The 144179-nt window shown below is 36.6% G+C and overlaps 3 protein-coding genes across 8 annotated transcripts; 1 reads left to right on the top strand and 2 right to left on the bottom strand.

The window, feature by feature from the left end:
- Positions 1 to 895: 895 nt before the first annotated feature.
- On the top strand, positions 896 to 6480 carry LOC102238301 (leucine-rich repeat-containing protein 4-like). Its single transcript, XM_005802015.2, has 2 exons — positions 896 to 1632; positions 1774 to 6480. The coding sequence occupies exon 2, from the start codon at positions 1895 to 1897 to the stop codon at positions 3893 to 3895; it is 2001 nt and encodes a 666-aa protein (XP_005802072.1). The 5' UTR covers positions 896 to 1632; positions 1774 to 1894; the 3' UTR covers positions 3896 to 6480.
- Positions 6481 to 39530: 33050 nt separating this feature from the next.
- hgf (hepatocyte growth factor) lies at positions 39531 to 62617 on the bottom strand. The gene is made up of 18 exons (XM_014469871.2): positions 62469 to 62617; positions 61181 to 61340; positions 60818 to 60930; positions 60131 to 60245; positions 58003 to 58151; positions 55066 to 55186; positions 54187 to 54305; positions 50245 to 50410; positions 50011 to 50144; positions 47990 to 48083; positions 46412 to 46542; positions 45572 to 45601; positions 44989 to 45103; positions 44301 to 44375; positions 44055 to 44204; positions 43852 to 43958; positions 42892 to 43034; positions 39531 to 42397 (listed from the first exon to the last, which is right to left on the bottom strand). The coding sequence occupies exons 1-18, from the start codon at positions 62524 to 62526 to the stop codon at positions 42218 to 42220; spliced, it is 2160 nt and encodes a 719-aa protein (XP_014325357.1). The 5' UTR covers positions 62527 to 62617; the 3' UTR covers positions 39531 to 42217.
- Positions 62618 to 72443: 9826 nt separating this feature from the next.
- On the bottom strand, positions 72444 to 142470 carry LOC102238041 (voltage-dependent calcium channel subunit alpha-2/delta-1). Of its 6 annotated transcripts, none has more exons than XM_023324636.1 (40): positions 141937 to 142267; positions 132328 to 132409; positions 132076 to 132192; positions 120044 to 120103; positions 118975 to 119010; positions 118027 to 118156; positions 110249 to 110380; positions 108957 to 109026; positions 108081 to 108131; positions 107762 to 107861; positions 102714 to 102872; positions 102066 to 102170; positions 99534 to 99612; positions 99170 to 99219; positions 98980 to 99069; positions 98813 to 98887; positions 98641 to 98721; positions 97199 to 97273; positions 93317 to 93388; positions 93084 to 93155; positions 91539 to 91600; positions 91298 to 91374; positions 90519 to 90530; positions 88781 to 88789; positions 87045 to 87105; positions 86859 to 86950; positions 85648 to 85729; positions 85028 to 85090; positions 83438 to 83541; positions 82870 to 82959; positions 82705 to 82772; positions 82560 to 82598; positions 82382 to 82453; positions 81249 to 81401; positions 81105 to 81157; positions 80679 to 80734; positions 78651 to 78780; positions 77592 to 77704; positions 76995 to 77077; positions 72444 to 74461 (listed from the first exon to the last, which is right to left on the bottom strand). In XM_023324636.1, exons 1-40 carry the CDS (start codon positions 142023 to 142025, stop codon positions 74354 to 74356), a joined length of 3252 nt encoding a protein of 1083 aa, XP_023180404.1. In that variant the 5' UTR covers positions 142026 to 142267; the 3' UTR covers positions 72444 to 74353. The 6 variants fall into 6 exon arrangements, 5 of the variants coding, with proteins under 5 accessions (XP_023180404.1, XP_023180401.1, XP_023180415.1 ...); XM_023324633.1 differs by lacking the exon at positions 72444 to 74461 and adding an exon at positions 76314 to 76753; XR_002751836.1 differs by lacking the exons at positions 72444 to 74461; positions 76995 to 77077; positions 77592 to 77704; ... (11 more) ...; positions 86859 to 86950; positions 87045 to 87105 and adding an exon at positions 142453 to 142470 and having other exon boundaries at positions 88782 to 90530; positions 93077 to 93155.
- Between the last annotated feature and the right edge of the window lie 1709 nt (positions 142471 to 144179).

Raw genomic sequence — 144179 nt, 5'->3', positions numbered from 1 at the left:
GAAGAGTTTGAGTGACGAAAGAAGGCAAGGGGATAGAACATGTGAGAAATTGAAGAGTGGAAGGGGGGGTTGAGAAAGAGAGGTGAAGATACCTACAGTGAAGGGAGGGAGAAGGAGAGATGGGGAAGTTGAATGTGTTAATACACAGGAACACTGCATCAAACCAATGCACTGCTCTTAGGCTGGCTGAGCAGCTGAGAGGAGTGCGTCAGCAGTACATTCACGTTCCCACTGAAGGACAAAGGGAGGGGGCAGAGCGAGCATCTTAGCTGCCTGCAACACCGACACACATTGGAGGGGGGGCAGAGAAAAGAGAGAGATTGGAGAATAAACAAGAAAAAGAGATGAGGATAAGAATGCTGCTCCTGCTGTTTCTGTGACGGTGGGCTGGCTATGAGTGCTCGCGTGGCTTTCCATCTCTCCCTCGCAAACTCTGCTTTGTACCTCTATCTTTCTTTTGCTCTTAATCTATCAGGGATTCTTTCTCTCCTTTTCTTTTAAGCTCCACATGCACTCTCTCTCTCTGTGCTACTCCCGACTACTGCAGCAGTCCACCAGCCAGCGTCAAGTCTGACAGCCACACACATGGCTAACAGCCACAACTTACTACCTCAGCCCCGGAGAAAGAAATAACAAAAACGCCAGGAGAAGGACACTGCAGAAGACAGCCCATGGGACAAAACAAAAAGCGAAGAAGAGAATTCCCAACATTTTTCCTTGTTTATGGATACAGACACGGAACCCACTTCCACTGTTGTCCTCCCAGCGTCATCTTTTCGCTTCTCTCTTGTTGCAGGAGAGGACAAGAGTACTCTCTCTCTTTTTCCCTCTCTCTTCCGTCAGCCTTTTGCAAAGCTCCGACAGTGCAGCGTATCCCTCCCCCCCGCCCCCCCAACCCTCCACACACCGCCACCATCTCTCCCACCACCCTCTACCCCCTTCCCCCCAGGAGGAATAGACGGATTACTGCTAACTGTGCACTCGGCAGCATGCAGCTGCTCTGACCGGGGCCAGCCCAATGTTGGGAGGAAGCAAGAGGAAAGCAGAGGATGAGCGAAAAGGGTGATGACTGTGCCGGGAGTTCTTTAGTCTTTTTTTGTCTCCCACTCTCTGTCACAACAGGGCTAATCAGCGACCGACAAGCCCTTGGCAAAGTCACAGTAAGGGAGGTCTCTCACCCAAACAGGCAACCAACCAACGAGCCAACACATGTACCAGGAGATGACAGAGAGGGGGATTTTTTTCTTTAATTTCAGTTAGTCCCATCTTTTCTGCTCCTCTGTGGCAATCAGCTACGTAATGGATCATTGTGATTTATCCATGGTGGAGCAGCATTTTGGAATCTGCAGCCTGGCAGGAGGGGACTCAGTGGAGGAAAAAAGGATCTAAGCACCTGCTAAGATTTCATGGCCTTACCTTTTGCTCTCAGTGTTTTCTTAGCTGGTTTTTGTTTTTAAATTTAAGAAGACATTTTATATCCTTGGCTAAAAAATAGAGTTGCATGACTTTTTCAAAAGACGGGGACATGAGAATTTATCTTATGTCATTTGATGGAAAGGATTTCTCAGTTAATATGACTCATGGCTGTTGCTTTTAACTTTTGGGAAAATGGAGCACCTTTAAACTAATGAGGTAAGTTAGTAATGTTGTTGCTCAGCCTTTTTGTTTCATTCCTGATCTGCTTTTCCTCAGCTGCTTTTCTTACAATAACCTTTCTCATTCTTTCTCTGCCTGTTTCCCCCTTCATTCCTTCACACAAAAATGTTGATGCAGCATCTTCCTGCACTGTCGATGGGACTTGGGAGCCTTGAGCTGCTCCAGCCAGGCTAGGGTGGTCTGTCCTTCGGTGTGTCCCGTCTCCCCCCACCATGCAGAATAATGAGCCCTCCACACCATGAGTCCGTTGGCCCAGGTTAATGTGCAGTCTACCTGGAACACAGCCCTGCTAGCCGTGGTTTCCCTCATGGTGCCTGCTCTTAGTATGTGCCAGTCCACAGGGCCGGAGTTGGGCTCAACAATTCCACAGAACTGTCCAGGTGTTTGTTCCTGCACTAACCAGCTCAGCAAGGTGGTGTGCACCCGCAGAGGCCTGATCAGGGTTCCTCCGAACATCCCAGCCAACACCAGGTACCTGAACCTGATGGAGAACAGCATAGAGACCATACAAGCAGATACCTTCAGACATTTGCATCATCTGGAGGTGTTGCAATTGGGCAGAAATGCAATCAGGCAGATTGAAGTTGGGGCTTTTAATGGTTTGACTAGCCTCAATACCCTGGAGTTGTTTGACAACAGACTAACAGTCATACCAAGTGGAGCTTTTGAGTATCTTTCAAAATTGAGAGAGCTGTGGCTCAGAAATAATCCAATTGAGAGCATTCCCTCTTATGCCTTTAACCGAGTTCCCTCACTCATGAGACTAGACCTGGGAGAGTTGAGGAAGTTGGAGTACATCTCTGAAGGGGCTTTTGAGGGCCTTCATAACCTCAAGTACCTGAATTTAGGGATGTGCAGTTTAAGGGAGTTTCCAAATTTGTCACCTCTCTTGGGACTGGAGGAGTTGGAGATTTCTGAAAACGTTTTCCCAGAGCTAAAGCCCGGGGCCTTCCGTGGGCTGAAGAATTTGCGTAAACTTTGGATTATGAACTCTGCCATTACCATCATTGAGAGGAATGCATTTGATGACATCACTGCTTTGGTGGAGTTGAATCTAGCCCATAATAATTTATCATCCCTTCCCCATAACCTGTTCACCCCTCTACAGTACCTGGTGGAGCTACATCTACACCATAACCCTTGGCGCTGTGATTGTGATGTAGTTTGGCTTTCCTGGTGGCTCAGAGAAAATATTCCCACAAATTCGACCTGTTGTGGACGCTGCCACACTCCAGTCCAGATGAGAGGAAGATACTTAGTGGAAGTTGATCAAACAACGTTTCAGTGTTCAGCACCAGTCATACTCGATGCTCCAAGAGATCTGAACATTTCTGCTGCAAGAGTGGCGGAAATGAAGTGTCGTACAGCAGCAATGAGCTCGGTCCGATGGCTTCTCCCCAATGGGACTGTGTTAACCCATAGCTCAGCTCATCCAAGGATATCTGTTCTCAATGATGGGACACTCAACTTTTCCAATGTTCTCCCTTCAGACACAGGAGTCTACACTTGCATGGTGAGCAACATGGCAGGCAATTCCAATGCTTCTGCCTATCTCAATGTCAGCAATGCTGAACTTAACACTTCTAACCTATCCTACTTTACAACTGTCACAGTGGAAGTGTTAGAGCCCACAGTGGAGGAGACCCCTAAGCCCAAGCCCACTTTACCTGCTTCACCCTCTGTTTTTCAACCTGTGTTCATCTCCACACCAACTGTGCTGTTCCAAAATACTCAAACTCCAAGGCAGGTATCAATTCCTACAGCCAGAGTACCTAGTGGGCCACCTGCCAGTCTGGATGAGATGATGAAAACCACAAAAATCATCATTGGCTGCTTTGTAGCTGTTACATTGCTGGCAGCCGCCATGTTGATAGCATTCTATAAACTGCGAAAGAGGCATCAGCAGAGAAGTACTGTGGCTGCAGCCAGGACAATAGAAATCATACAAATGGAGGAAGAGGTTCCACCTGTTCCACCACCTACATCCGGATCCAGCGGCTCTGACGAAACAGGTTTGGTACTGCCAACATTAGTGGAACACAACAGCAACACATTTAAACCTGGATATGTGTCATCTTCCTCTTCATCCCGTCAAGGGAGCTATGGGGCTCACTGGACCCAGAACAACTCTCTCCATCGCTCAGTCAGACAGCACCACAGCCACATCAGTATCATTGCTGATCCCTATGTCATAATGACCTCTCACGGCAAAGAGAAAGTTCAAGAGACCCAAATCTGAATTACACTCTCTGTGGATCTATTTATGACTCGGTCCAAACCTCTGTGGTCAAATCTGCTCACCAGTCCAGGCAATATAATGCACAAAGAGCAAAATGTTAACTTTCTTTTGTACAGAAGTGCAAAACAGACTTTTTTTTCTTGTATATGCCTATACATAAATATATAAATATGAAAAATATATATGACTGAAACTCCAGCCAGACATTGGTTAAAAAAGCAGAATATATCGAGAAAGAAAGTAATTTGAAACTATTTTCTAATATCTGATGACTTCTATTTAAAAAAAACATAAAATAATTTGCTTTTCTGACTGAAAGTAGAGAGTGGTACTGTCTAATGTAAGCAAAGAGGCATTTAGTTTTTTCACCCCATTTAGGGAAAAGTAAAACTCTTCATAAAGGCACCAGTTTGTAATTGCAATTCAACATGCAAACTCCTGTTTTTACTGTGCCAAATATAATATGCAATAAAACGGAATTCCCTAACTAAGGAACAAAAAAAACATTAGTAAAGTAATGATAGACATAAACATTTGTCCTATAGCAGCAAAATAGCCAGGATAAATTGTGCTGTTTGGTAGCTATCAGCCAAATGCTTTTGGACTGCAGTGAATTTCTGCAGCTAAGAATTAACTCTGTGTTTGCTGGCGCAATGTTGTATTTCTTTAGAGAGTGCCAGTGCTTTTTTTGTAGCGCATCTGAACATGTTTATTTAATGTGTACATGATTCTCCACTGGTTCAACTGGCAAAGGTGATATGCAGTCTAATAACAACTGTTGCTAAAATGTTATTTTCTGTCATTGGTTGCATTTTGAATTCTCCCGTTAGGTTTTTGACATGCTTCTTAATGGCTTGTGTAGTGTTTAGGGCTAATTTAGTAATGCATTACAGCAGTTGCCTGACTCGTCTTTGCAAGGGCTCATTCCAATGCTAATTTTTCAAAAGAAAAGACATGTGCATTAAAATGGGGCTTTGCTGATGATTCTACTTTTGGAATTACAAAACACAGAGTATTGAAGTCAAACAAATGAATGCCTGACACTGGAGCTTTCCCTTGGACTAAACTAATAAATTATTTTACTTTAGTTTTACCTTTTATTTTTAGCAACACTATTTTTATGGAGCAACAAAGGAGGCAATGGAGGTACTAAAAAACATCATTTGGTTTGTATTTCTCCAATCTGAAAGACTTTCATCTGATGTTTTTTTTTTCCTTCTGTCAGTATCTTTATATTTGTGTAGGTTGTTTAGTCTTAAAGGCTGAAGGCAGTAATGTAAATGGTAACTTACCCCACACCCTTATCGTATGGTCCTATGCATTTACTTCGTGTCTGCATGAATGGGTCTTTAAGTAATTGGTGTACAATGCTGCATTATACCCCACAGTGGGGCTCTATGCAGGTCAGATAAGCTGTTGGTCTTTGATGCCTCAGCTTAGTTCTTAACATTGATTTCTCAGTGACTGTGAAGGGGAAAAATACATGTCTGACACAGTCATACACAGATTGTGCATTCCTTTTCTTACATTCTCATACTCAGACCTAATTATGTTCTGAATCTGATGTTAATTGAGAAAAGAAAAAAAAATTATGTTGTGCTGTTAACATGAAAAAAATGGAAATAATATAAATTGCAGTGCAAGGCAACTTAAGCAATTTGCAGTGACACCTAATAAGAAAGCAATTTGTTTTAAATTCTAGCTTTTTTTTTTCATCAGATGCTGTTTGTGTCAGTGAAATTCTGAGCAATGATCTTGATGTCATGCAGCTACAAAGCCAGCTACCATAACTGTGGCTTCTTTCTGTGATCACTTAAATGCCTCTTTTATGATGTTAAATCGTTGCCATTTCTACAGTCACTCAGCAGTTTTCCATATATTGTAATGATTTGACACATGCTGTTCAAAAGTGTAGGTTAATGGTCATTTCAGTGCAATTTTTCTAATGCTGCAGAAACTTGATATAAAGAGGAAATTAAAATATGACATGTGAAAATAATAAAGCATTGTGAATCGAAAGCACCACCAATATTTCACTTAAATTCTCAGCACTGCACATGACTATTATCGTACATCATGCAGAATTGTTGTCACCCCTAACAAATATTTGGGAAAAGCATTTTTAAAACGTCTTTTTTTCTGTAATGATCTGAAATTTAATTTAAACAAAAGTAACATTTAATTTGAATACACTCATGTAGTGACAAAAACATCTTAAAAAATAATTGTTTTAGACAAACTCACTCATTGCGCCATCATTTGTACCCCTAATGTTCATGGAAGAAAGATGATTTGTGTCTGAAGTATTTCTGGCTTGATTTGACCAAATGTTATAGATATGGATTTTTCCTGCCAAAAGATCATATTGTAGCCAATTTTCAGTTTTCTGGTAGAATCTGCTTCATTTATATTTAACATTTAAATCTGAAAATTGTTTTAAAGAGAAACGAGTCCACAGGATCACAGATCATCTGCTTAACCCTGGTCATAATGTGCTTTTTTTACACATTCGTATTTTGTTTCATATTTGGAGTGTACCAAGATACCACAACAGGAGATCTTGTGAAATAAAAAAAACCATAATATTTTTCCTGAAAGTGAAGTCGTTCTTGTGAAGCGCTGCCCGGGTATGTGATGTCAGACTGGAGTGTTAGCTCTGAATATGAAGGTTGGTGTCTCTCGCCTGACCACTTGTTACAGCTAAGTTTGAGATTTTTATTTTGAAATAATAAAATAGCGTTGACAGAGTCTGCTCATAAACTGCCAATCACGCTTGGAGTGTTGGTGAATTCCTAAATGTAATTAAATTATTTTTCCAGAAGCATTTTGGGTAACCAGAGAATAAAAAATTAGACTAACAGGCAAGATGTGTATGATTTGTATGTACCACAGGGACACTGCAACTGCTTTACTATTATCCCAGTAACAATGCACATATCTTTGTGGGTCAGCTTACACTTACTTTTTAGACGTGTCAAATAAAGATGCAAATACAAACTAGCAAACTTGTTTAGGTTTAGTTAATGGCATCACGGATGCTAAGTCATTACATTTGCATATCTTCTTTCCAGAATGCAAAACATACATTGCGCTTTCTGGTAATCAGAAAGCGCAATGCATGCTTTGCATATTCATGAAGGTGGACACACTAGATTAATTGTACCTGAGATTCTCCTCATTTTGCAATTCTGTTTGTATGTTGTTTGTAGATCAGGTTTGGACATAATACCAAGTTTGTACGTTTTTTTTTTTTTACACCCACAAACCATTTAAATAATCAGACTCCTAGACTAATCAAATGTGAACTTGACAATTCTATTTATAACTGACTCCTTCAAACAAATTGGTAATTAGAAAACCCTCATTTTATTTGTGAGAACACCAAAAGGAAAAGAAATTGTAAAGACTTTTGCTATTAGACTCACTTTAAAATGATACAGGCATAAAAACTGACAAATGCATTTGCCAAATCTTGACTTGTGGACAAATCTGGACAATCTGTGATTTGATTTGTGGGCCTTTTCTATCTTCATGAATATAAAAAGAGGATTCTTAGGTCTTCCCCAAAATATTGTTAAAATTGAGTCAATTCCTTTTTTGTCATTGTACACTATACAACAAAATTACATTTTTATGGTGGAGCGTTTAAAAAAATGATATGAAAAAATCTCTGGAAAAATGTGTTGGCATGCAAATTCAATCTGATGGTTGCGATACAGATTTAGTTACCTCAAGATGTCACTCTGTTCCACAGTTCTCTCAAAAAGTGATTTTATTTTCACAGTTTTGGGTGGCAAGAGAAAATTGACCTTTGTGTCATGTTGTATTTATACCCCATGGAAACAGAAGTGTAAGCTGCTACTTAAGAGTTCCTATCTCATTAACTTAAAAAAACCTGAAGCATAAAGTAAGAAAGATGTTAACATTTCATCTATTTCCAAGGCATTGCTACAGGTAACAATACCTACTGAAATTATAAATGACACTCAATTTTGGGTTTTTATTATCTTTAAGTTATATTCATTAAAGTTACAAGAAATAAAGTTGTGAAATATTCCACTATCCGTGATGAATCTATATAACAAAAAAAATTCACTTCTGACTAAAATATAAAATTTTAATATTATTACATGTTTTAGCTAGACAGATATAGGTGAGGCATCTAACCCCACAATGCCAATGCCACCAGTTCATGAATGTACTTAAGTTAAAGATTGAAATGTTATAAATTTTCCTGTGTTATTACTACTACGATAACATACAATTTTTTAAGACTTTTTATTTAGTTACATGGACTGGCAACAAATGTAAATGTGCCCCTCTGTATACAACTTGTGTTTTGATTTTAAAAAATATTTTATACTGCTGGTACAGCAGAACAACCAAAAGGAGATGTGTTTTGCACATATGTTCAAAACAAATAAACTATTGGCAAGCGATTTTCAAGCTTTGCTTTGGTCTAAATAGAAGGAAAAAATGAGCTCGTGTTTTCATCTGGAGCAGGTAAACCACTATAAGCAGTCAAGACTCAAGTGTTTCCTCATTTTCATTAACATCTCTTTGTACTCAGTCACTAGCCATGCAGCTCTTTGCTTTGGCCAGATTGAATGTTCTTGGATGTCTCAATGTGTGTGGGTTGACAAAAACAGCAGACTAATTTTTTTTTTCCAGCACAACGTGGTTCTGGCTCTGTTAGGAATCCCACAAGAGGCTTCTAGCTGTTTGTGAGGCCTTGTATGTGTTTTATTATCAGATACATGAAAACATTGATAACTATTTCTTTTCTTCAAATATTTTTTTTCTCCTCTTCTTCTGTGTAACAGCTAAAAGAGAGTAAAGTCTGGAATTACCATAACACTGTCCATTGGTTGATCTGACTGTGCTCCACCACTGTCAGGCATAATATGCTGAAAAGACTTACTATTGTAAGTCTACTAAATGTTTACTATTAAAAACAAGTACCTAGAAAGCCCTCCCTTGACAACAGTAGGGTTAATATGTTTTTTTTTTATCTCGAGTGGCTGCTGACTGAAGTCCAACAGCTGAGTTTGAATTTTACTGGATCTTGGATTGTTACAAAGGAACTATCCATACTGCCATTTTCTGTTTCCCCTTCCTCCCTCCTTCACTCCCTTATATTAATATTATTACCTCGACACCTCAAAGAAATAACACCCAGTTTGTTATCTGCTCTGCAAAAAGATTTGTATTAAGTTTTGCAGTATGCACACAAATTCCCACTAATTTGTTTTCATGGTTTACTCCTCCTTTCTTTTGATACTCAGCTAGTGGGGGCTACTGATAAGACTTGAGCAACTTGTCCTGAAAGATGTATCTTCCAAGAACCAATAGTGCATGCTATTTCTATAAAAAAAAAAAAAGAATTACTTTGTGAGTGGCAGTCGGAGAAACAAAAACAAAAAAGTGTTGAGATAAATTTCTATTGCTGGCTTACTATGAGATAGAGCTATGCCCAGAGCATGTGGATCTGTATCTGCTAAGGAAGTTTCTGTAGGAAGAGGTACATTTCTATGCCTACAGGGTTACTGAAAGAAATGACCCATGGTGTTCTTTATAGTGAACAGTGGCCAAGACTGCATTCTCATTACCCCAATAAAGCTTGATTGATCATCTTACACTGGGCATCACTGTGCTGCAACTATTCCGAGTCTGAGATCTCTGCATAGTTTAATATCTTAAATGGCAGTTTGTATTTTTTTAAATGGAGGTTCAGTAAAAAAAAAAATTGCCTGCTGGAAAAATGATGTCAAACTGAAATTTACAGGAAAGTGAAGAAACTCTAAAAATGGTGCAAAGCCACCAGGTAGTCATATGGGTTCATTCAGAATAATTTATGGTGTGAATGTTTCCTTCAGACACAATACTGGGTTAGTTGATATTAAACACCTCCACAATAAAGTGTAGTTGTTTCCCATTGTTATCAACACTTTCAGTCAGAGTTGTTTAAAACTCAGTTCACTTTAAAATCAACTAAGACAGGAGTCAAGTCTGATTACCTAACGCTAATAAAACAATCACAAAGCTTCACTTTGAAAAGAACAAATTATCCCTTTAATGCAGGCTGCAACAACAGAACAAGTAACAGAAAGTAAAGCAGTTTTAGCATAAAAAATGATTTGTATGTACCACAGGGACACTGCAACCGCTTTACTATTATAAAAAATATAGCATAAAAAATAAATGTGAGTCACAACTTTATAACGATATGTTTGTGTTTTGATTTTGTTAAATTATTTTTCTCATTCCGGTTAAATACAACAGAAAACATTAAAAAACAATTAGTCTGTCTTGAACGGACATTGATATATACTTTTTATAGAGTAAAATATCTAGATTTATGTGTGTTGTTTTCTATGCAAATCTACAATATTTGCGTCAATAATGACGCAAATCGTTGTCCACTCTACTTTACTGATAATATAAAACATGCCACTCATCTATCTTGCAGAGCATAGATACCACTATGTTGTACTGTACTATATATGTCAGTGTCATTGTAATTTAGGCCACACTGCTTGCTTTCAAACACTGCAGCTCTAAGAGCAGACAGCCACCATAGGATGTTCCTGCAGGTTTACTTCTATGTCAGTCTGTGCCTGTCTTTTCTGGAGCTTGTCTGTGTATGTATTTGCTCTCCAGCACTGTACCTACTGCTTTTATTGTTTTCACCTCATCAACTCAGGACTATAGAAGCAAATGGAAATCACATTTATGAAAAAAAATGTGATTTTCTCCATCACATTTTATATCATAATTGATACAGCGAGAAACACTAAAGCAGACGAAAAGTTAAAATTGTTCACTTTAAACTCCAGTCACGGAAAACATAGAATTACTTAAATGTAGTTTTAGTTAAATTTTTATTGATTTAAAAAAAATTTAGATTAATGTCTGTAATAGTTATCCTTCTAATTTTAAGGCAAAATGTATGCAGTGTTGTGAATAAATATTTGCACTATAGACATGTTTTTTTATGTTTCTGATTTTAAGACCAGACAAAGATACCATGAGTTTTCCAAGGATAAATTTATAAATCAGAGGAAAAAAACTCCATCAATTGATCTGATTCAATGAAACAAAGCAGTTTCCCCCTACACTTATACACAGTTTTTTCCCTAATTAGCATCAATGACTGCAGCTGAGATTTTGCAATAACTAGTGATGAGTTGTTTTTATCGCTACAATTGTGGGCCACTCTTCTTTGCAGAATTATTTTAATTTTGCAAATCTGGATGGCATTTTGAGAATGAGCAGCCAGTTTCAGGACATATAATAGCATCTCAAGTCCTGACTTTAAGCACGGCACTTCAAACCAAGAATTTGTAATTTAGCAAGCCCTTATGCCGGACATGATGGTGTGCTTTGAAACATTGTAACAGTGTTTTGATTTTTTGATGCTGTGATAGTTTTCCACTAGCTGTAATACATTGCATGCCTTCCAAAATATTTAATTGGTCTCTCTAAATTGCCCTCCTGAGTATGAGTATGTGTGTGTGGTTGCTTGTCCTAAATGTTCAGTGTTGCCCTGTGATGGACTGGTGACCTGTCCAGGGTGTGCCCTGCCTGTCGCCCGATGACTGCTGGAGATAGGCACCATCCTGCTAGATAAGTGGTTATGGATGGATGGATGGACAGATGGATGGATGGATGGATGGAAGGACAGATAGATGGATGGATGGATGGATAAGGCATGTCTCTTGTCCTTTTTTGGTAAGCAATGGTTTAACCCTTGAACTCTGTCTAACTATTTAAAACAGCGAAGTGTGACAAAAAAGTAAAAATTTAAACAATCTGCACAGTTTAATTTTTCACATCACTGTTCTTCCTTCACAAGTCTTTTGTTCTGTAAAGTTCAAAGATACTATTATCAAATATAAAATGTATTATTTTTAATTAATAATTTGAACCAATATGCTTACAACCTGCATTTACAGCATTTACTTACATCATTTAATCTTTTTATTTATTTATGTTTGATTGAAGTGAGTTTGTACTTCTGTCTATGCTATGCATAATATTCTGTTGGATTATATAGTTTAAATGTATTCACATTGATATTGCAATGACACTGACATCTTCATTTCAACAAAATCTCAAATTCACACAAAAAGCTATCGGCTAAGAATGAGTAAAATAAATAATCCCATTGTTCAGCTGTTGCATCTTGAGGAAGTACATGTAATAATGTCCATTTGTATGAACAAAAGAGATATAAAAATTTAACATCACTGTGTAAATTGTGTTAAGAAAAAAGCCACTTAAACACATCTATTTTAGCTTATTAGTTTATCAACTGACTCATTCCTCAGCTATGCAACAGTTATGGCAATGGTGTGGATTTTTTTTCTTCCTAATTCACTTCCGTCTCCTTTCTCTTTTATTCCATTGGTTTTGCCAATTACATTCAAGGCCTCAAAGTTGCTATGGTTTCCCTGAATTCCAGTACGATGGTGATTGGCTGTTATTATGGTTGCCATGAAGAGTGAATAGAAAGCTTACTGTGACCCTGACAGAATGCACTGTATTCATATTTACTTTGAGGACCTCTAAGTAAGCCTCAGTGGTACTATTTACTGACTGGTATGTGCTTGAATCCATTATGCGGTAGCGAGAAGATGGTAATTGGAAAATGGAAAAAGTACAAAGTTTATCTTGTTTATAAGTAACATAAAAGTGATTTCTTTCAATAATTTGTTGCAATAGGAAACAAAATGATTATTAAGACCATAAATTTAGGTAAAAACTTATACACGTACATAATAAATTCACTGTCACTGTACTTTGGTGCCTTATTGTGCAACAAAAGTAATAATAATAATGCATAGCTGGTGTTTATTTTCTTCAATATCTATAAACAAATCACAAGTCACTAAATCAGTATAATGTATGTACCTGAATGTTTTTGTCACCTCTGCATCAATTTGGTATCATATCCACCTATTTTACCTTTCCTAACAAATGTTTCCGGTACCTTGCTGAATCTGTGCCACAAAGCACTGAGACAGTTCTGAGGCTAAAGGTTATCTAGCATGGCAAATTGTACCTCATAATATATCATGTCTTCTAGGCTGAAGAAATGATTTCAAATTATCTAGTAGAGATAATAGAGAAAATATGACTCCATCCTAAACTGTGGAAACAGGGAGCTTAAAAGCAGATGCAAAATAATACAAACAAAAGAAAAAATACCTTTAGTAACATTAGGTGTTGGCAAACTAAATAGAATAAGCTATTGTTAGCTGGTGGTGTGCTAGTTGTTATTGATGCCTCACAGCAAGAAGATTCCCTGTTTGTATCTTGGCAAATGCCTTATGTTAGTGTAGTTTTTCTATTCTCCCTTAGCCTGCATTTTTTTCTTCAGGTCGTCCAGGTTTTTCCTACAGTTCAAAACATGATGTCTAAGGTTAACTGGTATTCTTAAAATAGGTGTGAGTGTACTTGGATTTTTTCCAGTGTGTGTATTTTAGTACCAAAAACCAATGGTATTTTCTTTTCCTCTCAGGCTGCAAATTTGTCTTTTAAATACAGAGAAAATGGCACATATCTGCAGCAACTTTAAATGTGCAGTTCCTGCTATTGTTGGCTGGAGATAAAGATTGTGTACCTACATAGGATGACTTGCCTATTTTTTCTACTCAGACTTGAAAGTCTTTCGCAATGTAATGTTTTTTTTTCTCAAAGTTATTAACTAATTCACATAAACAAACCAATCCTGTCTATATACAGTGGCAATTATCAGACAATGAAAACCCCAAATTGAGTGTCTCTGATAATTAGAATATTGAGAAATTGGTATGGGATATTTATAGAAAACTCAGTGGGGAAAAAACGTGTCTGGAAACTGATAGCAGAGATATCCACAGTCATCAGACAATTGTCAATTAAAATACATTCAAGAAATTGAGTCAATGCATCAAGAGTCACTATGCATGGATGAATCTGACATATTGACTTCAAATGTTTCGTACCTCGAGACATTACCTATAAATCATAATTCTCAACAGGGTTTGAAATACAGTACCTGGCCAAAAATAAGTCGACGGATGATTTGCCATAGCTGCGGCTGACAGAGATTAGGTCAGGACTTGTGAACAAAACAACCAGTTCCTCCAGAGAAGCAGCAGAGGAACTGGAACAGAAGAAATTGGAAGACAGCGGCAGGAGCAGGTAAGACAAAGATAGATAGAAATTATGTACAAAAAACCCTCAAAGACTCAGGTTGTTGAGAACATGTGAAAAAAGCTTATTAATGGTTGTAATAATTTAAATTTGGGTCAAACTTATAAAATAGAAGCATTTATCTCCATCCAAAGAGGATTCTTAATATCCAACTTGAAAATTTCAGCTATCAGTTTGGAAACAACCTGCTGATAAGCATTGACTGGGGAACAAATGTGTTTTTATTTCAGCTAATTCTGTTGTGTTTAAATTATGCAGGCCATTAGCAATGGCAAATCTTCTCTAGGCTAATGTTTACATGCATGTATTAGCTTAGAAATAGCCAAGTTGGAAACAGGAGTGTTTAATGATGTGTCAGTGGCATTAATAAGGATGAGAAGATGCAGCTGTTTCAACTTCTGCCTGTGCTGCACATTCTCCACCTTATCACTTCCAAACACTCTGGCTCGGCTCTGTCAACTCAAATGAGCTAATTTCTTTAGTCTTCCACTCTCACTTATTTTCATTTTGGCTCTCTCTGTCTGCTTCTTTCACTCGTCTACCCACACACAACGGCCACCAGCTCTCTCTGTTCATGTTGTCCCCTTCCTTTCCATTGCTCTTTTTCAAAATATTTCTCTATACTTTTAATTTTGTCTAAGAATTGCATGTACTCCAAACTGCATATGTGGACCCTAACTTATGTGACTTCTAGCCTATCTTCTATTTTGTTGGTTTGCTCTGTCGTTAGATAAATAAAGGACGTTTTGTATGACTTGGTTTAATCTCACTACTTCCTCTCTCGCTTTGAATATCTTCCCCTGCCTCTCTGGAAGTGAGGAAGGATTATTCTGTGACAAGACGACATGGTGCAGTAAAGGGGGATTTTGGGACACGGGGCTCTCTGTCATCTCAGGACTCACTCATGCCTCTGCTCTCCATTATTGTCCCACTGCCGCATCCATCCAACATGGAGCAGGGAAAGAAGGAGAATCATTGGGTGAAATGATGTATGACTGTATATGGGTATATGTGGGTGAGATTGGATGGGCATAAGCTTTAATTGACAGAACAGTCTTGCAGGTCTTGATTTTTTTATTTTTTTTTTGCTCACAGCAAACTTTGAAATATTTATTTTAGACATTTTCATAGCATAAATTTTGTCAGATTTAAATAGTCCTGGGTATAGCTGGTGCGGAGTGATCCAACTGCTGAAGGAGATAAAAAGTCTCTGAGTGGTATGTGCTGAGTAAATCAAATTAACTACACATATTACTACCGGCTTCATATATAACACACTTAGCTTTACTGATGGTATGGTGTGCACATTTATAGATCAGGCTGTCTGGTGCCAAGCCATCTCTCTGAAAACTGTGAGAAGCACACTGTAATAGAGTTGCTAAGCGCACTGAATGTAATTTGCAATTAAAATGAAGATGCAAGCAATCCATAATAGCAGTGTGTGTGATGTAGATCATAGAAGACTCACGTCAGCTTGAGGGGGTCTTCAGAGGTCTGCACAGTGTGGGCCACATGTGGCTCTAGTTCCTTCATAGTGGCTCTTAAGTTTGTTTTTGTATCAAATAGCCCCTAGTCATCACAGCCATCCAGTAGAATATTCTAGAGCTTATCATGATTTTTTTTCTCCTGACAAGCTTTCTGGAGGTGATTTCATTTTCAACAGGACCACTTTGCCAAAGATACCAAAAGTTTTTACAACTATCGTTTTGCTGTCCTTAATTGGCCAGCAAAGTTGACTGACCTGAACCCCATAAAGGAACTACAGGGGATTGCAAAAAAGTAGATGACATGGAAGCTGCTATCAAAGCAACCTGGGTTTCCATTACACCTCAGCAGTGCCACAGGCTGATCGCTTTCAATCTATGTCACATTAATTCAGTAATTCATGCAAAAGGAAGCCCAACCAGGCATAAAGTGTTTAGAAATTGGCATATCTTTAAGAAACCTGACATTCTTAATGTTTTATTTATTGAGTTATGTAACATTATAATTTTCTGAGACATTGAATTTTGGGTTTTTCTTACCTGAAAGCCATACGATCACATAAACAAATGCTTAAAATCTTTCCCACTATGAGTAATGAATTATGATACAAGTGCCCCATCTTCTGAAGTGTATTGCAAGAAATATTGTTTTCAGAATGTTCTAATTTTTTAGATGAACTTGTATAGTGCCTAGAAAGCTTTCTCGTTATGCCATGAGGTCTCCACCCCACTGCCATGTGCCTAGACAACCATCTAGAGGATAATTCCAGAAAGCAAATAACTTCATTCAATGCAGCTCTGAGCAGCAAAGTAGAGCAACAGTGACTCCAAAAAATATTTGACTAATAAAAAGGCCTTTTCCAGAGATGGAGAGAGCAGTCCACTGTTTCACTGTTAAACAACTTCTCACTTGGGGGCCTTTTCCACAAAAATCAGTTCCAGTGCTGAACTGGTGTTAGAGCTTCATAGGCACCAGTTCATTGTGTTTTCACTGCGTTTTTTCCAGCCTTAGAACCAAAACAACAACAAAAAAAACACTAGACATGACCATCCTCTTTGATATAATTGAGCCAACAAATACACTTATCAAGTATAAAAAATCATTTCGATTGAGCAATAAATATCCAGCATGTTCTGCTGAAAAGGGGGATGGAAGCTTTGATATAAAAATGTTGCAGTGGTGTAAACTGCAAGTTAACAGCATGTAGTCCGCAAAAAATCTTATGAAATCATGTTAATGAAAGCTAGATCTGTATCCTCAAACTAAAAATGGATACAGCTCACAGTAGGGACCTTGCAGCACCCAAACAATATTGCACTGTGAGTATCTGATGTGCACTAGATTATCAGTGTATTAAAATAAAACGTAAGAAAGTAAAATACTTCTATGTGGACAAATGAAGGAACAAGGAAAATCATTACAGCAGTATTGCATCCACAATTTTTAAACATGAGTACCAAAATACATAAAAGATCTGATGTTGGATTAACCAAGGTAGTCCCTGTTCTGATATCCAGAATCCAAGCTAATCATGAAGAAACAGCATTCAGTTTAATCTGGAATAAACTTCCAGAAAACTGCAAAAATGCTGAAACACAATGTTGTCATGTTGTGTTTGTTGGTGGACTCAAAATGCAGATAGGAGCTGGGAGCATGCATCATGCTAAATGTGTTTAATGACTAAACTGAAAACTTACAAAAATGACAAGAAAGGCAGGGAGCCAGAGCAGAATAAAAACATAAATCCAGGGAAATACCAGCAAGGAAACTCTAGGAGTGATGGAAGGAACCATCAAAGAGTGAATAAAAGAGGTGTGATTAAATACTGGTAGACTAAATATTGGAACAATAGACCTGGGCTGATTGGCTAACTGACTGCAGGTGTGATGGGAGAAAGTAGAAGGCAGCCTGAGGAGAGAGAGAGAGAGAAAAAAAGTGGCACAGGGGCTGAGGGAAAGTACAATGGGGACTAAGAAAAATAACTAAACAAAGAAGCATAAATAAACTCAAGCAACTAAGAAAGGATCAGACACAAGAAATAAACCAAACTAGAATCATTAGGAAAGAGCTGAAGTGAAAATAGAAAGGAAGCAGAATTAATAGAAATAAAAACTAATGAACACAACAAAACCCAAACAAACGCAAACAACCCAAAATCCTAACAAAGTTTTCTTTAAATCAAGGTCATAGTTCCTTTTTGTGGGTGTTCTAATTTTTCCTTACTTTCCTTTTCTATGCCACTGAAATATAATGTTTGTTAGATGAATGTTTTCATCACCAAAAACATTTTGAATTGTCCTGTTGCTGAAATCTGCTATGTAAATGAACTTGCCTTGCCATAAACTGCTTATTGTTTTGGGGGGGTTTTTCTAGAATTTTCTTTGTATGAGGGTTACTTTTTTTTGTAAATCATTTTTTTAAACTAAACTAAATGAAAACATAATCTTACAAATAAATTGTTGTGTAAATCATATGATAATAGTCAGAGAACAAACTCACAGCTAAAATGAAAACAGAAGTATTTCCTCCACAGTCGTAGTGAAGGTGGCACTGATTTTGTTAGAGAATAAACAAAATTACTAGCATTTATTAACTTGCCAAATTAGATACACCGGAACACTAAAAAATATTGTAGGAAGACAGAAGCCTACACAAAACCAAAGTGTGAGACATTATCTTACTTAATTTGTTTTCTCAGCTGTGATTATCAATCATTTTTATGATCAAGCCCTCATGTAGGCTGCAGTCACTCTTGTTAGTGTTTTGCTTAGCCATGAGTCTGTGTGTTTGTCAAAGTGAGTGTGTAATTCACTCACAGTGGCACAGGCCTCAGAAGGAGATTGAAGCAAACAATGCAGTGTGTGTTTTGTGTGTGTTTAGGGAGAAAGAGATAGAGTAGGTGTGTTGGGAAGCTTTGATATAAGCAGGTTAAAACTCCAAGTAGCATCAATCCTGCTAGAAACTGCTTTGATCAGTTTGTAGTCTCAGTACAATTTAGGAGCTTGCCCCAAAGCAAGAGTGTGTATGTGTGTAATTTTGTTAAAATACAGTGTAGCAGTGTTGTGACCAGTAGCAGGCATCTAGAAAGAGTCTACAGGCAAAAGCTAAGTAATATACATGGTGCCATACATGCACACATGCAAACACACACACGTATCTGTGTGTATATATATATATATATATATATATATATATATATATATATATATATATATATATATATATATATATATATATATATATATATATATGCGCACACAAAGTCACTCTCCTGGCACTTTTTGCTGTGGGGACTCAAGCATCATTGATATTCCAAGTTCATGCTTGCCACTTTCAGGAAATAAGGACCAGCCCATGAAACACAGCCAGCCCTTTGTACCCACTCTGTCTGTCGCTCTTAAACACACTAATCTATACAGCTAATACCCAATTCCCCCAAATATTCTAAATGGCATATTGTGTTCACCATTTATTGTTACACATTTGAAACCGAGCCAGTTTACACTGTATCCCTCAAAAAAGAAAGAAAGAAAGAATGAATAAATAAAAACACACCAAAAAACATTCTTGGAGTAAAATATTCAGTTTCTGAAAGTAGGGGCCATGGAAACTTTGAGACTGTTTATTCATGTGACGCCTTGGGAAGGCAAAAAGTGAGTGAGTTTGAAAAAACTCTTTACAGTGCACAGCAGAGCTCATCAGCTGAATATATTACCCAGCTCCTGAAGGCAACACCGCTCAATCTGGACTCCTACAGAGTGAACACTGCTGATCAGCGGGACACACACGCTCACGCACACACACAGATTTTCTTCAACGTCTTACCCACCCACGCCTTAGCCTCTCTTCTCTGGAGCTGCCCTTTCTCCCATCATGTTTCTCTGCCCATAATGTGAAGGAGGAGAGGATGTTAATAGGAAAGAAAAGGTCAAGGACAGTCACCAATGTCCTGTTCAGGCCACAAGACAGCTGCTAACAGGAGCAAGGTACCTGCAAGATTTTGTAAGACACTTTTACAAAGAAATTGTGGCAGATACATGAACAGCTAGTCACCTTGAATAAAACTGGAGCTTGTTTTTTAGCCAGCGTAAACAACGTTGCAATTTGGCTGTGCGCAGTTTTGCTCTAAAATGTGTCAGCATTTCCCAATCCATTAATCAAAGCACACACCTATGTTTTTAGAACCAGCTCAAAGTAGTTTTCACTCATCGTGTTCACAATTTTTTCTTCTTTAGTCTGATTTTGTTTTGGTTATTAGATTGTGGTAAGTGACAGGAAGGAAGAGAGAGAGAGGTGACGTGGTAAACAATACCAACAAGTCCCATGTATTTTAATAATCATGAACAATATTGCCTTCCAATAAAATATACAATTAGAATACTTCTCATGTTAACAGTGGGACCCCAGTGATTTTCATTTGCTGACAAATAGACCAAATTATGATGCAAAATGTTGTTTTTGTGATATCAATTTCCCCCAACCTTTCTATGCTTTCACACATGCACCAATGTTAGTTTCCACATGGTTACGCCACAAGCCTGTTTTTTGTAAATGACAAACGTTTGGGCATCCACTAACTGAACACATGGTTTCCAAACATTTTAATTCCAAATCACCCCTTTAGCCTTTTTGTTGTTCCCAATTTTTGGATCCAGCCTATGCCCTCATTTAGCTGAAGTATCTGATGCACAAACAACAAGAGACATGGACCATCAGGATGAGCTAAATTGGATGGAAAAAAGAAAAGAGCAAAGGAAAGAAGGTCTTTTGTCGTGCATAATGGATTCAAACTATTGTGACAATTTTTTTTGGATTTAGTGATCACTGACTGTGTGTACTTGGCTGATATGACTAGGCTATGATTCTTTGAATTAGAATATGTTCCCTATAATTATCTACCTAACGCTAACTTCTAAATGTTTGTAAACTTTTGAAAACTGATTTGCTTGTAAGTCACATTTAGAATAAATTATCTTGTATTATTATGAATTATGCTTGTGTAATGTGATTGAATTTTAAGCCTTTGTGCTCATCGCAGTTTGCAGGGAAATGTATCAACCTTTCAGACCTCTCAGGTCTTCTGGTTCTGGTTCTGGTCTGCTCTGTGTCCCCAGAACCAGAACCAAATGTGGAGAAACAGCATTTGGTTCTGGCACTTGACTAAATAATGTTATGTTTCATTTGTTGACTGTGTGTTCTATGACTATGTATTTTTGTGTTTTTATGATGTAAAGCACTTTGAAATGCCTTGTTGATGAAATGTGCTATACAAATAAACTTTATTGATTAGTATGTTATCATCTGTATCAATTTATTTCATTGACATGTTTTCCCTAGATGAAGGATGACAATTGATCTATTTTGTCTGCACTTTAGAACTATTTATAAGTGCTATCCATTGTGTAAATAATGACACTTTTAATGAAAAGTGCTGGGTCCATGTTCAAGGTCCATATTGAATGCAAGTTTTAATGCAACTTTCCTCAAAAGTGTAATTGTTTACTGAGTAATGCCAAGTTGACACTTAATGCAACTTTTAATGGAACTTTGCATTAAAAATTTCATTATTTACAGAATGACACTTCATGACAGCAGTCATGAATAGTCATGAAGACTCCTTCATGTTCATGACAGCTGTTATGTCATGTTTGTGTCAGTGCCATGTTAGTCTTATGCACAATACATTAAAGTGTTACCCTACTTTTTAACCAAAAAATAAATATGTAATATGAGTGTTTTTCGACTGTTGACTTACAAACTTTCTTCTTGAAAGACATCAGGTGAAGATAATTTGTGACAAACTGGTTCATGTACTGACAGAGTAATACTTGACATCAGGTGCAAGAAATCAGAGGGGAAGGCTCGTAGGTGTTCTAGATATTGAAAAATAGGTCAGGAGCAGCTGTTATCATTGCACCCTATTGCAAAGTGTGTGTGACTCAAGTATGCTCTTAGCTCGGCTCTTAGATCACTTCTCCTCAGTACTTTTCGGACAATATTTTTTTTATGCAATGTTCTGTATGTTTTCCAATTTTGTTCGGTTTACTCTTGTGTAACAGCACCATCTCTGTGCTACTGACTGTACACAGAGAATTATGTGTTTACTCCAGGACTTTATTTCCCCCCCCAATTTTGATATGACTTTACTTGTTGATGGCGGCAAAAAGCCATAGCAGCTATGAAACCCTCCCACATGAAAAGCAAAGCTGTCGAGTGTGTGCGTCATTTCTTCATGTGCAATTGTCAGAAAAGAAAAAAAAAAAAAAGCAAACTGAGGCAGTCTAGAACTGAGTGATTGTATCGTGATGACTGTTACGGTGTGCACCATCACTCTGAGTTCAGGCTTGTGCTGCTGTTTTTCTACTGCACTGCAGAGGCGTACGTTGCCTCTTGCTCACAACTTTAGACTGGTTTCCCCGGCAACCAGGGTGTCTGCACATGGAAAGCAACCATTTTTCCCAGATGAGCGCTTTTGTTAGTACAGTCACGATCACTAGGATAGAGAGAGAGAGAAAAAGAGGGAGAGAGGGATAGATAGTTGACTATAAGTTAACTCATACCAGTTTGTTACTGACAAATTGCCATTTCAGTCAACCTGATAAACATTCATCAGCCTCTAACTTTTTTTTTAATTGATACTGCATCTATACAGACTAGAGTCAAACCTAGGCTTCATGAAGATTTCACAATTGAATCCATTTCCAGTTTATTGCAAGCTATATTACCACACAATGTTCACACCAACAAACTGTTTTCTTGTTTTATAAATGAAAGACTATAATCACACACTTAATCACAGACTACAGCATTTTTCAGGCAAACTATAGCCAACTGAGCACATCAAACTCTTAGGGAACTCTTTGGCAAGTGGAGCAGAAAGAACAAATATACCTGCAAGTGGAAATATACAAATACATTCTCAGTTAGGTTTTCATCATAATTCTCCATAAATTGAAAAAAAGGATGATTAAAACATTTTAAACCTAAATGTTAGGTTTAAAATGTTTTAAACCTAACATTTTAGGTTTAAATTGTTAAACCTAACATTTTAAATGTTAGGTTTAACACATTGATGGTGTTGACCATATTATAGTTTTATGCTCCTTTAGAGAGTAGGGAACATTTAACTGAGGTTGTTTTGGGGTTTTGTAAGGATTGTCAGTGTTGCATGCAGTCTAAAAACAGACAATAATGTGATGTTTAGGAAGCATCAAATATTAAGAATTTATAATAAATTGGTTTATTTGATGCAGAAAATATCTAATTCATGCATGTAAATTCATTAAAATCCCATTATTTGTATGTGCAATATGTGGAATGTTAGATTTTTTTTTTATAATGTTTTTCTAGAAATGTCCTCCATTACTCATAGTTCCCTACCAGTTATTCACAGAGTGAATAGCTAAAATCTTCAAATACTTCAGACTTCTAAAAATTATTCGAACAATTTTAGCTTCACAGGATGCACTTAGACACTTAGGTGAAGATAAAGCTGTGAATACTGAACCAGCACAGGTGGAGGTCCACTGTATTGTATTTTAGTCTTAAAAATGTAATATCCCCTTTCATTTGTGTGTTTGTTTTATTTATCACAGGCTGATTGTCACCATGCTGTTCTGTGGTTCTGCTGATAAGGTTGTATAGTTACAAATAACATTTTTAAAAAGTCAGCTCAGAGCTGTTGCCATCTCTCAATCTCTATTTTTCATTTGATAAACAGGATGGACCAACCGGCTGCATCCAGATTTGCTTTAAAACATGTAAGCATGTTTACCTGACTGTCACTGAGTTCTGGTTGGTTTCCCTACTTCACTTGCAGACTGCAGTCTTCACCTGATCTCACACAAACAGACTATTTTGCCAAGTTGTGCTGCTGGCTGCAATAAAACATTCAGCAATTTGTTCTTGTTTATTTTCTTTGCTTTCTTTGGTTGTTTTTGCTCCTAGTCTCATATTGTGATGCAGTTCCTTTTTTGAAGCTTAAGAGAAAAAAAAAAAACATACATGATTCCTTGATGTAATAACTTTCAAATACGCTTTTAAAAGTATATATTTGTATTCATTTATTAACAGAAGTAATCCAGTTCTTACTTGGTCATCTATAAAACCCAATGTCCTTTTATTGTTTTGCAAAAAGGTTTCATGGTTTTCCAAAAGCTTTGTGTATCTCACCCATGACACTTCAAGCTCATGGGTCAGAAAGAAATATAAAGCAATGACAATTTTAATCAAGCTGTTTGTTTGATCCTTTTGTTTATGCCACAGCTGAGCGAGTGTATTAATGCAATCTGATACAAAAAATAATAAAAACATTCAATAGCAAATACGAAGCTGCCAACAATTATTTATGAAAGAGTAGAACAAGTCATTCCCAGTTTCCATGCTCATTCACTGCAGAGATCAAATAAATTATGTTCTGCTCTCTGAATAAGTGCAGATATGTGCAATAATACATGAAGTAATGTTTTACCATTTTTATTACATGCCATGCAAAATAGACTGTTTGGATGGAAGTCATTTAATGAAATTCTAATAGATTTTTACCCACAGAGCATAGTTATGTTTTACAATGCTAAAAGTCTGTCTATATTTCCAAACAGTGCACATATCACATTTTCCTTGCAGATTAATACCACACTGTCACTGATATCTTCTTGTTCTACATCCATAATAATTCTCTTCTGCTTGCATCTATCTGGTTTACAGGATTTATCAAAAAAGCTTCTGTACTTTTTGTCCACCACAGCTTTCATCATGACTATTTTCCTTCAATGTTTTATTTTCTCAGCTGCTCTCTTCATTTATCAATGATATTAATGTGTTTTTAACCTTTGTCGTTGGTTATATCAATAAAATACAATAGGGACAGGAGTCAGCCGTAATATTGATTAGGGCCTGATAGCTATTTGTGTTAATATAAAGCATTTTCGTTTAGTGGTCTAATAGCACATCAGCTTCTTTAGGTAAGACATTATTGTTATTCACACACTCATAACTCTTCATTACTGCTAATAAGGATTTGCGAACACAAGAGAGCTATATGCACCCAACAAAAGAGAGACGGGTTTTATTTTGTGTGTGTGCCAGTTGGGAAATGTTGAATTTGTCTGTAATGTTTTATTGTTGCAATGCATTGTCTAGGCGGGTAACTTTTTTTTTTCATGCTCCAGGCTATGGTTATTTGTTGCCTAACTTCACAAGGTTAAGTATTAGCTCATATACATTTCTAAATCTTGACAAATCTTGAGTGTCCTCTGCTCCTTGATCTATGAATGTGGTTTCAGTCTGCCCTTCTAGGATCTGACAGACACTATCTTCAATTGTGCAACTCAGATACAGAGACTACTGGACACCATCAGGCAGATGCACAAGTTGATAGGGATTACCTCTCCGGCATGACCTCTGTCAATGTCACAACATAAACACACATACTCACAAACACAAACACACTGACCCCGGACTGCAAACACAATGGGTGTTTGTGATTGTGGTCAATGTTTGCATTGTATGAGAATGACTCCTTCAGAAGACTTGGTAGATGGCAGGGAAGATTTATATGAACACAAATGCAGCTTCGTAGCATACCAACCTGTTTCTTTGTATGTCTGGATGAGAGCTAAGATTATGTTTCTTCTTGAAATTGTGTTTCCAAACATCACAAATGTAAAAAATAAAAATAAAAATCAATGAATCAGTTGAAAATCAGAAGGAAAATAGTTTATTTTTTTGGCCACATAATATCCTGTTGTGATTATCTTGGCAGTAGACTCAAATGCAGAATCCTGACTGTTTGTGTTCATTATTATAAGAATGTCTTTCATTGCTGTTGGAAGAATCTTAATTACTTCATTGTGTGCTTGGGAATCTCTGTGCTTATTCATTTTTTTGTGCATTGATAAAAGCTGGATAGCTCTTAAATTATCACCAAATGGGGCTATCTTTCTCTGTAAAATCATCATGGGATGCCTTAAGACCTAGACTATTAGAATCGTGGAGTGGAGTGCATCCTATTTCTCCATATTAGGATTATAGCTAATAATTGTTGCATTTAAACTGAGCATATCCTGCTGTTTTTCTGAAGATCCTGCAGCTGCTACTTCTTTCTCCAGACATGGTGTCTCCTCACCCTGAACCTCAGACTTAGTAAAACTGACTTTTTTGAGCTTTATATCGTGTTATTATGTTATTCTCTCATCAAAAACATATCTGGAGTGTTGCTTTTACTCTTTCATGCATGTTGGCAGAATCCTTGAATCTCTCTTGGCAGGCGTTCAGGGGTGTCTGCATCTTGGTTCTGGTTTATATCCATTCATCATCGTAAGAACATATTTTTTTTCTTTTTTTCACATTTAAATCAATAGGTAATAGGATATAAGATACAAAAAATGTGACGGTGTCTAGCCCCATTTTGAAATGTCTTCTCATTTCAAGAGTGCTAGCATCTAAATCCAGCTTAAAGAACTGAAATAACAAGAAAATTAAATAATGTACATAACTGAACAAGAAAACCAGTTGGAAGCTCTGAAATGACACTGCCACCAAGTTGAATTTTTCCTCTTTATTTTCAGTCGAGCAGCTTGAGTGACAGTGACCTTTAGGTTTATGAAGGTAATAAAATACAGCTACACACTGAGGGTAGTGCCTGTTTTATGACTTGTATAAAACAATTGAGAATTGTGGTTTTCAGTAAAAGCACCATTTAAATCAATTTGCTAATGCTGCTCATTACTGGAGTTATTTGACATTTCTTTTGCATTCCTGAACATTTTCTCGACAAAGAGAGAAGGGGCTGACATAGGAAATCTAAAAATAAAAAAAAATAGGTGCAGACTTTTTATCTGATGATCTTGAACAATTAAGAAACAACAATAAAATACATTTTACTTCCTCAAAACCTTTTTCAAATTTCAGTAACAGAGGTGGTACATCATTGTTTAGTATTACAAAAATTAGGCTTGTAAGACCTGAGTTATTACGCCTTGGGGTAAAGAATATTGCGCACAGTCGTCATTCTTTGACCATAACTGAGGTATCGTAGTCAAGACCACCTAACCCAAAACAGGAAACCAGCTCCCCACACTATCAGGCGACATTATCCTTCGGCCAGGTCTAAGTACAGACCCAGCCAGGTGTACAACACTACATAACCCCAGTTTGTCCCAGTCACAACCTAAAAAAAACCCACATGTACACAGATTGACACTGTTACCAGGCAACTGCTTAATTCAACTCTCTTTTCATCCCAGACATGCCATCAAAAGCTGACCTTTTTGTTTGTGTGTGTTTTTCCACACATAATTCCACTACAGGTATACTAAATTTATTACATAGTCTGAATGTTATTTGTTTGAAAAACTTATGAATAGCTGGAAAAGGGTAATGTATTATTTTTACAGCAGTTGGTGCAATGCCTTGCTGTTAGATATTGTTAGCTACCTGCCCCAGGGGTTCGTTCTAAACATAGTCCCTCTGTAAATCAAGGATCTGAGTTTTTTGGAGGGCATGTTGCCTCAGGTGACAGTCACTTGAGACCCAGAAAGTGCAGTTTTATATAGATTGCATATTGGGAAGAATTTTTATGTCATGGTCTACTGGATGGAAAGGGGTATGACTGAATAAGTTCAACTTCTTTTCAGACATAGTCACAAAACAAGTAATGAATTTGTGTGCAACTGTGTATGTGTGGTATGTGATAGGGTGTTGTATTTAGACTGAGGAATATGCATGTTTTTTTGTTTTGTTTAGTTTTTTTTTTGTCTCTTGGTGGAATGTCTGAAAACAAATTCATAAGTTCAAGAATTAAATTCAAGGCTCATCTTTTTTTTTACCTGGTATTCAAAAGAGCGTGAGTAATATATTGTTTTGTGTGTGTTGTTGTGTAATCTAATATTGTTTTATGCCTGTTTAATTTACGTACTTTATATTAAGTAAATGTTTTTTACTTAATATTTTAATGTACATCACTGAGATAAACCATTTGTCGTTTCCCAACGCGCTTTATAAATTGGTTTTAGAGTTCAGTTCTGTTTACTGAACTCCAAACAAATAGTTTGGAGTAATACTCCATTACATTGAGTATTCTAAATGTCTTCTTTCCCTTTCCCTAAGCTAGCAAGAATGAAAAAAAACACTAGATAGGTCCAGCAAAACAAAAGCCTTTCACAAACTGTGCATTGGAAGGTCTTTTATGTTTCAAGTATGTTTAAAAATTTACTGAGGAGCTGGATCCAATTTTTCACCTGGGTCTGAAACACTTCCAATATTCTTATACTCCCACACATAATGAGTGAGAGTAAAAATATGTGAGCAGAATTACTGACACCACAGAAGTGAGAGGAAAAAATAAAGCAGGTGTTTGATTTTTTTTGCCCTGATAAAGATGTAAAATGTTACAAACGTTACAGATGCAAGAGAAGAAAACAAGCTTTTCTATATGCCCCTTGAACGCTAATGTTTGCACATTGATTTCAGTTCTCAAGTAGTATCGATATGAATTCTTGTGATGCTTCAGGTAAAGAGATTGTATTACAATTATTTCACAAAGGATAAAAAAGGCAGACAGTTGCTTGTAAATCGCAATGAAACACAGATGAGATGTTAAGATAGGAGTGTAGAAAATGATGTAGAGTTAAGAAATCAAGCACTCAAGGGCCTCTAGCTTCCTGCGGCATGACATTTTTAAAGAGGCAGTGAACTTCATATGAACCAAGCTGTAATGGGCCAGCGAAGAAATGAAGGCAAACTCAGGCAGTTGGTGTATAGAAAAAAAAAATAAATCAAACCTGTTAACCTTCTAACGGCAATGTGCAGCCTAAACACTCACTGTCAAGACGTCTGCATTCACTTAACACAGGAAAGGGGGGGGGGGGAATAGTCTAAAGCATAAAATGTTTCAGTAAAATGTAGCAGCTCGTGTGTATCTTATTCATATGAAAACAAGAAATTTAGATAAAGCTGTAACAAGCAGATCTTGGGTTGAGTTTCACTTTGGTGAGTCATGTGGTTTTCCTTTCACCAAAGTGGCTAAATGTCGAATAAGGAAAAACATCACTAAAAATAGCAACAACTCCCAAACACAGAAGTTATTTAACTGAGGAAACATACTCCATGTTGAGTATCTTATGAGATTCCAACCAAAAATATGTGAAGGAACCTTTATTTACTATTTGCTTTGAGGTTATGCGATTGTCAGTCATTGTTAGTAATACTAAAATATTTCAGTAATACAATCTATTTCCATCATTTTTGTGGTGTTGGATGGAATTTTATTTAACTTTTTTCTAATTTCAGGACTTGAGTAATTATTTTGATCTTGTTTTCTTACAGAATACAGAATTCTTAAGCCTCAGTCAATTCATTCAGTCATATACCGCAGACAGAAATTGCCCACGCTTGCATACACAAAAGACAGATGGAAGGCCTATTTGTTTGCTGTATAAGTGCATTTAATGTATACCCAGAAGGATGTGACTATTGAAGAAACACTTAATAAATCATACAAGCACCAGCAGAGCATAGTGAAACAGCTTGATGTACTTTGCCATCAGAGTTACAATAAGTATCTTCTGTCACTGGATGTCTGCTGTTTACAGGACAAGATAATGAGCAGTAGTGGTGATCGACCTGGTTCTCCCCACGCTTTAAAGCACTTTAGCTTTAAAGGACATCCAGCCATGAGCACACATAAAACATTTTTTTTTTCTTTCACATTTAGAAAGAGCATGGTCAGTGAGAATAGAGAAAGATGGATTCTATGTGACATTAAAATGAAGTCTGAATGAGAGAAAGATTAATGCAGAGGACGCAAAAGAAGAGATGTCAGCTCACGTGAAGAGCGTGTGGGCTGACAGCTGTGGACTATAGTTTCAATTCAATGCAACTGTGGTACTTAATGGTACAGTTCATAAATAAAAAAATCTAAGCCATTTAGTTAACTTTTCTCAGTTTGGGCTGTGCATGTACCGTTAGGTCATGCCTTTGCCTCGTGACACACAAAGTCAGTGCATTGCTTCTGGGTCAGTCAGCAACTGTAGGCTGGAGAATTGAGATTTAAAAGATACAGAAGTAGCTGCATCGTTTCTATCTCACATGCAGGATCATTTTGTGTATTTTTTTTTCTCTGGCAACAACATTGTAGATTTGTTATATGTTTATTGTTGCATCTGAGCTAATATACATGTAAATGAAGGCACACTGTATGTATGAATTTGAATAGTTTCCTATTCCACAGTAAAATCCACAAATGTCCGATACATAAAATTGATTAACATAGACAGCATGTGTCCTATACAGTTTGTAAATTGATCAACACAGAAAACATGGGATATTGAGTGCCAGTACAAGGATAATTCATTGTAAAATAACATTAAATTTGATCATATATTACACGAGTCAAAGCACAATACTTCTTGGTGGAGTTTTAGAAACGTCAAATCTTTATCTAGAGATGCAACAAAGAATGGTCACAAAGCTGTCAGAGGTATTAAAATATTAGAAAGTTACTTAAAAAAAATTCACAGACATCATGTTTAGCTTAAGATTTAGAGTGTTTAGGTGTTAAACGGGGTGTGTGTGCGTGGGTGTGTGTGTGTGTGTTTTTGATAAGTCACAGATTTTACCTCAAGGATCTTGTTATTTGATTGACTCAAGGAATTGTTTTAGCGCCACTCTTCTCTTGACCTTTCCTTCAACATTAACCTACAAACTTTAGCTCTTTCTCCCTTTAATTAGTATTTCAAGCCAACCTTCAAAAGAAGTGCAATACAGGATGTTTCTCCTGATTCATACACTTTTGTACAAAGATGTTGTACAAAACTCAGGTTATTTGAAGTCAGTATAGTACATCGGCACAAAGATAAAATGATAAAAGACATAGTTTAATAATATATGATGCGACAATACAGACTAAATTTGCAGGAGATTGTACTTTCTGAATGCATAAAAGACAAAATATCGCAGAAAAATACTGCTTAACATAGAGGAATATTTGCAGGGTTTGCAATGACAAAAAAGACCTACTTATCAAGTGCTTATTTGCAACACTCTGACACAAATGCCAAAGTTGTTTTCTGCAGAGCTCTGCACATTTAAGATCTTCTCACCCTGTTTTTTTCCCTCCACTATACATCCTCGCTCCAACACGCATGCACACAACGTACACCCCCACATGCACGCACACGCACACATCTCCAAGGGCATTCTCACATTAGCAAGCAAAGACACAATTATGTCATTTACCCACACATGCCAGCCATCCACTTGCACATATAGACACACACAGGCAAATGCCTCTTGGCACTGAAATTGAGGTTGCTATAACCGCATGGGCCAATTTTAGCTCCTTAATAAAACTAGAATAGTTGCTACCTGAGATGACCCTGAAGAGAAGAAAACAACAGAACTCTCCCACAAATCCTGGGGCTAAATCCTGTCTAACAAAATAATGCTTCCTTTAATAATTTCTTTGGTCTTTCAGTTTCACACGGTGGTCCTACTGCATTGGTTTTGGGCATTAGCTCTGACAAAAGAACAATTGATGATTGAATTGCAGTCAAAAATCATTAAACTCATTTATATCACACGTATAGACACCATGCATATTAGTTTTGGGCAGTCTCATCCATAAGTTGCTTTTTTTTTATATTAATTGTTTGTTTATGAAGCCCAACTGACAGAAACCTTTTGGGGGGACGTTAGTCTTTCAGCACAGTTAAGTTTTCAGAAAGAATCTTACTGTTAAAAGAAACATGGTTTCTGGGCAACTATTTAGCATGTAAACAGAACATAACTTACTGAGGCTGTATTCTGAAACATTTGGTCGGCTTTAAACAGACCAGAGTTAGTTTCCCCTGTCGTCCAGGTGTGGATACACTCATGGACCAAATAACCAGACCAAGACCCACTTTTCAGGTGGTGTTGATCTACTTCTGGACAAACTCTGGTTCAATTGATTTTGGTGTCAGTAAAGACCTCACCAAAAGTGTTCTGTCCAGTCACTCTACAGATCGTCATACTGTTAGCACAAACTGACAAGTATACACCATATGCTTAGCTTTATGACACACTGACAACAGTTTACCTGTCAAATCATCATACCATCGAACAGATGGCACCTCTAAACGTGGCGGACTTGTTGAAGAATGTACTTGAACGCACATGTACATCAAGTGCAGGTATGCTACTCTGACATGCATGCTGCTATGACGGAACACCAGTTTCTATCCAAACCAACTACATGAAATGTGTGTCTTTTTGTACTTCAAAACAGTGGTTGGGCGTTGTGATAAAAATGAGCCCATCAGTGCTGCCAACACTACTACTGCATGTGTTGATGTTTCATGGCTAATGCCTAACCTTGCTTTTGAGAGACCAACTAACCTTACAAGTGAGTTTTTGAACTGTGGGAGGATGGCATAGTGCCTGGAGACAGCCCTAACATGGAAGAGAAGAAGATGCAAACTCAATGTACAAAGATCCCACGCTAAGACTGGAACCTTCTTTCTGCAAAACAGTGACATCACATACTTTAAATCTCTACAGTTAATGAGACATCACCGTGAAGGTCATTCAAATGAGTTCATTTCTAGAAATTTATTCAAGCTACCAACTCTATATGAGCTCATCTATGTAGTTTTGAACAGACACAATATAAAAAGAGAGCATGGTACGTATAGTGTGGGGCTTTTTAAAGCTCAGCATCAGCACACACAGATTTTAGCCAATAAAAAAGCACTGCAGTAAAACAGCTGACATCAAGCTTGCAAAAGTTTATTTCTCCAACCTAATGCTGTGTGCAAGTGTCTGGAAATACCAGATATAGACATTTTATGCTATGTAGAACCTTTTAACATGGTGACCACAGTGGGTTTAATATGTGCCAAAATGCTAAAAAAAACAACAACCTATATATCAAATAGAAATCCACTCACCCACACAACAGTGTTACATCAGTCTATCAATAAATACCCCACTGGTGAGAGAACATCCAGGCAACTTGGTGCCTGAGAAAGAATCACAAGTGGTACGAAAATGTCTTTATTAAAGAACTTTGTTTAGACCACCAAAATAATCTGGAGACAACTGTCCCAGTTTTACTGAATGTGGTTAAAGTAAAAATGTCCTTAGTGCATCTGATGTAATATTCTAATTGTAAATGCCGTTTTCATCTGATGTAACTGGAAAATCATCATAATCAACTGAAATAAAGGCTTTCAAACATCCATCTGTGTGTCATTTTGAAATAAAGGTAATAAAATATGTGGGCTTTTCAATAATTTCTAAATTTATTGTATGGGTCTGTAAGTCGTTTCCATCTAAATTATATTAATCACTGATATATGTCTTCCTCAATGGGTGGTTGTTTACTATTGTGTTCCTTATTTTTCTCCTTGTCTAAAAATGAAAACAAAGACTGACTGACTGACATGAAGGGATTGTTGGTGGCATATAGCTTTATCTGTGGGTTGCATGCCATGGTTACCATATGGTGAGCACCACTGGGAACCTGGGCTGGAGAACGCCGGGTGACGCACTGGACTCAGTTACACGGCAGGACAACTGGCACCCAACGCAAACACAAACACATTTAGTACACTTGCACCACAATTTCTCTGTGCATGGGTACAGCTTTCATGTCTTTCTCACACAGAGAGTACTGTTTCTAATTCCATCCAGGGTTAGCGAGAACACAGAAGGCTAATATCTGCAGGATCTCCAACTGGGGAGAGGTAACACACCTCTATCCCCGTGAGATCATCCTGACAGGGACAGATAGAAATAGGAAGGCAGGCAGAGAGGAGCAGAGAGACACATGCATAAAGGGAAAGGCAGACAGCAGAAATAGGGGGGTTGGGGAAACAAAGAAAAACAGAGTCAAAGAGAGAGGACAGACAGAAAGAAAAAAAATAGAAAAAAAAAGTAGCGCATTATCTCTGTGCAAAGTCCTAGGAGAAACAGCCTGTTTGTAGAGTGATGCCTATCAGCTTCCTGACTGTCTTGGGAGATGTTACTTTACTGTGATGTACTTTACGCAGATAAAGCCTTCTATAGTCTGATAGAAAAACCTGGCAGATAGTCGCAAGGTGAAAGAGGAAGACACAAAGAAGAACTGCAAGACAGATAGACAAACTAATGACTGCAAGAATAGTCAACACTTTGAAACATATTTTAACATAATGGATAAGATGATGCTGAAAGTCTTGTTACATAGCAGGGAAGCATCTATTTGTGGAAGATTTAAAGCATGTACATCATTTGTTTTACAGCTTTTCTTCTTTAGCTGTTATCAAGTTTGTATCCTACAACTGTTATGCTCTTATCATGACAGAAAATTAAAAACATGTCTGAAAAAAGTGATTTAAATGAATGATATGAGAACCTGGCACACCAGAGAGCAGTTGAAAATAGCAGAAGTAATGACATTACGTCAAACGTGGGCATCAATGCCTAACACTATGTCTGCTGAGAATAGATGTAATGACACTAAAGTTTTCAGTTTAAATTTGGGTCCAAAAAGTGAAATTATATAACAGTGACTTAAAAAACTCACAACTGTCACCATATGGAAAAATGTAACACATTTAGCACTTATTTCCTCACGGAGGCAAAAAAGTGGTTGTGACAAAACTCTGAAATTCTGACATCGTTCAGATTAACACCACAATTTCTGTTGTGCTTCTGATCGGGATTGTTCCTCTTCTGTGCACAGACATGTCATCACAACAGACTAATATATTAACACATACACAGTCGCTCTGGGGATCTTGCTTTTGGATTCGCTTAAGCTGTCATTTGTTGCTGTTACATAATCTGTGTTGTGTTCTCTTCATGTAAGTGTGTATTGTTTATTATCTTACATCCAGGATTTCAGTTGTTTTACAATTACATTTGAAAGAGTGTTTTCGTTTCATCAAGAACATAATCCATGTCCCATCAGCCAGATTCCTCCATAATAAACTACACTTCAAAATCTCACAATATTGTCATGATATTCATTTCTGTTTTTAACAGAGATAAGGCTACAAAGGCTTTTTTAATGTGAAGTGCTTTAAAGTAACTTATTTGCTTCTAGAAACAATTTAAAGACCTTTTATGATTTACTTAATTTTCAAGCTTTTTTTAACTTTAAAATATGACATTTTAGTCATTAAGAATGTGATGCATTTTTTTTCCTCTGTGTATTTTTAAGGCTGAAATGTGTAAAATAAAACAGAGTATGGGAATACTGTACCTAGCAGATTAAATAAAATACTTTTACCCTTTTCAAAAGATTGAACTCTTCTATTCTTTCAATAACTGTAAAATCAGTTATTGGATTTTGGCAACAGGGAATGAAATGTCACATACATTGATTTAGTTGTCAAAATTATTTAAACAATGAACAGCTTTTGTGAAACAAAGTTGTCCATGTTAGTAATCCAAATCCTGTGCACTCTTGGAAAAGAATTGTACAAGGTAAAACTTTGCAAAAGCTTAATCTATCTCCATTTGATGTGAAGAAACATTTAAAATGTCTCAGTTATGCCAGGTTGCTATATGTATTATAAAAAAATATAAACAACTTACTTTTTTGCTATTATGAAGTAAAACATCATTATTCAGGTATCCATTAATTAGTCACCAAAAAAGGATTTCAATATGAGTGAAAAGCAGAACCTTAGTAACAAAGTGTAGCCTAGCTAAATTGATAAAAAGCAAGATGCACATTGTTGAAACATTTCCTTTGACACTTCAGATGAAAGCAATGAAAGCTTAATGTTTGTCAATCATGTTATTGTAAATCCATTACTGCGTCCTTTTATCTTCAAAGATATAATTGAGTCTCCCTTGTTATTTTCCTTTTTTCTGTCTTCCCATTTTATCTGACCCAATATTTTATGACATTACCTTATTAATGGTGAACACGTTAGAAAGCTCATGAAAATTTACATATTAACAGCTTTATCATTCAGTTGTTTGTAGCCGTACTTTGGTCTTTGAAAGTCCATTAGTCTTTCAAAAAAACATATCTGTTAGATATGTGTATATCTGTTATTACCAACTGTGATTTTCATAAATTCATTAAAAAAAACAAAACAGGCCAAAACAAGGTTAGCAAAGATATGAGGTCATAACCGATCCTCAACTCCTTGTCTCTGTGGTGTTTGGTTAAAAACATCCAGTAGCAGGTCCCTTGAACTCAAAAATGTGTTGCAGAAAGATGCAGGTTTTTACAGATGCTGTATGCGCTCTTCTGCCACAATTGATCAAAAGGTTTGGACCTCTGGGTTTAACCATGGAATCGTCGATTTTCAGCTCATCTTCTTGCCACATACTATGGTCACGTCACATTTTCCACAGGCCAATCAACGAATGCAGTCTACTGCCAATCAAATCGCTTGTGCGCAAAACCCAGTTAGGCCCAGCTTGTACCACCCCTGAGGTGGTACCAAAAGATGGGAGAAGATGTAGGATCTGCAAATGGAGACAATTCTGACCAGGTCTCACCAGTGAAAGAACCAGTGGAAGCCATGCCTGTGGAAAAGGGGCTTAGTTGAGGTAAGTCACATTGCAGCTACCAGCCCCTGTGCCCAGCACCAGCAGGAAAGATGGCTCATGTATTGCCCAAGAACACAACAGCTGAGGATTTCAACTGGCAATCCAGTCATTGTTACAAAAACGATTGCATCACTTTGAAAGAAAATCTAGCACCTTTCCCAATCTTCTGATTCACACAAAAAATAATAATACAAAAGAATACATAAATAAAAATCATTTCACCACATAGGAGAAACTTGAGGAAAAGATATACAATTGCCCATTTTGGCTCTTGTCAAAAAATTCTACATAATGCTGTAAGTATGTCGTTTTCATTTTAAATATAACAGCATCTGCACATTTTATGATGCTGTTATTTTGTTCTTTAATCGATCAAGCCGTAAAAGACTAGCAAATACAGTAACGATTAGGATGAAAAGGTGTGTCTGGGGACAGTATGATATGGTGATGGTAAAAGGATACTTTTTAAAAGCTTTGGTATTACCTTACACATTCTACTCTGACCCACTTCCTTATGCATAACTCTCAGGAATATTCACACATAGGTACACACCCACCTGCCTAGCAGAGCCTAAAGTTGATGAGACCACAGAGAGACAAGACCATGTCTAAAAAGAGTTTAAATGACATTACAAAGATAATGCAATTAGATTATGAAAGATACTCTCAGCTGAGTCTGAAACACAGGACTCCTCTTACCGGAGTCCTGTGGCACATAAAAGCCTTTCCCAGGATTAATCGATCTCCATAATGTTCCAACTTTTTCTCCAAACAGTTCCCCTTAGCTTCTCTGACAACAACATCTAACGCAAAGACAAGGGTGGACTGAGAGACCTGTGTTTTGTTTGTAGCTATTTAGAAGTAGACATGGATGCAAAGCCTTCAGATTCAAACTTGTCTCTTGGGAAACCAGCTCCCAATTTAGTTTTGGGACACACTTTTTCTACCTTCAGACCATGCTATGAATGCTAAGTGTGTATCATAAGGAATGTCTTTTGGTCAGCTTGTTGGGTGCAGACCAAACCTTTTATTTTTTATCTGGTGCCGTTTGGTTTTGTGCTTTTAGCAAGCGCACTATAATTTGTAAACAAAGCCACATGGGAGCCGATCATTGCACTAATTGGACAGAAATAATGGGGGTCAAACACAGACCTGGAAAAAGCAAACTTTGGAAGTCTGGCTCACTGCATTTTGGTTGTGCACATTTGTGCTGTTAACTGCAATAGCATTTTTAATGTCAAAACAGGTTTCGGGATGTGTTATTCCTAATTTTGGAACTCTTGTCAGCAAAAGCATGCTGACTGAGCTGACATGCTCTGTGTGCCCTGGCTCACGAGTCGGGCATGATATCATCTTAATCAGTACATGCAGCTGGCAGCACTTATTATCTCAATTTTAATATAATGCTCAGTGTTACCCTGCAACCTCGGATGGCTGAGGGTAATGTAGATGATGATCTTCCCTCAACGTGTGATGCTGCGATATGGAAAAGACGAGACACACACGTTGAGCTCCTTTTACCTTCAACAGGAAGATTTATTCTTCTTAAGATGACTGTACTCCATATACAACACTACATATGCAATACTTCATATCAAATACTTCAGGTATCACTGTATAACTTCAACAAATAACCCTTCGATTCACTACATTACAAATGACTGCAATATCCCTTTAAACCGAACGAGAATTATTTTAACACGCTCCATCATGAATTTTATTGAATGGCAAAATATTTTACATAGCTTTTAATTATCCAAACCAATTAGCTTTGTTTTAACTCGAATACCTTGTCCCTTTTCCTCAGACCTTTTATATTTTTAACTTTCAAAATAAAAATATATGGATTTGCTTTTAACTATTTTAATAGCTTTTACAATTTTTATTCTGCACAACATATACTCATTGAGTTTGACAACGACATTGTTTCTGTGTTATTGAAATAACCCATAAAGAAAAGACACCAGAAAAATATCTTTTACCGTTTCAAAAGTGAAAAATGCAATAGGTTCAAAATGAACTCAATCTCTAGTCCTTCAACTGTTTCTCAGCTCAACACGTGTACAATGTTCGCTCGCATTAGCATTAGTTAGCCTCCCGAAATACGTCCCGTTTTCTACACAATGTCCATCCAAAGCTGTACAAAGTGACCCACCAGTTGACTCTCGAGTCTATAACCTCTTAATTCTTGGACACCACATTAATGCATCAACATACATTTTTACTGACCTGCGATATGGAAAAGACGAGACACACACGTTGAGCTCCTTTTAACTTCAACAGGAAGATTTATTCTTCTGGTGTGCTCAATATTTTCTTGGTCACGAACGCGTCAGCGCCCCTAGCGGCCATGTGTAGCATTGCACGGACTAACTGAAATAACACTACAGAACTTATTACGATGAGAAATTAAAGATACAAAATGAAAAATTATGTTGGGGTGCCTATTTTCCTACTTCTTGGTTTTGTTTACTAACTTGTTTTTCACCCATCTTTGAATGCAAGATTTGGTTTTGCAGCAACTTTAAGATTACATGGATGATAGCAGATGTTGAATGAACTTTTAAGGTTGTATGGGGTATTTGCAACATTTTACCAACATCTGACTGAGTACTAAAATTTATTGTGAATTTATGAGTTGTCTGTCCTCTTGTCTGCATTTCCATCCAGTTGACCCACAGATGAAAGCAAACTTCTAAGACATCGCCTCTCTTTGATGCCTCACAGCTTCAATAACAGCATTTGTTGTTGAGAGTGCTTTTTTTGTGCATGTGCGTGTACATTATTCTGCTTGTGTGTAAGTTGTGTCAACATTAGCAGTAAAGTCTCCTGCTTGTTCCATTCGGTTCTTCATGCAGCTTCAATAGATTCAGCATGTAATCTCCAGCTCACGGTTCCAACTCTTTGACCTTTATGCATGCCGCGTCTCACCTGCTCAGAAACACACAGTTGAGCATACACTCTGATGTATGTTAAATCTGCCTCTTCTTGTCTGTGAAGCTGAGCAGGTGAGAGAGAACATTCCTGCTTTGTTTTATTATTTGATCAGCAATCGCTAAAAGGCTACAGCTATTGGTGTCTGTCACAATGTGCGTCAGTGGATGAAGGTCTGGCATATATAAGTAGGAATATGAATGTGCTTGCCTGTTCGCGCTATGTGTATCTATGTAAGGGAGATGAGATTAGGAAAGAGTTCCTACACATTATAGAAGACTGTGTGCTGCTGTGGTGCCATCTTCTGGGGAAGAGGTGCAACATTTTATTAATTATACAGTGAAGAAGAAAAATGGTTAAGACAACACACAATTGCTAAAGGAAAAAGGTCCGGTAAGGAATATGACATTTAGAGAAAGATATAAATTAGTCTCCTGGGGTAACAAAATTAATGGGAAAAGCCATCACTAGGTAAACTGTTTATTCTTAAGTATAATGGGTAAGTGGAACCTTACAGCAAATGTACATTATACAGAAAACATAAGACAATAGTCATGTAGACTGTAGCAGCTTGCAGCATATTTCAGTGCCAAAACACGTTTACAAGAAAAACCATGTTATCGCAATTGTACATACATAATATGGATATGATGTATATCAAGTTTTGTCAATTTAAGTGTCATTCCGATGAAACAGACATGCTCCTTGTACCCAAAATTTGACTGACTTTGTGAAATTAACATTCAGAGTGGAGACACTAAGGATGAGTCGAGTTTTGCCTGCACTGATAAATCAGTCCTGGCTAAACATCAATCCATGCATGCAGTCATATTCAATCAATCGTAACATACGTTGCAATGAAGCTTGTTTGTCAGACTAAGTCGTTTCTGAAAATAAGATTTAGCAGGTATAAAACATACTTTTCATTGAGCCCACATTTCTGTATTAAAACTGTTTTTTTTTTTCTGAAATTTCAAATTTTCATCAACTGTAAGAAGAAAATCCAGATAATCAAAAGAGTCAGAGACTTGAAAACATCTGTCTGTGTTTCACTTAATGAACTGAGTTACTGAAACTTTTCAATTATATTCTAATTCATTAAATACGACTACATTATCTCCTTGTGCAGATGTTTATTTTTCTCAATCACTACTGCAAAAATGGACAAAACAGGACAAAAACAAAACAGGAATAATCACAATTGTTCATAACTTGAACTACTGGAAATTGTACAGAATGAGTCTATGAATATACATGAATGATAACTTAAAAGTTAGGCACTTCTTTCATTTTTTACACAGAAGGGATCACATACAGTATGTACAGTCCATGGTGCTGTGATAACATTACTATGTAGGAATTTTTTGTTTTTAATCTAACAATTATGAAACAGAAAGATGACAGAAAGTTTCCTCTGTAAAAAAAAATCACTTTAATTTTTCCTTATATCTCCTTGATACAACATTCATGTCCTCATTTTGTAGATCTATAAGACCTAAATTACACTAAGAGTGTCACAAATACACTCATTTAATAACTATTTACATAAAGGACTTGTTTTATTAAGCCCCTCAGAAATGGATGGAGTGCCCTTAACATGTTCTACCACAGGTTTTTTTTCTAATTGGCCCAACATTTGAACCTCTGCATTTGGTATTCAATTCATTCAAGTAATACCAGGATTTGAGAATTCACATACACACTTCTACAGTGGACACATGGAAAGTCTGTCAAGGTTGACAGATCTCATATAGAATGGAAACCTGAGAAAAAGAAGTTTCAAAGAATGATAAAATAAGAATGATAAATATATTAAGGGAAAAAAGCTATACAAACTAACATGGCATTATGTGAAAGAATAATTGCCCTAAAAGCCTAATTGGTTAGGCTTCGTTTGGTGGCAGCCACTGCTATTATGGACTGACAGTTAGTCGCACTAACGCTGCTTTCCAGTTTTATCGGAAATTGGAACTTAAAGCTCAGTTTTACGTCAGACCCAAGGTCACTAGAGGTTAGTTTGAATTTCAACATGGCGACACTCACAAACATTGTTAACAGTACCTCTAACAAACATCAGCTTTAAACTTTTTCCATAAGCAAACATCACTTTTAATTAGTTTATAGTTGCAGGTGCTACATGAATATAGACACGCTCTCACATGTTTGTCTTTTAAAATAAACATCAGTAACACTTTATTTGAAGGACTGTGCATATGATTGACATGACACTGTCATAAACATGACATAACAACTGTCGTGAACATGAAGGGATCTTCATTAATGCTTATGACTGTTGTCGTGAAGGTAAATAATGACTTTTTTAAAGCAACGTTGCATTAAAACTAGCATCAAAAATACATTAAAAGTGTCAACTTTGCAATAAAAGTGTCATTATTAAATTCATGACAACAGTCGTTGACATTTATGAAGAAACCTTCATGTTCATGAGAGGTGTTGTGTCAGTCTTATGCAATCCCTTCAAATAAAGTGTTACCTAAACATAATTCCGCAAAATCTCACTATTGCTGATGTGAGGAGGTCCATATTGAAAAGCAAAGTTGGCCTTACAAGTTGTAACTGGCCAGTTTCCCAGTGGGAAATTTGACTTATCCAGGTGTTAACTTTTTCACACAGGGCCAGGTTGGTCTGGATGCATTTTGTCCTTTAATAAGTTAATAATTTAAAGATTGCTTTGTAAAATTAACTTTGGTCATATCATCTTATATTAATAGTTGTTCCAGGAACCGAAACAGGTAAGATAAAAGGGGCAAATACTTTTTCGCGATCCTGTTTGTATTTTTTGACTCTGGTTCTGACTGACTCAAAAGCGTCCTTTTCTTATGTAACAACTGTCTTTTATTAAAACTGTTCTCCCTCTAGATGGTTCAAAAATTACATGATGTTACATGTCTACGATGTGAGAAGTAATACGTTTCCATCTTTGTAATCAACCACTAGTTACCGACTCCTGTACTGAAGTCAGTATGGTATTTGCTAGTGATTTTAAAGCCATCATCACTGCAAGTACTTCCTCAGACTTTCATCTTCAGCTGCAGGCCCCACAGGTATCTGAGTCACAGAAACCAGATGTTCTGAGTTAAAGATGTCCACTGGAGTTAAAGAAGAGAGGGTCTAGTTTTAATTTAGTCCCCTAGTAGTGATTTGTTTCTAAGCAGTTTCAGAGTTTGGGTTATATCGAAAGACCTTGTAAATCCACTGTGTGTAGAAGGGGACATTAATAAAAATGCCAGGCTGGTTGGCTCGAGCGCAGCCTCTGCCATGGACACTGATGCCAACAATAACTTTGAGATCACCATCTTGACACACAAGAGGGCCCCCATAATCTCTCTGTAAAAGAAAAAATACATTGACTATTATTCGTCATCTGCAATTGAGCTGTTATCACTGTTAAGCTTTCCAACAAAGGTAAATGGGAAAAAAAAAATGTGTTTAACAGTCTCAGTGACAGGCAGCACCATCATGTTCGGATCTGTTACAAAGTCAGAAACCTCAGACAGCTTTGGATAGCTGATGAAATTTGGAGCAACAGTCTCCAGCTGCTCTGTTTACAGCAGACTGAAATCTAAGCCAATGGATTCAAAAAACATTTGTTTGAGATTTGGATCAAACTTGGCTTAGAAAGCACTGTGTTGGATCAAGGCACTAAAGTTCTTGTAGATTCACATTGGGAGCAATTATTTTTTATCCAGATCTCAATGCCTGTTCTCATTTACCAACATGGTTGCCATGACACTTTCTGACCTCAAAATAAAATGGTTAAATAACTTGCCGATAAATAATGTAATAAAAAATGTTTCCAAAAACTGTTTCTGTTCATGTACCTCACACACTCCCTCGTTCCGTTTCCCCCCTGCACAGATCTTGGTGTTGGTGATATGGAAGTTCCCTCTATGCATTTCTCTGCACCTATCATTTCCAACAATGGGCAAGTCCACTGCCTTTAGGACGTCATCATGACCAGTGCCTAAAAAAAGACAGAGGATCCTAATTATTACTGTTGTTTTTACAGTATAAACAGGACTGCAAACAGCATAACAGGACTGCAATTATTTTTATAAACATTTACGTATACCTGTTCAATAGCTTATTAACTTAAGTCACAAATGAGCAAACTTCACAGCAGCAACTCATTGCATTCAGGCATTAGCCATGGTGTGGACAACTTGCTGAGGTAAGAGGAAGTTGTTCAGATTGGTTCAAGAGGATAAAAATGCAACATGAGCTGAAATAAAAAAAATACACAACCAAAGTATGCAAACGATCTCAATTCAATAATTTGTACAGCTCGCCAAAATGATACAATAACAGATTGGAGTAACATTCCTTAGTCCAATGAATCTACTTTTTTTAATTTCAAAAACTGGTAGGGTAAAAAAAATTCTTTACTTTTGAATGCAACAGAAAATGAAGAAATTACAAGATTGCACCCAAAAATGCATTAAAGCATAAGAACATTGCCATTAACTGATTAAAAAGAACATATAAGTCCACTGGGTGATGCATTAATAAACAGGGAATGGTGAGAGTATTAATACATTTGATGAATATGAAGATACAATTAAATTTATTTTTTATTTTTTGTATTTGACCTTAAGGCCACTTAAAGTGATCCCTTGACTGACTGGATGATGCAAATTAACCCAGCATCTTATGTCTTTTTACACACAATTTATTCTCTTTTTTGGTTGTCCTGGGCCCTGTAAATGCAACATCATTTGCAAAATTCCCAAGAGAGGGTATGCATGCATACAACAGCTGTGGTGGATTTAAAATATGGATACCTTTTGTCTCTCCCCATCCATACATTTTGCACATGGTTCCCTCTGGGATGGAGCATCCAGCCACAGGCAGCTGAATTGTGTGGACATTGTCTGCAGGACGGGCGGGCCTGGACATAATTAATGCACATTATTCAGATGCAACAAACAGAGATTTATGCTTAAATAAAACTGGGAATAGTTTTTTTTTTTTCCGAAGCACCAACTTTGAGAGTCTCAGGAGGGCCAAGCTAGATCCATTGGGGCCACATATCACTTGAGCTATTCTGACTTCCTGTCTCTTAGGCCTGTCAGGAGATCCTTCTCGAAGATCAGAGACTCCCAGCCACACCCGATACTCGCTGAGGTCTGGAACACTGAAGGAACACAAGAAAAATAACAATGTTGAATTGAAAAACATTTCAAGCTTTAATTGGCAGTGGGTGGAAAGTAAAACAAAGCAAATAACTTACCAGGAGGAGAAGCATTGTCTGTCAGTAAGTACCCACTCCTCTCGCACAAGGGAACCCCCACACCAATGCACCGATCTGGGAATAACACAAAAGAAAAATGTGACATTATGGATGAAACCAAGTTATCTGGAGTCTTTTAGATTTATTATGTGATTAGCACTAACTGCATTATAAAATAAAAAAAAACTTAAGAGCAATCTCTACCCCCTCCACATATGTGGTGTCACTGGTATTCAACTAATTAAAAATAGATAAATTATGTGGGGTTTTTTTTGTTTATTTTTTTCAAAGTTTTACCATTTTTAGATAGTTTTATTATCTTTTTACAGACACCTAGTTTATTTTCTACCAGAAACAAACTTATTGGCTCAATGAAAATAAGTTTGGGCTTAGATGTAAAAAATCACTTCAGTTGAGTGACAACAAAGGCTTAGCAAGGTGCTGGTTTTATCTTGCTCCCCCTGAAGATGAACAGGATGGTAAGGGAGATAAAACAAACTGCAAATAGTTCACACACCACACAGTTATTGTTTTTAAACTTATTTTTGGAATTAGTTTAAATTGTTTGTGTGCAAAAGTTGGATTGAAAAGTAGGGGGAAAAAACCATCTAAAACCATCATTAACTAAAAAATAAGTTTAGTTTTTCCTGATTGTGGGAGGAAAATATATAAAACTGAAATGCTTTACCCTTTCTGTATGCTAACCATCCAGCTGCCGTCTGATATGCCAACTGGAGCTCCTCCCACAATCCTGGTTCTTTTATGGATAAAACACCTCACAGGGGTTGGCTCAGGTACAAAGACTGAATGACATGAGCACAAACATGCACACATTTGAAAAAAAAACTTGTTTGTTTTTTAATCTTTTTAGAGAATATAGACTTATAATACATGTACCTTAAATTATAAATATGAATGCAATGTCACAGGTTAATGTTTTTCTCTGACATGTTGCTTAAACAGTGACTATAAAAGTCACTTCATTCATAAGAACATAACTAAGTGCTTTACTGCTAAATATTTTTCTTATATCTTATTGCTTCTATCTGTCTCAGGAACTTGGGATTCGTACTTTGTAGTTGACATAAATCTAAAAATAGTCACATACTGTATAATAAAAACAACTCATAGACACAAACACACATGGAGCTGTCACTACAACAACATAAGGTTTTGAATCTTGTACCATAATGAAAGGGTATAAAAAGGACAAATGGTGAAGAAACACAACCATCACTGGCTTGGCTGCTCATAGAGACACAAACACTCACCTGGTGGAATGCTGTTTTGCAAAGCATCACCTGCAGACAGGAGAGGAGAGAAACATGTTGTCTTACATTAATTACAAATATTAACAAGGTACAAGATGAGAACTGACAGGAATAAGTGCTGTCAGGTCTGACCTGAGTATTTGTGAGCTTTCTGAAGCTCATAAAATTACAACCCTCTTTGTGCATTAATAAAGAAAGTTGATTGGATGTCGTGAGACTTTGCCACACTAAAGAAAACTTAAGCACTTTAACAGTTTAAGGTATTTATTTGAGGGAAACCAGAGTTACAGTTGTAAATTTAGGTAAATAGCTACATTATGAAGAATAAGACAAATCTGATTTACTTGAATAGCCTGTTTTCTTGCCGTTTCTTTTTTGAGTTCTCCCATTTTCCTGCAGTTAAATATTTTTTAATACATGTCTTTACTAGCCATTATCAGTATTTGGGTAGAATTATATATCTTTTGTTACATTACTTTTTTAAATCTAATTTCAAATCTGTACACAATAATATTAAGGTTTCTCTCTGAAGCTTAGTGTGACAGGGAGAAAATTGGAGGCTTTAGTTTGATTCCAGAAAATGTAATGAGTTGTGAAAATTCTCTAACATGCACTATTTTCTGAGTATTGACAAGCGGGTCCACTTCAAAAACTAAGGTTATTTTTGTAACCATGTATGTGAGGTGACAAACCTCTAAGAGAGAAGCTATTTTTTTACTACAATTCTTCATCTGGAAGAATGATAAACCTCAGTTTGCCTCAGTTTTCTCATTATGTGTGAGTGCAAGAGACATTGTTAAACTTTGATGATACTGCGTGAGCACATGTTCATGCACTTACAAGGTTTTACGTTGCAGTAATCCCAGCTAATGGCAGAATTGTTGGCGAAACACCAGGGACCATGTTTGTCCTTATCAGGATTTCTGCAGAAATTTCCCTCTAGGCCAGCCATCAGCATGCCCCTCTCCCCCCTGAACAAAGAGAAAGAAAAACATTGTCTAAATTGGACATGGACAGTTTTCTAAAGAAAAGTGTTTGAAATGTTTTGCTAATTCAGAAAATACGTTACCAATAATATGGCCCAATGCATTTAACTAGTTGTTTAGTGTTATTTGATTGTAAAGTTTTAACTGCATGACACCAGACACAAGGAATGTTCATTTGTTTTCAATGTTTAGCATGTTTTATGGTTGTGTGGGGTATATGGATGTAAGGTTAAAAGCCTGTTAATGTTGTTTTATTGTGAAAACAGCACCTCCATTTGCAGTGCCAAAAAGTGGTTAGCAAATGGTTGCTGTTGCATTCATGTTAAACTATAGGAGGACAGACAGCATCGTATAGGTAAGTTATTGAGATAAATGTATGTTTGAATTATTAGAACCCAAAGCAAATAGTAGTTTGATGCCTTGTTTTCTTTATAGCTCTTATGGTGTGTTAAGCACACATTTGTGAGTAAAAACATTCATTTAAAAAGTGTTACGACTCATCAGTGCAAAGAATCATCATCCACCCAAGGATGCTACAAAAGGTTTGTAAAAATGATGAAACTAATGAATTCAGCCATAAGGAATCTGGACAGTCAATCTACAAAGCTGAATTGGCTTCTCTGTATATACACAATAAGATAATCAATAAATGAGTACTCACTAAATCCTCCAACATTTACATTTTATGCAGACATATTCAACTCATGAGTGTCCTCTTGTAAGATATTTTAACACCAAAACCAAAATTCTTTCTTATTCCAAATTTAACGACAGCATTAAAACAACGCAGCACAAGAGAACGGTTTAGAAATAAAGCAAGAATGAGTTAAAAATCTATGTTTATATGAGTTTTATTTCTCTCACTGTGAGTTCCTGACCATGACTTTTGACCCACAGGCAAGATTCCAGGCAATGGATCTGAGTAGCTTTGAAGTTGCTACATAGGGGCTCTGGGGTCAAATGTGAGGACTGAAGTGTATATCCCTCAAGTTATCCCTAGGAGTCATTCTTGTTGAGTTAGGTCATCTTTGGGGGGAAACAAAAGTGGTTGTTCATAGATGCTGAAGAAGCTAGTCACAGTAGCTGTTTTCTCCTCCTGGAATCAAGAAGCTCACCATGGTGGGCTAACAACAGAATGACTTATGTAAAAGTCAACATAAGTTTCCTCTCTCAGACCAACATGCTTAAGGTCTGCACAGCTGGTTCTTGGAAATATCGGAAAATGTTTTCAAAAAAAGGCATGTCATTTTCAAAGTTTTGATATCACTGATCTGTTAAAAATCCTATAAATGTTACGAAGTTATCTGATGGTTAATATCCTTAAAAAGTTGTGTTACGTATGTGATTTATTGGCAGAGCAGGTCTGTGGTTTACATCATAACGTTTGGAAAAGTAATTAGGCAGGGAAGGAGCAGTGATTCAGTGGACTGACCTGTTGCTGTGGTCTCTCCAGGGAGCGCAGGGTAGGTTTGATCTAGTCCTTGACTGCTCTCCTTGGTAATTCTCTCCAAAGCCTGAGAAACAGTCTGAGTTTGACCACAAAAGTGGGGAAAAAATGAGAAAGGGAATTCCGATATTTATTTTATATGTAAAACATACAAAGCATGCTTAAGAAACATCCTTTGTTTACTAAAATCTCTAATTATATTCTGCCCATTCTGGGTTGCAACTAAAGCTAATAATGTCTCACATTTACAGCAAAAAACGACTAATGATATAAAATTGTTAACAGAAACAAGAAAAACAAATAGTTAATGGTATGCCTTCCTAAGTGTTCATACTTCTTGAATCATTTGTAACCTTTTTTTGAAGTTCCAACCACTAAATGAATGCACTTTAGACTAACAAAATATAGCAAATCACTGTGAAGTGGAGGTAGAAATGCATGTTTTTCAAAGGTGGGACATGCAAATAACGTCGTTTAATTTGATACCATAAGAAGTTCAGTTGAAAGTGGGCAAAGCGAATATAAAAATTTAACTTTCTGGCCTACATATAAAACTCTGTAGAGGAAATCCTGAAAACAACTACCGCCCCACTGGGGCATATAGAGGAAGAAGCAGCTTCCTGTAGAGATTTGTTTCTTTAAGATAGACTTCGTACAAAGTTGGAGGGAACTAAATACACAGAATGAAAAAATCTGTTGGAGGAGGCAGAAGACCTCAGGATGGGACAGAGGTTCACATTCCAACAGGAAATGAACCCAAAACATGAATCTTTGGCAGGACCTGAAAGGGTGGATCTAAAAAAATATTGATTTTGGTCATATCTGTCAAGTCTCCCGTTTTGGCTGGGAAAGTACTATATTTTGATCCCCTTTCCCGCCGTGCTCCCGTATTAGTATTTTCCCAAAAATTTCCCGTACATGATTATTATAGTAATTATGTCACTAATGTCCTCACATCCCCACTCGTACGGTAGCACAGGATAATGGAATATTTCCCGTTCTCAAATCTAAAACTTGACAGGTAGGATTTTGGTGGGTTGGGTGCGTTGCAAGCCATATAAGTAAATAAGAATAAGTAGGAAATTTGAAAACTTTGTAACTGATTTCTTACAACTTATGTGCCACTTTGTGCTGCCTCCTTTGTACTGTGATAAACCGTGGAAAACGTCCAAGGATATGAATACTTTTTCAAGGCACTTTGTATTAACGTTGCTACTGATGTAATGCAATGTATTTGCAGTATAATACGCATTTGGTGTGAAACTTTACACTTCATCACTAGAATATACAAACTACTGGAAAAATATGGAAAATTGTTTCTAACAAACCCTATCATACCAAAACTATATACAGTAGCTTTCACATTAAACTATAAAAACTCCTTTGCTTTAGCTATCATGGTTGGATCTAGAACACACAGAGATGGGAACACAAAATAAGTCATCCACTATGACTCCTTGGAGAAACGTTGGACATAAATAAGTTATTAAGCTGCCTGTCATCCTACATTTCATTTCTATATGGGAATGTATTCAACCCTCGAGTGTAAACCACAAAACAACCTCAGAGTCAGTTTTTTATGCAAAGCCACAGAAACTAAAAAATATTCCTGAAAATCCCTTGAGAAATTGAAATGTGTGTAATCAGCCATAGATCTACATCCTTCCCTTTCAGAATCTCTTGGTATTGCAGAAAGAATCTGAACCAAGACTAATCTCCAAACTTCATCCTTTCCCTGTCCAGTGAGACCAGACCATCCCTAACTGCTGTCAGATTTTATTTATGTGAGATGTGGTGGTCAGTCCTTCCCACAGTCCTGTAAGATTACAATTTTCCACAGGGATGCAGAGGGCCTTGGTCACAAACTAATATGTGTGGTACAGAGTCTCATATGAATTCTGCAGTGTACAAAATGTAAAAATCACCAAATATTCTTGTTTTAGGCTGAAGAAATATGCTTTTCCCTTGCTGCTTTCAGCATCAAATAAAGCTGTCAAGTTTCTCACCACTGACAGGACTGTTCTGGATGCCGCACTGAGGGATCTGGGTGCAGAACATTGTGCGTACTCTTGGGTCTGTAGTAAAACACCAGGGGAATTCTTGACCATCTGGATTTCGACAATAGTTCTCTTTCAGGTCCCTGGAAAATAGTGAGGAAAAAACGGCATTGTGTTATCTTCTCAGATGTGAGTGCACACTGGTGAGGCTTTGAAGGCTTTCCCATGCAATTTTTCACTCACTTGCAAGGGTACGCTTCAGGTAGGAATGTGTGGTTATGTGGATACTGAGAATCCCAGCGTTGGCAGGCGAGTCCGATGGGCGTCGTGTCTGCTGTGCCTCTGTAACCCTCTCCTCTGCCCTCATAGCACTCGGTTGTCTCCGCCTCAGGACTTTTAGGAGGAGTTTCTGTAAAAGAGTTTAAAATATTAAGTCTGTTCATTAAGGAACATCTAGCTGATTTGTTGGATTGCACGCTGATAAATACAGAGTAACAAGAATGAGAAGAGAATGATGTTATTTGGACTGGCTGGTGGGAACTCATCTTAATCCACTTAAAACTATATCCCACTTGATGTGTCAGTCTGTTTCTGTAACTGACACTTCTATGCTCAAAAAACCATGTTCAGTCTTCCTCAGTTCTTTGCCATTTTTATGCTTTAAATCCATGCTTCTAAATCTGTGGTACAAGTTCCAGCAGTTGGACTATTTTATTGTCTTTCATGTTTTCTATTGTTTTCTAGTATTGGTTGCATGCATTTTTGTGCTGTCGTATTTCTGTGGAGCCCTTTGAAATTATATTTAATACAGGCAAAGTTATCTACTTTGAAAAAGGAATGGTTCTGGGTTAAGTATACAAGTATGATTCTGGATCTTAAATGTTTGCATAATCGTTGGATCTAATAAATGAACCAAATTGCATCTTTAAAATACATTTTATGTTCACAAGCAGGACAACACTTGTGATTCCAAAGTTGAGCCAGAATACAAAAACTTAATAAAGGGGTAAGAGTGGTCCAATGTTGTGCTTTACTACGTCTTTCTTTGGTTCATAACAAGACGCCCACTTGCTCCATTTTCCAAGGATCAAGATGTTGACAGCTAACATGCAAACCACAGCTTTCAACTGGTACTCCACAAACCAGGTTGTGACAGCACAATGTTTGGCTTGGTTTTGACATCACATCCCAAAAATCAGTCTTTATTTACATCTGTTGGCCATGCTCGCCTGTCCTAAAGCAGTTTCTTTCAATGATCTTTGAAACACATGGAAAAAATTAAAAGGAAATCCATAAGGAGACAAATGCACGATTCGTAGTAGCGCGTCTGCTTCTAGCTTTGAAAAGAGTCTACATAATAACTGAAAGATTGGTGTAAATTTATCCAGAGCTGGAAAGTGACTGATGACAACAGATTTCACTACCAAGGGAACAAAATGCATAAATAACAAAGACGCACAGATTAAAATCATGTCCCATCATCCGCACTGGAAATCTTAATTATTTTCAAAGGATTTAATTCTACTCCATCACAAAAAAATTTCCCTTATTCCTAGGCATACACAAACAGGGGCAGAGGAAAAAAACACATAAAAAAATGTGTTTTTTTAAAACACATTCAATAAAAATAGAATGTGTGTGTTTATGGTCGGTATCAAAGTACATTAACGTTTTAAAAAGTTACATTTTCAAAACCAAAAAATAAATAAATAAAAATCCCATCATATCATTCCTATGTTTTAAAGTACTTCAAATGTTTAGGCCAAAAAGTCAGCATGTCCATACCTGCTGTACGGAGCTTAAAGTAAGGCTGTGATACCTCTCCAATCTATTGCTGCACACTGCTGGTCAGCTATCTGCATAGCCAGCTATAGAAAACAGTTACACTTTTACAAGAAAGGCAATTCTGGGTTAGAGTCCAGACCCGTTGTCCTTTGCCGCATGTATTCCCCCTCTCTCACAACCCTGTTTTCTGTCAATGTGCTGTGAAATAAAAGCCACTAGAGCTAAAATATCCTTTAAAGAAAATAATAAAAGAGTGGTATGTTTACTTGATTACCTTATATGCCCATGCTTACTGTACACAAAGACAGAATGCCACCATTTGACATGTAATTATACTAAAGAAGTACAGAGTGCAAAAAGCTTTACTTATTTTAGTTCAATATATTATAAAAATACACATTTCAGCTTTTTTTGTCTTTGTAGAACAACCTCACAAAGGAAATAATCCCACATTATGTTATTTTGAAAATAGAAGGCCATCCAAAAAAAAAAATAAATAAATTAGTTACCAGATACAAAGTTTTTTTTGTGTGAACTAAACCCTAGCCCTTCTAAATCCTTTCTCTGAATATCTGAAATATCTGGCATTATAAAATTATTAAAACATAAAAATATTACACTTGAACAAGGATTACTCTTCAGGACATTGATCCCCATTAAGTATCTTCATACAGTTATTTCTGTCAAGCAAAGACTGTCTTTGCACATAATTTCACATGTAGCAGACAATCTGCTTTGGCTGCAGCCAGGTCCTCTGAGTCAACAATTGCCATCACTGCACATCTTTTGTTAACATGAAGGTTGCAAACACTTTTGTTTTGTAGATAAAAATTATAATGTTTTTAAGCTGAGATCAATCAGTGTTCCTAGATTTAGAACAGGAGAAATGTTTGGTTAGCAATAGTGTTTCATTGGATATTGAGCGGCAACTCCGTTTCAGCAGAATAGCCCCCTCTATGGGCCTCTTTTGAGAGATCTGGAAAAACAAAGCAGGAATCCTTTTTTTTTATCTGTCCACAGAAAGGTCAGAAGCAAGTCAGAAGTTCATTAGCCTGTACATGAGTACATGCAAAAACATGTTATAAACACTGAATCTTAAAGTTTTTTTTATTGTGTCTAAAAATAGATATGTGCCAGTCTAACAGTAAACAAAAGAGGGGGCCTTGTGAGTGGACCACTTCTCCATTTCTGTGTCTCTCGCTTTGTCCTCACAGCCTTGTTTTGATTAAGACTAACTGGGTCGTAAACTTGGGTGGTTACCAAAAAACTCCCATATCAAAGAGCAAGCCGGAGAGATAGAGAGCGAGGGGTAGAAGACAGTTTTTAGAGGGGAGAAAACAAGGGAAACACTAAATCATTGGGTCCATATGGATCATTGCCATCAAGCAACCATGGTGCCAGGATTGTGGATGCCTCTTGCCATCCAGCCAGTCTCAAAGAGAGTACAATTCTTTTAAAAAAGTATGCATGCACCTATATATACAGAAACTTGAAAACATGTAGTGTCTTTGGTTCTGTCCTAATCAGCACTTTATAGAACCACCTTTCATTACTTTTACAGCTGCAAGTCTTTTTGGGTTATGTTTCTATCAGCTTTGCACATCTGTAAACTTAAATTTCTGCCCATTCGTCTTTGCAAAATAACTTAAGATCAATCAGATTGGAAAGTATCTCGGAGTATAGGATTTGCAGTAGATCTGGACTTTGACTTGGTCATTCTAAGTACAACTATATTTTAAACTAAGCAATTGTTTTTTATTTCCAGTTAGAAGCTTTCTTGCTTAAATACACCTGAATGAAATAACTAGTGCATTACTAGGTCTCTGCAAAACCTGGAAAAAGGCTAAGGAGATTAAAGTTTGTTCCCATAAACTCTTGTCAGCTTCTGTGCTGAAGAGATGCCTCTGGTTCGTCTAACAACTAATGTTTAACAGCATTAGTTGTTAAGACATTAATTGGACCTTTTATATCAGGTGTATGAGGTGTAATAAAAACACAGGTATAAACCCTGTGTTTTGTCTACCTGTGTTGCTGACTGTTAATGTGGACCAGTAACTGAGCTCTGTGCAGCCTGACTACCAAGAGCTGGCATAGAAAAATAAACAGCAGGCCGATGGCGCTGTGAAAAATAAACATTTTGGATGCTAAAGAAGGGGGGCTAGCTGATAAGTTTTTGTGTATGTGTGTTCCCTAAGATCAAGGAAGATTCATGTCAATATGGGGTGAAACAAATCCTACAGGAAGTTGAAGATTGTGGAAAATTCAGTCAGGCATGACTGACAGCAACAGGCCTCCATTCAACACAAACACACCTAGTTTACATCAGAGGCAAATTTTCACTTGACATGCATAACTATGGTCTATTTTACCACACACAAACAAACATGCACTCATTCTTACCACAAACTTTGATGTTGCAGTACTCCCAGTGTGTATTTGGGTCTGTGGTAAAGCACCATGGTCTGTGACGTCCATCGGGGTTCCTACAGTAGTTATCATGTAGGCCTTTGTCAGGGTATCTAACACAAAAATGAGACACCTTAGAGTGTACGCAAAGCCCAACGTTTACAATAAAAGTTCCACATTTCTCCTGCGTGCACAGTGGAACAATTTGAGAGAGTATATAGTACTACATGAAGCTGACAAATAGATGACTAGTTGTGAGCAGACAACATCTGTTTATGTGTTTAGAGCTCAGGGAAATGAGGAGGATAATAAGTTGCAACACTACAGATGTTTAGCAGTCAGTCATCCCAAAGTCCCACATCCCTTCAGGCCCGTTGCCTTCAGGCATGCAGCACCAGGCTACGGTTCCTCTCATTTCATTAACGGCATGAGCAGCCTGGGGCCCGGTTTGTACAAATAGTGTGATGATTAAGGACGTGTTAACAATCTCAGCTAATCCAGACCACCTGTCACCCAACTAGCTGGAACAGCCTTGACAAAAACTCGCAAAAGCTGACAGCGACATATGTCAACACAAGCTGAAAAGATGTAAGGAATACTTACACAAATTGAAATATATAGCTTTCCTAATGGGGATTTCCCAGCATACCACAGTTAAAAAACACAGATCTATACTAGATTCCCATCACTTCCCTTAGGGAAAATGTTTTCATTGGCTGACTCAAAATCACTAATCTCCAGAGTGAGTCTCATGAATCAGCTACAGCAAAATACTGTCTGTTGAAAAAATATTGCATGCACATAAGTGCACTAATGACAAAGCATATGGTTTGTGAGGTATACTTCATGTGATTTTAAGTGTGAAAGGTTTACCTTGAGGGGTGGTATGTATGCTTGTGAGGTTCATTCAGGTCCCATCGTTGACATTCTTTCCCACTTTCTGTATAGTCCATTGGTCCTCTGTAATCTTCCCCATTACAGGTAATACACTCAACTGTACAGTAAAGGAAGACAAATATAGCATAAAGTGACCTAAAATTGTTATACAGCAAATGGACACTTACAATGTAGCAGCTTCAATAAGTTATTATTTAGAAAGGTTTTGCTAAGGTTTTGTCACATTCATTGGTAAAAAGAAGAAGCCTGCCTTGAGCCATCTAACTTCAAGGTAACTATGGAAATTTCTGTTGGTACACATGCAATGTTTTTTTGTTTGTTTGTTTTAAAGAATCATTGCTTCCAAAGGAGATTTTGGATGGTCAGTTTGAATGAGGCTGAATATGGGATATTTCTAGTCAGGATCTTACCAACACTAAACAGCAGCTGAAATATTTTAACTTTAGTGATGACTAAGAAACTGGGGAAGTCAAGCTGACACCTGCTTTAGAAAGAAAAATAATGCCACTGGAAACAATACATCTTGAATATGTTGTGAAACTGACAACAATAAAAGGCCTCAGGTCATTTAGCCTCTTTGGCAAAACAGTGACCACCAGTTTTGCACCATTTTTTTATCTTCTTACATGAATTTCTCACCTGTAATCAAACCACTTTGCAACTAATTACCATAAGAATGTCTTTCATTGTATCTCGGTATTTTTATGAGTTACAGAAAGAAATGTTTGAATGTTTGAAATGTTTGAATGTATGTTCAACTGAACATGTTAATTCAGTTGTACATAATTATCTAAAAAACTTAATTACACTCTATTGCCATTGAATTTATTTTTCATCCCTGTTTAGCCAGTTCATTCTTAGGAAATATGACAGGTTAAAACCACAGAGAAGTTTTACTGTGTTTCTACTGGCAAGATATTATTAATGTAGACTCATAACCATGTCCTTTCAACCGTTTACAAGCAGAATGTAAAAATAATGCTTGAAACAGCAAGTTGTCAGAGTGTGTGCAAAATGTTCCCCATGTAAGTCATATGTGACGTTGTGACGTTAAGTTCACAAGCACTGCATGTTCTTTAAACTGTTGTTAACAAAATGATGGAATGGCATAAAGCAATGTGATTTGTGTGGTTAAACTGTCCACTGGATGAAACACTTTTGTAATCACACGGCTTTGAGTTCGCTCTATGGTTTTAGAAAACCAGACTGGTTCAGAATCCATGAAGAACTGGCTCAAACAGCCCCACTGGTTGAGCACCAAATTTGTTGCTAACTGGAACAAATTTGGTGGGAAAAACCCAAAACTGTTTTTACATTTTCCAGTATGTACTCAACTAAATATTGCCCTTGTTGGTTTGCTCACCTATGACTCATCTTTGCTCATCTGAAACCAAAAGAACAAGCATAAAACAGTGGAAGTGAGGTTCACTGAAGGTAAGGATGATTTTAGGAGATGAGAGGAAATCTGCATGAGTCATAATGAAAAGGAAGAACCTCTGTTTGGAGTGATGCTGCAATACTTGGCAGATATATTAGAATATTAGTGACAAGATACCTTTTGTGAAACATACACACTCGACAGATGTTCAGCTGAGAAAACAGTGACAATGTAAACTGTGATGACACTTTTAGAGCTTAACATGTTTTAAATGGCACAAATTTGTTTGTTTTCTGATACCTCTTATAGCTTGTTTTCCTCCTCAGAAATCCTTAATGACGCCCAAATAGGCACACTGTAAGCATTGTTTGGTGTCATGTAAGATGTTTATAAGTCAAATGCATTCCACACACAGAAAAAACTCTACAAAAAAACAGAACCATCTCTTTAACAGGTCTCAATTATGCTGTTTTAGTTATGTTAATAGACATTAAATGCACCTTGGCACAAACTGTGTCAGATTAATGAAAACATCAAAGTTTAATAAAGAAAGGCCACCATTTGTTTTAATGGTGAGTGGGATACACTGCATAGTGTAAACAACCGAGAGGATGCCTATTAAAAACAGATGTTTATGAGCCGACTCCTGACATGACACAGCACTTTTATTACTTCTGGCTGGTGGTATTTTTCTGCTTGTGCATGACATGTTTGTATCTGCATGTGTGCTCTCTATTAGCACACTTAATTGGAAGGGTTCCTCCAAATTTTGGAGGAAACCTTCCAATCTTTACAATAACACAGCAAAGCCTTTTCTATCAAAATGTAATTTAATTATATGTTTTGTGTAACTTCTTGTGTTCTTCTTCAGACCGATGTTCTTAACATCCGTATGTTGAAGAACATGAGGTTTTCTGATCTTGTTTTATCATTCCACAACTGGGCCCCTAATTAAAGCGATCCAGTATTATGCACAGGGAACAAGTCCTCTGACAGCATGAATCCCTTAGGATTAGATAACAGCAGTCATTATCGTCCACTCCTTCAGGAAGACCCGGCAGTAACATTTTGTGATATAACATTAAGGCTGAGAGTGTTTTGCTTTCATCACAACCACATGTTTGCCACAAGGACAGACTTAATGGCTGGATATTTATCTAGATGAAACAATAGAGGCATTAATTTCCTCTAATATTTCATGACTTGTTCCTTTGGGGCTCAAACCGCTCATAAAATCAGAGCCTGATGAAACAAGAGAGGACATTAAAAAGTGAACCCCACACCTGGAAACAGCTGCAGCCTGCCTTGGTATAAACCTCGTAGACTGACATGTATTTAAGAACAGAGGTAAAGTAGACCACAGTCAGAGCAAGCACAGCCTTCTCCACATATTTGATTGCCCAATGTGCCACACTTCATTTCAGATGGTCAAGCTTCAATAACAATTGCAATTGTGTAGTAATTTCCAATGCGGTATGCTTATTACTTCAACATGAATGTCCTCATGCAGAGATATATGTGTGTGCACAGCCTACCTTGTGAACACTGTGGTATGCCACACTCCTGATGTCGGAGATCTGGCCTGGGGTCAGTGGTGAAGCACCACGGACCAACAGTGGAGTTGTCTGGGTTGCGGCAATAATTCTCTATTAGGTCCTTTTTCCTGTACCGCTTAGACATGAATCTGTTGGAACAAGAGCAGCAGCAAAACAACAGCTCACAACCAGAGCAAAGTGAAGAAACAAAAACCAGAAGTTTAATGTCAAGTTTTGCTAATCATAGAATGACAAGCAATTTGTCTTTTACAAGGCAGCTGCTACTTGGTTGTAAATCGCCTGCGTCAAGACGACAAAATAAACATCTTTTAAAGTCACTGAGAACTGACTTATCCGTTCCATGCTATTGGTAATTAGAGAAAACATGTTAATACGTAGCAGCGGTTATATTTTCCCGTCAAGGCCTGTTCTTAATGTAGAATAAACATGCTGACAAATGACTCATATCTTTTACATCAGGCGAGCACATGGCTGTGGTCACTAGTGGGGATGATGGACACGGCAAGTGTAGTTTTTACGTCGAGCTGTATTTTTCCACAATGATGAAATGATAAAGTATGAAACGTTCATCTTTTGGTGGCCGATAAGGACAGAGGCAGAAAGTTAAAACCTGCAGCTGATAAAAGTCCTGTTGGTTTTTCATTCACTGAGTGAAAAACCACACACTCACTGAGTGTGTGTGTTTCTGTGTGTCAGAGTTCCCTATGCCTACAAGCTGACTGATAAAAACATACAAAGTTCCTTGGTGTAATTACCTGATTTGTAGAGGCATTATACGTAGTTTGACAAAGGAGGTTCACTGAAAGTACAAACATTTACTGCCAGCTTTGATATATGTGAGTTAAGCAGCTCACAACAAAGCCCGTTCAGTATTCTTAACACTAATATATAGGGATGTGAGACTTTACATTTCTTTGGTAATTTGAAAATATTCATATTTTTCTCTAAATTGTATTTTTTATACCTTATTCATAAAAAATGCAATACATTAATTGAAGAGGAACATTCAAATTAGGTAAAAACAAGATAAAAAAGGGAGAAAAGGCAGGAAAACTTGAGCAGATAAAGCCTTGTATTGAGCTCACAATGATGACCTGCTGGATAACATCAGAAATGCCGTAAACATTGCCTTACTTTATTATTGGTAATGACTGTTGTCACTGTGTTATTCTAGCAAATTCATCTGTGGGAAAAGATTACATGAGTTGCTTTAAATTGAAATCTTTCAAGAGCTTTAATTATGTTACTTGAATGTGGACTAAATACTATAGCTAAGAAGCTTATTGTATTATTTTGTGTTTGTTTTCAAAAGCATCTAGTTCTTTTCTATGCATGTCTAAATTAGTGTCAAAGGTTCATAACATTGCTAACTTAAATTTTCAGTATCCTCAGGACATTTGAGCTTTTATTTTTCTTATCTTAAAAACAATAGTTGAATTTGAGGCATTTATCCCTTTGCCAGAAGAAAGGAAGGAAAGAAAGAAGGAAGGAAGGAAGATCCATCCTTGGATGGATGGATGATGGATGGATGGATGGATGATAAGACACTTAATGATACAAAAAACAGGCTGGATATAGAAATATTTTACCACACACTATGTTCTTTGTCCATGCTTATCCAGACAGAGTAGGAAAGGTCTATATGGGAGTTTTTACATTTCAATCTTGTTGCTCTTAAGACATTGTGATCTAGTCTTGCTGTCCATTTAGTCCACTTCTGTGTTTTGATGCATTCCCCCCCAAAATTGCATGCAGCAAGCTAATTTGCTGAAAATCCCTCCTATCTTAGAAGTTAGTTGCAAATTAGATAAGATCCTAATTTCCGTACGAGACACACATGAAAAAATAAACACAAATTTCGATAAACAGACAGGCCATTGCAGGAAATGATGTGTGACTCAGTGAAGTGTTACAATGAGGTCACCTCTGATGAATGACTGCTCCCTGGAGCATAATCAGCCACTAATATATCAAACCCACACATGGACACAGACTAGCCTCTAGCTACCAGCTAATTGCTGCTCTTACTGGCCAACACTAACATTAACAGCAGCTTATAACACGATGCTGTTTGACACTGAGGTGAAAAGAACATTGCATTTCTTACTTGTGCTCATGAGGTATTGGGGAGGCCCAGGCTTGGCACAGGATCCCACTGACTGTCACTGACCTCCGCCCCCTGTAGCTCTGACCTGTCCCCACAATGCATTCCCTTATGTAGTCTGCAGTGAGGCAAAAATGAGAGAAGGGGGACATGTGATGAGTTAACAACCTGATCACAATTTTTATAGACAAAGCCTGAGCAACTAATGAAGAAAACAGAGAGAGGGAGTTGTAATGCTGTAATGGGTTTAACAAGAATGCGACATTGCCAGAAGAGGAATCTGTTTTCCCAATCAGGGCCATGTGGGTTCACACTGGCTGCAGAACTAGGATGTTCACTTTTTTTTGGTCATCTTGACTAAACTGAAGACAGGGATCTCCAGTGTTTATATGAACACCACTTTGTAACAGAGAATAAAGCATGACATGTAGCAGGGCTGTAAAAAAAGACAATTACCCTTGGCACTCCCTTGTTTTCCCCTCTGTGGGATGCTATGATTACTAAAAATAAACCACTTTGACCACTAAAATCAATAGACAAATCAAATTTGATATAATTGATACGTTAATGCAACATAAACCACCCTTAATGGGGATAACCTTCCTGTCCTGATCGACAGGATGATCGGGGGAGACAGCGTCTGGTCCTAATATCATTTGGGAAAAAGGAAAAGGAAACAGAAAAGGGCACCTTTCTTTTGATAGAGGTCATAGTCAATGTTCTGATGGCTTTGAGCTCCTGCTGAATTTCTGTCAAATGAAAGCCACTGGCATTTCCTGTTCCGATGATCATAGAGGAACGCTCTGGAGAAGGAAAATAGACAGAGAAAACTGAGGACAAATGACTATAGAATACAATCTGCAATTTCATGAAGCAAAAAGCATTGACAACTGTTTTAGTAGCATTGACAAATGATGCCACTGGTTAAGAAGTCACATCATCAATCCCTTGGTGTTTATTTATTTTATTTTTTTTTCAAATGACATCCGTTTCCATGAGTTCAATTTGCATATTTAAAAAAGAAAAAGGACAGGGGAATCATTGTTGACAAACCTGCAGTTGAATGGGAGTCTTTTTCCACGACTGCACGTTTTTGCACATTTGGTTAAGCTCAGTTTCCTGCTTTTGGTCAGATGTGAGGAATCCGGAGACACAATAGCCAGTCGGGTACCTTCGGATTTCTGATAGTCTTGGAGAGCATTTCGCCTGCTCTCTATTGCACAATCACAAAACATGGCCATGTAGTTGCAGCAATACAAAGTGTGAAAAAACTTTTTAAAGGCAAAACAGACACAAAGGCATAATTAACTTTGATGAGGAGCAAGAATAGACAGGACTTGCTTTTGATTGACTAACGTGTTCTGCAATTAGCAATTTGCTGAGGAGAATTGTGTTACACTGTTCGCTCACTTTAAATAAAATGAATCTCCTATTATTATTCAACATCATTCAGAAAGGTGGTGCGGATGACCTGTTAATACAAACACTCACACTAGAACAACCAATAGTGAGTCAGGCTGCTTTAAGTGTGCCAATTTGCCTCAGGTCTTTTACATCTCTGTAAAAATAAGAGAGTCACTTGAAAAGAAAAGTCTGGTCCCAAATCCCAAAACCACATCACCCTTCCCCTCCTTCCTACACGTGTTGTTTGTCTGTCTGCAAGCACTTCAATTGACTTGATTTTTTCTTCTTTTATCAATGCAGAGAAAAAAAAATTAACCAATCTTGAAATAAGCATGATGAGTGCTGCTTTCAGATTCAGTCTATGAATTCAATTTGGATGACATGAAGGATCAGAGGCTTGATGTGAGTCACTTAAAGTTATGTTTTTACTCTGCTGAATGAAACTTTGAGAATCAGTCTGCTAGAATAAACAAAGTGAACTACAGAAAGATTAAAATGGGTTTAGTTGGTTACGCTGTGTGACAGTATGTTATTTGGCCACTTTGTTAGAGATTTTTGTAACAGGTTAGGAGGTCCTTTTGCAGATGACACAGCAGTATGAGATGAAACGCCACAGCTGCATAGTGTTTCATATATCACTTGGGTTTATGCACTCTTAAAAGTTCTTGCAAGGTGAAATAAATACTATGGATAGAAAATACACCTTCAGATACAGCTTTTACAACAAAATAATGTAAATACTTCTATCTTTATTTTTTTTTATCATTATTTTTAGCAGATTGAATTAATACAAAGGTAGGCTATATGAGAAAAAAACTGCTATTGGCTATACGTGGAGCGCCAGCCAGTGCAATGAAACACGACTGCAGCCAGTCAGACGCGTTTTCTAAACTGTTACTAAACAGTTTACGGGGGAAAGACAAGAAAAAGAACTTACCGCAGCAAGAAACGACTGCGAGTCCAACAACGAGCCTGTAAATCCACATCGCCTTCATTACACAACAGCGTGCAGAGAAAACAAATGGAAACGCTGCCTGCTGTGAGAGCTGACAGACAGACACCAAGAGACTTTGCTTCCACCACTGCACAAATGATGCGTCTCCCCTCTAAGTACTTATTCACCTCCCCCCGCTCCCTCCATCCTCCTCCTCTGCCTGTTGGCGTGCGCGCCAGAGAGTTGCGCATCTATCTTCTTGCTCTGAGTGTTATTTATTTTTCATCTCGGTTTTTTTTCCCGAGTTTATCTTCCCGCAAGCAGCAAATACGTACTTTACGGAATATTTAAAGGGGAACGCGAATGTTCAAACCTGTGTGGGGCTGGATGTGTCTTGTTTATGATGTGAATGGGGTTGCGTGCTTTTGTTCAAATAAACATATTGAGCAGGTTACATATTTCACGTGTTTTTTGTCTTCACTTTAACCCTTTTATTATCATCCCGTCAGCGCTGAGGGAATTTGCCATTTGTCTTTAGTTTTGCCTTTTAACTGGGTTTTTTTTCCGACTACCTGAAACTGAAAAGTGAATAATCCTTGAGTTTTATTGGAATAGGTCTGCAGACATAAAAATTAAAATTAGTCCAAGTGGCCATTAAGGCCAGTAATAGGCTATTACTTAAACCTTCCAAAAGTTTTACGGTTTAACTAATCCTATTTCCACAAAGTTGTTTGTAAATGAATTAGAAGTATCGACGTAAATGTGTGATTTAATTCATGTGCAAATTGTAATAGCTATTACATTTCTTTGACCTTTCCAACCCTAACAAGAAATATTGCTTATAAAATAAGACATTTTAAGTGTGAATATGTTTATTAAAGTTTAGTTAAAAATAATTAAGCTTCTTTTTAAAAGGTATTTTCTATTTTTTCAGACACACAGTGCCACTTTATATATAGTACAATCAAATAACTATGTTACTTTCAGTTGTTTGAAAAAAATATGTATACATTAACCATACTGTAAATGGAATTTGACTTGACAATATGGCATCTTGAAATTGGGCCTCTGTATCTTTAAGAAGCTCCTACTCTTTCAGACACTCCTCCTTCAGTACATCATCACAACAGTGCTACTCCATGAAGCCATTTACAACCATCCTTAGGAATGTTGGACTGAGATATGAAAAGCTTACCAGACACCTGGAGGTGTTTGCTAATTGCTGCTGCCACTAATCTGGTGGAGCTGAAAGTGGAAAGCACTGGGGAGAAGTGCTGAGTGAGATTGAAGCTCCAGGGAGGAGCTATATATAGATAGCAAGGATTTCTCCAACATAAATGACAGAATTAAAGCAACACTCTGTTGAGGGAATAACATTATGGCATCATATAATGCTTTAAAAAGTAGATTTTACATAATATCCTCTTTAAACTTGTTTTGTTGCATTTATTGAGTTCACAATTGACAATTAATATCAAAACTTTGTGTCCCTTTGTCAGATTATTTTCCATCCACCGATATTCCTGACTCAATGCAAAACAGCAGCACATGCGGCGCTCTGCCACGTGCAGTAAGTCACGTGACGTCCACTCCACAAGATCACTGAGCGGACTTGCCATTTACGTTTTACAAAAAAAAAAAAAGTAAAAAGCATTAACTGGCTGTTAACACTTCGAATACAGGGTGCAGCTGCTGCCGATTTCCATCCATCCATTTTTTTACACCCTTGTCCCTAGTGGGGTCGGGAGGTGCTGGTGCCTATCTCCAGCTAACATACACCCTGAACAGATCCCCAGTCTGTCGCAGGGCAACGCAGAGACAGACAGGACAAACAACCATACATACACACACCTGTGCCTGTCTGGCCAAAGTTGGTGGGAACATTTCCACACCAGTCCTTCAGGAAGTTACGCCTATGAATATGTTTTGAAATATTCTAAGTTTTGAAATATATTCATGGAAAATTCATGTGGCGTTCCCTTGGACTTAGCTCCTTCACCACAGAGTAGAAGACAAGTATAGGATTCAAAGCAGCATGTTTTGAAACCAAATTGTTAAATAGATTGAGGTTTTAAAAATGTTAGTTACTAAAGTTCACACTATAAAAACATGTTTATGTAAATTGATATTAGCCTTTAACATGCTTAGTAGTTAGTAAAAGCTAATTCTGGTCGTGCTTAACATTTATTCTTCTGCCAAACAACTGCAAATAGTCTATCTAGAAAGTCAATGTTTTATAGTGGTATGAGTACAGATCTTGTTATCCATATCTATTTGTTTTCCAATAAATAATGTATAAGTTTTCTTTTTTAATTTCCATCATTCATTCTGAACTACATATTGAAGCAGTTGTTAACACAGTGACTTCCCAGCAATAAGATTTTCATTCTCATTTCTTTTTAAATGGTGTATCTGATATGAGTGTGTAGGTTCTTTTTTGTGTTTTGTGTTTCTGTGATGGACTGGCAATTTGTCCAAGGTGTACCCTACCTGAGACTATGAAGATCCACTCCCATCAATTAAGCGGGTACTTAAACAGATCAGCCACGCTAACCATTATTTTTGAATAGTAAATCTTGGTGAATCAAGCCAATCACCCAACCCTGTTATGTTATACCAACCCTGGCGTGGGTGTGTCCATATTTGACTGAGGGGTATGTTATTAAAGCAACCAAAATCGGCTAGATTTTAACAACAACTATGTCAAGAATTTACAAAAGTATGTAAAAAATAAAATCCCATTGGGAAGATTTAGACACAGATATTGTTTAAATCCTCTAGTTTCTAAAGTGTGCTACCATTCACTCAGTTTTTTTTTCTCACCCATCCTGTTTTGTCAGTCTTTCCTCTATCATGTTCACTTATCAACAGAGTGTTGTTAATATAACAGATATTGGAAGCCACTTGTCAACAACGGGAAACTCAATAGGCTGGTTAGTTGTTTGTACTGCTCTGCTGGTTCCCTCTTAGATAAGATGAACTCAGTGGTAAGGAAGAGGGGGTGGATGGATGAGTGCGATCTCTGTTTCCAGTGATGACAGCATGAGATAGCATGAAACTTTATGGCAGTGCTTTCAAGAAGCTCTGATGTAGCACTCATCCAGCTTTACTGCAGCCCTTAGCACAGAGCAGAGTATTGATTAAGTATCAAGTTAGTCTAAAGATTTACAGGAACGTGGAAATATCTGGCTATTTTGTAACAATCACGTCATGTGAGCAAAACAAAACATAGAAGTAGCTGGATGAATATGTAGGAGGAAACAGACTCCATCTCTATATTCTGTCTGGTTTGGTGAGTAATGGTCCTGTGAAGTCCTGCGGGAACTGCAGAGTTCCTTGCAACAATAAAGAATCATCGATGAGTCAGACACTTTCACTGTAGCAAAACATGTTTTCTGTTTTAGCATGTTTTTACTTTTATTCCTAAGAAATAAAAAAAAGTATAAAATGTATATAAAACGCATCTATTCGTGCGTTTTAGTATACATAAACACATAACAAGCAGCATATGAGTGAATAACCTTCACCAGTCTGAGCTTGCGGCAAAAAACTCCTCACTGCCACAATCTCATTACTGACTCTCCTTGCAAGAATCCAGTGGGTGTTTTCACTTCGTCTGCGAGACTTCTGCTAGGAGATGGAAATTAGAGAAACCCAGAAGCCCTCTGCCTCGCTCCACGCGAGTGCCGACCCGTCACCATTGGAGACTCCTCACATCTGTGGCTAGTTATTGCCAGAAAACCTCATATCTGGTAATGGGGGAGAGAGAGTTCAATGGGAGATTGAGATGATATTAAGGGTGAAGAAGCAGCTTCACAGGGAGTGCAGATGAAGAACAGTCTGGAACAATGGGTTTTTTGTCTAAAAGGGAAGTGCAGAAACATAGTAGAGCAGCAGGGTTGCTCTATTTGCATGCATACTTGTGGAGTGTGTTGAGTATTAATGGACTTCCTGCAGATTTGTTTGGAATCTTTGTGTGCATTGGTGTTCGACAGTTTTACTTTTCGACACAAGTGGGCGTATGCAAATACACGTCTATGTTCTCTGTTGAAAATAGTTAAACCTGTGTGTGACCTAGGATTAAACTAACTTCTAGATGTCAGAAAACAGAATAGATTTCTCCAAAAGAACCCTTCTGTTTTAGAAATAAGTGACGAGAATATATTAGAAACTGTTACAGTTTGAGTTAGAGGACTCAGAAATGTGGGCATGGTGGCTCAGGTAGGTAAGTGCAATTAGAAGAGAAGCTGCGCCAGCGCAAGGCAGTTGTGAACTGTTTGGGGAAGATGCTGTAAACACAGATACTGTGTCAAGTGATCCTCCTTTAAATAAACACACATTTCCTGTTGTCAGCACACGTGATTGTGGCCACTGCTCCTAATGGAGGTTTGCTGACATTTCCAGGCAATACAAATAAACTCTGTGGAGACGCAATTTTCTTCGGAAGAAAGAAAACCCTGCACAGTTTTAAACATGTTCATCAAGTGAAATCTGTCATAATATCCCCCCACGCCCTTTTCTCCCTCCCTCCACACACGGCCTCCCCACTTCATCTCTGTGGTCTGCTTTTGGGTAATTTCGAGTATAGAATTTTGACGTTTAGAGCACCAAGACAAAAAGTTGTAAATTTTTCCATGCATAACAGCTGACTAAAATAAAAAAAAAAAAAAAAGAATTTCAAAGTCGTACAAGGAGAAGCTTGGTGGGTTGCACATCATGTCTTACTGTCACGCTCAAAGAATCTGTAAAATTCAGTCGATATCATATTTAACCTGACAGTTGTCCATTCTACACCTGTACATCTCAGTACAGCTCAATTGGGTACAGGTACAAAGTATAAACTATCATCCAAAAAACATAAAATATGAGCTGTAATTTCTTCACATAATTTACAAACATAATCAAATTTCTTATGATTACCTTACATTAATCAATCAAAAATATTAAACTGAACAAGTTTAAAATATTAAACTGGTAATAGCATCAATTTTAGTAATGGCATCAAATTTGAAACTCAGATATCTCAAACTGACCCAAAATGTTTTTGAAACGAATACCTTTTGACTGAGACAACATTAACCCCTTCATGACTTAATGAAGGGGTTAATGTCAAACATCATAGGTATGTTTGGTTACATACCTATAATGCATATTTGTACTAATTCAACCTCGTCTTCCTCTTTTGTTAAGCAAAAGAAAAATCTTAAATATTTTTTAGCCTTTTTATATAGATGTTTTTAAATGTCTCCAGTAAGAGTCAAGCAGAACTGACATCAAATGCCTTGTTTGTGTGCACAAACTTTGCAAATAAAACTGATTGTGAATCCTTATTATTGGACATCTTAATGATAAACGGGAGTAAAAAAGCAAGAATAAAAAGCATGACAACCTTGGTCTATCCTACAAACTCTAGTAATTTAATGTAGCCAGTGTGTTACTTATTTTTCTACAAACATCTTGTGCCATTTTTACAAAATGACTAAACTTTTTTAACTACAGAAAGCAGAGAACAAAATCTTTTTTTGATGACTAATTTTTCCAACTTTTTAGTCATTGTTCAAGTTGTTTTGTCTGCAGCAGGACTGTTTCAATTCAATATTTTTCTTTGTTAGTGGTAACAGCAGTTTTACTTTCATCTGAAGAAGTTTATGTACATTAAAATGAACAATACATATCCTGAAATACACTTATCAGTAACTTTTCAAATACAAAAACTTGATTAATTTACTTCCTGTAGTGAAACATATTAAATTTTATTACACTAAATATTGTAATACAGAAAAACACCCTTAGTTGTGAGAACAGTCTTTTTTTTTTTTTTGCCTTTTGTCTGCCCTTCCTCCTGTGTTTATGGGTGTCGATGTGAACATTTGTGTTTGAACACTTGAACAATTCCTGATAAAAATGCCATGGTGAGTTTGTATATTAACACAAAGCATGATTGTTTAAATGACACATCCTCTAGCATGGTATACATAAAGCGTGTCCCAAAAACACATCAGCGTCCCACACACTCTATTGCGCCGGCTATTTGACAGCAGACCTGGGTCTCGTAAAAGTGCACAGTGACAAAGTTGAATATATCCATCATCTTAACGTTTGTGTTTGGATGTGATTGTTTATCAGTGACACTAACCTTTTGAACACAGTGACTATGCATATTTTCCACTGGAGCCTCTGAAGTTAAGCTTGCAACTAACAGATATATTGAAAACAAATATGCATGCCGACTGAAAAACGCAATACATCAAAATGTTCCCATTCCAAAATCTGAGCCTCAACATTCTCCGAAAAGAATTCTCAGAAATGTCTAAAAGAACACAAGTGTAAAACCACTGCACAGCCATTGGATAAATAAAAGGAAACCAAACATTATACACATAACAAAAACGTGAGTAGATCTTAAAATAGAATCCAAACTCATGTTTCCTCATTTCTTACACATCTGCAAATAGTCAGCTTGTCTTGTCTGTTTTTCTCACTTCTAATTTGCTCTTGTGTGATTCACTCAGAAACACTGATGCTCTGGGGTAGCAAATTTGCTGGGTAAAAATCAAAGAGTCAATGCAGGAGAAAAGCTGCTGTGGGGCTGTAGGTATACTTCATCCCATATGTGTCTGTGTCAGAACTCATACATGTAATTAACATGTTGATGGTGAACATGGCATGCAGCAGGCGGGATTGAAAGCAGCTTTTTGGAGCCCACCTGAGTGATTTGCCAGACATTCATGCTGGGAAGCTCAGGCAATAACACACACAGTGAAGTGTTTGCACATGCTGTGTAAGATCCAGCTAGTGAAGTTGTACCTTCAGCTCTCTGAAGACAGGATCAGGACAGGAAAGGTTCCTTAAGTATCTACAATAACCACCAAGATAACATTTTAACTCCCACTGTCCCTTAGTATTTCTACTAAATGAGCTAAGCTCTTGTGACGGCATTCTTCACTCAAAAAAGCAATAACTCTTAAGGTTACATAGCTACATATGTACATGCATAGCTTTTGAAGACGGACTGTTCCAAGCAATTGTAGAATGCTTACCATGATTGGTTTGTTAAATCACTCTCCTGATTTTGTCGGAAGGGGAATTCACTCTGATAAGGGCTTCTTTATTCTTTGTATGGGTATTCATCATCTTTATGTTTTGGACATTATCATACACACTATATTGCCAGAAATATTGGCTCCACTCAAAGCCATTGAACTGACGTGCTCCAATCAGGAGGTGTGTTCTGCTGTGAAAGGCTGTTTATATGTGGAATAAATCCAGCCTGTTAACCTTTCAGGCAGCCAATCCAGAAGTGATACAGATGTTGTCAGAGCAAAAGGTGGGCCTACACCATGTTAAAACCTTTGTATTAAAAATGTGATTTTTTTTTAGTTCAAAAGACCAAAATCTATCAGGGTCAAAATGAATAGCCCCCTTAAGAACTAACCTTTTCATCTAAACAGAGCACAAAGCACTGTATTAAAATTACGTGTAATGTGTAACTTTACCTTATAAAGTTACAAAGTGTACCTTGTAAACTTTGGAACTTTACAAAGTTACAATGGATACAGTGTAACTTATCCATTGTTATTTATTATTGTATTATTATTTCTCATTTTATGAGAAATAATATAAACTGTTTTTTGATTTTAGCAAAGGGCTGCAATGAAACAAAGAGTGAAAAATTCAAAGGTGGGTGAATACTTTCTGATATAGACAAATTTTCATTCCTGTAGCTCGCATACATGTGAACACAAACTCACACACAAACACAATGTAAACTGAAAGCAGAGAAAGAAAAACAGGTAGAGAGAACAGAGAGGTCTGTGGTACCGTTAATGGGTTTGGAAAGCACTGTGGCATTTCCTGATGTTACATGCCAAGTGTGTTTGTTGCTCTGTACAAAAGAACACCGTCTTTATCTCAATGATTGCACATATATTTACACGTTGAAGCTGGTGACAGTATGCTTTGGAAGAACAGGTGCTAAAAGATGTACCAATAACTAATACCACTTTAGGGTCTATTTTGTCATTTGGAAAAGTGCTTTAAATTACACTACTTGTTTTTCTTATCAAGTCATACTAAATGCACCTTGACCTCAATGATGTTTTGCAAAATATTTATAGAAGGTTTGTGCCTGTTACTGGAAAACATACCATACATGTACTCATGCACTAACACTGGCAGCACACACTGATATTATTTAAGATTGTGTTTGTACTTTTTTTCTTTTTACAGGATGTCAGTTTTAATTTTAGTCCCACTCCAGTGTCTGCATTTTATGATGACGGAAAAATTGTGACCTCTTTGCTACTCCTTACAGGAACCCCTTTTTATAGTTAAAAAAAAAGTTCCAATTAATGGTTTTGCTGCTGGTGTTACTGTGTTACGTTTACCACATTTGAAGCAGAGTTTATTCAGGCTTGGGGTGAGTGTCCTCAAAACATCATGATCTAGAGGCTGAGAAGTTCACAATGTGTCCAAGGGTTGCAATACTGCTCCAAAAATAGCGTATTCTGGTAAATAAACGTAAAAGAGTGTTAGATTATAATAACAGTCATGTTACTGAACCTCACAGGGGTTCACTAATCGCAAGCTGATTCTTGCAGAGCCAGCTATGGGTCATGCTGTCAATGCAACATTGATCTTGTGTGTCACTTCCTGCAGTTGGTGGCAGAAATCCAAAAAGCCACTGCAAGGCTTCCACTTAACCACTGCTGAGTCAGACGGCTTACAAGTTTTTAGATGGCTGGAAAAAAGTTTAGAAACAACATTAGAACAAACGTATAAGTAGAGGTAGAAAAACGGATTAAGTAAAAATAGTTGCTCAATCCACTAGTACAAAGATATTGAAGAAATTGCTCTAGGTAAGTGTAGGAAGTTTTGGATAAATTTACACAAAACAGATGTACCAAAGAGAAAATGCCTGATGGATATTGATGAAGTTAAGAGGAAATACGTACAGGTTATAAAAAGTAAAAAATTGTGCTGAGATCCCTCTTTCTGATCTAAGAGTATTTACTTGGATCAGCAGGAAAACACATGATTTCTATCACAGCTTAATCAATAATTTTGGAATTTAGTTTCACAATCACTACATGTATTTCAGCACAATCTCATAGTGCACGTCACTTTTATAAAATTCTTGCTTATGGCTTTCCTTTATTTGGATCAAAATTTCTACCATTGACAAAACATAAGGACCTGCGTCTGATATGTACATCTTAGCTACGTCATAATGATTTCAAAGTACTTAGTAAACTAAGGGTTTCAAATTATTTACAATATTTGGGCTTGCAAAAGGTAAAGTATTGTAAAAGGAGTTTACAATGTCTTTATTTTCATTTTCTTAAAAAAATGACAGGTCAAAAATTCCTATTCTTATTAATAATCAGTAGAAAGATCCTTTTGGTAATAGAATTAAACCTTTCTTACAATTGCTGACCAACTTTGTGCATGTTTTAATTACAACAGATAAATCATAATTATAAATTATTATTATTTTTCATTATGGTGGGATAAAGGGTTGGAATGAGGCCACGTTTGTAATTTACCAACAGTTGTTCAAGAACTATAGTCCCAGATGTGAGTCAGTCAAAGTAAATTGAAACCATAATACTGCACAAAATGTTGTCTGTTAAAATTGAATAAGTTTGGCGCTGACATTTTACAAAAATGAAAGAGTTCTCTGCTGATGCATACAAAAGATGTCCATTTTTTGTATGCATCAGCAGAGAACAAAAAAACAAAGACATTTGTTTTAACTCTGTGCAGTGCAGCAACACTAATATTCTTTGGTTAGTAGTTTTACGTTCAGTGGCTGTATATTATTGAAGGACAAACAGGTATTATTAGACAGTCAGGAAATAATGGTACTTTTACAGATGCAGTGTTATTGAAACCCGCCTCCAGAAGTTCTTTCCTTTTGCAGCAACAAGGATGTTGAACAAAACAACGTGTGTGGGGGGGAAAAAGCTGGAATCTTAGTCATAACAATACAACACTTTTATTGTGAATATATATTTGCACAATAATCAACACCATATTATAAACATTTTTCTTTTACATGATTTTCTTTCTTTTATACAGTAAATAGTTTTAGTGTACAAATGTATACAAAACTTATTCAGGCTAGTGAAGTTCCACAAAAGAGTATTTTCATATACGGTATTAAAGCACAATCAGAAATCAGAGGGACACGCACATGCCTGCACACTGACACGGGACCCCTGGGATAAAACACAAGTCAACACACAACTTTGATAGACAGCATAACCTGATCACTCAACAGCAGGATGTCACCATGAAGGCAAGGTAGAGAGAATTTAGCAGCTATCAGTAAAATAGCTTGTAAATAAACAGATCCGAACCCACATGTGGTCTTTGACAAAGACCACATTGACAAAGTAAGGCAATGCAAAATTACCACTGGTAGTAGTAGAGTATTCAGAACGTTTCTCTTCAGCAGGTCCCGATGCTGATCACAGGCAAATACAGCGTTCAAACACGGACAAGCTCATCCCATCACAATGCAGCATTTTGACGCCAAACCCTTAGCGCCTTTCTTCACAGCACTTTAAGAGCAACACAAAAAAGGAAACAAGCATAGGGAGGTGACGGCAAGAGGAATGAAACAAATAAAACAGTCTTTGATATGCTGAGCTCATTCACAAGTCATCTTGGCTCCTGAGTCTGGTGATCCAGAAAGGGAACAGAAACAGGGTCATAAAGGGGAGAGTGATGCTGGAACACATGGACAGGTCTGCATTAGGTTTGGTTTTCCCTTCCCCCAAAATCGAAATGAGTGTTTTATTGAGGTGTGGTGTCGATCTCAAGAATTAGAACAACAGCAGTGGATTTGGCCAGTTTCATAAATTATCACTGCTAGGGTTGACTTCCCTGCTATAGTGAAATAAGCATTAGCCTAGAGGCATACATGGTAAGAATACAACTCTGGTGCACTGCTTCATTCATATATCAGAATGTTTAGAGCTACTATGTAGGCACTGGGAATTCAATGCATCAAACCGAAGACAACCAAACTGCTAATCCAAGCACAACCAGGTTTGAAGTTGTCACTTACCTAAAAGACTGCACAGAGTGCAGGCAGACACACCTAATGCTGTAGCTAAAATACAATTATACTGTACTCCTATAAGCAAGGAATGTTGCTCACAAAGAAGAAAAATAGCGTGCACATTCTCTGGGAAAGTTGTGGTCCTTGGTACTTTTTAGGAGCTTTGGTGTCAAAGTGATGATGTAATCTTAAGCTCTCTACTGAGCACATGCTACGACAATGAAACACCTAGCAAGTCACTGAATGCTAGTTGATTTTACAAACAAAATCAATAAATATAGAGGAAAAAAATATATAATTTCAAATGAAAATGATAATTATGATATTTGCACTGGTTGAAAAACATCTTTACAGCATATTGTCCCATATGCAACAAACAATGCCGACAACTTCACAAATCAATGCTGTCAGTGAATGTGTAGTCTTTGCTTGATTTCCAGTTGGCATAGTGGATTACATCTTCCATCTTTACTGTATAAATAATAATAATAAAAAAAATAAATGAGGCAGAATTAAAGGGTTTGGTTAGCTCTTACATTTGCACCATAGAGAAGATTAAGTTGTAGATGATCGAAATGATTGCAGCTGATCTCAGTACGTTTCCACTTTTAAAAATGATGACGAGGAAATGGATGAGCACCCTTTGGCATTGGAAAATGGAAATGCTGAGACTGTTTTCTTTTTGTTTTTTTTTAAATGTTTAACATGTTTCTGCATACATCCTGTATGGCGCAAGTGGAATGTCTTCTGGCATCCCGTGCAATGTGATGATCATCTGTGCAGCGGTGAGCATGGTTGAGCGTTTGAGTGTGTGTAGGGGTCATGACTGTAGTAAGAATTTGGTGAGCCAGAACAGCAATTGGAGGCCAAGCATTGACCAGAGACTTGGACTTAGGTGGTTCCCTCCTCCACAATCAGAATCATCCTCCTGTCAGACAAATCAATGTGTGAGAAATAAAACACAGCATACAACAAACAGCATATTTGACATTTATGGCATGTTGGAATTTTTTTTATTTGTGTTTATTACAAATAAGAGATTAGGAGTGGGCCATTCCAACACAAAAATATGCTTTGAACTAAACTTTTAAAGTGTGATCTGGCTGTATGATTAGGGTCCTTTGTCTTTGTTCTAGATCGTTCCTTTATAGCTATTATGGATGCTTCTCTAATTGAAACTCTCTTTGCCTGACCTGTCAGTTTTGGTCAAAAGAAGAAGAAATTTTGTGTCTTCTTCAAAAACACAAAATGTCACAATTTTCTGAGACTTCTTGATCACATACAATCCTACTACAATATATTGATGTTTGTAGTCATAACATTGCAAAAATAATGTAGCTTGAGGGACATACATACATTTTGTAAGAAAATGTTTGTTTTATCAAAAAACTAAAACGTAGCAGTTACAATTTGTGTCTCAACAGTTTCTAATGAATTTCAGAACTACTTCAGTCATAGACTTTGTATCTACAAATTAGAAAATTGATTTATATTAAGAGAATTCAAACACTGAAAATGTTCAAAATGTCACATTAATTTTTCTGTTGAATTCTTTTTAACCCTTTAATGCATTTGAGCATTACATTGTTTCAACACTTTTTGGGTGTATTGTGTATATCTAAACGCGGCAGAATTCTAGGGAAAAGAGACGGCTGTCTTCTTTATTCAAAGAGCAGGAAAGCCATATGAGGCTTCCTCTGTTTACTCCAGTGACAAAATGGACTGGCCTCGACACAAACCGTCTTCCTGTGAGGTGCTGAGCCAAAATAAAAAAGACAGCTTGAAAATGGAAAAGGGCAAACCCACTTTTACTCTGTTCATCTACATCCTCTGCCATTCCTCCCCTCCCCTTTGCTTCCCTAGAAGGCCTCTTCATAATATAAACATGCACTCACATGAATAGTGGCCGGTTGGGAGTATGATTGTTGCAACACAATGAAAGGCAGGATTCACAAAGGTGTGGGAAACATTTTTTACCAAATATTTAGACATCGTATGAATTGTTCAAAGTTGTGTTTTGGTACAGTTATACTGAATGTGATTTGATCCACCTTGTTCCTTTGTTTAATTGCTTTTTTTTTAAATGGTGCAATGCAAAATCCCCCTATAGACCTTAAAAACTACTTATACATAATTTGCATTTGGTATTCGTTTATGTTTTGACATCAAATACCAAAATCTAAAAATTGGGCTGTTGTCTTGCTGTTAGTAGCAATATGGGTAGTTTTACTATAAATCCCTGCTCTTTAGTCAAGGTCGGCAAAGAAACCACTTCTATCCCAAAAGAAAGATAAAGGACAGACTGACATTATACAGGAGGTATGAAGATTGGATTACAGAGGAGTATGGTACAGTTATTTTATCTAATGAAACTTGCTTCAGACTACATAGGACATGTAGGGGAAAAACTGTCAGGACTTTTTACAGCACACTGGAGGGAAAGTTACATAAAGGACAGTAAAAGCAAAATAGCTTCAAGAATATTGAAATTTCAGGTCCATGTCCAGGAAACCTTCCAGATTGTAATCTCAATGCAAACTGGTAGTAAATCCTAAATAAGCTAGTGGGCAACATTTAAAGGAAAAACATCTTCCGAGAACTGGATTTGATCTAAAAGCCTGATAAACAGGAAATCAGGGCAAATAGCAGAAATCTTGAAAAAGACATTTAAACACTGCACTTCACGATTTGCATGAATGTTAAGTATTTCTTAATAAAAAACTTTAGAAATTATTTAGAGATAATTATGAGAAATAACAGTTACTAAACTTTAGTACCAATAGAAACGTCATTCAAAAACATCTGATAAAAAAAATCCAACAACAATAATGGAGTAAACTTAGTAAGAATCTAAGTTTATGGCTGACAAAACTCAAAACCCTTCAAACTTCAAACAGAATATGCAAAAGTACTTGCTAACTAACTTACTAGTTAAATACTAGAGACAAAGCCACTACTTTGAAGCATAACAGCTACTGGAGTTTGGACTTCAAACTATTAAAGGGTTACAAAACAAAAACAACATTTTTAAATTTAAGGCATAAATCCAACAAGATTAAATCAGCTACAGGGATCACTATGGAATTTTTTTAACTTGATTGGCTAAACTGTCCTCAATAAAGCTTTGTGATGAAACTGACCCTGAAGTCAGACACAGAAACAAAAGAAGAGGTGTAGAGGTGAGAGTGGAACCCCGACTGACTGGACACAGTGGCTCATCCTTGGTATGCAAAATCACAAAACAAGAACGAAAGGCGATGAGATGATGCAAGGCAGACAAAAACAAAAAGCAACAACCCCCCCCCCCCCCAAAAAAAAAAACTATGAGCATTGAGGTGAAAATATAAAAGCATGTAAATAAGACTAACTGGACAGGACTGGGTAATGTCACTAATATAGGTGTTTTTGGAAAAAAAAAATTCTCCACACAAAGCTATGTATAGTACGCATTTGTCCCTTACATTTTCATTGTTGTCAAAGCATACATCAGGCCCTTTGCGGTATCTGGGGCTCTGAGCCAGCTCACAAGGATTTGGTCCTTCAGCTGATCACACACTCAGGAAAAAACAATTAGCTGTGAACATTGTATGTTTACCACTTTTCCCCCCACATTGATGAACTGAAGTGCTATCCATCTTGTCTTATCTATAGTTTGGTTCATGTTTCAACCCAACGTGTATCTATAGTAACAGATTTACATAAAGTAAACAGAAGATGACAAATAAAGCAGGTGTCAAAAACATACTCTGAACATATGAACACAAACCTTGTTTACAAATTACCTCCAACTTTTATCTCAAAATTAACCTGAAGGTAGCCTCAAAGCAATTCGCACAAAGGGCTCTGGTTCAAGAAAAGAGTGAGGCTATATTTCATGCTGCACATCTGGTTAACGGTCCACATCTGAAAAGCCACTGGGGAACTACTACAAACTCCTTAGGTGTGCTTCCTTATATTGTCAGTTTAAAGCCTCACTATCCTGTGGGTGATGGATGTTGAACTGGAAAGCACACAAGTGAAAATCTGGTGCGTTTTTACAAGCCAAAAGAAAAGGATACAGGGTTGCTCAGCCTGACGAAGTGGCCTGGGATCACATGATAAACATGTTGCCTTGGCATCAGTGATCAGAAACACCAGGTTTGTGTTGGGAAGCTTCTCAGCACGATACATCCTAAAAAGCAGAGAAACCACAAATATATCCCAATCACTGTCTCTGTAAACACATTCTATTGCATACATACATATTTTTTATATTCATTTATATATGCACAAATTTCCACTCATATTTCTGTACTTCTTGAATGCTTTTCCTCCCTAAATTAACCTGGTCAGCTGCACATACCTTTAATCTGAGTATTGCATTTTCTTAACTGCACAGTATTATTCTTATATTGTAAATTTATGTTTACCGTGAAACTTTGTATTCTTCTATTTTTATTTTTTACCTTTGTGTAAAAACCTTTGTCCCTACTGCTGGTGTAACCTCAGAGTTTCCCCACTTTGAAACCGATCCATCACTACGAGCTGTAAACTTTCATGCAATTCTTTTCCCTTGAAATGTAGTATTTTATGAAAATCAGGAAAAAATGTCTTTGAAACTACAGGTGTTAACTTTGCAGAGTAAAGCATTAGACTCATGAGGCATATAACAGTCAATAATAGCCATATTGACTCAACCCAACATACAGTCTTGGGTTGAACTCCCCAACCCAACACTGTAAGAAACAGAATAGAGTTTATAGCAAAGTAGATGTGCAGTGTTCTAAAAACTAGTGAGTCTGAATCCTTGCCAAAGTGAGAATAAAGGAGAACAGACTAAAACGTCTTTGCTCTTTCCATTAAGTCACTGAAGCATCAAGTGGTCTGTGTTTCATCAAAGCTCATCACAAAACAGCTGGTTAAAATCAGGCTGAAAAATGAAGGATGGACAAGAAACTAACAGCTTCAGAGTTTGCTAAACTCTGAAACTGTTAGTTTATGTTGGATGAGGCATAAAATGTGGAAAATTCGACATAGTGCATTCCATTTTAAGGATGTGCAGAAAAAATAACTGATACATGAGCAAATCCAGATTTACACCGATGCACCCAACCCCTATAAATAAACATTAGATATACCTGGAGCAGTTTCCACAGTCTAGGACACCCGAGTATGATCTTTCATCATTGTCAAAAAAGTACTGAGTCTGCTCTGTGATGCAGCTTTCTTTGAACATGGCATCTGGTATGTCATCATCTGCTGACTCCACTGGAAAAAAGAAAATGTTAACGATAAAAAAGGTTCCAGAGGTGGACCACTAAGCAAGTTGTGAGACAACCAGTAACCTGGTGAGTAAATCAGATACAAAGATGCTTAAAAATGTACTTCCTTCAATAACTTAAGTTTTTTTCTTTTTAATCACTGATTATAGTGTCACTTAAACTTCCATTGAAGAAACCTTCAATGTAAAAGTTACAGTTGAATATTTTTTTGCTGGTTAGGTGGAGGTGGTTCATTATTGTGGTGGCAACCCCTGCACGGTTTTATCATCAGCAAATCTTAAGTTGAAGTTTGCAATGCTCCAAGTCAAACTCAAGGCTCACATGCCAAATCCAGCTTGCCATAGCCATTTTTTGAAATAGAAATTAGAGAAAACAGTTGTGTAGCTTAAATATTGTATCAGTTAATCCTTATCAATTTTTATTTAACCGTTTAATAGATAGTTTTATCAACACCTTATGCCACAACTGGCCCTTCGAAGACATTAGTGATCTTGATGTGGTATGAAATAAAATAAGTTTGACACACCTGATATAAATATAATGCTCTTGGCAGTGAGCTGCTATGTGCCACAAATTTGTCTTCAAAACCTTTAGAACACACAACATTTTTTAATGGATTTTGTGTATTTTGTACAGTGTCTTTAAGGACTGAGAAAAGCGCCTCCAAATAAAATGTGTTCTTATTTTTTAGTGATATTAACCAAAAAAAGCTTACCATAAAGCTGCAGTCAACAAAGTATGATCTCCACACTAAAAGGAATACAGTACTTTACTGAGGTCCCTTGCGCATGCAGAGTCGTAGCCCTTGTAATCTAGTACCCTGCAACTTCTACATGCATCCCGGCTCCAACACACCCGAGTCAAAAGGCTGACTTTCCTCACTAGAATAACTCAGCTCTGCAAAGGCCTTCTAATGAGACATTCATTTGATCCAGGTGTGTTGGAAGAGTTGCAGGGTAGTAGCTCTGGAGAACTGGACTTGGGCACAGTGGTATAGTGGGTATACTTGGGTATAGTGCTCTCAATTAGAGACGAGAACACACACCTCTCATTAGAGACAAGACTGTTGTGCTGGTTGCTGGGAGACAGCAACACCTATTTGTGTTTTTCTAGAAAAATATAAAAATATGTCTATGAGCTTATCAAATGTAAAGCCCCACTATTGTTGGTAAGGATCAGAAGATAGGCGGAAATAGCATGTTGTCAATGGGTCATAGAGTGGGTAATATAATCTTACAATTGTTGCAGAATAACTCATTAAAACAAAACAAAACAAAAAAAACAACTTTAAGACAATTGAGGAACCTCTGTTTTCTGATTCCTTCTGACTGCATTTGTCTAGGTACTGTTGTGTCAAAGTAACGGCAGTGGGTTAAAATGATTGTAGTGTATGTTGTGTCTTTCATAGTGCCCAGCATTTTTCCAGAAAATCCATCCAACTAAATCTTTCCATGATGCTGATAACTGCTTAAAATTCTGGCAATGTTTGGTCCTCTAACTCGAGGCTAAACTGGTAGATGTGCAGGAAATTTCCATCTCTAGGAGTAATTCATGTAGATCGTGACAAAGTCAAGATGACAACCTAGTACGTGGTGCAGCATTGTAGTAGTATAACCAACAAAAGCAACAAGAGAAAAACTCTTCATTGGCTGCTGAAAAAGCACTACTTTAATGATTGTCTTCACACTGAAATAAATACTTCAAAGTCCAACAGAGGTTTATCCACCAGCAAACCGTTGTGGAGCTGATACAAACTGTAGCGTGATCTTAAATTCACTGTGAAGAGGGATTTAATGGATACAAGTGGTATTAATTAGATCCACTTTCACACGTTAGTTCTCATGCCATTCAGAAAAAAGATGTTGGAAAAATAACTGGTCTTACCTGCTTCTAAAAGGTTAGGGAACAAAAGACTGAAGAAAAGCTGTTGAAGCATTGACCTAAAACATGGAAAAAAAGAAAAGGAAACAACACAACTTATCATTTGTTAGCATGTGTTTCGAATATCTTTCACTTGTTTATAACCAATAGCTGCTTGGAAGAAGCAACACATCTGTGTGAGGTTAGAGTCACTGGTGATGTAAATGCCATGGGAAATATTATCCAATCCATGTTATAAGATGGTTATACTGGACTTGGACAACCATGCAGAAAACAACGCAGCGTAATGTTGTGTAACTTTGCAATTCTCACACTGACCAAGCCAGAATAGTCTTCCAACACATTAAAGTCTACTCAACAAGTATTTTCACACTCTCAAATGCCAACATAAATAAACAAACAACACAAGTACAGAATCTGAGCCCTCACCAAGCAGCATTGGAAGCCCACCAGCCTATACTGAGGACGTCTGCAATAGTAGGCTGTGGAAAAAAAAAAGAGAGGAATAGACACTTTGAAGTACTTGGTCACCAATAAATGAAAGCATGTTTATACATAGAACACGTAACTGACCACAAATATGGAGCGAGGTCCTGCTGCTGCCTTGTTGTCCTTCTCTGGGTCACACACAGACTGATAGTCATATGTCTTGTTGAAGGAGTACAGGGATGTGTTGACCAAGTTTATCATCAGCACCGGATCAACCTCGCCAAAGAACTGACCTATCTAAAAGAGTTTAGGAACAGAAAAGTAAAACACTGTATTGCTAATCCCAGCTCACAAATAAGTTTGGAGCTCAGTCCTATTTTGTCCAAGTCAGTTTTATGCATTTCTTTCATTCAAAATCGTGTCTGTGATTTTAAAACAATAAGCAAAATCAAAACATAAGAAGCAACACAAAACATAAAACCATTCCTTAAAAAGATAAATACTCAAACGCCAAGATAAAAAGCCTGAAAAATGTACACTGAGGTATCAAAGACAGTACATGCCCTATTTTGAATGGCATGAAATGTTTTCAAGTCCACTCTAACATAAATTCTACCACTGACAGGCAGGGCCACAGGACAGACAAAAAGGACCAGAGTTTATGTTGTGGAGCAGACCTCTTAAATTCACAGGAGACTAACTTCACTGCAGCCTCCATTACTGACTAAAATTCATCTGCTGCTTCTCTTTGAACCTTGTCTGGTGACTTGTGCTTTACTTCAGACAAGGATGCTCTGCTGTCCTGTAAGACTATAAGCTCTGAGCAAAGATTTTAGGCCATTCTTATGACTTACTGATGCTATAAGACATTAATTTATCCAGTATATGAAACTGATTATGACAAAAGCAAACATAACCAAGTGTGTTGAGAAGTAGAACTAAATACAAGCAACAGTAAATTGTATCTTAAAGTTCCATTAGACATTTTCTAACTCTGGAATAATACACTCTAATAATAAAACACAGATTAAATTAGAAGCTAAAATATGGTTAAAAAAAGAGAGAGAAAGAGATAAAATAAAATAAGCTAAGAGCTCAAGATAAGCTATGACAAGCTAAAAGATCATATAAAACAATTTAAGAAAAAAATAAGTTAAATTAAAATAAGCATTACTCAAAGCAAATTAAAGGCTTATACATGTCCAGCAAAAAAAAAAAAAAAAAAAAAAAAGGAGCTAAGATAATTCAAGATAATATAAGTGTTAGTGGTTATTCACCAAGGAAATATACTCTTCTTGATTAGACATGAGCAGAAATCCTCCATCATCCAATATTACACAATCCACATGCTGCAAAAGATAAGTACATAAATTAGCAAATAATAAAATAGGATACCGTGACTCTCCAGTCAATGTATACTGTTCTATAAACAATATTTAGTGTAAATTGTTGTACCTTATCATTCCTAAGACAGCCACAAATCTCATCTTTGCACTAGAAGATGAAAAATTTGCAACAATTAGCATTTACTTTATACTGAATCCCCTAAGTGACTTTATTATACTGTACTCCTACAGTAAATTTTATTTGTAGTACTTACATTAAGTTTCAGTGTTGCATTGATAAAACTGTTCATCCAGAATGAAACATTGAGTTTTACTCCCACCACTAAGGAGAAAATTATAAAACACAGAAACAGTAGTGATGAGCAGGACAAAAAAATAAATAAAAAATCACTCCATTTTGATTTCGTGGTAAAACTGACCTGCTGGTTTGAGCATGACTTTATCGATGATGAGGTCTATTGCTTTGCTCACCAGGATTCCCGATTCGGACACAGGCTCCCTGACCTCTGCTGCAGTTTCAAATGTTACACAGGGAAAGAAGAACAGTTTTATTTTTCATTACATGAACAAATGTTTGACAGGAAATGTTTGGGATTATTATTTCACTCAGCATAATGATTAAATAAACAAATAATGGATTTTCTTGGTAGATAATTTCATCCATCTTTTTCCTCCGTAATTTATGAATAAAGTTTATGAAAACAGAACATGTGTTAATTCAGTCAAGAGAGTTGTAGCTGTAGCACTGACATTTGCCAGTGCTGATGTCTGTTAGAAAGATCAGTGGGGGATGACAGGATGCATACAGAGGAAAGGGGAGTGATGGTGAGGATGTGTGCTGAAAAGCCCAGGAGGAGCAGAACAAGAATAAAGTGAGCAATATCAAACAGGCCAAAAAGTCTAATGGTTGCCAATAATGTTGGGATCACGTCCAAAGGCAGTGGAGCGCATCCACAGTACACAAGACCTTAACACATACACACTTACTGTTAAAAGATGGAGCTGTGAATATATATATTTCATTATCCAAAGTCCTCTTGTAGAAGCTGGAATCATATGTCTCAGGATTCTCTGTCCATTCTTCTCCAGCACTAAAAACATCATTATGTTAAAGCAATATTGGCAAATTTAGTACAAATAAACAAGAGACAAATAGCAAATAGACAAGAGTATTTTATGTGGATTCTCATTTAGGTTATGATTATCAACGTTTGTTTGAATTAAGTCAGTTGGTTTTAGAAATGGTTAAAAAGGGGCAGTATTATATAATATGAACTTTTTGAGCTTTATATCATGTTATAATGTTACTACCTCATCACAAACTTTCACGCATGTTTGAGAAATACTTTAGCCTCCCATGGCAGTCATTCAGGTGTTCAAAACTTCTGGGTGGACTGGAGCTGCACATCACAGAGGACCCCTCCGCTCAGCTCCATCAGACTAGTCAGCAGCAATTAGCAAATTCTTGTTGTAACTGCATATTAGGTGAGAGTATTATGAGTAATTTTTCAGTGAACCACTGGCAAAAACAATGTTAAAGGGTTAATAGAGGAGAACTGTTGTGATGACTTTCTGGAGGCAGAGTTTCAGAAAGAACAAGAGTTTTAAAAAAAAAGAGACAAAGGTCCAATTTTAGGAAGTTAAATTACAAAGTCAAATTTATTTGAAGTCATATTTGATATATAAAGTTTTTTAAAACAACTGAGGGTAACATAGTTACACAACTGCGGTATTTCCAGGCACTATATGCCTGGAAATACATAATACTGCCCCTTTAAGATAAACATCAATTTTGACTAAAACATGAACTGAATATGTGCAGAGAAGTGCAATTTGCATAATCACTGCATGGTTCACTAATAAAAATGCCTTCTGGTAACAGCTGTTCAGAGTAATTTAAGGGTTGATGCCCTTGATGAGTCAGAGTAACAATGAAGCAGAAGAGACACTGCTTCGTTAAGCCCAAATGCAGCCAGAATCTATATTTTTCAAACTGCAGTTGTTCAAACTGTCAAACTGTGGTGAGCTACAATTAGACTTGGCTAAGCACAAAGAATCTTTAAGTCTCTCTGTATGGTGCCAGTTTGTTAAGTCTCCAAGTTACTGCACTCAGATAATAGTTTTAACTTTCTGATCCTGACTGGAAAAGAAAAAAAAAACATTTAAAAAATAATGTTACAAACTTAATTTGGCATTTCTTTTTAATGTTTTTGTCTTGGGAGAATATTCTGTAATACATTCATTCTCGAGTTCAGTCTTTCACATGTCATTATTACTTGAATCTGATTATTTGCCACTTGAGGTACAATCTACAAAATCATAAGGCAGGTCAACTGATAACTTTTTTTTGTTTTTACATAGCAGTTAAATCCACTCATTTTCTGTTGCATCACTCAATACCAATATAGAGGGCAAGAGGGGAAAAAAGCATGCTATTCTGGTGTGGTGATTGCCTGCGACTTTTGTGACGTCTTACTGCCTGAATCCCTTATGTTTTTCTGTATCATGATATTCCAGTATGAGTGCATAGAGGACTACACCCTGAACAGAAATAAAAAAAGAAAGATGGAAAAATACCTTCTCGGATAAACTCTAGTAATTCCTCCATCTGTTGCGACAAACCTTGCTACTGTTCCATCTCTGAAAAGAGAAAATAGCACAAAATTACATCTGAAAGTTAATGACACAGTCAATAGCAAAACAAGTGTGCTACTTCTTGAAGCTATAGATATACATTTACATTTAAGCCTGGTCACTGGTCTTTGTTTTGTATGTTCTAATGATAAACACATGGAAACCTGAGAGATGATTTCAAACATATGGAAACACAATAAAACGCAACACACTGATGTAATTACTTTGTTTTCCTCTCAAAAAAGCATGCCATGGCTCAGTTCAGTATGCTTGGTGTAATATGCTTTTTTTTATATGCTTTCATCATGTTTCACTAGAAAGATTAGACCAAATCACCCATAATAGAGAAAAAAGCTAAAAACTTTGGCTTTGTTTGCCAACAAATGGAGCATGAAACAAGCATCAGCTCTCAAAGATCAGAGAAAGAATGTATAAATGTAGCATAGAATGAAATATAAGCAGATATTATTTTCATTTAACCAGGGCTGTTCGTGGTTGAGCAATGCAAATATTCCATATTTAGGTGACTTAAATCATTTAAAACTGTAATGCTTGGCACTCACACTGACTGCTCTTTCCAAACTTTAACCAGCTCAGCTGTCAGGCCTGCATCCAGGATGAGTCGTTTCACGAGAGACTCATTGCCTGTGGATTAAAGACAAGATAAATTTCACATATTAATAATGTTACAACACCACATTACATTAGAAATGATTTATTTTAAAAGAAATAAAGGCAGCGTTGAGAGATATGGGCAGGGAGAATGGATATCCCATGTATAAGGAATCCTTGTCATATGCCACTGGTACACTAAACCCACATCTGTTTATAACTGTATGAATACCAGTGATCCACAATGTAAAGGTAATAGCCAGTAAAAAGTAGCAGCCAACTCTTATTTCTTTTTTTTTTTTTAATACACTGAAAAAAAATTACTTCATAGCATTTTTCAGTAAATCATCCAGCTGGGTGACCTGACTGGCCATTATATGTTAGAGATCAGACAGTATTTTGAGAAGCACAGGCTGTTAGAAGGCAGATGATGACAAGGGATTGAGTTTCAGCCTACATGTCAAGGGAAATTCTTTTTGAAATGATCATCTGCGCCAGTGCTTTTAAAATATCTACATGCTTCCACCACCGCTTCCTCAAGTGTTGCTTTAAATACTGCTACTATCTTTTAATGAATATTTAAAATATCAAACATAGGAACAACATTAATCCCAAAGTATTTGATTTGACCTTGAGTAAAAATGGATCAACGATACTGTAACCCATTAGCTGGATAATGCTAAACTATATTCATGCTGAGATACATTAGAGGGCAACAAATCAAGAACTGTGAGTCACGTAACATGACTGCATTGTGGGTCTAGGAAATCTAGTTGATGACTGTGAAGTCATCCTGTTTATACCAGAACCGCTCTGAGATCATAATATCTATATAAATATGATATCTCCACCATGATAAACACTAAAGCGTACCATGCATTTGCTATTTATATGCTTATAAAAGCACATAAATATGTTTTTATAAGCATTTTATAAAATGCTTATAAATATAAGCATTTTATAAAATGCTTATAAAATAAATATAAAATGCTTAGACAAAAATTTGTTCAGCAACATTTATGACAACAAACTGCAACTTTGGGGTCGGAAACTTCAGGGGATTGTCTTTAAAATTAAAACTGAAAACAAATAATGCATAAAACTAACAAAACGTCTACAAATGCGCCAAATGATTTTGCAGTGAAAGAGACGCATGACTCACATGCATCTGCAGTACTTCTGTCAATGTACTGGTTGAAGTCGAGAAGAAACTGGGTGTTGTTGAGAGATACCTTCACCTCTTTGCAGTATTCCCTGAAGAAACATTGTTCAGTTTAAATAACATTCCCCTGTCTTTTGCTGTCGTTCCTTTTAAATGATTTGTAATAATAATAAAAAGCCTACTCACCTTGGAGCAATGTAAGTATAACCAAACTCGTCAAACCTATCCAGCTGAATAGTTTCCATGGCTTTGAAAACAAAAAGTTCCTGTTTTAGACTCATAGGCAGTAACATTATTTATACATATAATATATATATTGACCAACGCTCATCTTACTACAATGCATTCTTCACTTTGAAAGAGTACTGTTAGTACATTAGGGGTTTAATGGCTAATAAGCTCTCCCATGTCTTATCAGTATTCCTTCAAAGTAGGTGTCTATCTCCCATCTGTAGTCGATAGCAATCGGCAAGTGCACCATTTTTACCTCCATCTCATTATTCACAAAATGAAAAGATCACATGATATGTACGTGCAAACATGCTCATTGAATTGAGTAGGTAAAGTCAATTTTTCCAGTCACAAAGGTGACACAGAAAAATATAAAAAAAGTTTCCTCACAGCAAACACCAAGGTCACGGCAAATGAAGCACATCACTTCAAAATCGTAAGAATCAGAGACTGAACCAATAACTTACAAGTAACAAGTTTGGGATAGCATTTCTAAAGCATTACATTCCAAAAGAAGGTGAAATGATTTGTCGCTTTAATTGATTTTCTGTAAGAGAAAAATAATTGTAACATGTTTCAACAACAAATCATGGACTGTTTTTTTACCAAAGCAAATTTTCATGGATTTTTATTTACACTGCCTATCCTTGGTTTGCAAGACTACCACTCCACAATTAATAGGAATGTTGTTTAGCAATAAAATTCCAAATAATCATTATAAGAGAAACCACTTTAAAACTTACAGATGGCTCCAGTTCTGTGTTCAAGCAATAAGCTTGTGACTATTTTGCAGCATACAAACTATAAAACCAGCATTAACCAGTTGAAAGATATAGAGAGAAATTAAACAAGTTGAAATTATTTTTTAGTTATGGTAATTTATCAATGTGAAAAAAAAAATACTTGTTGGAATATTAAAGTAAAGCTTACATATTTAATATATAATAGCAAAAACAAGATATTAGAGACTTGTTGCGATTATTTATTTGTATAATAAAGAGACCATATGAAGCATTTTCAAGTCCAGATCTTTGAACATGGGGTACATAAACCTTTCATGACATTTCTACCACATTTTGACCAGCTATAAGTGCAGCTAATTGACTGCACCTAGTTTCCACTATGTGCCTTGGCTCTACCTATATAAGTGTGCATAGATATCAGCAACTTTCTCCTCAATGCATCTTCTCAAATGTGGTGAAACTATGACAATACAGACAGGCACTTTAACTGACTGCAGTTTGAGTGGCACATCTTTGTTTGTGAAGGCTTTGTGAATTGATCAAACTTTTTTGTATTCCTTCAAATAATCTAAATCAGCTTTTTCAAACTCATTAGATGTGAATCAGTTGTGATTTGACATCATTAATGGGTACAAAATCCTATCCATTTGATAAAACTGATTTTATTGAGGATACAGATTCAGTTGCTGAAATCCCACAAAAATGTTGGTGTTCACAATGTGATGACTGTTCGGCATACATTTTCATGTTTGTTAAAATAATACATGACATAAAAACTGGGGTTTTTTTTCTACAAAAGATTATTGTTATTACATCGAGACAGAAATTAACATATCACAAAAGCCTCAAAGTTATGAAACATTCTGGACAGAGATGAGAAGATAAATTAAAGTACAGAGACTCAGAGAAAGAGTGAAAGGAAAGTATGAGTGAGTAACTGATACTTACCTTCTTCCCCTGTTGTGACCCAAGGGATAAAGAATAAGGCAGCGACAAAAGAAAAAAGACAAAGGGTGGTCAAAATTCATTTATCGTCTGGCAAATTATATCATACATGTAGAAAGATGATGAATCTTGTGGATATGTTTCACACGTAATGAACAATCTACTCTGCAATGAGAGAATATTGTTACTAAAAGGTTAAAAAAAAAACAGGACTGTGTTATGTAGGTTATAATAAAGCAAAACCCCAAAATTATCAAAGATCTTGTTCATATAAAACACAACAAATGTAAGGTAGAATTCTTCACTAAAACTTCCCTTTCCCTGTCTCTGTATTTCATTTAAAATACCATCTTGTTATTCTTATCTCATAAATGACATGACGGACATCAATAGTCATCAATCTCTCGTCTCTTAAACTGAAGACTTTTGGACAATCCCTTTAAGATATATTGACTCATGTGGTGCAGTCTGTGAAAGCAATTACTGAGCACTCACTTTCCTTGGGGTCTTGGAAATCTGGTGTAGGATAAAACAACCTCATTCATATAAAACATAACAAGCAGATTCATTGTCACTCTGTCTCTATAGACTAGTCTGAACGTCTATGTTTAATGGATTTTGTCATTCTTTTTTCTGTCTTTTTCCTTATCCTCATCGTCTGCTCACCCCATGTATAAGGTAATTTATTCTACAAATACAAATGTTCCTTTCATAGTCATGAAAAAATATGCTCAATCATTACACCCTTTCAAGAGAGTCTTACCACTGTATCTATTGGGTGAGTGGTTGCAGAAACCACCTTATTCCATGAAATTGATAAGATAGACGAAGCTTGAGGTGGTCTGGCTCCAAAGTGAAACCCTATATGGCTGAACAGAGAACTTTAGAGTCCCAAATCGCCATCAGAGTAGTCTGCAGCTGTAAGGCATGGTGTGTTGCTTTCTTTAACAGGCCTGTAAATGTGCTGACAGCGTTTATGGCACAGTGACAGACTCTGCAGAGGAATAGTGAAATGGAGGCTGAAACTAACCATCTCTCAGAAATCTCATTTGATGGAATTACTGCACCATTAGTTGTTTATACTTTGTGGCATCATGTCAAAGTTATGAAAGTTTCATTTAAACCAGAACATGGCATATTCAATTCAAATTGTGTTCTTATATTCTTCATCAAAGTAACAGTCTTCCTATTTTTTTCTCAAACTACAATTAACATTTCTTCAGAATTCCCCCTCTACTTAATCAAATACAGCCACATAATTTACAATTCTGCCTAAATTGATTGAGTTAACATAAATTTTAAACAAAATATCACTTTGACTTTGTAACTAATAAACTGGTAGCCATGTACTCTTCTAAACAGTTGCTAAGCACTTAAAATCTCCTTTTACTAAAAGCAGGAGAAAGGAAAAGTATTGGATACAAACAGGTCTAGTTGCGATGTAAACTGAAAAACAAATACATATCAAAGTGATTTTTCTAAAAGTGACTTTAAACAAGATTCAGACTCTGCTCTCATCAACAATCGGAATTACGGCTATGAAAATAATTTAAAGGTAAGTGTGAAAATTTAATTTCTCAGCAACATTACATATTTTAAGAAATTAGTTCAACTTAAACTACTTGAGAATTGAGTCAGTAACATGGAACCATACAAACATAAATGATAAAAAAGAAAAAAGGCTCATGCAGTGATCATTGCATTGAAGGGAGATAGAAGAACAAAAATAGGGAGTACTTGCCCCAAGGTGAAGCTTTCAAATTCCAGCAAATAAGAAGGATAAAGAAGAAAAGTTCAAAAAATACAATACAATAAAATGTACAAGAGTTAGACACACCTATATGATACAGTATGTACATTTACATGACATATTGGCATATCCTTTAGAGAAGAAGACAGCTTGACTGCATCAGTTTGAGAAAGCCTTGGAAGTTTAGGCACAACAAAGATAAATAAATAAAAGGATGAAGACAAGGAATACCAAATGAAGGGAGAAGGAAAACTAAGGCAAAACAAGTTGAGATGGTGGATTGAAGTAGATTATTTCTGGGTGAAAAATGACAGAAAATTCCTAATTAAAGACAAAAACAAAAGTGTAATTGGCTATAGAAACACTTTTATAACTGTGAAATGTGGAGAAAGAAAACCATTTAGTAATAGAGATATAGACAAGACGAGGAAACATTCACTATACTCTAAGCCAAATGAAGGGAGTAAGGAGGTATAGAAGTGTCCAAAGCAGAAAAGATCAAAAGGTTTAATGCTAAAGTCAGGTACTTGAGGGGGAAAGACATGTTGAGGAGTTTGCGTGGGAGTGAAGATCCACTGACCAGTGGGTTAAACTACAAAAGAACAGCACAGTGGGACTGCAGGCATTTGAGCTGAAAATACAAAGGCTTGGTTGTGGTCACAGCAAACACTACTACAGATACTCAAGAGTGAAACAAAAACACAAGATAATCTTTGAGAAACCAACTACGCTGAAAGTTACGGATCTGTTTATGTGAATCTTGTACTCACAGATGGCTTGTTTTATGTCGTCCCCAAGTTTAGCTTGAATGAAGTTTTCACTGTATTTAGGTAAAACAAGGGCCAGGCTGCAGAACAGATCAAAGATGATGGAGATTAAACTAGTTGCGTTTTTTATATATGTGTAAAAATAATCAAGTGTAAACTAACTCATTGGTGGGATAATACAAACAGGAGATGAGTCCCTGCTTTGTTAAATAGGATTCTTCATCAACTTCATCATTTGTCTCACCTGTAATCTGTTCCATTGACTGGAGCCCATGTGTAGGTTCTTACCCCTCTGTCTATATATCTCTGCCAAAAGAATACACATGCCAGTTCATTATAAGTAATTTATCATTTCAAACATTTTTCATCCAAAACATAATCTATAATCCCTTCAAATTGTTGATAAATGTTTTATTCATTAGAAAGTTACAACAACAAAAACATCCTCAAGTGCAATGAAGGCTAAATGTTTTGACAGTGGCTAGAAAATCTATGTACAAAACAAATGTTGCTTTGTTTCCAACATAACATTGTTTCATGTATAGCCCTTGATTAAATAAACTTGATTTGAATGGATAAATGTTGTATTATTAATACAGTAATAGTAATACTCTAAATTCCTACTAGAAGTGTTGTATTATAACTCAGCACTTTTCTAGTAAATTTATGTGTTGTTGATTGATTGACACCGATTAATATCAACTGTTGATATTATAGTTCCCAGCCTCTTCTTATTCACCTTGTTTCAAAAACAGATTACAGTTTTTTCCACGGAGGAAGAAAAATAGATAATCAGCAAATTGTGAAAAGGTTGTAGTTGAAGGATATTTTCATAATATATTTTTCGCAGTGTTCTTAGGAAGAGTTCTAAGTCAGCTCTCTTGGCTGTTAAGTAACCCTACACATGGAATCAATCATGATATTTTACAGCTGGTATGGTACAGTACTCAGAGGTGCTAACCTTCTTTCCAGACAAATGAATAACTGGATGTCTCAAATAATTGAAGACAGAAATAAAAAGGAACATATCTCTGCACTATTTTTTTTCTGACCATGCTTTGAGATTTCAGCAGAATTTTAATCTGCCCTTGATGGCCTTCTTTGACTGAAGTGACTTGTTTTCACTTGGCTTATTTTCTTGTGTTCACCTTTCCATGAGTGTATATGCTTTAAAATAAACTTGCTGCCAGAGATTACGACTCACTGCACTAATGACAATATTCTGTAGTAAACTGAGACAGGTTCTGCTGGAGGATTTTTCAATCTGTCATTAAGCTACAAGATGTATTTCAAATACTATTAAATAAAAGCCCTGGCATTGTATTTAGAGACGACTAGGATTAGAAAGAAGGTGTGGTCAGCTCGCAGTGATCAAGGATTAACACAGTATTTGGATTTTGTGTGCATGAATGGAATACTCGACAGTGTGCAACACATTGCTAGAAATCACCCATTTCTGATAAGCCGATCAAAGTTCTGAAGACTGCATTGGAGAAGGAGAGAACTATTTAATGAAATTCCACAGATTGTGGGGAAACATCTTAGTGCAGATTTGTGACCTGTGGTAGGAGCACTGTGATGAAAAAAATTGTTCAATAGCATTGCGGCTGCCTTACAATAAAATGAGGGTTCCCACATGAGGAGCAATAAGCCACCTTTAAACTGCTGTTTGCAGTTGTATAGAAAATACAACTACAATGTGATCTGTACATTTACAGATCATATAAAAAAAACAACAAATATTTCATTAAGACTTTTAAAAATAAGCATTTTCACCATTACCTCTTACCTCATCTTGAGTTTTAACCAAAGTATCAATAGTACTTTCTCCTATTTCTCCATCAATCATCATTCTTCTTATCTGTGAAATAAAAATAAGAAGTGATCAGCTTAAAAGTGAAAAAGAGACAGTATAGCTGGCATATTTGAAAATATATTTGATGACAGTTTTTTATATTATGCAGGTATTTAACATTCTAGATTTCACATTTTAAGTGTGATTTATTAATCTGGAAACACTACCTCCACTTTTATGTCATTTTCCAACTCAGCATCAAGAAAGTCCAAGGTCACAGGCTCCTGAAATTTAGGATTCTGTAGAAGAGATAATAGTTTGAACTGAAACATGATGAAGTTTCAGGCAGCTGCATACAAATTAATCTAATAACAGAAGATTAACAGAAAACAAAGAAATCCTTAACTTTAAGTTTTTCTAAAGTAACATTGCAAGGCTTGGTCGTCAGCCACTTACCACAGCAAAGATTAAATCACAATAAAATTAAAAAGCTCTGAAAAAATATTTCAAAAGTTCTAGCTATATTTCACTATTTTTCAAAACTTAGTAACTGGCCATTTACTGGCTTTCTTCCTTAAATCAACACATTGACAAGTATACTCTTAAGAAAAACTGTGACCTAAAGTGGCTGAATATCACAGATTTCAAACATTTCAGGTAACTAGGAATCCTTGGTTTTTATTTAAGTATTTATAACACAGATTTTAGTTATCTGCACCAGATTCTTCTGCAGAGCGAATGTCAATTATTTCCCCCAACACCTAACCAAATCCAGAACACAAAAAACAAAGGGTATGCACCATATGGCAGTATTTTGTCATTATTTCGAACACCACAGACATGAATTAGACTTAATACAAAGTGACACTGAACTCTATTAATGTCCTCTCTTAAAAACCCTATACGTCTGAGTGACTTTATAGTGATATAAAATGGTAGCAGTAATCTAGTTCTTCTCTATAAAAAAAGCAGTATGTGAAACCTGATACCAGCCTATATTCCACAGTATTTTCATTCCAAAAATTGCAAAATATGCTAAGATTGTTACATTAAACAGTTTTTTTTGTTTGTTTTTATGGTTTCAATGGTAAGAAATTGATTCTTACATTATACGGATTATTATAAAGGGTCTTTGACAGACAAAAAGGTAAAAAAAAAAAACATCTATCAAGTGTTTATCTACAAAAAATAAAGTAAGTTTCTTACATGTGATGATAAGCAAAATAATGCACCATAAGACGATGATGGAGATGAAGAATCTCAAAGAGGAAAGTAAGAAAAGATAGATGAAACAAATCAAGAGATTCAACAACTGCAAAATGATCAAATGATAAATTAATCTAACTGGGAAAGAAAATTAAAATAAAATAATAGTATAAACAGGTAGAATGAGCAAAAATTGGGAAAAATGGCTTAAATTATAATTGATAAGAAAAAGGAAAAGAGAGAGAACATTAGAGAAACTGCTGTATGTCAGCGAGAAATGTGGTTTATGTGAGCCGGAGAGTGAGATGAAAGTGTAAAACACAGCAGCAACGCAGGAGGTTTGGATGACATTTTCATATTACGATGTTAAACAGGCCTCAAGGTCACAATCAGTATGCCTCGCTCTGCTGTTTGACTTATTCAGTGAGACAATGTATCTGCCTTAGGGCTAATGGGAAATAAGCTTGTCTGAATGCAACATCAGAATGAGATCACTCTGATGGAGCCTTATTACAAAGTAAGGTCACATTGCTCGATGGAGTAATATGATCATTTGCCAATACTGACAAATAATCACACTTCTGAAACAATGCCATGACTCGTTGAACTTTTAAATCTGTGTTGGCCACAAGAAATGTAATGCATGAGAAGTAAGAGGGAAACCTCTATAGAGCTACAAAAAATACGATGAATTGTCTCTGTATGACAAAGGCATTAACGATATTGCTTCATTTCTAAACCCAAAACTATTGTTTGTCAGCCCTGTGTTTCTGTCTTATGATAGATAATATGGAGCTTATTATCTACAGCTAAGCCAAGCACTGACAGATTTGCTGGACATGTCCACAATTTCTGAGGTGCAAGTGTCCCAATTCAATGGCGGTGTAGGTGGATCTAAATGCACAAGGCAGCGGCAGTTTGCGGGTGAAGAATGTTCAACGACCCAAAAATGATTTTTTTTTTTTTTTTTTACAATAACTACAGGGAACACAGGGAGCAGAACAAAAACAATAAATTCATTGGGGGAAAAAACAGCAAGGAGACACGAGGAGAACACGGACTCAAACGGGGAAGTAGCCTGATTAGATGAGAGGAACCAGGAAGGAGAAACTAAGAATGAGTGTATTTATAGTGAGAAGGTTGATTACTAAATAAGAAACAGAAGGGTGATTAAAAATAGGCTGCAGGTATGAGGGGAGAGAGAGAAAGTGGCACAGGGGGCAAGGGAGAATACACAGGGGACTAGGAAATAAATCTAACACTAAAGAATAACTACACTTAAGAAGCACAGTTAAAGTAGAGTAATAAAGAATAATAAATACAATAATAACTAGACACATAATAAACTAGAATCATTAAGAAAGGACTGAAAAGTAAATCAGAAACAGGACTGATCTAATAAAAAAGAAACTAAAGAATAAACAATTATCAAATTAGAATGGCATAATCAAAACATCAAAACAACCCAAGATCCTAACAAAGAATTCATTTCACCATAACCAAAAAAGCACATCGATATGAATTATCTATATAAATTGGGATTGTTCAGATAGGATTACAAAGCACATCACATGTAAATTATATCACCTTATTCAACATGGTGGTTCACTAAAGCAACTGCTGATCAATCTATGGGACTGCAAAACAATCTTACTAAATTGCCACAAAACTACTTCAGCAGTCTATAGTGAAACTACTTTCTCTCACCTCATGAAATGTTACAGCATACTTATTATTGAGTCTGAGCTTCCTGTTATGAATCCTTTTCTAGAAAAAAATTATAAAAAGATGTACAGTGATGAACTTTTATGTTTAAATGCATGAGGAGCAGAGCTATAGGGGCATTGACCTAGGTATGCATACTTGTACTCATTGTGAAAGTTCCCTTAGAACTTCAGGTTCTTATTTTTTCCTTGTGTACATGTCATAGGCCAGTCTTGAGCAATGATTGTAAAAGTCTAAAATGACTTTTATATGTTTATATATATTATTTTCTGTTACCTCAAGTTGCAGGTATATACTAATGCAAACTGACAGCCTAAAAATTACCACACCCATAGATGTATTAAGCTAAGAAATAAAATAATTAGAACCATAGCTGCTTGGCTTGAAGTGTGTGTGGTCTGCAGTGTCAGATCCATGGAGCAGAGCAGGCCAGTTTAAAGCTCTGGGCAACACATGGCCCTTATACAACCTGTCAGTGCGAGCACGCCTGAGGCTGAAGGTAGTGAGCTGCAAAGGGATTTGTTGAAAAGAAAGCTGGAAACTCTGGTGGGGTCAAGGCTAATTTTTACGGGGTCATATCTTAATGTGTGCCAGTGGCTGAAAGTCCAGTTGCATTTATCTGACAAACTGTGAGAAAACTCAGGGCCTTAGGGAGGCGTCAACGTTTTAATGTTGAGTAGAATTTCATTAGCTTACAGCATATTATATGTTTACTTACTAGTTAAAAACTAAGCATTTAAAAAAAATATAACTATATGAACAGATAGAACATTTTAACGGAATATGAAAAATGCAGCAAAACAAATTTAATTAGAGATCGAGAAACAATTACCTTGAAAGATGTACCGCCTAGTTTAGTTTTATCCCTTATTTCTAAACATGTACGCCAGTTCACTGCCAGGTCTCCATATCTATGAAATCCCAAATGGCAAAAGTGGCCTCCCAGCAATCATCTAAGGCCTGATCACATCCAGTTATATTCTAGCTGGGGAATAGATTATGTCTATGAAGATTGATCTGTTGCCAATAGATGAAAAAACATTAAAAAAAAAAAAAAGAGCCTTCGCCATCTGCTGGGCTACACAATATCTTCCGTCAACAATATGTTACAGTGAAGCTGTTTGGAAGAGCCAGAATATTTTAGAATTCAGTAGGATATGGACATGCAGACACCATACCTTTGGCTGGAGATTGGGATGCAGCAGAACATATCCGTTGGGATCAATAGCAAAGTAGTATCCATTAGGACCAATCTGTTGTAAAGATGAACAAAGGAGAGAAACACATTTTTTTTGGCCTCAAAGACATAAGACATATGATTTTTATTTTATTTGTCTTTATGTTTAAGATAAGATTTATTTGTCATTGTCATCAACAGATTACAACGAGATTGAGATTTGCTCGACTCGAGTTAAGATGCAGGTTATGTGTATATACGTAATATACAAAGATAAAGAAATGAATAGTACAAAATGAGAAATAAATAGACATCAGAAGATGGTTGCAGTGCCTGGAGGTGTCGCAACAGAATTTACATTTATAACAAAGTGGTGTCAAGAGCAGAAGTTCTTATGCCTTTGAATTTAGTGCCATGATTGCCATCGGGTAAAAACTGTTTTTTTAGGCGATTTGTCCTGGTTTTTATTGCTCTGTATCTCTTGCCTGATGGCAGCAGCTGGAAGAGACCATGGCCAGGGTGTGAAGAGTCATTTAAAATGTCCAAAACTTTCTTGTGGAGCCTGGAAGTGTAAATCTGTTCCATAGTGGGGAGGGGGCAGCCTATGGTTCTCTCTGCTGCCCTAAGAACCCTCTGGAGCGCCTTCTTGTCCGCAGATGTGCTGCTGCCATACCAGACACACAGACCGTACATGAGCACACTCTCTATGGAGCAGTGATAGAAGGCCTGCAGCAGGTCTGAGGGGAGACGGTTCTTCTTGAGTAATTTTTTTTTTTTTTTTTTTTTAAGATAAGATAACATGTAGATGTAGAACATAACAAAATTGGAGTGACATTCTCATTGATAACTAGATAAATAAATAAAGTTTTAATCAGACCTTAAAACCCACATTTATACTGTTATTCATGGCAAAAGAGGGATGGCATCATGGTGCCATGATGTGTAGCACTGTCATTTCAGAAAAAAAAAATCTGGCTACAATTTGCATTGAGATTGTTTTATGAATCACAAATGTTCATGAGCAGGAGTCAGTGTTATATTATATTTTTTTCTGTATTGACTCAGTGATGGTCTGACATCCTATTCAGAGTATACTCTGCCTCTCAACTCATGTTTGCTGGGACAGGCTTCAGAGTACTGACTCTAAACATGATGGATGTATGGGATAATGGCAGCTAATGGATTACTAAAAACTTGCAGGAAGGATTTACTGGTCCCAAAAGCACCAGTGTAAGTTGGAACAAAGAAAATGTATTATGCACCTTATACCCTGTTTTGTGAATGGTTTTGTATAGACAGCCAGCAAAATTTTGTTTTATCACACATTTCCTCTGGAGGGAAAGAAGAAAGCCCATTTTTGACATCCTAGCTAGCCAGAAGACTTTATGAAGTAAATGCTTTTTTCTGAATGCATGTGATCTCATGTGGATGAATTACACTTACTGTGAAGCGTGGTGTGACTTTCTTGATGTCGTCAAGAGATACATCAATCGCCATTACGCCCAAAATCAACTGATTTTGATGCTTAAGTGGAAAAAAACAGGATTGGAAAATTGAGGAATGTTGTATTTATCAGGTTAACTTCAAACACCATGAATAAATGTATTTACATTACCTCTCCGTTCCTGTCATCAACAGTCTTTGTTCTGTTGAAAACAGGCAGTGTTCCAGTAATGACCAGACCTAGTTCCTGATGCAGAATCAGGAGAGAGCACTGTTATATATTTTCATAGTAAAATGTGTTTTGCTAATTGTCACAGAACAGAAAAAATCATGTCCTACCAGAGCATCAAGATAGACATTAGTCCACTGGACTTGTTTGGCCTGTTTGTCTGCTAGAACCATGGGCCTTCCCAAGACATCTAGATATTCCTGAATTTAACATACAACAAAAAATGCTTTCCATCCTTCTTTCATAGATGGCATGCATTCCTCAAACTCTTAAAGAGACCATAAAATGTTCCAACATCACCTGTGTGTTTATCCTGATGGCTCCAATGGAAGGAATCTCATAAAAGTAACCTGGGTAAATGATCATACTTTCAAATTGAATGAAAAATTACAAAGGGAGAACGGCAAAATATTGTCTAAATGTGTTTTTTACCAATGTGTGGTACAGTTCTTTTCTTATTCCACTTTAAAACTTGAACATACAAATGAGTTATTTCTAATTTGATCCTGATACTCTTGCATTTCATGATGTTTTAATGACATATTAATAACTTATGACACAAATGTTTCTTCTTTTGATCAATGTAAATGTTTACTATGCTCTTTCTGTAAGCACAGCACAGAGTTACTGTAGAGGAGAAGCAACTGAAACCAATGTGTGCTACCTTTGTTGGAGCAGGCCATCCACTGGATGGGTCCTTTATCATAGTTGTGTTGTCCAACTGAAAAGGTGAAGATTCTGACCTAGAAAATATTAAAAAGAATAATGACACCTCAATAGATTTGACAGACACTTTTACTAAATACACTGCATACTCAACGACAACTTTATTAAACACATTTCTTTAAACATTGAGTAAGCCAGTCACACTGTAACAACTCAATGCATTTGGGAATAAGTGAAGACCATTTACCGAAGTTCAAATTGAGCATCAGAATTGGGAATAAAAGAGGGATTTAAGAGGCTGGTTCAAGATGACTGAAAAGTAATAGAAGCTCAATATTCATTTGTTGCAACAAAGGCATGAAGAATACCATCTCTGAACAAACACCATACTGAGCCTAAAAGAAGATGGGAAACTACAGCACATAAAAACCTGGGGACCTCTCCAGCTAGTTAAGAAGACAAAACTGAAGCAAAGGTTCATACAGGCTCACCAAAAACTGATGAAAACAAATTGGAAAGATGTTATCTGGTCAAATGATTCTCAGTTTAATTTGGACATAATGATGTTAGATGTAGAATTTTGAGTAAATGATGTCAAAGTAAATAACACAAATCCCTCCTTACTTGTATCAGCTGTTCAGACTGTTGCTGGTGCTATGATATTTTGGAGCATACTTTCTTGGCTTTTTTGAAGCAGTCAGACATTATTTAAATGTCGCATCATGCTTGAGCATTATTGTTGACCATGTCCATCCCTTTATAACCACATTGTACCCACCTGCTTATTTCACTTTAAGTTGTTTTTTTTATGGGGGATATACGTCTGTGTTCGTATACACTGCTGCTGCTCTCCGCACCTTTTTAATTGTCCCTTTGGGATGAATAAAATTTTACTGAATTGAACTGAATCTTCTGATAGCTACTTCTAGCAGGATAATGTCACAAAGTACAGATCGCCACAACCATTTTTTTTATTTTATAAGACCAGTTTTATTTTGCCCTTCTGTATGGGTAGCATAACATCATATTCTGTAGCCCTCTTTTATACTTTTCAATATTTACTTGTTTTGCCAGTAAGTCTCAGTGGAAGAACACTTTTTTTTCTTATAATTATTTGTATCTAAGAGAAATGACATTGAGCCACTAAGAGAACTGCTCAAATGTTCAGTTTGTTAAAGTAATGAGAATTCAGGCTTCCTTCATCACTTCTCAAAGGGAATGAGATATTAAGTATTTTGTTTCTGAAAACAAAGGACACAATGCCCCATCAGAGTTTTAGTAACCAGGATTTATGTAAATAACTTTTAGACCACTAAAATAAAGATAATCACCACTGTAGAATATATTTAAACATGTTTAAAATGATCTTTATTTTTGATGGTAAAACTTTTTAAAGAATATTATATTTCACGGTGCTTTACAGAAATACCAAAAAAAAAAAAAAAAAAAAAAAAAAAACAAACAGAAAAAAGTTGTTTCTGAAAAAAAAAGACAATTCCTTATCAGAGTCTAAAAAAAAACTCACTACATTTGTGGTTCAGTTTTAGGAGTCACTCCCAGGACTAATTACCTCTAGAAAGAAATTTAAACAGGATCCATATAAAATGGAGTAGGCTAAAAGACCTCTAAAGAAACACATTATGCCTTGATTTAAAGAAATTCAAAAGCAGATTAACATGATAAAGTCACTGACATTTATCAGTCTGGAAAGGGTTACAAAGCCATTTCTAAGGCACAATGAACTACAATGAAAGCCCTTATCCACAAATGGGAAAAACATGGAAAAGTGGCAAACCTCCCCAGGAGTGGCTGACCTACCAAAACCAGGTAGGTCAGCCTACCCGATTTTGGTAGCATCACAAAGTAGGTCATAAAAGGATCTAGAACAACATTTAATAGCACCAGCAGTTGACCTTTCCCAGTTGAAGTCTGTATACATGATAAAACAACAAGAAAGAAAGGTATTTATAGCATTGTGGGAGCATTCCAAGGCGAAAGCCGCGGTTAAAAGGAACACAACGATCCATCTCATGAAATGATTTAGTGACTGATGGAAGAAAAGATGCACACTTTCTGGAAAGTGTGCATCTGGTTTAAAGCTAACAATTTCAGTAAAAGAAAATCATACCCACAGTCAAAACATGGTGGGGATACCATGATGGACTGAGGCTGCTTTACCACTAAAGATCTGGATGTTACCAAAAAGATTTTCATGACATGATAAAGTCTCTGGAAATGTGTAAATGTTTCTGTGAATGTCCAAATGTTTGCAAATTGAATCAAATAGAAGTGTGATTCAATTTATTATCATGTGAAAGTGCTGTCATTGTTCTCTTTGAGCTTCTGAACGGTCACTTTGTCATTCATGGTACTTGGGCCTTTGTGCTGTGACTTCCCCCTTTGCAGTATATTTGACTTTGTTTTAATAAATCAAACTGTTTTTTCCTCCACCTGCCATCTACCTCTCAACCAGCATTTGGGTCATAATGCAAATAAACCTCCCGCCCCCAAAACATGAATCCACAAGTACCTTTTTGTCTGCATTATATTTTTCCAGTATGGACTGAGCTCGTTCCTCTCCTCCATCAGTAAACAACATGATGATCTTGTTGCAGTTTGCTCTACTCACATTAGTCTATTCAAAACAAAAACAGACAAGGACTATTAAGTTGATATACTTTCATTCTTCTCCTTGAAAGTAAACATCTGCTCATACTGTCTTAACATCTGGCTTGCATACTTATCAAGTGACACTTTAAATTGGCATTTCAAGGTATCTTCAAAATGTTTTCACTAAAATAAATGAACAAAAGCAGTGCTTTCTGTATCAAAGTGTGATGATATGATTTGTTTTGTACCAATATGATTTATTTTGAGATTAGCAGAAACTTCAGGGGTCGACTGTCGTTAGACAATCACAAAGTTTAAGCCTGTACTCCGGACAATCATTTTAACATTTGGATAACTCCTGCAGTCCTTCCTCTGAAACACAATTTGCCTCTCCATGCACAAACACTAAAAATGAAGCACTACTTTCAACCAGCAGATGGCAGTAAAGACTACAATTTAAAGCTGCTGAACATTGAAGACAAAAGAGGCAACATTCATTCAAAACTTAAATCAGGTCCTGTGTTCTCCATATGGACTGAAGTCAGACAAGAAAACATGTTTTACTCACCGAATAAAGCTGTTCAAATGCAAACTCAAAGCCTTTAGTGTAATTTGTAATTCCTTTGGCTGTGATGTTCTGCACAGCATCTTTCAGCAGCTTCTTGTTCCTCACGTTGGCCTGAACCAGATGGTCGAAGCAGGCTGTGTTCTTCACTCTAGTGTTAAACTGGGAAACAGAAGCAAGAAGTTGTGACCTGAAAATTATTCATACAATTAAAGCATGTGTAACAAATATGAATGCACGCACAATCGTAGACACGAATGCATGGAGAACACTCCCACCTGGCCTTGGCTCTATCAGGCAGTGGTAAACAGACACATTCATCAAGCCCCACTAATTGCTTCACATCCTTGGAGCTCAACGATTCGGTACCCATGGAAACAAGATTCTGCTATATAAAAATGAGGATAAGCCACAGCACTATACTTTTTCTAAAGGTGAGACATTCTCATAGCCACCCTACAGAAAATATATGTAGAAGTACTCCACTCTACAACTTCCATACATGCAGAAACTCTTTACCAATCATCTAACAAATAGCATCTAGACTGAGCTGTGCTATAGCTTAAAGTGATTGTCCATGTTTGGAGAATACATTTTAAACCATTAGACTTAACCTCAACTGGAAAAAAGAAAAAAAAAAGAAAAGAGCAATTAAGGCGTATTAATGTGAGGCACATGAGACAACAGAATAACTAGCACTTCTATTGTGTTGCAGAACTGTTCTAAAACAATAATGCTCCTCATTGATCCAAACTAATCAATATTTCCCTGTGAGATGGCCAGTAGGAGAGCTGATAACTCTGATCCACACAGACAGGCAGGCAAAAAGTTCCTGCACTGTATTTCACAGCTCTGAATATTCTATGGGAGGAATAGTAAAATAAATACATATTTTTGGATTAAATTAATTTTCTCACAAATGGATGAGGTTGACAACACACAAGCAAGGCATAAATACAGGGAGCGATAATTTTGCTTACAACTGACAACAAGAAGTGAGCAGAGATTTTCTATCACATATTCTATTTAAAGAAGTGACGAAGGTGAGAGCAGAAGGTGAGAATTAGAGAAAAAGGACAAAAAAAACAGCAGGAGGAGTGTGAACACAGGACTCAAAAGTGAATTCAAAGGGAGGAACTCGAAAATTTTATATAGTAAGCTCATATCACACATTCATCATCTTCTCAGAGAGAAAGATATTATTTTTTCTTTTCCAAGAAAAGCCCTCCCCAAAGAGGGGAAAAAATGATGCGATTGTGAATGAAACTTGAAATTTTACAATTCTCTTGGGATCCTATTACAACCATTCTTGTATGTGTGTGCTATTGTCCAGGCTTTAGAAATGGATTAGTGATGACTCAGAAAAGACGGCTAATCTCCAAACGCTAATCCCGTTGGGCTCTCTGCATTTCTGACTTGGAACGATGTGACTTGCTCACCAGACTGGCACTGGTAAACATGGCTGAACAGGCAGGATGGAAGTGTTAGAGGTTAAATGAGGTGAGAGGTGTGGAGATGGTGACATGGAGCGCGGTGTTGAGAGCTAGTGAGAATAAGTCGAAAAATGAGAAAAAGAAAGAGTGGAGGAGATAAATGAAAAGACTGAAAAGCATCCATCAGCTATCTTTGACCTGTCCAGGTGTTAAGGTATGTATTGAGGATCTTTCATTATCAAATGCCAGTTTAGTCCCTGGGCTACTGTTAATAACGATAATGATTAATGGATAATATCATAGACCAATGATTTAGTGACGGATAACAACAGCCTCAGGAACAGAGACACATCACTGTGTGAACATGTGTATAAAAAAAAAGAAAAGTTTTTCTCTTTTCTTTTTTCCTCTCTTTTTTTTTACATGTTTGATTCTAATAGTTCCTGACAAGTTATGTTTATATTTGCAGTTTTCGATTGCTTGCCTGTAGGTTTAAAGTGTAAGTAAACCTGTATTAAAATGTAACAAGTTCCTAAAAAACAGCAACACTGCTAGTGCTGTAATCGTGGGCTCTTTGGTTTGTGTTTAGCTTGATTTTAGGATTTTTCATCTTTTGTTTTTCATATTTAGTTAATTATTTTTAAGATGCATTGTGCCTTTGTTCTGTTCTTCAGTATCTAATAGCTGATATTGTGCTCTGTATTGCACGCTTTAGTTACATTTGATCTCTATGGATCTTTGGAACAGATTTCCTATTTTTTGTCACCTCTTTACAATCTGTATTTGTTTATCTGTGTACTCCTCATAAAAGTAATTACATTTATTTAAATAGCACCTATTACAGACAAAATCACAAAGTGCTTCACAAAGACACAAACATAAAAACAACAATATAAAAACTGACATGAATGGTAGCAGTCTAATTACGGTCAGTAATTGGACTGCTACTGCTACTGTCAGTATAACAGTGCCTTTAGAGAGTTCCAGAGCCTCAACCAGAAAAGCCCAATCTTCATGAGTTTTAAAATGAGTCCAAGGTATGACCAACCACCTCTGATTAGATGATCCTAAAGTCCTACAGGAACAAAAAGGCTCCTATAAAATAGCACTTGAGATTTGTATACTCTGAGGGTGTTTACTTCTTCTATAATATCTTGCTAGTTTTTTGTGATCATTGATCTATCTTAGCTTCCTTTAGTGTCTCAGCTCCATGCACTGTTCAGCTGTCTCCCATTTTGCCAATAGTGATTTTTTTGTCTAAATCATCTTTGGCAAAAAAAAAAGAGGTGGTGACCCAAGGAACCAAGCTTAAATTGACTAATGAAGAGAAGTTAAACATTTGTCTTATAATATAATACCAAACAGATAAAGGACACCTGCATTAAGAGAAAATCCAGTCCATGAACGTCACAAAATAGATCAGTAACAGAGGTCAGATCTGGCAGAGTCCAACCAGCACTGGGAACAATCTTGACTTTGCGCCTAGAATGCCGCCGACAGAGGGCTAACATGACCTGGTTAGCCCTTATAAGCACCCAACATACTACAAATTACCTGGAGGGACAAAAGGTAATTTGTCTACATTCACTGCATTCAGTAATTCACACACTGACGATTGTAATCTACATATTAACCACTTATTGAAGTGTCTTTCTAAGGACACAAAAACTGAAGTGGACGGATCACAGGCTTGCACTTCAATACACTATTTACAGTACAAAGCCTTACTTCCTGAGCAACCATTGCACCAACAAGCACACAGTACCACTCCAGCACAGTAACTGTACGCCATTCATGGAGGTGATCCGTTCATATTGTAATTCAAAGACACTCCAACACAGTTTGTGGACGTGATGTGATTACGCCGTGACGCAGCAGCACAGAAACATATTGTGCGTGAGCTGTACTGAACGAGTCAGGATATTCACACTGTCTAATCCCTGAGTCAAGTATGTAGGCCAAATGCAAAACAATATAATGCTTCATTTGATGCAATATGCTTATTGTGACTGAAGACTGAACACTATACGAATGCATTTTCAGACACATTTCAATTATACAAGTAAATGATATTTGTCCCTAGTGCCGTTGTGCCCCCACTGGTCCCCCTTACTCTCATTTTCATTCCTTTCTGTACCCAAGTCTATTAAGATAATAGGAAAGGAGTTGTGTATGCGCTTGTTTTCATGTAGCGTGACACAACAATACCCGTTACCTTGGAAAAATGAAGCGAGTATCCTGAGTCATGCAGTACCCAGACTGTGCTGGAAGAGGCGCTGTTTCACTCTGCACAAATGAAGTGTTTTAGCCAGTGAACAGATCTTGTGAATGGATCACTTTAACATACTTATTCTAGAGATTCAGTACACTCAAATGAACTTCCGTTTCCATCAATAGGTGTAGTGTTCCATGACAGTGATTGAAGAGGATTTAATTTGATCGAAATGTAATTCATGGGCATAAACTTTTGTTGCATCAAATACATTTGATGTAATGTATTCTTAAACTTCCCATTATCATTTGTTCGCCCGCCCGTCCGTCTCCTTTTAATTGAGCTTTTTAGCAGCTTAAATCATTTAGGAGCTTTTTACAAGCATGCAGTGGGAGAAAAACACATAAAACTCATCTCTTTTAGTCTCACTCACTAAGCTCCCCAACTGAGTTTGTTGATTGTAAATCTTTGCAAAATCTCAGGACTGCAATGGAACGGAATGTATTGTTTCAAAGACAAAAGAGTCCCCATGGAGCAGAGACAGAGCCTGAATGTCTGTCTTTGTGCAGGGAGAAAGCAGACAGCTCCAATCTCTGTAAAGACCCATCTTAATAAAGCCCTCCACAGGTACCAATTAACTAATTTCCAGATTGTTTTTTTTCTGAATGTAATTACAAAACGTGGTGGGTCTTGAGTACATGGAAAGATGTAGAGGGAAAAATGTTAGGGGTGACTGGTGAATGAGAAAAATAAAAATGAAGGAAAATAGGTGGGAACAGGAAGGAAGATGCAGTGTTGTGTAAAGATGAGAACGTGGCGTGTAAACAAATCATGTGCTAAAACAAAACATTGGATGGAGGTATATGATAAAAACCTGAAAGGCCTTGTATCCCATACAGATGAAAGGAACAAATTTAACAATGTAAAGGCAAAGAAAGAGATGGATGGCTGCTTCCTGGGTTCACTGCTGTCACAGCACAGCTTTAATTTCTTGAGGAGCAGTGGGATTGTTGAGTCATAGTTATATCCACATCTGTGGATTGGGGGGATGACTAGGGTCATGAAGGGCAGAGTTCTAATCTTTAGCAACAAATAGAGCAGTAGGCATTTCATTAAATATAGGTTTTATGGTGTCCATAAATCTATACTTCATTACTTGTCTCAATCTATTTGTCCCTAGTGAATATTTAGGTCTGCATAGCCATGAGTTGAACATGTGCAGGCAGGAGCAGATGAAAAAACAATAATAATTTGAACATACTCTGAATAAAGTGGATAGTGGTAATAATAGACAATAATTTACATTTAGACACTCAATATGCACACTTTACTCTTTGTTTAATCTGGACATGTACTGTAAGACCCATAACAAAAGATGACTATGTGAAAAATGAAATCATACTTACATAAACAACATTGACGTAATCATCATCAGACAATGTCTCTAGCATCTCACTGACGGATGTTCTGATTAGTTTCAGAGTCAGACCTGAGACACTACCACTCCTATAAGGAAAAAAAAAAACAAGAAAAAATTAAACATTTGACAGCTTCTCACTCAGTATCAGCTCATTTCTTCTGTGAGACTGTAGTCTGCATAGTAAAAAATTGAATTTGCCTTAAGAAGTACAGAACATCATAAAGTAGGTTAAAAAAACACATTAAGAGTAGAGAAGAAAATGTAAAAAAAGATAATGGATCCGTGAGGATATTTCATGTACTCACGCATCCACAAGGATTAGCATATCTTTGGGTGAGGCAGCCCCTTGAATGTACCTTAATGAATGATAAAAAAGAACATTTCTGGATTAAGACTTACAAGTTTTGATTCACAGTTAATATGCCAACTGACATTATAATGATTTACCCAAAGGTAACACTTTTAATTGTTCCATTTTTTATGGACTAGAGGAGAAATTATTACAAAGTTAATAAAAAGGCTTTGCAGTATTAATGTTGGAAAGGTGTTTGCAAATAACTACGTCCCTGACTAGAAACTGTGAACTTCCGCTTATAATTGCCGTCAGATCTTTAAAACGGATTATTCCAATAACGTGTGTATCTCATCACTTAAAATGGAAATGGATACAAATTTGCTTTTGAAAATATTTTAGATGCATTTTGTTTATAGCACATAACACAACTCTTTCTGAACAGTAACCCACAACCCAAAGAAGAACTGTACATGTGTCAATAAGGATAGCAATGTAAGGTGAAACTTTCTGTATGTACACACACCGGCCACTTTATCAGGTACACCTTGCTAGCACTAGAATGGCCCCCTGTTTGCATTCATAGCTGCTTCAGATGTTTGCGTAGACATAAATATGATAGCTTAATTTTTTTGCAGATTTGTCGGTTTTATATCCCAGAGTGTCAGTCTCCTGTTCCTTCACAAGGAGGTGAATTGGACCTGGTTACCAAAAGCTACTGGAATAAGGTCACTTGAATCGTGTGTCTTTCTCATACTAAGGAACTTTTTGAGATGAGTAGATGCATTAAGTTGCTAAAATGTCTAAACTGGTATTTATGGTGATGGGCAATTGAACAGGTATACCTAATAAAATGGCAGATGAGCAAATTTCTTCCCAGTTTTATTACCATGGCCTCCTGCGGACATCATACAGATCAATTTTGCTGGGAGTTTTGCGAGCATCCATCCACGGAGAGGCTATAAAAGGAGATCAAATGTAGGCTTATTATAATCTTGCTTATTATAAAATGGAATTAACACTAATTCCTATTTTGGTTCAATTTCTGACACATTTAACTGTGAGACTGTTAAACTCTAGCAATATGCAGCGTTAAATATGGCTCAGCAGTGAGTCACTGTCTAACATGATAGGACACATTTTATAATGACAGCTGGCCAGTTGGATGGATTCCTAAATTCATCACACCATGTACAATGCGGCACGTTTTATGGTGTTCAAAAATAATACCAGGAGAAAAAAACTGGATGTGCAGACTTTCTACTTTAGAGAGCACCACAACAAATGCAAGTCTGCAGGAGCATCCAGTATGTTCAGGCCTGTCATGCATGTTATGGGGCTAAAAAACTGCTTCAAAAAGGCAATTATGACTACACATTTTCATTCATTTTAATCTCCCAATTAGGCAATCTGCTACTGTGGGTAAATATTGTGACCAGTTGCCAAATACTTTTTTGATCCCTGTTTTAATGCCAATAAAGGTTTGACAAAGCAATGTAGAGACTCTTCTAGACCCCTGAATGTATGTACCAACATCAAAGTGACAGACACATGGAAATTAGACTTGGATTTATTTATTAAACTTTATTCAACCTGGTGAGTTAGTAAGACATTTTTTTATTCACAAAAACAATATTTACATTTTTACAAAGGTTATATATTTATGCATTGATATGAACTGTTTGTGTGAATTTGGACTGCACAATATGTTGTAAAACTCAACTAAATATTAGATGTCAATATTGTAACATATCAGATAAATATCAGATGTTAATTTTGTAACATCTGATATTTAGATATTATAGGTTAGACAGACTGCTTTGTTAAAATTGTTGGCTGTGGTTTTAGAGATGCTCCTACCCAGTTGTTTAGCAATCACAATTTTTAATCCTGTCAAACTTGCCAAAAAGTCACTATTTTTTCTCGCTTCTAACACTAATTTAATGGTTGATTATTATAAACCTGTTGCCTTATACATAACACCTAATAACATGAAGTATGATGAAAAGCTAACCAGTGATTCATCTCATCCGTTAGTAGTCATTATGTTGCTTCTGATCTGTGTAGTATCAATTTTACAGTGAATCATCGCACTGTAGATTACTAAGAAAAAATACTAGATGTTTTCTGTAGCCACAGGCTGCATCTTCGGATAACCCAAGTATTTGTTTATTTATTTACCTGGGTAGTAGCGAGCCAGGCCTGTAGCACTGCCAAACACCTGCCAAAGAAGTGTTGGGTCATCTTCTCTGTTCTTTTTAAAGACATCCTCCAGTGCCTCTGTCCAGTTCAGCTCATTCAGCACGATGGTAGCTGTAATATACAGATGCACAAATCCATACTTTGTGTCAAAAGACTACATAGTACAAACTAGACAATCATGTGTCAGATGAATAAGGTTTATTACTGATATATATTTTCAGAAATTATGTAATATCTTAAGATGTCAGTCTACCCCTCTTCTCTAAGGTTCATTACAAACAGCAAAATATCAACACACCACTGTAATTTATGCTCACAGGTGGGATGGCCTGGTCAGGGGCTTCCCAAAGGAACTCCCATTGGTTAACTTTTTCTTACAAGCCTCCTGACAGCCTATGTTGACTCTTATGCTTTTAACTCACACAAATTGCTGCTTTGTTCTGTCCCTGTTGGTCAGACTGAATTGGGTAAAAAGGCTTTCGTTCATTCTGCTCCGGCCTATTGGAATTTGCTATAAGAAACTTTAAAATTGACAGAATTTATCTTGTTTAGTGCATTTATATCCAAACTAAAGGGTCTTGAGGCCGATTCAATGGCACGTACCTATTTTTTATAGCTCGACATTTTCTTTTAACTGTACTTTTTTGTTGTATTTGTTTCTGACTCTTTGGCCAAGACTCCCTTGACAAAGAAGTTTTTAACTTCTATGGGTTTTTATTCTGGTAAAATAAAGGTTAAAAATATGTACTTATTCATTTTTCATACAATACCAGCTTGGCATTAGCCACTGCTGCAAATTTTTTGAAAATGCACAGCCCCATTAATTTAAGCTAATTTTTTATAGAACAGTATGATGAATTATGTTAAAAAGCATTGTTACAAAAAAAGAAACAACAAACATGAGTTACATCAAAAATGAAATTAACAGCCCAAATATTTAGATTATCAGTGTAGTTTATTTGTAAGATCAGATTAGATTATTTTTTTCACAATTCTGTAGTTCCGCAATTGTCTGTGTTTGCATGGTCAATACAGTTTAGAGGACACAGCTGAGCCTGTCAGAATGCTGTGGAAAATAGTCAAAGACACGTGGGCATCCAAGATTAACACATTCATCAAGATTCACAGACAGACTCACTCGGCGTCGGCTCATTTGCTCAGCAGGACACATGAGCAAATATTTGTCCAGCTCAACAGCAAATGCCCATGTTTAGCCACCAATAAAAGTGGTGGTATTCAGGAAGGAAGTGCTATGTTGTTCGAAAATTAATCTGTCTTATTTTAAGAGTGCTTATTATCAGAAACACCCAGCTGTCTGTGTGTGTCTGTGTTTCTATCACTGCATCCGTGTGATTGATTGTGTGTGTTGTGAGAGGCAACAGCCATTATGGATGTAATGGCACAGGACCAAGGCAGCTCAGAGCCACATAACCCTGACTATGATTGATGGAGATGCAACATGTGCTATCGCAACTCAATCTTTTTTTTGTCTAGCTACTACTGCTGTTCAGTGACACAATTTTCAAAACATCTTCATATTCTGACGGTTTTTCATTTAACCACTTAAACCTTTTTTAATGCTAGATCTGAAATACATTAAAAGATACAAGTAAACAAATAAATAAATTCCTTTTATACGTAAGAAAATAAAAAAAAAATCCATTGTCTAAATGCAATAACATAACATTCCTTTAGTGTACGCTTGGTCATTTGTAGCAAAGGATGCATCTACGGCTAAAAAATGTCACTTGTTAAAATGCAAGTTAGAACATTAACTTTTGTAAACCTCACGCCTTTCCGCTTGACATCAATGCAATGTAGGTGTAATTCTTTTGTGGATTAATTGACAACATGTACACCAAAAAGTTCTTAGTAAGAAGTTTTTTAACATAATTTGAAGCTATGAAACTATGCCTCTTATGAGTAGAACAAAATTATAGACAAAGAAGATTTTTCAACAAAAATTAAGTATATATGTTTTGTACAGTGCATAGTTACTGGTTTGGGGGTGTTAATCCTTGATTGGAATGTTTTAGAGTTACTCCAGTTAATAATTAATCAATTACTAAATTGGTTGATTATGTCGATAACCGATTAATCATGATTAATCTGATTAATTGTTTCAGTCCTAATATATGTATGTGTATTTGTAATTGAAAGGTAATGTAAAGGGATTATGTTTTCTATCTGTTTAGATATGTATATGTGACACATTGGGCTCCTATACTGAGTGTGAAGTGGCTCATTGATGTGCTAAGGAAACAATGTTTATCTACGTGCATGTCTCATGAGGACAGCATTAATAAAGACTTGGAGGCCAGGAGTACATGTGTCATTGGGAAAAGGAGGCAAAAAGCAGGCAGTGAGTGGGAGTGCAATTAGTCATGTATTTCTTCATTAACTATAACATTTCAAAGAAAAAAAGGGTGAGATACTGAGAATTTAAATGTTATATTTGATTATTTTACCTTAGGATCAGCCAACAAAAAAAATCAAGTGGATAAATAATGCATCATCACACAAGCCAGTTGAGAAACATAGTGCTTCCAATGTGTATTGAGGCATTGCTTAATTCCACTAAAGTACTCCATGACAAAGGCTCACAAGTCAGTGCACCCCTATTAAAAACTAGTGAGGTGGACTCAGGACTGAATCTTCACAGGCACATAAAGACAACTACAACTTACTCTGGCTCCCTGTAGCTCAGAGAATAGTCTTTAAGATACTTTTATTAAATCAATAAATGGCTTAGTACTAAAATATGTAAATGACCTATTGCCCTTGTTTCAACCTTTAGGGCTACTCAGGTTTACTCTGTATCCCCAGTTCCAAACATGGAAAAGCAGCATTCAGGATGTATGCACCACTTGGGGTTTGTTTGTAAGAGGTAAAAGCCCACATGTTTAAACGAGAACATTGATTAATATTTGATTGTTCTTGATTATTTTGTTCATGGCATTTGATGACATGCAATATTTGTTATATTATTATTTATTGTGTTATGTTTTTATCAATCAACCAGTCAATCAATCAGTTTATTTGTATAGCACATTTCAGCAACAAGGCAGTTTAAAGTGATTTGCATCATAAAAACAGCTTTTTAAAGTGCTCTATCACATAAAGCACTTTGTTGCTGAAATGTTCAATGCAAATAAACTCGACTTGACTTTCTGAATCTGTAAATAACTCAAAATGCCCCAGGGAAACTTGTGCCTTATTTTGTTGTGGCGAGTCACATTTGTATAATCATACATACAGTTATCATATACCACATACAAGGGTGAAATGCAAATAGGGTGTTTATTTTGTTTATGTTAATATTAACATTTTAAAGAGATCTTGGACTTTGAGAAGTTCGGACACACAGAACTGTAATTTGAACCTCATGCTGCTCCGTAGATGTGAGTGTGAATATTCAGCAACTACACTTACTTGATCAGACCGTTCACATCAGATTGTTTCGCATTAGCTGTTTTAATACTTTTTTAGGGGATAATGCATTTATGATTGTGTTAAGCATTCTGGTTCAAAAATCCACTGCACTCTGCCATGAACATGTCCAAATCTTAACAGTTATGTCATTTGGACAAGCTGTCTCTCCAATCTTGATCCTCTTCATGGCTGCCCTCACATTCCTTTTACAATTTCTTACTATTTTTTTTTCTTCTCTGTGTAACTTTCTGCATTCAGTAGCTGTTCCAAGTTTTTATTCAATTTTCTCAATGAACTAGTGAGTAAATTTCTTTCTCCATCCATAACAACATATATCCCTTGCATGTCATTTTCAGCTCAATCTCGCTGCCTAGTCAATCGATGCAAATCTTCCAAGAACTTTTTCTCAACACTGGTGCTCTATCTTTCCAGTCAAATAGCAACTTTTCCATCACAGAGTCTTTCTCAGCTTCTTCCTTAAGTTTCTGCAACATTCTTCCAATTAATCCTTGGTTCTGTCTTCACTTGCTTCCTCTGCTTGATTTCCAAAATCATCCTACATACTGTACTAACCACCTTTGTAAATTTTCTTCTGGCACCATCTTTCAACCTCCTGTCTCAGACTGCATCTTCTGCATATGGCCTTCCTGTGTGTATATTTCTCCACTCTTGCACCCTCACAATACATTCTCTTCAGCATAACTATTTCACCTTTTTGGCATAATTCACTACTATATGTCATTTCGCATTTGTGTCCACACAATACCTACCCAACATGTTCCTATTCCACCTGTAACTTTAACCTACATCTCTAATCACCACTTTTCCTCTACCTGGGAACACTTGCCACCACTTCAATGACATATCAACAGTTTGGCAGAATTCCAAGCTGGATACATCTCTGAAGTATGCAGAGTACCTCTGCATACTTACTTCCAGAACCCAGATAACATGCCAAAAAAGGATGATCAGTTTTAATGAAGTAAAAATCCCCAAATCACCTGCATCTACCCACCAACTATGTCCCTTATTTATACCTGTGGTTATCATGTCAACAGAAGTGTTACACATGTAACCTTGGAGCCAGACGGTTCACCAGCAGGCTGAAATCCATGCTGTGGAAGTCACTCCATCCTGCTGTCTCTCTAAGTCAGTGCTGACGCACTTCATTCAGCTGCACAAGTTTTCTTTTTTTCTCCTGATCTACATACAAACACAGAAATTCAGTTTCTGTATTTGTCCAGAATAAACAGAAAAAGTGAACAAGCTTGAGTTAACAAGCAGCACTACGATTCAGTGGGTAAACCTTCCAGTAACCAGACTCATGTCACCTAAGCTCACAGAGAGTTTCTGCTGTGGTCATCATATGCTTAAGACGAGCACTGAACCTTTTTCACCACATCAGACAAGCACTTCAAAGCATAAAATTAAAAAAATTAAGACAGAACACATGCTAGTGTAGAGACAAATGTCTCTGCACTAAGACATTCAGCATTCAATCCTTAACTCATTGACATTCAGCTTGAGAAGTTCTAATGTCATAGAGACTCTAGAGAATCCAATTATTCTGGACTATTTAAAGTAAATGTCAGCACATGATGATGAAATGATCAGAAATTGACTTTTATCACATGCATCACACAACTGCTTTGTAACAGTTTACTCTAAAATGTACAGTTTTCCATTTGCAGTCTTTTTTATTCTTTGGTTATTCAAGTATGTACGTTTATACGTAAGATTACAAGAACATCTGCATTGAGGCAAGGCAGAATGCAAGACAGAAGCATTGTACAAAAATCATATCATTGCAAAAACTGCACAACTACAGAAGTCAGTAATGTTATCATTAAGTCACTATTTAATGTTTCCAAATCTTAGACCTTTGTGCTTCAAGAATTGGCGCAGCAGCAGCATAGTCAGAGCCAAATCTGATAGTTTTAGTTCATTTCATTACATTGTACAAACAAATGTGAACATATACTAAAACAAATATTTAAATTCCATTTTTCTTTCTTACTTACTTTGATTATTTTCAGATTGATAAAATGTTGCTCGTTATCTGGAGTATGTTCAGTTTTAGATTTTGTGGGCATTCAAGTTCACATGAAATCGATGACTGCAATGATTTCAATTTGTGTTACCCAAGTTGACCATTTCAACTGGACCGCTGCTCATATTCATTGATTGTTGAGCCATTAAGAGGAACAATACAGCAGAAAAATGGGCAAGTTTCCAAGATGGATGAAGTGTTAAAGATAACAGTAAGAGCTGAGGTTTGGTCTCTCACAGTTAAACTATTGAAATATTACAACAGTTAGACATAGTATTACCTTTATGTTTTCAGACTTTTATTTCTGGTGATTATAAAAAGTATGTTTACTACCTGAGAAAATGTTTTATGTTCAAAAGGTGCTTTTAATCTGACAAACGACTCACTAGAATGCATATTCTGATTTATTATGACAGCAAAAGTAGTTTTGTCATTCAGTTACATAATGTTTTACAGAAAAATCAATAAATAGACATAAATACCATAAATTAATCATCCAATATAAAAGAGAAAGCTGCTTAGTGCTCTCTCACATCATGACAAAGACTGACAAAAAACAAACTGCCTCTAGATTGATGGCAAGGGAGAATATATATTTGCTGTATAATAACATCAATAACTTTCTCAGCTTTAATTTAAGTCATATTTTATAGAAATTAGGTATGACGTAAGGGTGCCACAACCATTTTTAGTAAAAGATGCGTGGTCATCTCGCATCAGTATGGTTATGTGGACATGACTCAGTGCACAGTAATGGTATCTGCAGGTGCACGTCACGAGTTAGAGCAGTCAATAGATGCTGTCCAATCCAGTAATACATATTGATGGATATAACAGTGTGATTAAGTAGAACTGCTCTCATCACTTCAATGTGCTCCACAGCACTGATCAAACACAGGAGGCTCACAACATAAACTGTAGATCACTCTACAAGCCATCGTTCAGTCATAATTTCACAAACAGACCTCAAGGTTCTCAAGACCCAGAGTTATTTCTCATATAGGATTTGAGAAAAGTTGGTATAAAAATGTAAAAATATAATTGAAAATTGGTAAAACTGCATTTTTCTTGATTTGCATCAAAATATTAAAAATGAGCTTGTGTTAAGGGCCATTATTGTGACAAACACACCGACAACATTGACCTTTACAAGGTGATCTGACTAAACTACCTCCAAGTGACATATTATTATTTTTTGTCCAGCAGCAAGCCAGGACTACTCTTACAGAATACTACACAAGCACAACTTAACAATGCATACCATTTTTAAGAGGTAAGAGGGCATTTTGGCATGAAACAAGCTCCTCTACAAAAGGCTGAAAGGTGTGTAGAAGTTGTTCTTTGTTTATTTGTGTCAGTTACACTGGCCTACTTGGTTATTAGGATTATGCATTTAGGGACTATGGTGTCATGATCGTCACTGTGTGATAAGGTCAGAGATGCATTGATAGAGAAAACAGCAAAAATGTTTTTTTAGGATTACATTTGGGCTTTGGAAATACGTTTCTGTTTAGGAGGCTGACCCAAAGTTATTGAATAAATGTCTTGCATTGATTCTACTCCACAGTGGTCCTCTCCTTTCTGAATAATAGGGACTATACACTCCAATGGAAACTTTGTGCATTTTATAAGGTCAAAGTACTTTTGATAGTGAAACTGTCTAAGTCTGCAAAAAGAACGAACGTCATCATCATCAATCCTTTTAAATTATTGCCTAAACCATTACTTTTTCTACAGTGGTTGATTAGAGCTGTCACTTAATTACTATGTTTTTGATTATTCTATGTACTTACTGTACTTTTAATTCTTTAAACTACACAACAAACTGAAAATATTTCTATTTTGCATTAGCCAAATTTAATAAGCGGCGTATATCACAAAATAAAATAAAATTAACATTTAAATAAGTGTTCTTTGTGAACAATATTAATGGTTTCAATTTGAAGACATTTTTAACATAATTTTATAATTCCTTTTTATGAAAATGGGCATAAATACGTTGTACTTAATGCAATATCAACACATCTGAATTAGAGGATCCTCTTTCCACCAACAGCATATAACAGAGCAGAAACCTCGAGAAGACCTCATTATACGGTTTCACTTCTTTTAAAAACATTATTTAGCCAAGGGCAAGTTTGCTGGGAGCAAAATCTGTTGACAAGATTTTATAATGGTTTGGTGTGTCAGCTGTATCCATGGTTACCAGTTGGGTTTGTGTGCATGTGTGCGTGCGTGCGTGCGTGGGGGTGTGCGTGTGTGTGTGCAGACTCACAGCCATCATAGATGTCAGTGGGAATGTGGACAGCTGTATGGTTGTGATCAGTCAACCGTTTGAATGAAGGGTCCTCTTTAAAGTCTGGTCGAATCCTGTATTTTCTCCCCTCTGTCTCATTTGCATCCAGCTGTGGGGAAAAATTAAAATCAAGATGGATGCAGTAGTTTTGATCACAGCTTTCAGTAAATTTAACATTCTTTGTTGTTAGCATTTGTCTTTGTAGCTTTATCTCTAAGCAAAGAAGCAGACAACTGTCCAGAAGTACATCCCTACCAAATTCTATCAGATGTAATTTCATAACCACAGTTAATTTCATCCCCCAGGTGGTTGGATGAAAAATGAAGCATTGTTGACTGATAAAAGATGTGTTGTCTCTTCTTTTATAGATCATTCCCCCGAAAGAGGAGCACCAGGTAGTGGCACCATCTGTGTGTATTTTCAACCTCCCAATTTACATAAAAAGGGGGCTTTAGAGAAAGTACAACATGTAGTGAAAAGCAAAAACTGATGAGATATGAAAGAATGCATAGTAGAAAGGTGGTGAGGTGGTGAGGTGTTGAGAGAGGGAGAGGAAAAGAGAGTCAGCAAGAAGGGAGGAGTGGGGGGGGGCGAACACTTGCTTCCTAATAAAGCAACAACGTAGCCAGCTCATACATCTCATCTGTCAATTAGAGGAGAAGCATGGCAGAGACCTCTTCACCTGAGCGAGGGTGGGAGGAAAGATGACTGAAAGGAGGCTTGCATGGAAGAAGAGCCCAAGAAGTAGGAAAAGAGGAGGAGGGTGATACTGCAATAAAATATATTTATTGCATATAGATATATCCCCCATATAAAGTATGGAGAAAAAAATTGTAAAAGTGGTGAATGGTAGGAATATTAGAGACAGATGGAAAAATAAGCTTTTAAAAGAGCAGTGTGAAAAATGGCAGGGAAAAAAGCACTTACGTTGTCCTTTGAATTGTAGTAAGCAATTTCATCATCCTGTAAAACCCCCCACCCCAAAAAAACAACATTTTGAATGCTTTTCATAGAGTTGCACAACAAGCTAATTTACTAAATGGGAAATTATTAAAACCCAAATATAATATTTTTGAACCAGAAAACCTTAAGATCTTAAAAGAACAAAATGTACATAACATGTGTTCTGCCATTTCATTGATTTTCAAAGCAAATGCATACTTTTTCTTACACTGAAAAAGGTTTTGGAGTCATTCATGGATAAAGACCTGGACTGTAACAACAATATCTGAAAATCTGTCCCTTTTTTGTCTGAAATGTGAATATGTTTTGTGTATGTAAACAATAACCGTATCCACATTATAGATTATAAAATAATTTGAATAATAGAATAACAACTCAAATTGAGAAATGAGGATACAACACACTTTATGCCCGGCTATAACAGATGCCTCAAGAAGCTAGTCAACAGGCTGATTTCTACTGAAATTGAAAAGTAAGGAGTATATTTTCCTTCAAACCATTTTTAAACATATTTTTTTCCTGATGCACTACTTTATCTGTTTTATGGTAATGATGACATTGGATATTAAAGCTGCATACATCATCTTAAATGTTTTTCTTTATACATATGTTTACCTGCGTATGTTTTTCTGGTGACAGAGCAACATGATTGTTTTTGTAACACTAGCATTTAAAAAAATGTCCATGATGACAGCAACACTTTACAGCCATGGTTAAAGCCGTCTCTATCAGTCATTTGAAGTAGCGGCCACAATGTGTCACAACAAGGTGTATAATGTGCAATAAACCATAATAATGCAATAAAGATGTGATTATGGCTCCATTTAGCATGGAGGCTGTGATCTCTTTTTATGACAGATAACTGCAGCGATAACATCCACTAAAGGCGTAAATATAAATCCAGACTTTTCCCAGGGCTATCTGTGTTTCTTGTTGCCTTGCGTGTGTGTGTGTAATGTGCATGTCTGTGTGTGTGTGTGTGTGTGTATACATAATATGTGTACTGATCAGTGCATTTTTCTCTCCCTTTTACCTCAAACTCGTCTTTCCATGCATGTTCCTTCTGGAATACCTCTGCAGCTGTGGCCAGTTTCTAGGGGACAGAAATGAGAAAGGGCTTCAAATTAGAAACTGCCCAAAGGATGTTTCACAACAACAACCTAATATTAGACACTTACACAAAAGACAGCACTTTTAAAAGCATGATGGAGACAATTCCAGAGACAAAGCAATGTGTATAATCTCATTTAAAAGATCAGAAACTACAGGGCTTTCACAGTCCTGTCAATGTGTGTCTATGACCATGAATCTGCTTCTGGCAGTGATTTCATTTCTGATCAACAGTGTCATCTCTATGGCCTGTAGTCCTGGGCTTTGTTCCAGACCCGTCAGCTGCTAAATATACAGACTAATCCAGTCATAAACAAACATACTCAATTTGGAGTCGACACAAGGCAGCTATGGTGAAAGTATTATGCATGACTTTATGTTCTCAGTACTTTAGTTTCAAATAACCATCTTCTGTTTCCTTTAAATACTTGAAGTTGATACCTTCAGATGTAATACTGCTTAGACCATTTTAGTAGTTTCATCTGGTTATATAGCTACATCTGACAGAAGAGCTATATAAAAAGTTTTGAAAAGTTTCATATAACCCTCAAGGTTCAACGACTGTGTGTTTGATGATATACTGTATCTGTGTGTGATATGTAGCATTACATGCTTTAAGGACTTGAGCAAAATATTATGTTAAGAAATCAAAGGAAGTCCTGTGTGGTGGTGATGATATATATATATATATATATATATTGTGTAGGTAATTCATTAAAAATGCCAGTGCAGTCAGAAACATTGTCACTCTGCTGTTTAGTTGAGCATGAATAAAAAAGTTGTCTATAGCCATTTAGCACTCCATACATAATTTTTGCAGACTTTGTATGACAATAACAGATAGTACTGGGAGATAATGTTTATAAAATTACCCTTTTCCCTCAGTGATAGTGTATGAAAATGCACATGCAAATCAGAAAGAATATATACACTCCTCAAGAGGGCAGGCTGACTGGTTTGTTAAAAATTCATGACAGAGCCTTGACGAGGCTCCTTTCCCCTCCGGGGTATATGGGGGAGGGAGAGATTAGGTGTGGGGAAAAAAAAAAGAACTAAATTTTCCTCCATTTTTCTCTATTCCTGTATCAACATCTCTAAACATGCAAACATATAAAAATGGAGAGCAGAATCTCAAATCCTCTCAGTGTCCAGACTGGTGAAAACACCCAAATCAATCTCTCTAAACTAGGGTAAACCTTTACCTCCTTACAGAGCAACTGCTAGTTGCTGCTTGGACCAATTGATTAGACATCAGCTGAAAATAAATTCAGCGCTCCAGTGTTTTACTTAATGGGAGTGCATAACAGCTTCTGTAGCATGTTTGATCTAATTGCTCATTAAATTCTCTTTCAATTTTTGTGAAGGTCTATGCAATAATGAGTCCACTCTTTCAAAATATGTTTTTTTCAGCTTTATAAAGCTGAAACTGTACATGAACACTGGTTATTTGGCTTGCGGCAGCTGAGAGACAGAGATGTTTAAAAGTGAAGTGTGAAAACAAGTATCATAGGGAGAAATAAATTTGAAATAATAATGGGATCAATCTAAGAATAATCTTGAATAACATCCACAGAAAACATTGCTGAGACAAATTTTCACTCAGGCTGAACATAAAAGGTACGCAAACCGTGCCTCAACCAAGAACGGTGTGTAGTTGATAGCATCATTGCACTGTCCACAGTTATATATTGTGAGACCATTAGACTGTAACCATAGAATGCAGAAACCAAAGTTTGCCTGAGTAGAAGTATTGGAGAGGTGAAAACTCCACAGAGAGATATTGCTGCAAGACTCTTGCAAGTCTTATTGTCATGCTGCCAGGGCAGCCCAGCAGCCCACCATGCATTTAGTGAGAAAGCAGTACACAGCTTAAAGGATAGACAGGGAAGATGAGACAAGCTCTGCTAAACCTCACCGAGCGTCTCAAGCTCCCTGTGTTTGTGTGTGTGCGTGTTTGTGTGTGTGCCAAGGCTCCACACGCCTAAAATCAATGGCCAATTCGAAGCAGCCCACCCTACTCCTAGACAACAAAGCGATACTCACAAAGGTCTAAAAGATCATTACACCCACACTCATATCTTTCTGCTCCTGATTCCAGATTGTCCAATCCAGAATGTCATTATTCCTGAATCCTTCAGGATTCAGTGTGTGGAAAATTTAAAAAAGAAAGAAATAAAAGAAAGTGAAAACTTCCCCACAAATAAAGAGTATGTTAAGAAAGATAAAAGTGCAAGGCATTGGTTATGGGGCTTATGAAAACAACTACTGAAAACCCATTTCACAAACAGTAAGATGAGCAAAGGTTTAAAATCTTAGCTGAGAATGATGTATTAAAAGCGTAATAGCGGTCATACACATTTTATTTATATTTTATTCAAGGAGCAGAGTGATAGGAAATATGTAAAGAGAGCATCGATTCAAAGAGGTGGATGATATGATTTAAAGAGAAAGAGGTTAAGCCACAGAGGAAGAGTTGAGCTTTCTGCAGCTGCTGGAACCCAGGGGAATACCCTGCTGCTGCTGCACATTCTCTCTAAGGGCACCAGACTATCTGATGGGAATAGTCCACTGTTATTTTACATCAAACTCGCTGTTTTTTTATTCTCAAGTGTATGTATACAATGGATGCATGCATGAGTTGCTTTCATGTCTATGTCATTTTGGAAAGTATAACACCTTATCAAATAAAAAATAAAAATAAAAAAAAGTTCATAGCTAAATATGAATAACCAGATCTAGCATTAGCAGAAAACAACAGATAAATGGAAAAGGAAAGGGTCATTTTGAAAACATGTGGAACATAAAAGCTGATGGATCCTAGGCAAAATCCATTAACTGTTTTTTTTTTCTTCTTTTAGTTAGTGCATTTAACTGGCACACAAACAACAAAGTGAATGAGGTTACATAAAGCCTTTCAAGCAAACGCTAAAAGTGGAAAAAAAAATACACAAGGAAGCTCTTACAGATGATAATATAGATGGAAAATCCTAGATAACAGTTTTATATCCAGGGAGTCGAAATTCTTATTCAGTGATATGCTGGGGATTACGCCACCTAAAGACACAATGATGTACTTTTTTCTTTTACCATCACTGCTTAGTGCACTCTATACCACCAAACAGCTGGCTAAACCGGGTTTAGAATATGCTTTATATTATATATTTGTATATTTTACTGAAATATGCAATTGTGTTTTGCTGCTATCTACACATCTGTGATGTCTGCACTTTGAATTGTCTCGGGGGTGGGGAGGTAAGCAGGCAACATTTTACGACAGTAATTGTTAGAGCAGAACATATATATCCAAACAAATCCAGCAAACCATTTGAAAAGCAGTACGTGTAACAAAAATAAAAGCACAATCAAAAGTCAAAAGACGGAACAGGAAAACATAATGAGCCACTGCTACATCGCAACTTTTTCTAAAGTTGCAGTAGGTAACTTTTATAAAGAAATATATGTTTTAATATTTGTTAAAACTATCGCTATGTCTAAACAATATGTTACAGATAATCTGTGAAAAGAGATTATGTGGTCCTACTGCCATCTGCAGAAGTACACTGCTTCCCAGCCAAAAACAACCAATCGGAGTAAGGAGAAACAAGTTAGCACTGTCAATCATGCTTGTATATGCTGCTCACTTCCTCCCTCTTGCTCTTTGCTGCACTGCACCTATAAAAATCTGATATTTACCAATCAGGAAATGGATTACAAATAATGCCTACTGGGTTGAACTGACAAAAACTGTCTAGTGGGGATTTTTTCTTTTTCCCGAAAGAAGGCTTGAAGTTAAATAATTACAAACCTAAAGGTGTTGAAGATGAAGTTAGAGGGAAAAATAAAAGGTGTAAGAAGCTTCTAGATATAAAATTATTTTCCATGTAGAAATGTTGGATTTAACCCAACTGGCCACACCTTAAGTTAGACTTTAGCAAATAAAAGGGAGATGATGGTATTACAACAAAGTTCCTCTGTTCCTTTTGAAGAGTTCAACTCACTCGGTAGTAAGACATACATAATTATGAAATTTAAGCAATCATTGTGAAAATCAGCTAATTAGGGGTCTAAGAATTCTGCAGGGATAAAAACACAGAATTTATTTGCCGACTCCACTTATCAGGCTAATCATGTTAACTTTGCAGAACACTAATTTAAGATACTCAGATGTTACAATGTCAACTATAATACTTTTTTAATTATAGAGATTTTCTGTTAAGCTGCAGATCTTTGTAGAAAGTACTGCTCTTTTACATGCAGAATGATGCCACTTCTGATCTTGATGTAAATGTTAAGTGGTTACTTGCAACATAAATGCATCATAAGACTTTATGAATGATTTAACAATTTAAGACATAACAGGAAATTCAAACTTTTTATTTCTTAAATATTAAGTTGGATGTTGAAGTGATTCCTTCTATAATTGAAGCAATTATTATGAAATTACCTACAAATTCTCTGATCAGTACACTGCAGGTTGCAGTCATAGCTGTGGACCAACAGGGTTTGGATTTCTTTGAAGTGACTGCATTCCACATTGAAATTAAACTACTTTTTAAAGTGACAGTATATCCTTGCTATACATGAAATAACTTTTTGGATGTACGCATAAGGTAGTTAGTACACATCTAGATAAAAGATTAATACATCTTCGCTAATGTTTTCACTGAAAATGTACTTCTTTGAGCAAATCGACAATTGTTGTCTTGTATATACTTTATTTAATTGTGCACACTTAAAGACTGTGTTTATAAAAGCACGATAGTCAAAAAACCTCATGTTAAGACTAAATTACCCTAAGAGTAGCACAAGTCTATTGTAGGAAGAAAAAAAAACAGTCATGATTTGGCTTCATTTGAAGATACCCCATCCCAACTGGATTTCATTTTTTGTTTTGCATTGTACACACTTTTCCCTGGCCTCCCACAAGTCTAGAAAGGATTCTTCATCTCTACTGCTTCCCGCTGCTCTCTCTCTCTCTTTTTCTCATCACACATAAGCAAGAATGGAAACGGAAAGATAGAGACATATGCAGAAACCTCTTGTCTGCTTAATATGATCAGCACAGAGCAGAGATGGGAGGTTGGGCAACATCTGCTCTTGAGACTGGCATATCTCTGATCATATCATAGCCTCTGCTCATTAGTGTGTTTCATCTGCAGACACACACACCCGCACCCCCACCCCTACAGACATTTGTGATTCACATACACATGCACACACACTCAAAATTATCCCAATGTCACATCTTGTACAGAGTAATGTAAGACTGTCAATGGGGAACACTTTAATACAACATGATGGAATTAAAGTCTCAAATACAAATTTAAAGATAAGCATGGATGACCTGTACTTCTATGGCGTTTTATCAAGTCCAAAGAACCAAAAGTCCTTCACACTACATTCAGTCATTCACCTATACACACACACAGTTACACACTGATGTCAATGGGAAGCATTATAAAATATGATGGAACTAAAGTCTTAAATTCAAATTGAAACACATGGATAGATAATACCTGAAGCATACCTCTGGATAAATGGAGGTAGATATCTGAATGCCTTAGCATTACACTGGGAATCATTAACACTGTATCGCTGCAGACACCAAAATTACATAAAATAATTCTTTACACAAAATTGCATTGGGAAAAAACAATCTGTGTTGGTATATAGAACCTAAAAGACATAGACAAAAAGACATTTATATCATGATCACCATCAGAGAATAGGTACACTGCAGTCATAAATGGATGGGCTTGTCAGCAATAATACCCAGCTGGGCTGTTGGAATTACCTCATACTAAGAGATAGGAAATGAAATGTTTGGCTTCTAACTTCTAAAGTAAGAGAAGCAAAGAAATGTGACTCCAACTATTACTGGTTAAAATGTGTCCTGAAACGCCCAGTTTCCTTAAATCACGGCTAAAAACCACTGAATAATAATTACAGGTGGACATAGATCAATTCTAGTATGAATTGAAACTTTAAAAACTACTCTCTTCATTTTGTCACAGTAATGTAATATTTTTATTGTTTGTTGTGCCATGTTTTTCAGTACAGACCTAGAAGCAGCACAGCAGTTGTCATCAGCAATTTGTTTTTCTTTTATGATGTGTTTTTAATGTCTTTAATTAATGATAGTAAAATAACCAGCAGCTTGCTTGTAACTCTGAGCTAAAAAAAAAGAAAAAGGTAGATAGAGCTAGTAATCCTCCATTTCATACAATCAATGCAGTATGGAATGCTCTTAATGTGGCCACATTTTCAAACATAACTACATCAAATAGGATCTGAGACAGAATTCCATGTAGCTAAATCCTTCATTCAAAACATAAATACACTTATGCTAGTATGATCCTATTTTTTTATTCGTACCTTATAAGTTAAATAAAATTCCAAACTATATTTGATACATTTTTATTATGTGTAACAAATTAGGCACAATGTAAGAAGTAGGCACCTTTTTCATGCAAGAGCTTTGTCACAATCTCATCAAACTATAATTAAAATACTTAATCACCAGACTTAATTAGACGCTTTAAAATAGTAAGCTATTTTTAATACAGCTGCCTCAGGGTGATTGAATGATCAGCCTGTGCCTGCTAATATGTTTCCATTTGTTACTTGTGTTATAATTATGGTATCCTCATAATGCTGGCACAAAATTTCTAATAAAAGCTAATAAAGCTTCCTTTGGATGATAATTTACAAATTGCTTTCCAGTCTAAGCAGCCATGCTAATATTTACTTTAACTGTAAAATCCCACTTAATGAGATTTTGTTATATTCATGTGTGATAAAGCCTAGTCAACAAACAAGCACAGTGACACCATGCATTTCAGCACCCAGAATGGTTACCTGGGAAGATCAAAGAATTTCTCAAACATGCATGAAATAATCATGTATGGTATGTTTTTGATGAAGGAATAACAGTGTCACATGATGTAAAGATGAAAAAAAAATCAACTTTACATAATAGGGCTACTTTAAAAAGCAAGAAAAGGGGCATGCTGTGGTGGCGCAGGGGGTCAGCACGCCCCACGTTTGGAGGCCTTAGTCCTCAACGCGGACGTCGCGGGTTCGACTCCCGGTCCCGACGACCTTTACCGCATGTCTTCCCCCCTCTCCTCACCCTCCTTCCTGTCTACCTACTGTACAAAAAATATGAGCCACTAGCACCGCAAAAACTCTTCGGAGAAAAAAAAAAAAGCAAGAAAAAAAAATATGTTGAACCATCTACTCAACTAAGAGCAAAACATATGTATGTAAAACAAACAGCTACTCAGTACTGATGTACTGAGTAATTTCTTGTGATGTGTTGACTGCTTCTTTACAGCTGATGTTATCAAACAAATAGAAGCATAAACTGTAGTGCAAATTCTGGTATTTTCAAAAATGAATGTTTGAACAGTGCAAACTTATTCTAGATTTTCTGTATACTGCATATTCTCTTGTCCTCCAAATGACACACCATGCTCAGGACAGTAAACAACATTTGAACAGGCCAGCTTGTGTATATATAAGAAGTCTCACTTTATCATAAATTGTGTGGGTGTCTGTCTGTGAATGCCTGGTTGAAATGTGCTTGTTTTCACTCAGGGAAAAGTTAGAGTAGCTATATTTTGTGCTCAAGTAGGCATTACTTCAAAATAATATTATTCAAGTAAAAGTAGAAGGTATGGTACAAAATAACTACCATTAGAAGTATTTTTCTTTTTCAAAAACGTACTGAAGTAAATGTGAATGAGTAGATATAACTCATTACTGCATAACTCTAGTTACGAAGAATGTAAATAAGCAGTAAATAAGCCTTAGAGTTTTGATGCTAGAAAAATAAGTAAATATAAGGCTGACTAGATACTGAGGAGAGGCTGGAAACCTTAGAGATGAATTGTTACAGACGTTTCCCTCTGGATTCACCCCAAGTTGACCTTCAAAGCAGATTTTCACCTTTGAACTTTGCAACCTGCTAAAAAGAAGATGATTGAGCCAAATACTGGCTATAATGTATGCAGAAGATGGGACCAAACAAATGGCAAAGTAGATCTAACTTGACATTATAAGAGGGAAATGCAACACCGCGTTACTTGCACGACAAAAAACATTTTGACTGGGCTTTTTCTTTTCACTAAAAAGGTGTCAGTCTTCTACTAACCCTGCTCATACATACATAACGGGGACAATACGCTGATTTCAGACAAAAAAACTGCTCTGTACAGATGACAGTTAAACCTTATGGAGATGTTCTGAACTTTCAGTATATTACATATGAATTAGATCAGTTTTTTTCATCATGCAATTATAATAAAGAAAAACTTAGTGTACAACATCTTTTAAAAAGCATGTTACAAATCTACTCGAATGTGGTTAAATTCTTTAAACTACCATTAGCAACATTGGAATACAATATCAAACACTTCTCTGGGTAGACAGCACCATACAAACCTAGCCCTATTTAAGAAAAGTTTAACATTTAAGACCTACCGTTTAAATACTCGTTGCTCATTGCATTTCCACACCAGCTTAATGATTAAAAGAAGAAGCATTCCTTCTTGTCTTATAACCTTTATGGGCAGATATTCCTGACTCACTCTAATCAGTCAGTGTTTTGATTGTATGTAGTCATGCCTTACAGAAATCACCCACTCATCCCCACTGAGCAAGGGGATGAGTGTGAGTGAGCAGAGCCGGGAGCAGTGACGGGGAGAGGAACACTCGTACAGGAACGCCCAAACACCAAGATTATTTTTGTGGCCAAAAAATAAGAAATCACCTTTACTACACAAAATTCCTGTTTAGAAGGATATAATAATAATAGGTAAAAATCTGTGAATGCAGCTGATCTGTGACAGAATATTTCAACACCTTTTGCCCATGCAGTCATCCATAGCAACATGAACCATGGTGGGCTGAAGAAAAAGGGAAAATCCTAACATGTAAAAGTGATTAAGTATAAAAACATAGCATTTGCTAAAAATAAGTCTGTCACTGCATTTGTTTTAGCTAAAATCCTTTACTTCAGCTAAGATGCAGGCAGCAGTTCTGCAACAAAAACAACAAAACCATTTATTTAAGTATTTACTTTTTGGGGGGAAAAAACTGACATTTAACTTTTTATTGCATTTGTCACGAAGAAATCAATTCATCACATAAAAAAGGGGCAAACAGATTCAATGTATTTTGTGGGGATAAAGTTAGCCTGGTAAAAATCAGCTCAATGTCCTACACCATTTGCTTCCCAGAGGGTCTGGGCTCTCAGCTATTGAGAAACTATTGCTTCCTGGAGTCATGGACTGTGATGTTTAAAATTGTACCCAACTGCAACATACAGGTATGTCATGTGCCAGTTTGACGGTATGAAGCTTAGGCAAAATTGCCTGCGCTTTAAACAACTACCCTCCATTGCAAAGAGAGAAGTGCTGAGCCAAACGGGGTTCAGTCCGTTAATAGTAATTTATGGCCTGGTAGAAAATCTACCAGTGAGAATCCAAGTGAAGGGGAGAAAGTCCAAACTGTGATGCAAGTGAGATTTAATTCAAACGGAATTGCACAAGACGACAATGGCCAGGCTAGGATAAAGTCATTGTAATGATCATCTTTGTTGTGTTCTGCATTACACTTTATCTTATTTGGAAGTAACAATTTTAGCATATCAACGAAAATATCAAAATCAGACAAAATTTGCAATTTAAATGATGCCTGCGTAGTTCAAGTCACAGTTTTCATTGAGAAACATTTGATAAAGCAACCTCCCTCAACATTGTGCAGCCAAGTCGGCATTAATAATGCATGTTACATTCTGCCACATGCTTATTTATGGAAGCATGAGTAGACATGCCATGCCAAACACTTGTTGTTACACACCTGTGCTACATAAACTGTGGCCTCTAAAAGTTCTTCACTCTGCATATACTGGGATCAGAAAAAGACAGAAGGATTTTAAAAGAGATAACAAAAAAAGGAGAAAGAAAGTTTGAAAACACTTCAAAGCCAAGAGGAAATTGTTTGAGTGCCTTAGGCAACCTGAAATTATTTTGACATTGCTAGTCTTACCTGACCTTGTTTTAAATCTTCTGAACACTAAAGGAAGTCTCAACTCTAATATAAATTCTCTTCTTGTGCTTAGAAGATAAACTTCAGAGTCTAAACCGCTACATAGAGATCAGTCAGCAAAGATTACTTCTCAATAAAACCAAAATCCTATGAAAAAAGTCACTTTAATCTTAAAGGTTAAAGTTTGCTGGTATTTATGATTTTTGTTACAATGAGGAAACTTTTGCATACAAGAAACTGAAAACCTCCTTTAATTTATGTTGCTCTTTTTTTAACCATCCTGTGGAACCATAGCAGTCTCTCTGTAGATCTCTCTTGATTACATGCCCACATTACCCTAGTCTTGTTCATCATTTATCTTCCCATCCACATGATTCTGGATAGAATACAATACTTGACTCAAGGTTACTTGCAAGGAAGGGTGAAACAAAAAGCTTGTACATTAACAACGTCCTGTGATCAGTGTATGAGGGATAGACTTAACATTGGTAATCAGGCAAATGAATGCCCTACTAACCATGAATTCCTATTTTCAGTTCATACCTAAAACCCACAACAACTTAATTCTTACAACTGTTGTTTCCCGTCAGTTATGCAAACATATGCTCTCTTTATCTTAAAAATGTTATGTCGCCAGTTATAAATCCCTTAAAAAATATTAAAAACACCAGAGTACTTACCAGAAAGCCAGAGTCTTGGCAGGAGATGTGTACATGAGCCTTCGTAAACACTTTTGTTCTATCTCTAATCAGACAATTACCAAGAGACTTTATAAAGCCAAAGTATGCAGTCTTGTGAACTCCCTCTGGGTGCATTCAAATTGTTTTAATTCATGATAAAGATTTGCATTGCTGACCTACTTCTGAGGAAAGAAAAAGGGCGGGGAGGAAAAAAGAAGCTCCCCAGGGTCAAGGTTTTCATTATTGCATCCCCTACTGCTGAAAAACTAATAAGATGAACCTCAATTTCTGAATTCTGCTATTTAATATGTCTCACCTGCCCTTCAGTCTGTACGTCTATACATAAGCTATTGATCAGATCTGTACAAAAATAGCTGACAATTACTATATAAAATTATTCACATAAAGCAAACAATCAGAAAAGTTGTATGTTTTCTAAAATGTAACTAAAAGTTAAATACAAAAGGTGTTGCATAGTTTTAATCTTTTTTTATTGACCTGCTCCTTCCAAATTATTAACTCAACATGTTCACAAGTCACCCATTTAAAATCAAGTAGGATTAGGTGAAATATTACAGATGCTGTATTTGACCAGAAATGTAAACAGCACAGCAACAGTAAAGCAGTTTTCAATGTCACAGATTTTGTGTTAACAGTCTCAATATAGCATCTTTGAAAAACAAAACAACTCTGGATCAAAAGGTGGTAAGAATGAGTTGTGGACTGACAAACAGACAGAAGGATGATGAACGTTTATTACTGCCTTTGTTAAAGGGCGAGTAATTTGTTCAGCTGTGTAAAACTACTTTTATTCTGCTCTTTGCACTGCTGTTTTTCACCCGATGTTTGAAACTATAATTTGAAACATATGTTGTAAAATTTATGTTGCTCTAAGTTGCCTGTCAGATTCTTTAACATCTAGACTGCTGTTCTGCTTGCACCGTTTTGTGTTAAATGTATCGGTGCTCAGCTTCTATCCAAGTTATAATAATGTGTCAGTTGTGATTTATTTTTTTCTTTGTATTCGGCATCTGTATTTGGCCTTCCTGAGTGACCATCTTACATGTTCAAATCTATTAACAGTTTTGGTAGACAAAAGGAACAAATTGAAAAATGTTTTCTGTTCCAGCCGTTGTGGAAAAAAAGTTTGTCCTGCACAGCATCAACATCTACATAAATTTGCAAACTGACAATTGGTTCCCCTGCTTGCAGTGAGTCCTACCTCCAAGGCAGCAGACCTCTTCCGCAGCAGCTGTTCTATGTTCCTGGCTGCTCTGGCCACCAGCTCTTCTGCGTCATTTTGCTCTACAGTATAGAGATGCTGATTTTTCAGAAAAATCTAGATGAAAAGACAGCAAACAGAATAATCAGTAATATGAATTGTCTTTATGTAGACTAGACTAGTATCACTGTTTTAATGTTAGTCATTGGCAGAATATTGTCTATATAAGAATGTGGTTTTCACACATTTTACCTGAGTGAGGCTCTGCCCTGCTGTGGCTGTGTCTGCCAAGGTGACGAGCTCTTTCTGCATTTGATCAACCCATTCCTTAATCCTATGGGACAAAGCGAAGCAAGGAATCAATCTTGTAACTGAAATGTTACCAGGGTAGAAGAGACATCAAAAGCTTTCAAGGCACAATTAAACTGTCATTCATGCCATTTTATTCCCATCAAGTGGCAGAAACGTTCAGTCACATTGCAAGAAAATAAACAGGAGCAACAACATCCCCTCCTGCAGGTCAAGCAGAGTGTCATTTAATCTAGCATGACTGACTAGGAACAAATACAAAGTCGTTTGATAAAACACGTGTCACCTGCTGTCAGCTGTTGTATTTTCTATCAAAGAGTTCAAACATAAAGTCAAATAATCAGGTAATAGTCACCCATCAGGGGAAAGTTGTGTGAGGCCATGCTCTGCTATAATAATGTTATCAAAATACAAAATTATCACAATACAGGTGCAGCTCAGCTAAATCAAAATACAAATTACTTTTCATCAATTCAGAAGGAGATAAAAGGACTGGACATCGTAGGTGGTGTAAAGTTCTCTTTTCAGATAAGAGCAAATTTTGCATTTCATTTGGAAATCAAGGTCCGAGGAGCTGAAGAAAGAAATTTCAGAGAATCCAGGTTGCACAACGTGTAGTGTGAAGCTTTCACAGCGTTAGATGATTTAAGAAGCCAAGTCATTTGGTGTTGGTCCACTGTTTTTTATTAAATCTCTAGTCAGTTCAGCTATATAGGAGGAAGTTTGAGTTCTTGGTTCTTTCCTGTGCTGACAAGTTTACAGATTCATGTTGCAACTGGACTTGCTATATGTCCATGCTAAAAGTATCACCACCTGGTTTAGAAAATTACCAGAAGTAAACACAGGAAATAATGAACTAATTTAATTTAATCACCTTTGACATAAAGTGACAGATTACATGAATCCATATAATACTCTAGTTTCACTTTTTGAACTGAATTAGTAGCATCTGATTAGCTTTTCAGTGATGTTTCAAAAGTAAAAATATCACACAATACTCTGCACATTCTACTACAGCTGCAATGGCAAATTGGTCTATCCATATCTGTCTAATTATTTATTGTTTGACAGTGCATCAAGAAAGAAAATCCAATACATTTAAAGAAAGTGTGTTCCAACTTTCTTTGTATCCATACTATAGCAGTTGGACAGAGATATTCCAACTGCAATGTATCCTGACAACATGAATGCATGATTATGGTGTAGATTCATTCTAAAATGTTCTCAAACTGCTGCTGTTGGGGTGCAATAAGAAATATGCCAGAAATTACCAAATATACCAACTGTGACACTGCTCGTTCAAGAAGGTGGTAGAAAAAGAAGGGAATAAAGTTTTAAAACCAAAAAGAAACAACAAAAAATATGCAGTGGATGTAGAAAGTTCAGACAAAGTACACTTAAGGAGAAAGATGAAACAGTTTGCAGTGGTACCAGAGGGAATAACGATGTGAAAAAGCTGAGTAGAGAAATAATAAAAGTCAAGATATTTTGATATTTGACTTCCATTCTAGTAAATCCTGTGGGGGATTTAACATCGTGGAGGAATATTAAACCTAAGCTTTAAAAGTAATAAAATATGGAAAATGTGTTAATATTAATTTATACATATGAAGCAGTCAAATGTGGATTTAATTCTGTTGGGGCGTCTATTGACCTGCAATCTTATTTTAATTAAAATGTTATTTTTCTACATTGTTGAAGTTCGAAAATTGCAGAGGTTTTTTTTCCTTCCTGAAACATTTTAATATTAGAGTTTTTATTTATATTAGTACTACCTTGATAAGCTGCTGAGACCATGTGGAAGATCAATAAAATCTATTAGATCCTTGAGTTCAAGGCCAAAGGTTTCTGTTGGAAATAGTGCAAGGAGAAGATCCAGTAGAAAAATGAGATCCTTTTCACCATTTCACAAAAAACAAAAATGCCTCCCAGTAGTGACTGCTGGAAATGGGCACTATCTAAATTACACATGATGCTCAATTTAATAACCTTGGAGAAAGAAATTTTTCTTCTTTTTTTCCTGGACATATTATACAATAATATCATGTGGAGTAAAGTCTGCAAAAAGGCAAAAAATAAAACACTAAATTAATTAGTTTCCATTGCAGATGCATTTTCCTGGTTGTCCACTACATTTTTTTTGTGAAATCCGCATTCAGCAGGCCCCCACCTTGGCATTTTTCTCCTGAATGTATCTTTTACTGTATTGCTTCAATGTTTTTTTTTTATATTCTGCCTTCTTATTTGCTGCAGAATGTCTATAAAAGTTTACACAAAACTACAAACTCATCTTATTTCCAAACTTCCAACCATTCATTATTTCTTACCCTTAACATTTTTTCCTATGTCCACTGATATATATCTATACAGAAGTCCTAAAACTAACATGTCACTTGAGACTATGAATTTACATTCAGAAGCTAGATGGGGGTTTTTTTAACATAAAGAAAAGTTCAATTTTAGGGCATATGCAATTTCTTTCCAAAAGCTACAATTTATAACATAACTAAATACCATAATTTTAACCTAGATAAAGCATGTCTTAAATTAAACATAATATTAATATTATATTAATATTATTATATTAATAATATTAATATTATTAGCAATATTAATATTACAAACATAATATTCCTTAGTTGCCTTCCTTTCTTTTACTTCTTGTTGTGTCTTACTTTTCTTCACTTCCCTTCTTTCACTGCTGAGTTCTCCACTTGATCCTCTAACTCTTCCATCTTTGTCTCTGAATCCACTAACTGCAGGTGTTTTACTGGGCCTTGGACTAGCCTGAGGCACTTACACACCAATTCTAAGCCATATTTTTTGTGTGTGTTTGTGTGCATGCGTGGTTTTCAGCGACCTAGAATTCTTTGCGCCTGAAGAGTACAGGCGCAAAGAATGTACTCTTGTTCTTCCTTAAAGCTGTGTTTACATGAATTACTGCATCAATGCTGTGACTCTGTCAGGATGTCAGGACAGCCCAGGTTACTCAAACAGCAACATGTCACTGTTGATGTCAGACTAAAAGTCATATAGATGCCATTTCCCCACGTGAGTTGTAGATCTCTGCAGATCATCCAGAGTATTGTGGAAAATTTGGCTGTCTGATGAATGCACTTCTTTCCAAGTGTGTCGCTTTAGGTGCATGGCCTACTATTGTATGGGTTTGCAGTTGTGCCATTTGTGCTATACACTTTCCAGTTCTCAAGTGATGGATCTATGAGATTTTCAAAGCTTTGTGATATTGTTTTAAACCCCAACTGCTCCCAACGTTTCCACAACTATATCCGACCTGTTTCCTGTCTTCCTCAGTTGTATGCTGTTAGCGTCATTTTAATATGAAAAGTTTCAAGACATGTGAACACTTATGCAAGTCACTGAATTTGTCTGAGGCAAAGAGAATGCTCAGAACAATAAGAGATTTTTAGGATAAACCATATTCAATCTATAGATAGATAGATAGATAGATAGATAGATAGATAGATAGATAGATAGATAGATAGATAGATAGATAGATAGATAGATAGATAGATAGATAGAAACAATTTTTATAAATTTATTTCCTTAAAATAAGGATCCACGATTAGCTGACCATGTTGCCCTAAATATGTCGTAATTTTCCTATTACCCAAGACATGCTGTTTTTGATACATAAAAACTCATAACTACTTTAAAATTTGTTTGTCTTTTGTTATATTTTCCGCCCATGGAGGTCACCAAATTTTCACCTGCGCAATGCATGCTGGGTTAATGACGCGGCGTTTGACTGGTGTACATTTAGACAACGCCAAACTATGTCGCTGTTGGCTGTAATTTTAAAAACGATTTTAAAAAAAAAGGTGAAGTGAGTCTGGAACACTTCCTACAAGATAAATCAGCGTTGGAGAGAGCCGAACATAACTTCCGAAGGACCAAAACTAACAAGTGGTCGTACCTTTCCAAGCTAAAGACAAATGCAGTGCAGAGCCAACTGTTTTTTATCCACAAAGCGTCAAAATCCCTGCTGCCGTCTAGTGAACGAAGGACGCTGGAAGAAACATCAGAGAGCAAACGTTGGAAACTCTTTTAAAAGATAACGGAGCTACACCTGTTCTAACATACTAAATGTGAAAACAAGGACCCAACACCGAACCAAAGACCAGACCCTAAATAGAGCTACTTACACACAGTCCAGACCAGAGGTATGTGTCATTCATTGTTTCATTTCTAAAGCTGCAGGTGACAACAGCAGCAGAAACACCAGCTTCTTCCTCCGTTTGGTCCTTCTCATCTTTCTCTCTTCTTTATTTCTACATTCTCATCAATTTCAACGTCTCATTGCTGTTTCGGCTGGACGGAGCTAGCTAGACTAAGCCTTAGTCAAGGGTCAGTCGCGAACGTTTCGGCCTTTCGAACCGGCTCCTCATTGAGAGCCGTTCTTCATTTTAAGGGGCAGGGCTACAAAAACAGTAGCGGAATAAGCGGCACACGAGAGAAAAACGAGGAAGGGAGGCGTTTCATCACTTTTTCCCTTTTGCTGCTCAGTTCTCACTCTCAGTGCAAAAGCCTTGTAGCCAATCACGTTTGAGAGTATCGGATCATACCATTATGTGAAAAACAAGAGGGGGAAGACAGAACAGGCAGGTTAGCCCATCCCCTCAGTCAATAGACAGTGGTGAGGAGAGTGTGTGGCAAAAAAACATTAATATAACTGAAAAATAAGCACCATCTGACTGAAGCTTAACGATATTATCAAATAATAAATTATATTATGTACTTTTAAAGCATTAAAGACATAAATATAGCAGCTGATTTTTGTAGATATTTTTGCTTTGTATCTGTAGGTTATATTTTCAAGAACCCGAGTCAGCAAAGTGTTAGCAATTGCCTTGACCATGATTGACCATAATGAACTTGATTAAACCTAAAGTGTGTACAGGAAACAATTTGTAGCCATAGCTGTGCTATAAACTGACCGGACACATTTTAGACACATTTGTTTAATGCTTTGTAGCACAAAAAGTGAATCAGCCAAATACGTAACGGCAACTAAATGCATTCATGCATCCAGACACAGTGAAGACAACTTGCTGCAGTTCAAGTGGAGTATCAGAATATTTAAATTTTAAATTTCATTTTTTTAAAGTTTCAGAGTGGTACCTTTGAACTTTTGGAACAAGCTGCATTTTACAATGTGTGGTGTATGAACCTCCTGCTGCATTGGTGACATTTTCTCCTTTGTTATATGATGAAGAATAATGTAATCAGGTTTCCTGTTGGCAATACGTATAATTTTTGCTCAGATTTGTTTCCACCGGAAAGCTAACGGGTCACCTGGGCCCTGTCATGTGTCTGACTGTGGATCAGTCTGGAAACAACATATCCCAGACCATCTCAAACTAATTTCTTTAACATGGCAATGGGTTCCCTGTTTTTCATTGGCCTCCACAGTCACCAGCTCTAAAGGTCCAGTGGTTTACCTTTAGGATGTGGTGGAACAGGACATTCAATACCTTGGATGTTAAAACTGCAGCAATTGAGTGAGGTGCATTTAACTAAAATATTCCTTAGGAATGATTCTGACTTTTTTTTTTTTTAATCGGTGCCATAAAGAAGGCAGCTCTGAAGGCAAAATGGGATTCAACCTGGTACTCCCAAAGTGTGCCTTGATTGCAGCTAGTGATATTCAAGTATATTCCATTAGAGCTCTGTAGTAAAGAGCTCAGTGTTTCTTCTGCGCCGTAACAACACTGAGCTTTGCAAAAGACTGTTTGTGTCTGTTTATCCTCAGATTATGCTGTAGTTTATTTTTCTGTTTTTCTGTTTTGCTGCTTAATGTGTATTTATTGTTTATAGACATATTAAATCAGTAAATTTGGGTAAATTTCTTCTTTTATACTCTTTGTTTTTTTTTCTTAAATCATAGTGGACCAAAGTAAATATTGCAATCCAAATGTATTGTCGTAAATTTATATTTGATGTGGGAGCAAGTAAGACATTTCTTTTTTTAAAAGGCATCAATTTAATATAGGTGTTTGAAGGGGCACATTATATTGTGATGCACTGCTTCATGTTTTTCGGAATAATAAAAAACATTATGCACATCAACGTCAAATGTCTAAAAATTTATTGGATTATACTTATTTAGTGTTCCCAACAACACTAATAGAAAAATTCCATAAATGTTGCTATTATTATAAATATTATGAGGCAATACGTACAATCACATCTTTATTTGTTTACGATGACTCGTGTTTAGTAACTTATGACTGATTGCACATACAATGGCTATCATAACACAGTGATGCTGAAAGCTAATAAAAAGTAATGAAGTTGGTGTGGCTGAGCTGAGGTAGCGAGATTTTTTCTGCTCCGGTTGCTGAGCTTTGATTACTGCAGCCTGTGGTACAATGCTGGATAATTAAACACGCTCACACGCACACGCACACCAACACATAAACACATCCATATGGCAACTGGGTCAGACATTGCCCTACATTGTTTTTACAGACACAGGAAGAGCAAATGAGTGTGAAAACAGAATGAGGGGCAGAAACACAATGCAAGACACAGAGAGACAGATGTTTGTGATACAGTCACACTAGAGCCAGGGGGAGCAATGAGCTGGCCTGTAGTGTGGATCTCAGTGGGAGGCTGTACCAAACTACAGTCTAATTACACGTCATTAAAGAAGCAAAGACAGAGACTGTCCAGTCCAGACAGCAAAACAAAATCTGGCATAAAAACACCAACTAATGCCCGAAAACAATTTGAGCTGCTCTGGTCCAGCTCTGAGCTAACTACCCAGATTTCACATTCATTTTTTCAATAGTGACCCACATACAAAACGGTGCCTAGAAAAGATATGTTTGGACACTGACCTCCCTGTATGTCCCAATAACTTATTTTCACAATAGTTATCAGTTTGGATTTATAGTGATTCATAAATATAGCCACCACTCGTCATTTCTGTTAACCCTAAGCATACTTTCTCATTTGAAAATATCCTCTAAAATGTTGCTCCAGGTATGTAAGATATTGTAATCTGTTTCATATCCAGAGCTGAGCAACTGAACATAATGGTATTTGAAATTTGCAAAATATCAGTTTCTTACACTTGATAGACAAGCAGCTGCCAAGTTTCTTCCCAGTCTTTTACTGTTTAAACAGAATAATTCTGTAGGGTGCATTTTTTAAGTTTGCTGAGTTTCTTTTTAGTTATTCTGTTGTGTATGAACATACTTTTGAAAATTGAACATTTCAAACTTCATTACCTTTTCTTTTTCAACATTTTTACCCAGTTCTTTTTTTGTAGTTTTTTTATAACTATAAAACAAACACATAAAGGACTGATGCAGTATCTCATTGTTTTTATTGAGTCTTGATAATTTAGATCATCATCATTATTATCAGCAGTAAGGTTACAATCTAAAATGATGCCACAAGTCTTGGAGTTATCATAGCTGCCCCACACCTAAGCATTATTGCAGACGATGTACAACATTTCATGTAATCTCTTATGGCTTGTGATTTTATTTAGCCTAAGAACAGAATAGTGGGTAATAGTGGGTCCTGTCACAACGCAAAAATACTTCAGGAATAGTTTAAGAAACACAACAGTGGGTTGGAGATGTTGACTTGACTTCCACAATCCTTAAATTTCTATCCAAGGACTATCTTTGGAATGCGCTGCACAAACTAGATCTATGAAGTCACCTCTTCAGAAGTGGACTTAAAGGATTTGGAGCTGCAGTAACATCTTGGTTTTTGAAATAATCTCTATTATATTAAAATGGAGATTATTTTACCTAAATTTTAAATCAAAACAATGTTTTGGCATGCAAATAAAATGGATTTTATGGCGTCATTAAAATTTTTAAAATCTTAAGTAAAAATAAAACAGTGTCATTTTATTATGTCCATCTAATATAGTTTATGTTATTTTTGCACACATATCTGGTGCTAGGTTTTGTTTAGTTTTTTTTTTTTCAAATGAATTTTCATGTAGGGGCACAATATTATACATTTTAGTTGTTCTTCAATTTGCAAAATACCATATAAACGACAAGCTGATCCTAATTCGCTAAGTAGTCAGGCTATCTGCTCCATTGGAGTAGTTGACTATTTATAGGCAGTGTGTAGTAAACTGGAGCTCTTACGCGTAAACAGTGTTATCTAAATATCATTCATGATATTCCTTTAGTTTCTTTGCATTCACCATCTGTGATCGTCAGTACCACAGCTGAATTTTTCTTTCTTGTAAACCAGGTAAGCATGTAGGAGACATTTTCAGCCAGCAGTGCTCAGCAATAGGTGACAGATGTGGAGTGTGCAATTTCTCTGTTCCATATGATTTTAAATAATTTCACTCACTCTAGCACTTTCTATTGCACCTCATTAAAGATTTAGTATTTTTGAAACTGTAATTTTTTGGATCCTTTATATACATTGACATAGATATTGAGGCCATGGACTTTGTTCTGCTGAAATGATCCAATTTCCCCAGGAATTTGCAACTTTATAGGCATCATAAATCGTAGTAGTAATTGGTTTATCCTCATTAATAGACATATGAGTAAGAGTGGTAAACAAAAGTAATAGTTTCTATGAACAGATGAAAATATTCCAATTTGACCAAATATTCAATTGTAACAAATCCCTTTAAAGGACTTCTTTAATTTTTGGCAACGCTGGTTTAGCTGAATAATAAATATGCAGCCTCACCAAAAATTCTCAGGATATCAGCATGCTGTTCATAGCAAGACCTGCCTGAGATCCAAGTTAAATATTTCCTTGTGATGATAAAGCTTTGTTTGTAGCCCTGCTTGTGCAGAGGAAGTGTGGGTTTTCTATCTGTGAATTACTATTGAAGCCTATGGGCTGTGACTTCTTGCTGGATCTGTAAAATCCAATGCAAAATTTCACTCCCGTTTGCATTTTTTCCTTCAACACTTGGTATGAATTCCAAGAAGCAAATATGCCCAATAGTTCTGATTGTGAAAATTAGTAAATGGGATATATCTTCAGTTCAAAGTATTTATTGAAATTGTGCACACGTATAAACCTACAGGAGACATAGCTCACTGGAGACATGTAAGGATTTTTCCTCTGTCAATTTTAAATACAGCATTAGGCTACAGGGCAGCGATTGTAACTCCTCTACAACTTCATTGAGGAGCTGTCACGGCTGAGCGTGGCCACCGGCGACAATCTGCCGATTTTGGTGACTAACATTTATCAACGTCAGGATGCGACCAGACAGGGCTGAGACGAAATACTTTCTGCCATCAATGTGCCTCTCTAAAGATGACCATCGGCGCATGAATGAACCGGCCAGCCGGACATCGGTCCCCGCTCTCACGCCCACGCAGTCAGAGTGGCTCATTAAAAAAAAAAAAAAAATATATATATATATATATATATATATATATATATATATATATATATATATATATATATAAATAAAAATCGCAACCCTTAAATCTACTGTGATGCTAAAAGAATGAGCGCTTGCAACAAGCAGTCTGGCAAACCTTAAAGCTCGAAACAGGATTACATGGGGGCTATACTTACATGAGCTGTGTGGGGAACTGGGATGGCAAACAGCCCTCCTGCCACAGCAGGAGCAGGAACAGCCAGGTTCGTACCCTGCAGGTATCCATTGTAAAGGGAGAGAAAAAGAAGGGGAAATTCCCCGATGTGCGTCAGTATCCAATCTGCCTCGCTTCCCCGCCGCCGCCGATGAATGGAGCGACTTGCTCAAGCGGCGCAGCCTGTTCCTCCCTCACAGATTAACAAACCCTGACACCTTTAATCTGATGACTCGACCATCCTGCGCTCTAACAGGTACCTGAGCCGGAGATCTCAGGCTGTTTCTGTCTCACCCTCCCTCCTTCTGCCCGCTCTGTTCGGTGAGAGGAGGAAGAAATAAAGCAAATCTTGTCATGTTTATATAAATGCATTTTAGCATTTTTCATTATTATTATTTCTATTTTTTATTTTAAAAAAATTGTGCAAAATATAGAATTAACTCTATAATATGTTTCCAAGGAAACTTCAGAAACGTATGTTTTACTTGTAATGCCTTACCTTACCCTCCTGGTGTGTTCTACAGCATCCCATATTGTGACTAACAAATTGCTTTTTCTTTTTTTTGTTTGTATGGTTTTTTTTTTTTTTCTTCCTTATGAAGAAACACCTGACTACCACCCACACTGGCAAATGCATTCTGAATACAGAATCAGGGCTTTGCTTTTTAAAATGCTATGCAACATTTCAGCATTTGCAACAGGCAGAGACAGACGAGACTTTACAGAGGTTGATTGCAAAGTCTTCAGTCTACAACATCAGCTTGAGGAACAAGATGTATCGATTTGACAGATTTTGTGAAAACAATATGAGAAAAATATAATAAGAGCTTAGTTAGTCTCAGAGTCATCCATCATAGCTGCTTTAGGAAATTAGATTTGGGCTATTTGCTGCATATTCTCGCTCTTCCTTTTGTCTAGGCTCCTGAAAAGAAGAAAGTTTTCTTTTATTATGTTGCTAACAGTTCAAGTGATACAAATATTTTTATAAGGAGCAAGTTTACTCTATGGGTGTTGCAGTTGCGTGTTCAGGGGTTTATGTGTCTTATTCAGACCTGGAGGGAGGGCAGGGCAGCAGAAGCAAGATGCTTGGGGATTTGGTTATCAATCGTTGCCTGGCAACCACACACCATCCTCTCATGGACTCTCACTATCCCCCACCCCTTTTCTCTCTATTCTTGCTTTGTCTCTCCCCTGCCACCTATCCATCGCTCCAAGTATACACTACAGAATCTTCCTCAGTTACTCCCCAGGTCTAATCCTCTCGATCCTGAACACATCACCTGCTGCACATTTCCCTGACAGCCTAGAGAGAAGGCAGCGGTTAATGGGATGTGGAAAAAAAATAAAGGAATAGTGAGCACTGGAAAGGAACAAACTGAAATAGGAAAGATCCAACTGGAGAGAATTGAGCAGAGTGAGCCTCTTCAGACATCTTCCTTCGTTGTATTTATTTTATTATTTATTTAAGATGTTAGAAACACTACAAACTACAACCTTGTTGTAATTTCAATCAGCTGGGTTTCCTTGAATATATTCTTTTTTTTACCAATTGGAATAAAGAAAAACAACTTTTTTTTTTAATTAATTGCATTGTTTCAAAAGATTTATCTAACTGGAATACACGTAATTTACTTTGAATCTGTGTTGGATTGAATGAGCTATACAGTATACAAATTTGTTTTTATTTATTTTGTAAAGCACCTTCAGAGTACGTTTTTGTGAATTGGAGCTAAATTAATATTCTGAATCTAATTGAATTTCATTGCCATTTCATTAAATTTCACTGCATGACAGACCCTAGAAGACATTGAATCCATGTCTGAATATTAGCCATGTGCATTCCTAATATTCTATGATTGAAATAATATAGTACATTTCACCTAACTCAAAGAATTTTCTCAATAGAATCCAATTGTAAAAAAAAAATCCAGTTGCCTTTTGTTCAACAAAATGTTTGTATATAGACATTGCACATAGATATTTCTATGTAGAGAGCTCAGAAAATTGCGCATGATTTTTGAAAAATGTAGAAAACATAATTTCATAAAGTACATACAAAAACAAGCACTATTTAATAATCACAGTCATGTTTACCGACTGCTTTTTTGTTCCACATAAAATGCTGCCACCTGCAGGGAATCCATGCCGTTACAAGCATGAACATTTCAGATTGGAATGTATTGCAGTGATAAAAATGCAGAAAGACTCGGGGGATTCGAACTTGGA

Source organism: Xiphophorus maculatus, chromosome 2 (assembly GCF_002775205.1).
Source record: "Xiphophorus maculatus strain JP 163 A chromosome 2, X_maculatus-5.0-male, whole genome shotgun sequence".
Lineage (NCBI taxonomy): Eukaryota > Metazoa > Chordata > Actinopteri > Cyprinodontiformes > Poeciliidae > Xiphophorus > Xiphophorus maculatus.
This window is presented reverse-complemented; position numbering and strand designations above follow the sequence as displayed.

Bases quoted from the DNA above. Each gene is read 5' to 3' on its own strand.
- LOC102238301 (XM_005802015.2), top strand. From the start codon at position 1,895: ATGAGTCCGTTGGCCCAGGTTAATGTGCAGTCTACCTGGAACACAGCC.
- hgf (XM_014469871.2), bottom strand. From the start codon at position 62,526: ATGAAGGCGATGTGGATTTACAGGCTCGTTGTTGGACTCGCAGTCGTT. The intron at 45,104-45,571 runs GTGAGTGTTTGT...CATGTCATTCAG, and splicing joins GCAAAACAGCATTCCACCAG to TCTTTGTACCTGAGCCAACC. The intron at 44,205-44,300 runs GTAAGTTATTTG...GTGTTCCTTCAG, and splicing joins AGACAATGCTTCTCCTCCTG to TGTTCCAGACCTCAGCGAGT.
- LOC102238041 (XM_023324633.1), bottom strand. From the start codon at position 142,025: ATGGATACCTGCAGGGTACGAACCTGGCTGTTCCTGCTCCTGCTGTGG. The intron at 78,781-80,678 runs GTAAGACCAGTT...TCTTTTTTCCAG, and splicing joins CCCTAACCTTTTAGAAGCAG to TGGAGTCAGCAGATGATGAC. The intron at 77,078-77,591 runs GTATCCTTTTCT...GTGTGTGATCAG, and splicing joins TCGTCAGGCTGAGCAACCCT to CTGAAGGACCAAATCCTTGT.